Source organism: Aythya marila (genome assembly GCF_965140915.1).
Source record: "Aythya marila genome assembly, chromosome: 3".
NCBI classification, from domain to species: Eukaryota; Metazoa; Chordata; class Aves; order Anseriformes; family Anatidae; genus Aythya; species Aythya marila.
The window spans coordinates 11,254,594-11,398,772 of record NC_139044.1 but is presented as its reverse complement, the minus strand read 5'-3'; the positions used below and the strand labels follow the sequence as shown (position 1 = coordinate 11,398,772).

The 144,179-nt window shown below is 43.0% G+C and overlaps 4 protein-coding genes across 4 annotated transcripts in view; 2 read left to right on the top strand and 2 right to left on the bottom strand.

Moving 5' to 3' along the window:
- WDPCP (WD repeat containing planar cell polarity effector) overlaps positions 1–18,344 on the bottom strand; it is a 147,380-nt gene extending 129,036 nt beyond the window's left edge. Inside the window, exon 1 of the mRNA XM_082755619.1 lies at positions 18,269–18,344. The gene's annotated coding sequence lies outside the window, so the exon portion shown is untranslated. The remainder of the gene's footprint in view (positions 1–18,268) is intronic.
- A 2,729-nt stretch (positions 18,345–21,073) lies between these two features.
- On the top strand, positions 21,074–32,665 carry MDH1 (malate dehydrogenase 1). The gene is made up of 9 exons (XM_082757737.1): positions 21,074–21,158; positions 26,107–26,205; positions 26,547–26,643; positions 27,612–27,787; positions 29,165–29,287; positions 29,419–29,595; positions 31,062–31,175; positions 31,373–31,462; positions 32,022–32,665. Exons 1-9 carry the CDS (start codon positions 21,156–21,158, stop codon positions 32,145–32,147), a joined length of 1,005 nt encoding a protein of 334 aa, XP_082613863.1. The 5' UTR covers positions 21,074–21,155; the 3' UTR covers positions 32,148–32,665.
- Positions 32,666–60,864: 28,199 nt separating this feature from the next.
- Positions 60,865–86,047, top strand: UGP2 (UDP-glucose pyrophosphorylase 2). Its single transcript, XM_082757924.1, has 10 exons — positions 60,865–61,058; positions 66,133–66,260; positions 66,870–66,977; positions 79,224–79,409; positions 81,148–81,281; positions 81,858–82,155; positions 83,199–83,396; positions 83,586–83,828; positions 84,207–84,311; positions 85,138–86,047. Exons 1-10 carry the CDS (start codon positions 61,043–61,045, stop codon positions 85,243–85,245), a joined length of 1,524 nt encoding a protein of 507 aa, XP_082614050.1. The 5' UTR covers positions 60,865–61,042; the 3' UTR covers positions 85,246–86,047.
- Positions 86,048–86,358: 311 nt separating this feature from the next.
- VPS54 (VPS54 subunit of GARP complex) lies at positions 86,359–135,474 on the bottom strand. The gene is made up of 24 exons (XM_082757923.1): positions 135,337–135,474; positions 134,825–134,936; positions 125,064–125,225; positions 123,984–124,225; positions 122,510–122,588; positions 120,198–120,232; positions 118,784–118,915; positions 115,759–116,144; positions 112,339–112,465; positions 111,176–111,283; positions 108,415–108,470; positions 106,522–106,618; positions 105,701–106,038; positions 103,798–103,927; positions 103,173–103,354; positions 102,313–102,425; positions 100,911–100,974; positions 99,054–99,159; positions 95,807–95,894; positions 94,095–94,216; positions 93,903–93,983; positions 90,469–90,576; positions 89,486–89,580; positions 86,359–87,516 (listed from the first exon to the last, which is right to left on the bottom strand). The coding sequence occupies exons 3-24, from the start codon at positions 125,197–125,199 to the stop codon at positions 87,411–87,413; spliced, it is 2,931 nt and encodes a 976-aa protein (XP_082614049.1). The 5' UTR covers positions 125,200–125,225; positions 134,825–134,936; positions 135,337–135,474; the 3' UTR covers positions 86,359–87,410.
- Between the last annotated feature and the right edge of the window lie 8,705 nt (positions 135,475–144,179).

Sequence of the window (144,179 nt, the reverse complement as noted above, 5' to 3'; positions counted from 1 at the left end):
AAAGAGTGACTCTCACCTCAAGGACAGTGGGGTCTACACCCCCACGCCACCCCACCCCACAATTTTATAAACTTCGCTAAAACTGATCATGGATGCTCTTTCACAATAATTACAGAGGAGCTGCATGAAGTACAAGAATAAAATAAAATAAAATAAAATAAAATAAAATAAAATAAAATAAAATAAAATAAAATAAAATAAAATAAAATAAAATAAAATAAAATAAAATAAAATAAAATAAAATAAAAGCCATCAGGAATAACCTAGCTTATTTGTTCTCAAGATAATCCTAAAAAGATTTAAGAACATTTAGAATTTGTATGTTGAAAAATAGAAAAAATGTCCATTACCTTGTTAAGGAATGTGCAACTTTCTCCTCCAAGTCCTTGTTATTGATCAACCTGAGTTGCCACATGACATTAATACATATATATATACATATATTGGTACTTCTACCACTCTTTTGGAAACTTGTGACACTTCCTATGGCTTTTCCAATCTTAACATGCAATGCACGCATCAATTCTTCAATGCATTGAGAATTCTCATGCACGTGTGCTTCCACAGTGCACAGTTTACTGAGGAGGCCCATAATGCGAAACATTTTTGTTTGTTAATATTCGAGTGGGTTTTGTTCATTTCCTTGCTTGCTCTGTTTAATACATTCAAACTAGAAACCATACCAAGACCACCACGTTCATTTCTTACAGGTCACCAAGTAATAGTGAGTTTGGATGCTTCCACCACTGACAAAAATGATGCAGAGCCCAAGACAGAACAAGCTCCTTGTTCTGCTTCCAGGCTCAGAAATCACCCACCCACTGGTAACCATAAAACACAGTCTGGATGTCACTGTATGCTAAAAGAGAAATTTATTTGTCACAACACGAAATAGTTCCTGTGCTGGCAATGCAGCCTGAAAAGATGTCACTCATTCTAAGTTTAACTTGGGCTGTGCAACTGGTAAAACATCGACAATAACCACTATCTCTTGAAACACAAACTAGTATGAAAGCCCTCTTTGAGCCTTTGATGAAGCAGGCATTTGGTATCAGAAGAGAAGTAATTAAGCTGTTCTGATACGTGTCTCTTCAACAACAGCACGCTCCCCCCTGCTCTTTTGGAGGGGCTGTATTGATTGTGGGACTGTCAGCTTGTCACCTCGAGAGCGGCTCTGCAGGTGGTAAGCAGAGAGCCACAAACCACTTACACGCGGTGCTCTTCAGTCTCTGCTAGGACATCGCTTACATTAAAGGCAGCTGCTAGACTGACAGCGATGGCACAAAACTAATTTTGATCGGTTTTAAATGAGCCTTTAGACATGAAACAAACCGAAGAGTCTGATCTTACCTTACGGTAAAACAAGCTGTGGAAATTTTCCTCTGCTCGAGACCATGCTTCCCCATCTCCCTGTCACATTTCTCAAAAGCCACAGCTCCAAGCCCAGACAGACTGAATTTTCACTTTACATCATTAACACACACTAAACTCAAGTATAGTTTACAGTACATCAACCCCCCCAAAAAAAAAACATACAAAAGAGGTATTTATTTATATCTGTAAAACTGTCTGAGTTCAAGACAGCTTCTACAAAACAAGGAGTCACACGGAAAGAGCCACCACTGGCAGAGAAATTGCAACCAGAAGAGCTCTTTGGATTTCAACAAAGAAACTTATGAGACACTTAGGGGTGAACACTCCAGGACAAATGGAAAAAACTACACACAGAAAAAAAAAAAAAGAGAAAAAATACCTTGAATATATATATAGGCAAACTTCCAAACTTATTCCCAAGGAGCAGTAATCCTCTTCCTTTTTTAGGCCTGCCCTATTTTTTGTCTAGGGATCCGTTAAATTGCATCCAGTGACTTATTATCAAGTTTATAGGGTAAAGGAAAGGGGAAAAAAGTGCTCAAGGTCAAAAGAAAGGTAATGTTTGGGGAAGGGGAAGGCAGTGGGGCAGGTGAGGAACAGAAGAAGGGACTTTACCTTTCCTCTCATAAAATCGTTCCAAAGTCACCCACATTGCCATGGTGTCTGAGTTTTGGTAGAGGTTCTGCATGTCCTCAGCAGAGACCAAGAACAAATTATCTTGGAATCTACTAAAATCTGAAAGTGCATCAGTGAAATTGTAGGTATAACAAACCGATGGGGGGGGGGGGGGGAAGGACATAGGAATTCCAAGTCTTTTTTTGTTTGTTTGTTTCTTTAATCATTTTGTGCTCCTTTGAACCCTGAAAACATTTCAGTGGATTTTTTTTTTTTTTTTCTCTGAGCCCTCAGACCAAGACCTTACAAAAGAGGAAAACAGGTGGCTTGACTGGAATTGGTTTATTGCTTAGGAGAAACAAAATTTGCCTGCTAAAAGAAGTTGGCCTACTTTTCTTTTTGTGGAATCTCGGAGTTCACTCCAAAAAACCTGTGGAAATACTTGGCATTCGTATGTTATAATTAAGTAGAAGATAAATTACCTAGCTAGTCTTAGAGAAGGACTTAGGCAGTTTGTTTCCACGCTGCCATGATGTACATGTATGATCTAACGCTCCTGCTTATTTTAAATCTAAAGCCTGTTTCAAAAGTAAACAAAATTGTTTTGCTCCTCTATTGTCATGACGAGGACTTCTACATTAAAAAACATCATAAATTTTAGACAAAGCCCTATTTGGCTAAATATCAGTATCTCCAAAATATTCTTCCTTAATACAGAGTGCCTTGAGCACTGCAAATTCAGGATATATTTGGATATATATTTGGATATACCCAAATTCAGAGTGCTCTGCAAGGAAGGCAGTTCAGGCACTAGATACAAATTCCTGGGAGCCCACCAAAACCCCACGATACCAGGCATCAGAAAAGCAGCCGCATAAAGAAATGTTGCAATGTCCCCTCAAAAAAAAACAGACACAAAGACCTGCGCAGGAGGCCAAGTCTCTCTCTGCCCTGCTAGTTTTGGCAAGGGGTCAGAGTGATTAGGAGAGAAACATCCTTCCCAACCGTCTGCTGTACCGAAATGGAGAAACGAACACAATAACATGTGCAATGATTATTTGCACAGCTGTTTTTAGATGTTCTCATCATCTCAAACTTTGTACAGCACGTAATTGTCACTTACATAACGTACAGAAAGTCAGGATCCCTCTTCTGACAGTCCACTGCAGACAAAAATCAATGCATTTATCCTAAGGTATCTCTACAAACCAACCTCTCTGAAGAAGGCATGAAGTATGTTTTCTGAGAAGTCAGTCTTATTTAAGATGCTAAGCAGCTGCTACTGAATACAGCTGCTTTTATCAACACTTAAAGAACAATTTGGTGTTTTTTTTTTTTCCCAGTGTTTTTCCAGTGTTTTTGATATTTTTTTACAAAATATCAAGCCAACCACCAGAAAAGACTGCTTTGCAGAAAGTTCATGGTAGTGGTTGGACTGATTCCCTTCACACGAAGCGTGTAAAAGCAGCCTGGAAAAGCCCGAAGATGGCAGTCGGCTGCAGACCGAGCAGCCCCGGGCATTGCATCATCCAGCAGTCTGCAGGAGCAACAGAGATATGATGTGTGAATAATGTAACCGCCTCACAGGCACAAACAAATAAGATGCTTACATGTTTTTTGTGGAGGAATGATCTGCTCTTTATTGCGCAGACATGTTGTGCGTGTTATGCATTACATGCATCCCAACACAAATGTAAATGTGATGACAGATTTATGCTTTGGAGATACGATACCCTGTGTGATCCTCAGTCTATCCGGAACTACTTCAATAGGCAGAAGAAAAACATCAATGCAACAGTCAAAAATTTTTAGCAAGCCCAAAGAAACAAAATTTCTTGCATTTATCATGTGTTTTCTCTCAGTCCAGAGCAGACAAACAGCAGACGCCTTCTGAGCAGGCCAGCGCTGCCTGGATAACACTGAAGGACTGTCACTGACAATGAAAAATGGGTATTTTCTTCTTGTGCAAGCACTTGGCCCATTTCCATTACCTTCTGGCTTGTACACTTTAAGCCCACAAGAACACAGCAAGTACTATGTTAAGAGGCAAACTTGAGGGTTTGCTTATGTAAAATGTTTAGTTAGGGTAATATTTCCAGCTGAAAATACTGGCGCGTCCACAGTGTTAGTTCTGGTTAAGATACCAAAATAGACGAGAGGTAAGAACTAAACTGTTCCTATTTATTGTAACAGGAAAACAAAACAGTGCGCTACCCACAAGTAGGAGAGAGGGTTGAGTCATCCAGCCAATTCTGTTGAAAAAGCACAATTTACAAATTCAGCTAACAAATTAATCTAGAATTCAGTTATGGCTACAGAAAAGTTTTGAGTCTACTTTGCAAAACAGCAATTTGATTTTTTTTATTTTTATTTTTTTTTAAACAAACAGACTAAGTAACACAACACAACAAAACCTGCAATTTTAAACTTAATAACCTCTGCATTTTCAAATTCTCCCTCTCTTTTTTATTAATCTGTTTTTGGCACGTAAAGATGACTACAGCTTCTAGTTTCACAAAGATTTACTTTCACTTCCACACAAAGTCAGATACGTGGTAAATCACTGAAAAAAAAAAAAAAAAAAACAACTTGAAAAATTAAAATACAAAGCTGGTTTTGGAAAGAGGTTTTACATAGCAGATTTTTAGAAATAAGTCAGATAAAAAAAAAAAAAAGCTTTTGTTCTCAAATGTGTGTCCTGGATTAATTTCTAAAGTCTTCTATAAATCTTCAATGTTATTCAGATATATTATACATGAAATGTGGCATAAGTCGGCAAGTTAATTTATTACAGTATTTAATCAACAATCTATGCTGATCTTCAGAAAAGATAAACTAGAGAACAGATTCTCATTCTGTGGAGAAGATAAAAGTAAATGGGAAACTCTGAGCACGTTCCAGAAATGCAAATGCATACATCATTTGTGCTAACGGCAACACCAACATTTTCCCTTAAACGAAGCAATATATCAACATGTAAGAACAGGGAAGCATTTTTCTGTCAGCAGAAAACACGGAAAACATTGCCTGTGATGAGTAAGCGATCAAACCTTAAAAAAAAAGAAGGCAGCATGTACACTGTACTTCAAATTTTATTTTCCATGTGCTTGTATGCCTCAATACGTACGGATTGTAATTTAAAAGACATACAATGAGCGACACTGTGACTTGCCTGATTTTCTATAGATTCGTGATCTACAGTGTCACTATGATGTCAAATTTATCTCCCAAACCTCCACATTAGGCTCCTCGCATTTCCTTCAAGTTTACCAAATTCTTTCCACGTTGTTTCCAGCTCGTTCACTTCTTCCTGGCCGTGCACTTCAATTCCTTTTTCCATCCCCTCCTCTGCCACTTGATGCAACCAAGCACGAAAGCAGCAGGCTGCAGCTGGCCCAGACCTACAGAACTCCTCAGCCATCGGTACGTATGCGTTTAAATATTGATCTCAGAAGCTGAACAGAAGAAATCTTTGATCCCAGGTTGCAGCCCTTTATTGAGGAGTCAACTCTAATTTGGATGTCCGTGGATTTTCACAAAATACACGTATTTGGAGCTTTTCAGACCTCTACTTTGTCTGTCACTGGAATGGGCCAACAAGCTCCAAAAATAAACGTGAGGGAACAGAAAAGCAGACTGTCTCTCTTTAGGTAACCAAAGAAAAATGCTGTCCCTTTGCTCAGCAGTTTTTGCTCACAGTAGTCAAGCAATAAAAAAAGGGGAAACAACGCTGTTCCGAATATACCTGCCTCTGTTGTCTACCAGGAAATTACAGCTGCTACGTTGAGCTAAGCATTAACTCTACTTCTAAGTCATAATATGAAGACAGGAAAATTCTCATGCTTATTGTTAAATACTGTTGTGATGCCCAAACACATTTTAATGCTTCAGCATAGCAGATTAACTGATTTAAACCCTAATCTCAATAGAGACAAAGTTTCCGCGACCTACAGAACTAGTATTTACTCATTCCAGAAAAAGACTTCCAGAAAAGTAATTTTTTACAGCTTGAAATCTACCCCAATTTGTTTACCGTTGACACTAACTATGAAAACTGCAGTTTTAAAATACGTTTATGAAACTATACAACAAACCCATTAAAACCATCCTTCCTTAAAAGCTCGGTGATCGTTGTAAGTTAAGTCGCTCACTGCCCCCCTCCCAAAGTACATTACCACATTTCACCTGCCACTGCTCAATGTAAATATGTAAATCCGGACTTGCAGCTCACTTCTGAAATCTAGAGCACTGATAAATTGGCATTAGGTCCCTGAATTCAAGCACTCTGTGGTTATGACAAGCCTCCACTGCAGAGCAAACATGCAACTGGGCAATAAATGCCATTCTCCGATTCAGTTTTGAACAATTTAACGTCTTAATAATCAAAAGGAATGTTAGCCAAGCTCCGAGGAAAGATGCATGGATGAGTGATAAGACAAAGTAATGTATCTTCAGAGAAAAAGCATGAAGAATAACTCATTCTTCTCTGAAAGAAAAGGTAAAAATTGCAAAGCACCTCTACCTGGTGACAGCCAAATGGATTTCAGGAATGTTTTCTGCACTTTTTCTAAAATGTGGGGAAAAAATGAAAACAAGCCCTAATTATTAATACAATGCAGCTGTAATAGGGGTCATGAAAAAATACATTTTGGGGTGCACGGAAATGCTTTTCCCCAGAGGGATAAAGTTCCTTATACCCAGTTTCTGGCATATCCAACCACAATCCTGACTTTGCAGGGCAGATCCACTTTTTCATCACTTGTACTTCATACAAAAGCATGCCCTGGAGCTACAGTTCTGAAAGGCAAACAAAAACTCATTTCATACCTCTTCCTCGAGTGTGGACAGTGAATTCTCATGTACTTCTCAAAATCAGAAAGAAGTACAACTTGTGAAAATGTGTGTTAAGTAAAACCTGGGCAAAGCCCAAGAACACTTGAAGGTGTCAACAAGACTTGGAGGGGCAAAACCCATGAATTTTTTCTGGAGAAATGGACAATAGTTGTCATGTTGAGGAAGCTGCCTCAGTTCTTGCTGAGCTCATTTCCACTTTCACATTCCCAGGCAGCAACTACAGTTAAAACCAAACCAAACCAAACCAAAAAAAAACCAAACAAATCAAAACAAACAAAAAACCAAGCCACCAAACAAACAAACAAACAACAAGAAACACTTTTTTTTTTTCTCCGTACTGATTCATCAAGATAGCTGTATCTTTTTGCAGTATGATGAGTGTCTAATTACAATGATTCAAATCTCTTGTCACCTTCAGGCTAGACTACAGATAGCAATGGTTTTTAGCCAGGGCTGATAGTGAAAATGAACTTGACACAGCATGCAATGGTTTGTTAAGCATGATATAATATTAAAAACATCACCCCCCTTTTTAATCTAGCCAGGAGGAGGAAGAAATCACAAGATTTCAAGTTCAAAGTTGCTAAATCCCTTCTCCAGCAGGGGAACATGCTTGTCTGATTACATTTTCAGGTTGAATGCATTTGTCAGTCTATCACCTTTCCCTGCGTTCAGTCCTGTTTTGAGCCCTGTTGGCTTCTGTTAGTTCTCCTGTCTCCTAATTTTGCAGTAAATTCTCAGAAGTTCCTTCAGTTTACTATCTATTTTTCTTCTTGGGAAATGGTTACATGCAGGCTGGGCCCTCTAGTGCATCTTGATGTTAATGCAGTACACGCCTGTGATACACATTTCTGGTGCTTTTGTGTGATGTGTTTCCTCTACCAATAAAGTTGTGCAAGAGCACCCACTTTGTCCATGTGCCTTTTACAAGTGGGCTCTGTACGTGCTGGTGTAAATTCAAAAGAAACACAGGCTGAGAGATGTCCACGCCAGTTGTACAGTTGCTTACTGTCACGACCCAAACTCAAGTACTGAGCCCCATGAACGGCGCCTTCTGCTTACACACCACAAAACCTGCCCCAAGAGCCCACCACAAACCTGAGAGATGAGTTTGGAGAAGCAGCTTTCTCCCCAGCGGCAGAAGCTCAGGAATGAGAACATCTGAAAACTTCAAACACGGGTCCTTTACAGACAGAGATCTGCACTGTCCCTGGAGATCAAGACTACAAAGACTTGTATACGCATACACATCAGGACTATGTGGGCAATAGTAAACAACTTCTTCATATTTTGACCCTCAAAATATGTTCAGCTTCTGCTTAAGTCGGAGAATGAAATCCCAAGGCTGTAAATCTCACTAGTCACAATGCTGCACATCCTATCCAAGCCAATCTCAAGCTTCAGCATTTAGAAAACAATCTTGATACTCCCACATCACAAATTTTAGATTCCTCAGGTTCCATTTCCTGACCATTAACATCATTATTCATCTAATCTTGAGCCATTTACTTGTCTTTCACTTTCAGTTTCTTCAGATAAAAAAGACCTTGCTAACAGGCAGAACTGGAGATGGTTAAAATGCTTTAAATAAAAAGCTGCAATTAAACAAATTGTTACGTAATGTAAAATATTTATGTTTTTAAAGCAATGAGTGAAATGTTTTAAAAATAATAAATATTATGTACAAACCCAAAAATGACACTGACAAAGCTTGCAACAGTCCAGAGGAAAAGAACAAGTCCTAACGTAACAAGGAAACTGGCCGTGGTACAATTAGAATGAACAATATCAGGATTATCGCTAGTAATTCTCCATCAAGGGTGTATATAACTTCCCCATGTGTGATCTCTAAACCCATAAAAGCATCAAAGATCAGCAAACACAGATATGAATCTCCTCTGTAAGAATGACCGCTATTTACACTGATGAATCTTTCCAGTGAAAAAGGAAGCCTAAAGGAACGGCAATCCGATGGTAGAGGCAAAGTTGCACATTTTGTTAGAAGTCCCACAGTTACTAACAATCCAATGCGCCTCTTGGTTGCATCACACCCTGTCCAGATTTCAAAAGAAATGGTGGAAAAGTTGTTTTTAATTTTATAAGTAATATAAAATTATAAATAATGAGAATAAGTAATGATTTGCAATCAGCAAATGTGAAAAAACATGGGAAAAAAAAAAAACAAAACATGAAAAACAAGGGCTGAGAGGAATCAGACCATTAGACCATTACAGACCTCTCCAGTCCACTTGAAATAATACACTCACTTCAAATAAGGCACATTTGTTAGAAAGATTCTCCTATGATTGATACATACGACCAGTTTGACATAAGGATGAAACCTGGCCTGGCTGACTTGTAAACAAAATAGAGTTAAATTCTTATCACTGACATAAACTATAACAAAACAATGACTGTTTATGGTTTCTCTGTGAATTCTAGGAGTAAAACTCTGGATGCGGTCACAGAAATTATAAATCTGCTTTGTTATCTAGAAAACAAAACAATTATAGCAATTTTCTGTTATTACAACCAATTGTCTTTAATTACCCCAATATATTACTTAATTGTCTGAAAAGACAGGATGTCAGTGTGAATAGCATTGGTTTGGCAGCCCCAAATTATCAACAACCATCGAAATGGTACATGCTCTTTCTCTTCCCTTCCCTGAAGACAGTACCTGAGCTTTCAAAGCAGCTCAACTTTTTACCTTAGCATCACGCAAAAAGGAAAACTGAAGTGAAGGGAATCAGACAGAATTTTTAAAAATGCAAGTGGTGTGTTCATGGCTTCCAAGTTTGCTTTCTGCATTGTGCATATACTTTAATTCCCAACCATTTCACAGTTCTGTCCACTCTCCCTGCCAACCCTTTTTTCATTTGACTCCAACTTACAACAAAGGTAAGCGTCAAGACAATGGAAACACCACTTGTTAAGTGATAGTAGTTCTGCAGCTAGCTGTGTAGGGATGCCTTTACAGGATCAGCCAACCACCCGCAAAATTCTTGATCTTGCAGAGTTTCCAAAGGAAAAAAAAAAAAGAGAAAAATAAGACAAAAATAAAAACTGTATCAACTCTCAAGTCTTTGGCCTTGTAATTCTGTAAATCCATATATTCCCAAGATTTTTTTTATCATTTGTAGTTTTTGGAGTATGATTTTTTCACGACAAAAGATAACAATTGTCATTTTTAAACAGTTCAAAGACTGAGAATCATAGAATCATTATAACTTATTAAGGACATTGTTAAAAATGTGTTAATTCTGGAATTCTGTTTAATTTGGAATTATTTTTCTCTCAAATGAGAGCCCTAAATGACCTGCCTATTTAGCTGCAACATTTCTTTCTTTCTATTTCTATACCTGTAAAATAAATGATTAAATTAACTCATACATACAAGTTTAATCTTCCACGGTACTGTCAGTGCAAAACCAAACCATTAAATGGCTTCACCTGTGGGAAGCAGAGCTAAGTGAGCTCTGTATTTATATATAGGTCTTTATTTTAGAAAAATCTTTTATGACTGATAGAGCATTAGGGGCCTTCTCACTTCTACCTGCGGATTTCTTTACCCAAAATCTTTGTCTGAGTTGGGCTCGCTCAAAAGTGTGTCTGCTGCTACACCTCTGTGTGATGATGCTTCCTTTTCACCCACCTTCACAGGTTAAGAGAGACAGCAGTATTTTCACCATTGTCGCTATTCCTTTCCTCAAAAGGAGGCCAACATCATAACCTCCATACTAATCCATGAAACAGATGATGATTACTACATCCATGAGAAAAAGATGCAGAGTTTTCATTCTTCTGCTTCCTTGTCCCATTTATCAAATATTGTATGTATCCTTTCATGATAATTGCATTTGTTTGATCCCAGCAAAGAATTTTTAAGAGTTGTTTTTTTTGGTGTTTTTGTTTGTTTGTTTGTTTTTGTTTTTTGTTTTTTGTTTTTTTTTTAATGAAGTTAGTAATAAAAGTAAAATAACTAACTTACATGGCCTCAATTACGAAATGGCATTTACTGCAGTTCAACCATGACTGGGGAGCTTTACAATTCACAGCATGCCATCTTCTGCAAATCAAGCAGCAGCACCTTCACAGGTATGCCACTCCTGCAGCTCTATGCAGTGCTGGTGCTCTCATCACCTTGAATTCAGATTGACCAGTAACCTTAGCACGGCCCATGCTTTAAAAGAAAATTCAGGCCAAAGTTGCCATTTATTCACTGACATTACAGGTGGTGTATTTTCTAGGCTGCTTTTTAAAGAATGTTCAACCACTTGCCTATTTTGCAGAATTTCAAGATCACCACAGCGAATTTCAGCTGTGCACCAGAAGTGAACACACTGCACAGATTTGCCAATCAGATTCGGAAAACAAGCATGACAGCAGTGCAGATAATTTGCTAAGTCACGCACTGAAAAGGGATACACCTTGATATACTGCAAAGCAGAGAGACCAAAAAAAAACCACTTTGGGTATTTCTATTACCACACACACACACACACATATATATATATATATATATATTAAAAAAAAAAAAATAGCGAAAGAAAGGTGATACAGTCAAACAACATCACTGATGGATGCCAAAGAAGCTAGTCCAGCTAGTTCTTTATGGAATCTAAATATTCAATTTTCCCTTTGATGAAATGTCAAGTAATCAAGTTATTCTGAAATCAAATAATCCCCTGAGGAATATGTTCCACTTACTACTAAAGTATTTTTCCAGGGAAGCTGCCACTGACGCCACTGTTTCATTATCAGTCTGAATTTTGTGTTTTACCACATGAATGGCATTGTGTTATGAATTTTCCAGTACTAATCTTACACTGAATTCCACATGAAGAGACCTTTGGAGCCACCTGAAGGTGTAGTGAAGTTAACAGGACTCCCAACAGGTATGGAGCTTTGCCAGCACAGCGCTAACGAACAACCTGGGCTTTCACATAAATTCTGTCTCAAGCTGTACCTCGTTCACTGCCATTGCATCACAAAGAATTTTGTTTCAGTTTGAATGTATTAATGCTATTTACAAAGGAACAAAATAACGTGCCAGCTTCTTCACATGTCATGATGTTACAGACTGTCCATTCACCATTCTGCTTCACGGGACGAGCTGGCCAAGCCATCAGAGCTAAGGCAGAACGATTAATTGGTAAGCACCCACTCAAATATGCAGCTCAGGTAGAAAAGTATTGAAATAGCTTTGTGCACACATTAAGCTTCACATTTGCTTCTGTTTTTATGCTATTATTTAAAGAGCAGTCACTTCATTTAACCATTGGCAAAGAAATACAATCACCAAAAAAAAAAAGGCAATAAAATTGGAAATAAAACCATGTAATATGACCGATCTTGAAGTCCACATAGACTTACTCTTTCAACATAATTCCTACTGCATTTTACAAGCCTTCCATTTGTCAGGGAAGACATGCTCGACATTTAAAGAACCATCTAGCTTTCCTCCAAAAAAGCTGAATACCTCTAAAAGTGTATTTCTTAATTGTTTGGTCATTTCTGTGAAAAGCTAGAGAGCTCTCAGGTTTCATCACCCTGAGGTGGATGTTCTTGTCTTCTAGGAGGTGAATTCAAGCAGATAATTCTCTCTCAGACTTCATACAATGGAACTGCATCTGCAAGACAGGGTCTCACTCTACTGGCACAGAAATTTGGGTACAACTACCTGAGACCATCTATGATGGAAAAAGAGTCCATTATTCTCCAGCAGGCCTCAGCTGCCACGAAAATGTACGTGGTTGTTCAGAGCCCAGGAACAGGAGCTCAGCAGGCACACCGTGTCCACCAGTATTGCCACGGAGCCCCCAGCAGTGAGAGCAGATCTCGCAGCAGGGCTGCAATATTCCAGTAGCTTTCGTTACAAAAAAAAAAGCACAATTAATTTGACAAGAGTGCTGTCTAGTATTCCAGTTAGCCTAACGGCAACATGAATGAAGTTCCACTAATTCATGTCCCGCATAGCTTCATTGTACAAACACATTATGTATACATGATAGACACGTACACCTGTACTCACAGCCACAGCATCCACATGATGAAAGGCAAGTTTATTAAACTGCATTTATCGTGCATCTTAAACCACCTGGAGGACACTGTTCTTTCAGATTCTCTCGGCAGTCTCTAAGTCTTTAAAACAAGTTCCCCTCTCCTCCCATCTGGTTTATTAGGCAAGGTGTAACGCTACACCTCCACAAGCAACTCGTCCACTATTGTTTAAAAAAGCTGTTTATCATGAAACTCTGAGCAGGTGTGAAATATCACAATATTGGCATTGTGCTGGACACTGCTCATGTGTACATCAGTCAAAAGTACTAATAGGAAAAAAGTCACCTACAGGTAAAACAAACAAACAAACAAACAATTTCTCCAAAGAGCATAGATCTTAAATTTCCACTAAACACCTTCTTACTCTGCCAAGTACTGAGATACTTAAAACACAGGATAAGAAATATATTTGTGCTAGAGATTCTGTAAAGGTTTTCTGCTCTCTCCCAAGGAATTTGTAAGCTGGGAACTCATTGCTGAAAGAGCTTTGCAATCAAACATGGCATATATGGACTATAAAAACCTAAAGGTTTAATCAGCGACTTTTTAGTTAAGTTCACAAACAGGTTTGACGAATTAAGCTGCCCAGAACTGTGTAGATGCATTGTTAAGCTACGTTTTGAATTTGCATATTACCTGTCTCTTAGGAGCGTATTCATCTTCTGTTTGGGAATTTTATATACTTACACAGATACTATAAAATACTAAACTTTTGTCTTAAGAGAAAAATTGCATACAACGAGGGAAAACTTCTGCGGTAACTTTGGGATCTCACAACTTCTAAATTAACAAGGAAAGCATTGAGATAAGTCTTTGGGAGTATATTTGAAGTTTTAATGAAAGAGTTAGATTACAAAAAGCCATAGCGGGAGTCTTATATAAGGAAGCTTTAAAGTTGGTTGCAATGTATTAAAAAACAACATTCAAATAAATTATTTTTCACTGCAGTATGCCAAGCTTTTGGAGATAGAATTAAAATTGGGCTTTCATTTTATACCAAGCAAAGCATAATATTAGACTATAATACTGCATATACTAGTGAGATCCAAATGCCCATGGTGTTGCAAGAGAACATTTTCCCTCAGGCATTTGAAATTTAATGCTTCTTTAATATTCTCTGTTGGATATTGTTAGAATGGAATTTCAAATATTTCCTGCAATTTGAGTTAAAGATTACTGAATAATGCTGAGCAGCAAAAAATTTTTGAAGCGTACATCTAGAGCTGGCATAGTAGCTTAATGTCCTGTTGTTTCTTGCTTTAGCAAAATTAATTTCTACAGTCTTCAACCCTGAATTCAAGCACCACCTGGAGATTCAAACCCATAATTTAACTGTAGTGTATTTCTAGCTCCCTTGCCTAATACACTGAGGCTAGACCCTGGATGTCAGACAGCTATAAAAGGAAAAGGCCATTGCATAGCAACACTTTATATTCTTTTAAGTCAGGCAGAATGCAACTGAAACAGTAGCCGGCCCATTATTGTAAATAAATGGGATTACCTGCCATGAAATAAATGTACATGGCTTTGCCTATATTAAAAGTATATAAAAGTAGATACTGAAAGAGTAACATTTTTCCAATAGGACTCAAAATATTCAAAAGGCTTTTATCCAGTTAAGTTACAACTTTTTCACCACACATGTTAGTGAATTACCAGAGCTGCTCAGAAGCTAGGGGTAGGCTGCAAATTAAGGCTAAGAAAAAAATGTAGCTGTATCACTCTAGAAACAAACTAGAAAAAAATTAACTAGAATCATGATTCCCTTTGCTTGATTACTTCATGGGGAAGCTTTCTTTACCCAAAGATGAGGGTACTTTCTTTTGCATCATTTGTGTCCACACTACGATGTGCAGGATGCTCTTGATTTTGTTCCGGGGCCACGGATCCCTTATCATTCATAGTGGGCACACACTGACTCACTCCTTGGCTCTCCTATAGCAAGGTTTTTAATTCCTCTCAAAATGGTTCACAACACTGCTTCAGAAAGTATGACTACCACGAGTTCATGTGAAATGATTCCTCAACACCATCCCTGCAAGAGAAGGCAATTCTAATTGCCTTTGTGATATGCTCAGAAGTTAGTAACATTGATCCTCGGCCTCATGCTATAAGAAATCCACTCTTATGGGGTCCAGCATAGCCTCTTTTGACACTCTGAACTGAAAAACAACACCACCACCACCAACAATATATGTTGCATGTTTCAGAGCCATGGGAAACTTGAAGTTATGCAGCATGCGTATAGCTACTAGGTGCTGGATCCAAGGGCTTTACGCTTTTATCAAGAGATGGAGGCAGTTCAGCCTTGTAGCGTGCAACTGATGGCAGGCAAGCATGTGCCGAAACTGAGTACTTGGGTTTACGTGAGCAGAATGAATAAATACAATTTCTTCTTTCTTTTTTCGCACATCATTAAAACCACTGAATAAGGACACTACTAGGAGCAACACTAAAGCCATCCATAGACTCTGCTGCTGTTTACAAATCAATTTGGTAAGGTTCCAAAAGCAGGCCAGATAGTAAAATGGATGTGTGAAGCAGCAGAAAAAACATCCGTACAGGAAACAAGGAGTTTCACTTGCTCTTCAGCTTCTTACTGTTCAAGTCTTGTTTTTAAAGTTATGTTTGACACATAAAAAATGAAATTCAGATAAAAATATTGACTATGGTTATTTCCTTTAACATTTATTGCTATTTCCTTTCTGTAAAGCGTTGGTTTTTTTTTTTTTTTTTTTTTTTTTTTTTAATTTAACTTTAAAAAGTCAGTATCATAAGCCTTCATTTTCACTTCCCAGATACTTCTTTTGATATTTTATTTAAAATAATTCTTAAAAGAGAGAAATTCAATCTGCATAATGATAGCTGTTAACAACTTAATTCTGTGCAAATACAGAAACAAACACAAAGGGATATTGTATAACAAGCTGAAATATTTTAAATAAACTCTGTGTTCATAATCCACGGAAATAATCTTAATGAGACCAGTTCAACATAGAAGAGCATCCATCAGTCATTTGGACTGGATGGATAAACAAAGCCAATGGATTCACCCACCTGCATTGAATCTAAAAAATGGAAGTTAACCGTTATGGCTAGTAACTTTTTGTATCTAAAGTTATTCTTTGATTATCAGGTTATCATGAACAAATGCCAAAGAAAGTCACTATGAGAAAAAGTAAGCGCTGATTTTCAGTAGAACCTGTTTTACCATTTGATTAACTGTTTATGTTGTTTGGAAAAAAAACCTACATGGACACCAGCTTAAACCTTGTCTAGGTTAATTTAACCTTGTCTAGGTTAAATGTGGGATTTTTTTGTTTGTTTTTAAAACTGTTGTAATAAATTAATTTAAGAGTACCGTGTTTGATTTTGCACAACTTCAATTGTCACACAGATAATTTATTCCATGGAAAGCCAACCTACCTCTTCTGATCGGGTTTAAAACACATCAACAGTTTTACTATGTTTTATAAAACTAGAGGAGAGGGAATGAAAAAGCTGTTGTATAATAGCAACAGTTTTCCAATGTTTATATAAAAACAACAGCAACAGATTTACAGGTACTCATATGCTTTCAGCTAGCAAGTTAACCTGTTAGTTTTACTGAACAACAATGTATTAAAACAGGCTGGTGTAATAATCTTCATTCAGATGTCTCAAAAATGTCGATGCTATGGATATGCCTTGGAAACCCTCTACATAAACACAATAATTTCATAACACTCAAAAAACAAAATGACACAAGGTAACATACCGCTTATTGTGATAAATGCCTAAGTTTTGTTTTGTTTTGTTTTGTTTTTGTTTTTTCTTTTTCACGTGAATCCCCAATCTGACATTCTTCTCATTAGATTTTAATTGGGAAGTCACATTTCCAAATGAAGTTGCCTTATTATGCTCATAAATCTGAACAGAAAAAAAAAAAAAAGCTTTACTGCAAGCATTTCAAATAGCTAATAGAATCCATGATGTCCCAATTACGGACTTGCAGTTTTTGTCACTAACGTACAGTTAGCTTCTGTGGTCTGGAAAACTGCTTGACGGAGCAGCAAATACAAAAGAACACCTTCTGCCATACTCATGCCGTTCTCCCGCTTGCAAAGGATGCTCTTACTCTTCCCCTCCTTCCATTTCCCATCTCCCGATGGTTTGCAAAAACGTCTACCACCACAGCTCACCTACTATGGGGAGAAGTACCTAATTCACCCAAGTTACAAAGCACAGTCAACCTCCACATGTCAGCCTTAGTGAGCAGAAAATCCGTGCTGCTGTCACATAGCCTCTGCATAACCAAGAAAAATACGGATTTCTGCTAAGTAAAAGGAGTGAATCCAGGAAGACTGTTTGTCAAATGTGTAGCAGGTGTTTGTACTGGTAAACTACACAGAAATAAGCAACAAAAAAGAACATTCTGGTCTCAATTTGTATTAAGATTTAAAACATAGATAGTTCAAAAAGATTACTAATAGACTGTACAAGTGTGCTATACATCATTCGTCTCTTCACACTAGACACATGAGCAGAGAATGTTATATGGGATCCTATCCACCCACCAAAAACATACTGGAAGCTTTATAAATAACTTAATGAATGTTCGATTACCTCTAATTACATAAAAGCACACCTAAACTATTAAGTAAAATTGAAGCTACGGGATGAAACAAACTGGTTCCGTAGATAGAAAGCAAAGCTTCTTTTTTAAAGAAAGTTTTCTGAACCACAGCAAAAATATATAAAATAAACTCAACGTTATTAGAAGAACGTCTAGATATTTGACTTTCTTCGCACCATTTAATGCCTGTGCTGTATCACTTAAGTGAAGGTTAGAAATTAACAGTAAAAAAGGAAGATTTGGACATTCAAGTTGGGAATACAAAAAAAAATCTTGTATAAAAATATTAGTTCTTAATGCAAATGTATCTATTTTCATTTTCTAAGCTCTTTATTGTTCTTGCCTATATCTACAAGTTTATCATTTTTAAAACTCTTACAGATTTCTCATTATTTTAAAAAAATAGGTATTGAACCTCTTAATCTCATTCCAGTATTTTTTTTAATGCTTTATTTCTAAAAAATCCCTTATTATTCCCTTGGATCATAATGGAGAGTAGGCTTCCAAAATTGTTCAAATTCTACTATTATTTCTAGGATAGAAAGCAGCAAATATATAGTTGTTTTTTTTTTTTTTTTTACTTAAACACTTGAAGAATTACTTATATCACATAGGTTTAGCTACCTGAGACACATTTCTGTATAAAAATAGTAAGCAAGTGCATTAGGTAAAAGAAAAACTGTATGACACATGGAGACAATAAATAGATAACTTCACAAATTATTGGAAATGAATGTAAAAACTTACCCAAAATAATTCAACAATTTCTACAGATGGCAATGAAGAAAAAGAAAATCTGATCCAAAATATAAAGAACACAGCCGTCTGTTAACAGAGAATAATTTATTTTTAAAATATTGAAATATATAAATGTGGATTTATATAAATAAAACAGATTGAATTCTGGAAGAGTATCCTTCAAAACGAGTGGTTACGTTGAAAAATAATACTTAATAATCACAAGATGAAGATCGAAACATTTTGACTATTAATTGCATTGTTTAATTACACCAATTTCCACATAAATAAATACCACTGAGTGCAAAAACTGTAAAATATATTTCAAGAGTCAGCTTGGAGTCCAATCTGTGCATACTCAAGTTCCATTACTTCTTTTGCACTTTTTTTTTTTTTTTTCCATTTACACAGCTCTTCATCTGAAAGCACTACATAAGTGATATATATTAATAAAACATGGGGGATGCATTAAAGAATTTTTAAAGAATTACATGAACATCTCACCATCTCAAAAAAATAGAAGATGAAACAGTGGCAAGAAAACTATGAGACAGTAACAAATGGGAGGAAATTCGCATACTGTAACAAAATTGATCGGGAAAAACGGTGTTAAATTTTGAGTGAAAATATCCAAAACATTGAAAAGGTGTTAAGACTAATAAATCAACAAAAAGAAATCAAATACATCGCAGCTCTTGAAGATAAAGAACACACAGATTTGGAAGAATGGGATGCAGAAACTCAAACACTGTATGTTCATAGATTCCTGCAGTGACAACAATCTGAAGATGATGACATGAGCTAAGTGCAATAGGAATGCAACCAAGAACCAACATTTCCTGGCAAGAACGCCAGAAAGGTTTCTATCCAGAAGCAGAGGATTTTAAGAACTAATAAATATCAGGGGAAAAAAAAAAAAAAAAAAAAAAGGTGTTAAAACAGATGGAGAAGAAGGAAGCATCTCACATTTCTCTCATTTAGTTTAGTGCAGTTAGATATTGCTTGGAAGATATAAAAACTTAACAAGTATAAAACAAATTTAAGCCAAGAAAAAAAGGAAATTGCAGAATTGTTACATCTTGCTAACTATGAAAATTACACCACATTCGCAAAAGGCAAAACTTTAACATATCTTCAGTTAAGTCAGCACAAAAGACAGAGTTTGGCTTAAGACTGCACATTCTGGGACTAATTATACAGCAACGGATTTAAAATAAAGTGATATACACATCTCTGACTAATCAGTTTCAACACCAGGTATGTTATCTTCATTAACAAATAATCCAAGGAGCACAAGCTTGGACAGAAAAGGACAGAGTATGAAAACAGAGCCTTACCTACAGAAGAAATTGCAATTAGCTTAACTGAAATCCATTAAACCAATATAATCTGCCACATTGACAAGCAAATCAGTTTACAGCATGCTTACATTGATTTAGCTAAAAATTGATAAGGAATCAACTTAAAATGAACTCGTTAGACCAAGTGGAAATTACCTTAAGTGGGTCCACACCAGCTTTTATGTAAATTTATATCTTAAATAATCTTAAATGGTGATAATTGAGTCTGTACAATGTCTGAGTGCAAAAAAAAAGGTTAGAGCCACTAGTGTAAAGCATCTTAGGATGCTCTGGAAATATGTTTTGAAACTAGGGGCCCTTCTACACAACAGGCTTCTCTGTGCTTCACAGCAAGCCAGAGCCCAGCCTTGCTTGCAGCTATTTAGCTTTGCAATTCACCCCCAGCACAGGATTTGGGTACAAATTTAACTCGTGGCAAGAGCGTATGGTTAATAACGGGTGCGAGTCAGTAACGGTGTTGAGGAGTTTGGTATTTAAAACAAAACTGAGCGTAACTATACCTTTCCAACTCTGACACGGCGGGTTTCTGCACGCCAGGAGCTGCCAGAGGTTCAGCTAAAGTCTCGGCCAAGCCCCGGGAAGCCTGGAATTGTGGCACAAGGACAGTTAGCGGCGAGAAGTGCTAAAAAAACAGCACGCGAGCACAAACACCTCAGCCTCGCACCCGCCACCCTGCAGGAGCGACTTGCTGCGCCCTGAGGGGGAACTGCCGGATTAAAAAAACAGCCTGCAGGATTAAAACCCGAATCGCCTCGGAAACCCGGGCTGGGATTAACGCTTAATCCTGCCGAAAAACGTTGGTAAAAGCGAGTTTGGACGGAATTAGGGGATTAGCGCTCTGAGGAGCCCCGTGGGAGACCCGGGGACGAAAAACACCCGCTTGTGCCACCGCCGGGCACGGACAGCAGGCTGGATCCTGCCCCCCTCCCCACACAAAGCACGACCACGCCGTTTTTTTTACGGATTTTATTATTTTAACGCCCCGCAGCCCGGTGAGGGCTGTGAGGGAAGGAGGGGGGGGGGGCGCTGAGGTGACTGAGGGGGGGGGGAGGGGGGGGCAGCCCCGGGGGCTCTCGCGCGCGCGCCCGTCACCTAGCAACCACCGAAGCCCCGCCACCTGCGCATGCGCGGTGACCGCGCCCCTCCCTCCTTCCAGGCCGGGCATTTCCCGGCGTGCCTCGCGCACGTCTCCGCCCGCGCTGCCCTAACCCCCTGTCCCGCGTCTCCCCGGCGCGCATGCGCATCCGCCGCCTGCTGCCCCCCCCTCCGCGGAGCAGCGTCCCCTCAATGAACGAGCCCGGCGGGCCAATCGCGTCGGGGGGCTTGGCGCGCGTGCCGCGAGGCACGCTGGGAGCTGTAGTTCCTCCCCGGCATCCACCCGCTGAAGGCGGCGGGGCGCCAGACTACATCCCCCAGGCGGCCGCGCGGGGCGGTGCGCCCCGCCCCTTTCCGCTGTACCTCAGCGCGGCGCTGCCGGCGGTCGCAGTCGCGTCGTAGAGGTGACCTCGAGGTTGCCGGGCCCGCCGCTCCCAGCCATGGTCGGTGCCTCGGGGGACCGTTGGGGGACCGTTGGGGACGGTTGAGGGACCGTTGGGGACCGTTGGGGGCCGTTGGGGGCCGTTGGCTCCCTCAGGCGGAGGTGGCCGTGTGGTGGCGAATCCCCCCAGGCCCTCGCCGTGTCTTGGGCCCCGCGGTCGCTCCCACAGCCTGCGGGTTTTGTGTGGCGTCCCCTGGGGCCGCTGCGGCGGTCTCCTGAAGGGGAAATGCCGAGGTCCGGGGGTTCGTGTAGGCTCTGCGAGTCCTCAAGGAGTTTCTCCGGCTCTGCCCTGAGGGTGCATGGATGAAGGGGGGTGCTTGGGTTTGTATGTACGTGCACGCGTCTTGTGCAGAGACCTTGCTTTTCTTTATAATCTTGAGTGTTTCTTTTCGCTTTTTCTCCTAGCTATTATACCTTCTCGTTCAAACATTTAATTTTGATACTTATCTACAAAAAAGATGTCTAAGTGACCTTTCTAGCTATGTCCTAGAAAGCTAACCTGTCTAGCTACATAGATTACATAAGGCTGTAAACTTTGTCTATTCTACCTTTTTACTCTTTTTTTGTTTGTTTGTTTGTTGTTTGTTTTTTTACTCAATATATGGGTTGTCAGGAGTGACCTCAAGTCAAAATGTTCTGTTTTGCACTTAAGCTTTCAAAACGCTGGCTGCCATGAGGTTGTTGGTCTCCAAAGGGTCTCCTACTTGAAGATGTTCCTTTGGTGCTCAGGCTTTTCAGAATATTGCTCTTTTCATTATTTCAGTGTTCTAGTTATACTTCTGCTGTTGGGCAGAGGCTCCAAACCTCTGAAACAAAATTTTTCTGTCTATTGATGCGACTGTTGTTAGCTAAATGAAACGGAAAGATGTTTTTAAGGGCACCTTCCTGAAGGTCACTTGGGAAGGAAAGAATTCCTTTGGAACTCTCTGTGAACCACAGCGCTGCTGGGTTACTAAAGTACATGGCTGTCTTGATTCCTTCTGCCGCATTTCCAGACAGATTTATTGTGAGTGCCTCCCTGCTGCAGTGGGGGCACAAAGGGAGGCCCCACGTTTCTGAGGCAGTGCAGTTAGTTAAGCTCACTGGTACGCTTGGAGCGTTCTTGTCAAGCAAGGTGGGAGAGCTTCGTTAGCATTGACAGGAAAAACGTTAAGTTGATGGCGTGTTACAGACAGTCAAGTGTAGCAGCAATAATGCTTATTCAGTTCTTTTGTAATTGCAATTAGTAATGCAAAGTCCACGAGTTGTGTAAACAGGCCATGGATTTTTCTCATTCGCACACCTGGTGTATAGTGGGCTATTTAATATTGCTCTTTAACCAAACTTTGTAACCTGCTGATCAGTTTTGCAGTGTAGTGCTACTGTCATGTATGGCACTGATATTTTAGGTCTGCTGATATCAGCAGTAATCACAAAGATAATTTAGGCATGGAGTTTTTAAGCCAAAGTCGGATTGGGAGAGGTGTTAAACCCACAGTTCAATCATTTGGTAACAGAATCTTCGCTTCTGTCTGTGAAGATTTGGAGGTGGAGGGGATCCTACATGATTGTTGAATTAGAACATTAGGACAAACGCATCTAGGGTTGCGATATTTACACTTTTTTGCTTCCTTTTTATGATTGTTCTCTTTGTTTCTTAAAACTCTTAAATTACATGTCTGATTTATGCAGAGTGGAAAAAAAAACTTGGAATTAAATAGCTCAGTTAGATTTGTTATATTTTTTTTCTCTAGCTCATGTCTACCTGAGAGCGAATAAAGGTCACCTCTGCAGTTACCAAAGCATGAAAGTATTCTTGTCAGAGCCCAGCGCAGGAGCCAAGTCACGGATTAAAGTGCCTGAACACAAATGTGTGGCACCTACAACTGCCACACAGAGAAGCTGTCAGCTCGAGAGCTGCATAGTTCTCTAAGCTCCCTACCCCAAAAGTAGCCTCAGATGCTCAGTGCTACCAGTTCTTAGATGTGATGTGGCATAAGTTTTCTAGGAAGAGTTAACTTTGTTTTGCTTTTGTAAGAAACACGCTTCTGGGTTGCTAATCCGGCTTCTGAAATTGAGAGAGCATGAACATTTCTTTGCTTACCACTCACAGTCACTGATGGGAGAGCTTCTATGTGAATCCAGTGTACTGAGGGCTTGGAGAGAAAAAAACTAAATAGGCAATACTCCTCACTTTGTTAGCTGTCGCATTTCTTCCAGCCCAAAATAGAGGGAGGACAACAGGAAGGATGGTAGCAAACATTATTTTTTGAGAGGGTGGATCTGCGTCAGATTGAGGGTTTTTAACAAGGCTAAATGCTAAGTCTGTCTCAGGAAAAAATAGACCTATTTCTGGCATTTTTTATCTTCCTGTTCCGTTGCTGTGCTAAATATGCAGCATAATGTTAGTGGATTTATTGACATTTTTTATGTTTAAATCCCATTAACATATAAAGTGGGAAGCATACAGTGGAAAAAACTCCTGTTGAATTTGTTCACCTTTTGTGACACCAGTGTAGATTGGCTCACAGTTTGCGAAGGAGAAAGAGCCTAACTTCTTAGTCTTCTATTTCAGCAGAAATTCTCATGGAAATTCATTGTTGATTTAAGCTACCATGTAACACCAAGAAAATGCCTTCTGCGGGTTTTGCCCTGAGTTCTGGCATAGCAAGTGTAACACAGGATTTGTTTTTATATGCTACTAAGACAGGATTTTACCAGGCCGAGTTCTTGCAACGCAGTAATTTTTCCAGTACATATTTTCTAAACTAATGATTAGCTGCCCTAAAATGGCATTCGTTGTTCCGTTTGCTTAAATAAAATGTAGGTTCTCCTGAATAACACCTGGAAATGTTGGCTGCTAAACCTGCTTAGTCTGTGCTGCCCATCATCATTCAGATGTAGTACATTTGTAGGGTGTAACTTACCTACTTCAGAGCAGTGCACTGAAATGCATTTTGAGATGTTAAAATGAGAAGAATTGGTTTTCTCTTCCTTCCTCTCTCTTTACCTCATTTTGGCGAGGTCTGAGGCTCCCAGTAGGGCAGGTTCAAAAGAAATCAATGCAGTTCAACACCATAGCTGGCAGCTATTTAATTAAATATTTGAAGAGTTTAATGTATGACAAGGGTGAAGTCACATTGCATTCTGCATCTGTGTGTTCGGTAGTAGTAACTTGATCACTTCTGCTCTCATTTTATCTATTATGGGGTAGAATGGGATGGCTTCTGGGTGGCCTCATTTTTGTGGTTATCTAATGCTAGCTTGATGCAGCTGTGCTTGGCTGGTAACCACTGCAGGGACTATATACTCAAATCCCCAAATCATCTCCCTATAAGTATTCATAGCAGGAATGCTGTTGGGAAGGATGTGTAGAGGTCATCCAGTCTGACCTCTGCCTTGCTCTGAGTCTGGAGGTTGTCCACTGCAGCCCGATAGCAAATCTTTTGCTGCTGTTAAATCGGGCCTTGCATGGCTTTTTCATCTGAATCTTGAAAAGCACCAAGGGTGAAGTTTGCACAAGCTCTCAGGGTACCTTGTTATAGTGCAGCAGTTTCCCCCTAGCCAAGAATTTTTCTCTTGATGTCCACACTGAACCTTCCAAGCTGCAATTTGTGGCCTCCTTTTCTGCCACCTGCCATTACCAAGAAGCATTTGGCAGCGTTATTTTTGTAACCCTCCTCGAAGCAATGCTAGGCTGCTGTTGGAGCACCCCGTGTCCTCTACCTTTCCAGACTATGTGCAGCTTCCTCAGCATCATCTTACAGCACGTGAGCGCTGGGCTCCAGCCATCCAAGTCACGTTTGCCTGGACCCTGTCTGGTTTTCAGCATCCCTCTGAAATTCAGGGCCCCCAAACTGGATTTGGGATTTTAGCTGCAGCTTCCCCAGAAACAACTGCCTGTAGTCTGCAAGCTGTACTTTGTAATGTAACCCAGCATGCAACTAAATCACTTCAGGCATAATTAAATGTGTAAAGTGATTTGCCTGTAACTCAAACAATCATCTTTTAATTATTTGGAAAAAAAAAAAAAAAAATTGAGTGTGTAATTCCAGCAGACTGGTCAGAGTCTGCTTGTTCCTGTCTTAGCACAGCCTACCCCAGCTGTAATGCCTCTAGAGAAGAAGGGAGATGCAAAAAGCAGGCTTAAAGAATATCAGATTATGAACAACAGCCTTTGGCATGTTTTGCTTTTTCAGTATTAACTAGCCTCTGGAGTTCCCAGTGTCCTGGTTCTGATTAACAAAATGGACTTTTGCTGCTGAGTAAGCCTTCTGGGTGTTTTTTTGTTAGTTACAATATAGCAGTGTGTTGGCACAGTGTTCTTGGAGTTTTTGGTTACTTTGATAACGGACAGTTATACCATGGCATGTTAGCGTCTTTATTTGTCCATAATGTAGCTTTTGTCTGTGGATTTGTTAATTGCTGTGTAACAGTTTACAGAGGTGTTAGTTTTAAGTCCAACAGATCCCTTGGCTTATGGCATTCAGCAAGTCTTTGGTTGCAACTAAGCATTCAAAATGCTTAATAAAATCAACCCTCAGTATTGTAAGAGTCTGAAAACTGGCAAAGTGCAACAGCTTATGAAATTTCTGCAATGAGGTTAAAGCATAAGTGGGTAGTCTAATGAGTGGGTACGTGTTGCAAACACCTTATGCTAAAAAATATAACACTGTTAAAAGGCATGCAGAGTTTTTCAGATTGTTATTCCTGGTGTTTTAGGAGCTTTTCCAAGAGCATTTCTACTTGGGGATATTTTTGAAAGTGTGGTTTGGTTCTGTAAAGGCAAGTAGAGAAGTTGCTGGTGGTTCCAGCGTGACTCCAGGAGCTGGCCTTGGTCCACATTTGGGCACACGATTTTGGTTAAATAATCTTAACCTTATTTCTGTAGTAACTTAATTTTTACTGCTCAGGGGTGGTGTGAGCCTACACTGTGTGGCTGTGGTTAAGTCTTCCCAACTTTCTTCCAGGGTGAACCTATCAGAGTCCTGGTGACTGGTGCCGCTGGGCAGATTGCTTACTCGCTGCTCTACAGTATTGCCAAGGGAGATGTCTTTGGCAAAGAACAGGTAAATGTCAACTAAATTTTCGCTTCTCTCTGCTGTGCACTAATGAATAATATCAAAACTGCAGAGTTCTGCAGGCAGAGCTGTCAGAGGCTTTTTTTTTTTTTGTAGGCACTCTGTTTTACCAATACGTTAGCAGTTTATTCTGTAGGAAACAAGAGTCCTGCTCTGTTAGGCAAGCTTATGTAGTTGTTTGTGGTGAAGTTTTTCAGCTTGTGTAAATAGATTTGAAGTTGATACCCCTTGCACTAGATAATTTGTCCTGTTATCTCAAATACATGTGAAAACTCAGTCTTTGTAACAGATTGACTCTGACCAATTCGTATTCAATTGTTCCTTTACAGCCGCTTGTGCTCGTGCTGCTGGATATCACCCCCATGATGACTGTTCTGGAAGGTGTAGTGATGGAGCTGCAAGACTGCGCCCTGCCGCTGCTGAGAGGTGGACAAAACAAGTTTTTCTTACATTTTCTTATACTTACAAGATGTTTTAACATAGCTACTGGATTTATAAGTTCCTTTAAATGGTGATAACCGGAAGAAATATTTGGACGATGCTTTTCTTGGTTTTGTATTTTATGGAAGTTGAATTCATTTGACTTAGGCTGCATGCTAGAAAGAATGTCAGGAAGTGCATAAATTGACTAAGTAGATATCTGAGTTTTGGTGTACGTAATCTAAACCTCAGTAGTTAGCGTGTACAACAAATCATCAGTAACCTCTACATTTACATTGTATTCTGGCCTAAAGGTGAAATAACTTTTGAATCTTTGGCTATGGCTACATGCTTCTACCAAATGAAAAGGCTATTCTTTAGAAATACCTTCTTTACAAAGACACAAACTGAGAAATTGCTCCTCAAGTCACATAAGCAAATTCATCTGTTCTAAACAAGCAGAAGAAAGGGAGCCAATAGATGCTACAGTAATTATTGCAGTACTTATTTGAAGAACATGTACCTTCCAACTCTTGTACAAACCTTCAGTTTGAATTGTTGTTAAAGGTAAAGGAAAACCTCATTTATGTTGGTACTTGGTACTTTACATTGTAAATTATTTTGGCAACAGTGAAGAGCAACGTATATACATACGTGTGTATGCATATATATTTATAAATATGTATACACGTATGTATTTAGAGAGAAACAAAAGGTCTCTTTTGATATACATCTTTCTCCTGTGCTTAGAATTTATAGTTTTAAATATTTGTATATAGAAACTGTTGACTAGCATGTATTTAATCTTTGGCTTTAAGGCTAAATGACTGTATTTGTATTTTTGGAAAGGAAAGGTGCTGCTGTTTTCAGATCGCATTAAATATTATTTATGAACCAAGGAATAACCCCATTAATGCTTTGCCATAAGTATTTATCTTACTCAGACTTCTTGTTTTCCCTTTTCCTTTTTTTAGAGGTCATTCCAACAGACAAGGAGGAAGTTGCATTCAAAGACCTTGACATAGCAATTTTGGTTGGCTCCATGCCAAGGAGAGAGGGCATGGAGAGGAAGGATTTACTCAAAGCAAATGTGAAAATTTTCAAGTCTCAGGGTGCAGCTTTGGACAAGTATGCCAAAAAGACTGTCAAGGTAAATACAGAAACTGAATTTTAAAAATAAACTCTTCACTGAGTTACTTAGAGGTTTAAACACATTGTGAAATGGTACTGTGCAAGTTGGAGCCTACTCAGTGCAGGCATTCCTTTTCTTAAGCCGTGGAGAATATACCACAGTCAAGGTTTGAGATATGATATGTTAAATAGGTAAATGGTTTAGTCCCTAATTCTTTCAGTGGAGAAGGTAAGTCTTACACTGTATTGCTATATTGCACACATACTCTGGAGTGGTTACCAGGAATTCTTAAATGAATAAATAAAAGCCTGTATTTTAAAAAAGTATTCTGATTATTCTTTGTGCTCTGGGAGAACTGTATTATCTGCATGCAGCTGCCTACTTTGTATCTGTCTGTGGCTTTAACATAATGACCCTTAACTCCAGTGTCAATATGGAATTACAGTTGCACAAAAAATGGCTTTATTTTAGTTGTTTGCAACTTGGTCTTTGGAGCATTGGAAGCTTTTAATTGTTCTCTCTCAGATCGCTTCGGCACAGTTAATGGGATCATGTGGCTGCTCTCCTACTGCTCTTAATCTCAGACCCAGACTCCAACTGTGCTTTGTAACTGACTTTTTAATGTCTACTTCCTCTGCTGATGAACTTCCTACTGCTTCTAAAGACTTGTTTGCTGCTTTATACAGTTGGAATAAAAACTATCAATATAACTATTGCAGAGTAATGGAAAATTTACTGAACTTATTTTCAAAAGGGGGAAATACAAAGGAAGGTTTGTGGATTAGCTTGTGTGATTGAGATTATATGGAGCTGGACGTTAATCATTTGAGGCATATTAGTAGATGAAGGATGCATAAAAATCAGTTTTCCCATTGTAATAAATCGATCTAAGTTCAGGCAATATTTTACTTCTGCCTATGAACGTTGAGATAAGCAACTGTTCTGACTTTCTAATTATAAAGCAATTATATAAAGCAGTGACAGCCAGTCTATGAACAGTTTTTAAGGTGATAGTGAATTTCCTGTTGGCTGACTAGTATCTGTATGTCGTGGTTTTTGTGAATCCGGTAGCATGGAATTTGAATCCAGGCTGTGGGTCAGTGTGCAGACCTCTCTGGAAGTCATGTGCTTTCACATTTGTCAAATTGTAAAGGAAATACCTGCTATTTTTTTCCTGTGTGCATATAGAAGACTCAGTGACTGAACAACACTTATAAAACAATCTTGTTGAAGAAGACCAAGACATGGTTGTGTCAAAGGCAAAGCAGTTCCCTATATACAGTGTTTTTGTATTTCACTTGAAGGAGCTATTTTGCAGAAATAGTATTTCTGACTAAGTACATTTTTTGATGCTTCATCATTCTACAATTCTCCTTCCCTTTTTTTTTTTTTAAGGTTGTGGTAGTTGGGAATCCAGCAAATACCAACTGCCTGATTGCATCGAAGTCAGCCCCATCAATACCAAAGGAGAACTTCAGCTGCTTGACTCGCTTGGATCACAACAGAGCTAAATCTCAGGTAAAAGAACATTTTCAAAGTAGAATGCTTTCTGTTGTGTCTGTGAAATACAAACACAGCAGTGCTCTCAAAGAAGTTCGTGAATTGAGAAGTTTAAGCTAATGCAGTGGACATCTTTAATTTCCAATTAGATTGCTCTCAAACTTGGTGTGACTTCTAATGATGTGAAGAATGTCATCATCTGGGGCAACCACTCCTCCACTCAATATCCAGATGTTAACCATGCGAAGGTAAATGTGAAAGGGAAGGAAGTTGGAGTTTATGAAGCGATAAAAGATGACAGCTGGCTGAAGGGAGACTTTATCCTGGTAAGATCTTGATTTTTTATTTATTTATTTTTTAAAAAGAACCTTCTGTGCTTCTGCTTTCTCTGAACTTCACACAAAACTATAAACTATGTACCTAACTGACTTGGTCCACCAAGCTCTTTCTGTCTCAGAATATCCGTTTATCCAGAGTAAATCATCTTCAGATAGTTTGTCTTAATCAGTTATTTGCTCTTGAAAATTCAAGGCATTGTGAAACTTGTGTAAACACTACTAGAAAAATCCACTTAGATTGCTCAAATGATTCACCAAAAAAAAAAAATCGGTCATAATTTAGGCGCAACTGATCTGACACACAAGCACCATTGGCAGCTCACTGTAGTGGTTTTGTGGATAAAGCAGGCTGCTTCCCACCCAGCCACGAAAAAAAGCTAGCAGCCCTCCCTACTGTGTGTGTGGTGCACCCCATTCCCTCTTCTGCCCCTTCAAAACAGAATCTATGGCCTCATCATCAACACCTACCAAATCTGGAGGAAAAAAAAAAAAAAAAAAGGAAAACGTGCAAGTCTTTTAACGTGGGTTAGTAAAAAATGAAGGTATTAAAACAAAATAACGGTAGTAATAGCCAGAGAACAGTCTACCTAACTGCAATATAAAGTGGAAGAGAATTACTAAAGCCTTTCAACATGACCCCAAGCAGATGTCCATTGGTTGGTATTGCAGTGTTACTGGTGTGTTGACAGCCAAATTCTACTTCTTAGCCAAGATGCGTTTAGTGTGCGGCTTGGAGTGTGTTTTGTCATATGACTGTGCTCTGTCCGATCTTGATTTGGATACAGCTTATTCCGCTCCATGTTTGCTGATACAGAAAAAATGATTGTATGCTGGCAACCAAAGTTCATGAGCCAGAATGTAAGCAGAAACCTGTTACAGGAGTTTCTCATTGCCATGTCCTTGATCCTGTCTTGGCCAAGCAAAGTACAGCGAGATACTGGTGTTGCATTCTAGGTACACTGTAATGCTGATCTGTGCTAATATACTTTGGCTAAGATAAGGAGGGGCTGAAGGAATCTTCAGGGACTACATGAATTTTATGCATTTAAGTACCACAGGATTGAGACCATCAAGCAGTCCATGTTAGCATTCAGCTAAAAACCCAAATTCCCAATGAGGCTCTAAGAAATCTGTTACAACTGACATGCTTGAAGTCTCCTGATGGTAAAAGCTTGAACGATCTGGTTAGTAAGAGAAGTTAGTGGGCTGCTAACACTAAAGCAGATATAAAGAAGTGAGCAAGCCTTTGAAATATTCCATCATGTTCTTGTCTTAGCAAAACCCTAATAGTATTTCTGCATTGTATGCCATGTTCGTTTACTGATAGAACAGCATCTTGACTGATGAAATTAAATCACGCTTGGAAGGCGGACTTTCCGTATGGCGTTCACTAGCAACAGTTAGACCAAACTGTGATTCTGCTGCTTATAATTTATTTATTTTCTTAATTGCAGACTGTTCAGCAACGTGGAGCAGCCGTTATAAAGGCTAGGAAGCTGTCCAGTGCAATGTCAGCTGCCAAAGCTATCTGTGATCATGTGAGGGACATCTGGTTTGGCACTCCAGCGGTAAGATGTAACTCTTGAGTAAGTCCTTGTTTGCCTGATGCTTTGATTACATGCCAGTGTCTTTTGTTGACCTCAGGCATCTATGTATGTTGAGAGAAATAATCAAACTCTCTACTAGTCTGTCAGGAGGTGCAATATATTGGAAGTTAAAATTTTGCTTGCTTTTAGCAGTGAAATTTTTTTTTTGTTCTCTTCAGGGAGAATTTGTTTCTATGGGAGTCATTTCTGATGGCAATTCTTATGGTGTTCCTGAGGACTTGCTATACTCATTCCCTGTTGTGATCAAGGTAACTTGTCTGTATTTACATCTAAGCATTTTCTGCAAGTTCTAGTTAAGTTGTCATAAGAGCTGCTTTAACAGCAATGCTTTTGGTATGGAACTGCAGTGGCTGGGACGTGAGGGTTTTAGCAGTCTTTCACAGAGGGGACTGCTGTTCACTGTTTTGGAAGTAGTTGTCAAATAAGTACAGCAAAGCAATCTGACATGACTAGCTACTGCTGGTAATATTCCTTATCTGAATACAAAATTCACTTGTTGTAAACTGCTTCTGACTGCATAGATCACATTTGAAAAACCAGTCAATTCTTTCACAAGTTCAGATCTTTATCCAACAGCAGGAAAATAGGATTTTTCAGGTAGCTGTGAACAATGCTTACCACCTTTACTAAAGTGCAAAATCAGTGTTGTACATCATTAAGAGCAAGCTAGTTCTAAATTAGCCAATTTGAAAACTCTCCTCAAAGGTGACACTTAGTTCTCTGTAGTTTGTAGACTGTAAAGGTTCCTTTGTGTACACTGAGTGAAGCTTGTTCTCATGAGGAGGACTTTTCTTTTTCCCCAAACAGGACAAGACCTGGAAGTTTGTTGAAGGTCTTCCTATTAACGATTTTTCTCGTGAGAAGATGGATCTGACTGCTAAGGAGTTAACTGAAGAGAAGGAGACTGCTGTGGAATTCCTCTCTAGTGCATGACTAGCTGATCCAGAAATACAAGATCACTTGACAGTGGCAGAATCTAAAAGTCGTCTCTAAGTCTGCTACCAACACTATTACTGTATTCAAGTCAACTGTCTGTGGCAATTGTGCATTTTAAGGTTCATATGCTCACTGGTACTATTGTGCCTATTGAGTTCTTAGCAAAAAAGATTAAATAAGTGAAACTAGTTTGTTGACCAAACTTTGTCTGTTCAATACTAGTTGCTTTCTGTGTATGATAAAATAATTGAGTAATTGTTTGCCTCTGCCTTGGCTAGTGACGCACAACTTCAGTTTTGATTAGAATCTGGCACTATCGGAACACATCCTGGTCTATCATCACTTCAGCATCCTGTGGCTCAACTGGGAAGGAAATTAAAATGCCAATAGTTCTCCTTGAACTGGTAGTTCAGTGATAAGTCTATCACTGGACAGACTCCAAATATATACTGTTCACTCTGGTCATGCTTACAATGTTTGTCAATAAAAGTATTAAAAGACGCTTAATCAAATAATGTCTAAGAGTAGTCTGTTGGACTTTATTTGCATGTTTTAGTTAGGTAGGTAGAATTTAATAGTACAACTTTACTTATGTTCTTAAATAGGTTATTAAATTTTATTTTTTAAGTTCTCAAGCATAAGTTGAGAACTTTGTTGGTAATTCACACTTCCATTTGTCTCTCCCAGGCAAAATTACTGTATATCAACATTAGACATGAAAGCCTGAAGGCAGATTTATACTCCAGCACTGCAGCTCAAAAGCAGTTTTAGTACTGTAGCTCAGTGGCTTCAAAGGCAATCAGAGCCTTTTGTCCCAGGAGACAGGAACCTCACTTGGTTAAGGGCAAGAAAGGTTAATACATGTGCTTGAGAATTCTTACTGCAGCCTCCAACCACTTCACTGCAGGAAGCTATTTCAAACATATTGAACTGTAATTATTCATTTGCAAACACAAGTGAATGTTTCTGCAACTCCTCTAGACTCCTGTTTTGTCTGTATCTAGTGTAGTAGCCCACCTTATGTATTACAAGATTTGGACTAGGTTTGTTCAGGGAATTTCTTAGACGTGCTCTGTGTTCTACTTGTTTTCTGAGCACCAAGTACGTCCCACCATGCTTGCAGAGTACAAACTCGTGGTAATGGGATTTTTGCTCGAACAATGTTGTTACTAAGTTTCTGGCTGCCCTGTTCCAATATATGTCTTGTACTGAAGTAAATCTTGAGCCTGTCACAGCTGGATTCATCTCATTTCCATCAGTTAAGGACAACAAACCAAAACAAAGGATCGAAGAAATAACCATTTTAGAGAGGGAAGGAAAAAATACCAGATCTAAAAGCCTTTATGTATTCTAAGCAAAAGAAGTGGTTTCTTTGGGGATTTATTAATTGGAATATAAAATACATCAGCAAACACTGGTAAGCTAATCCTTAAAGTAAGTTGCTCTTGTAATGCTACTGTAGTTAAACAAAATGATGACATGTTGCAAAGAAGTACTAAACATAATCAGTTGAAAGGGAAAAAACAAGCATTTCAGAAAATGGAGCAAAGCTGAGAAGCAAATTTTGTATGTCTCTTTTCATGACAATTTGGGAACTCCTACAGGAATTAGGGAAGTAAGGAAAGCTGCCAATGTGACAAGTGCCTTCTGGTGCTGCACACCGAGTCAGTGAAATTTAATTTCAACATGAGCCAAGGGACCAAAGGTGTTCATGCCAGTAATTACTGTGATGCATCTTGTTTTAAAGCAGTGTGCTTTACAGCGAATGTTACAGGGGATAGCTATACTTCACACAACTCTGCTTGAAAAGGCTATGAGCTAATGAAAAAGTACAGAGCCGTGCCTGAAAATCATAAATAAGGTGATAAATCTTGTGGTATGTTTTGTGCCGTACCTATAGAATTATTACAATGCAGGGAGACTTTTTTTTTTTAAAAGAAAGGCTTTCCAGTTTGTATTTTTTTGTTTGTTTTTTTGTTTGTTTTAAAGCAGCCTTTTCCAGGTGAAAACATATCCATGTCCAGTGATGCTTACAACACTTGGCGTGTCAGAACAATTGCATAATTGACCTCAGCACTTGACAGACTATCTGATCATGCCTTCTCAGGTTAATGCTACCTAAATTGATTCATCTCATGTTACAAATTTTAAACACTGTTTGTATTTCTTCCATGTTTCTGTGAAATAATTCCAGAAGTCTTCCTAATTCTTATTGACCACATGCTTAACTACCAGCCTACTACCTCAAAACTCTCAAACTAGTGAGTGGTGGATATTGTTTGCATTTGTTCTACTTCCTCTAGGTTTTAGATTTCTGGGAGATTCCTCCCTCTATGGTTAGCTACCTCTTGTGCAAAGTGACAAAAGCCCCAATAAGTGCAGTGTTTCTGCAGGCAGCTTTGCTCTTCTTGTTGTAGCAGGCATATGAAAATACGCACATGAAACCAGGAGTAGTAGCCATCCCTTTTCCTTCTAGCTTAGAGGCTGTTACAGCTTTCTAGTACAAAAGGAAACTTGCATCTTGCTTTTCATTGGGATATTCCTATCCTGGGATTGTTATCTTTTTGAGTAGTAATGTGCTGGAGGTTGTGATGTATGAGAAGAGACGGGGCGTTCAGCCTGGAGAAGGAAAGGCTCAGGAGAACAGCTACTAAAATGGCAGGTGCAGAGAAAGCAGAGCCAGATCTCTCAGCAGCATGCAGTGGAGGGTCAAGAGGCAACAGACACAGGTTGGAACACCAGAAACTGAGTTATGAAGTCTGAGGATGATCACGTACTGGAGCAAACAGAGGAGTTGAAGCTTGGATGTAGCCTTGGGCAGACAGGTAGAGGTCAGCCTTGCGTTCAGCAGGAGTTTGGGCTGGGTGGCTTCTGACCTAAGTGAGTCTATGAAAGCCACTGAGCCTTAGACACCCCCTTTATCTTCTAAACAACTCTAAGTGGATGAGTGTTAAAAGGCATTCTTCAGTTAGCAAGGAGGGTACTTTCAGCAAACACAGAGTTCCTGGCTAGCAAGGAATCTCACTTCCACTTATTGGCTTGGTTACTTCCCCGAGAGAACAAAAGTTGGGGCTCCAAGCAGCAACTCCAAGATGAGGACACATAAATCTTCCTTGAGAACCGAACCCTGGGGGAAATCAAGATTTGAATTGCAAAACCCACTCCTGGAAGGTTTCTAGATAGAGCAGCTAAGAACATCAGGGCTGCTGGCTGAGCTCATGCATCAGCAGAAAGGCTCCCAGGGAGGAGAGGAAGCTGTTCTGCGTGACTGGCATGCTTTGTCGGGGAGTCCCTGGATGTTTGGCATGAGAAGAACCTGGAAAACCCTGCGGATCCCAAATCCTCCCTCTGTGCTATTGAAAGCTTATCAAGACAGTTCTGCAAAGCTGATGTTCTTGTGCTTTCTTGACAGCTTTCCATTCCCAGCAAGAATTCTTTGAGAGAAGAAATAAAGCTGTTCCCCAATGAACAAAAAAAAATTGATTTTCAGTTTTTCTTGCATTGTTGTTTTTTCTCCTCTTGCTATTTTTCACAGTGACTGCAGGTGAAGCTAGAAACTCTATTTCATATAAATGAATCTAAACATTATGCTGATGCTCGCCATAAAGATTCACACCTTGGGCTTATAAATAAGGCATCATGTCATAGTAAATCAACGTGATTTGAATCTCGCATTGCATAAGGTAAGGCAAAAAAACTCTGGCAAGTAAAACAGATGCAGCATGCTCTCAAAGTACCTGATTTAACAAAACTTAGGACAATTCTACTGAAAAGAGTTTGTTAGCAATATTTTTTCCCCTTGCTGCCCATGTTTTTATTTGGTTTGTCTGTTTTAAAAAAGACATTTTACATTTGAAGTAGCAAATCCCGGAGTATGACGACTGCTCAGATGAAAAGAAAGTGGAACTTATGTAAATATAACTATTTGCAGCTCAAAATGCAAATAATTATTTTGTGTTAACTACCCGGTTTGGTTGAAAAACATTCTGACCCTTTTGAAGCGTCAGCTTTGCAGAGGAGCATGGCAAATGGTGTGTGCAGCACCTAGTCCACGATCACATCGTGCGTTCCCTTCGCATGATGATGGCCAAACCTCGCCTCTTTGGCTGTGGAGAAGGGAGCACATCTCTGGGCTGACAGCTGCTCTCCAGCTTTGTAAAGAAGTGGAAGCTGCAGCAGGAGGAGAGTGGTCCCCAGCTTTTTGAGGAACCTTCAGGAACATTCACTGGCAGCCTGAGTCCCCTGGGGATGTGCAGGAGGTCAGCAGAGGACAGCTTGGGGTCAGGGAGCCTCCAGAGGGGTGCTGCTTCTGGTTACACCGTGTCATTGCGTCAGGACAGGAAAAGATAAGGAGTGCAGGTCTAGGCAATTTCAAGATGTGAAATTGCATCCAAATTTTGCCGTGGTGCCTTTCATGTGCTTCATGACTAAAAAAAGCACAGGTTGCTTCCCAAAATAGCCTAAACTAACAGACTTGTCACCGCACAGCTGTTTGCAGACTCAGAGTTCAAGAGCAGCAGGGCTGGGCACGAGCTTCCAGCATGGATTCGTTATCAGCTAGAGGAGAAAAAATAAATTTGGCAGCTGACTTAGGAGCACGCTGGGCCTGTTACATATCACTCTGGTGCTGCTCTGGCTGGGTCGTTGCATCCAGCTTTTGGGGTGATTTTCTAATTCAGAATTGTCATTCCTTATTGACAGGAGGTCCTTCTTTATCCCCTCTTCCCGGTGCTCTCTCCACATCATCGCTGGCTGTCAGTCAAAATGCATCTTAAGTGTTTTTCCTGGTACATCTGCTGGTGGGGAACCAGCTGCAGATTCCTGGGGTGGCAAGAGTGAGAAGCACAACTCCACGGGCTGTGGGTGGTTGTGCAGGTGGCTTCTAAGCAGGAAAGCCTTGGAGAAAGGAGGACTGTGGAAGGGCTGCTTCTGCTCTCAGCTGGTCTGGCATGGACGGTCCCTGCCCTCCTCAACTCATTATTATCAGTGACTGCTCTGGAAAAGGGCAGTGTATGTATCCCTGATATGATTTTACTCTAAGAACAATTTGTGATGGAACAAGCTGGTATTTATGCCAGGATAGAGTTGAGGAAAGTAATTTTGAAATGGATTTTTGAGCTACATGGGAAATAGTGCTTCTGGCTCTGCTTCATGGGTCAGACAGCAGCAGAGACAGCTTCTGGAGCTTGTTTGGATGCACGTACACTTCTCACCAACATGATTTTTATGCATGAAGATTCAGGAGATCTCGCCTGCACCATTCACAGAGCAGAAACGCCAGCGCAGTTTTGGTAATGAGAGCAAACCTCCAACACAACCCCTTTTCCAGGGATGTTCAAATGGCATATCCCTGGAGTGACACCAGACTTCTGAAGCAAATACTCTCATCCCAGTAGGTTGTGTCAGTCAGTTGTGACTCCTTGTTCCACAGCCCCTCTGGCCAGGGCTGCTCCTCTTGTCGGGATTGTCTCAGGACCTGAGTATGCTGAAGACTAGGCATTAAGCTTTTTGGCAGTAGTGTTTTTCAACACCAAGGCAGCCTTAAATCCATAAAACTAAATAAATGAGTAAATAAATCAATGAAAAAAAAAAAAAAAAAAAAAAAAGATTTTTATGGAGCCTCCAGGTGGAGCTAGTAGAGAGGGAGTTACACTGGGAGGACTTTTCCCCCTCAATCTATGAGCCTGAAGAATTCAAACACTTGACCAAGAGAAAAATAAAAAGGCAAATCTTCCTCCACTTCTGTAATTACAAGCCTGGGGGGAAGGGAGGCTAGGAAACACTCAGTGGGAGAGGGGAGGTGTGGGTTACCCCATGTTCCCACCATGCAGAGGCCCGTGCCAAGTCCACACTGGGTGGACACCTTCCTCCAGGCAAGGGAGGACAAGTCTGCACGAGGTGCAGATTCCCTTGGGCAAGAAGAATAAACCTCAGACACACTTTGTGAATAGTACTTGAGATTAGGATATAAATTCAGGACGTGAGTTCTGCTCCTGGCTCTGCAGGAGACATCCTCTCCACCAGCAGCCAGATAACCTGGCTTTGCCCCTCAGCTGCTTTTTCCAAACCAAGATGATAACATGGGGTGAGTGGTATCTAAAAGGTAGCTGATATTTGCAAAGTGAGCTGAAATCCTCAGCTGCAGGATGTTATTAAGGGAGTTGTCAGTTTCCTTCCAAAGACTTTGGAGGAGATAGAGTGGCTGTGCACCAAGTAACACTGAAATATGAGATATACAGAGAGAAAGAAATGTGGAGAAGTTAAAGACAGGTGAAGATGGCTATGTTACTTTTTCAGGCTTTTAAGGAAAAAACTATTATTATTATTATTATTATTATTATTATTATTATTATTATTATTATTATTATTATTATTAATAATAATAATAATAATAATAATAATTCTGTAATTCTTATATTCTTAATAATGATGATGATGATGATGATGATGATGATAATAATAATAATAATAATAATAATAATAATAATAATAATAATAAAAAAAGTGCCTTCCTGCAGCAGCAGGAGGAGAAGGCCCACGTGAAAAGCTCACCTCAGAAACAGCCAGGGGCCACCTCTGCAGGGCTGGGTCCTGGTGATATCACTGCACTGAAATACCCAGGGGATGGGGGGAGGCACCTGGTGTGTTTCCAGCCATTCCCGTTTCTCTCTGTACAGCCGCAGGAGATGAGGTTGGCTTTTTTGGAAAGTGATTCATCTGTGTTTCGCACAAATAGAGAAATAATTAATACAGGCTCCACATAAGCAAGGCTCCTGTCTAGCACTATCCATCACTGCGAAACTGGGCATGGGTTAAATTAAGTTTCTCTTGAGCGCTCAGTCTGATAACAGTAAAATCCAAGCAAACATTTCATTTGCAGCAGCTGCTACAAAGCAATTCTCCTGAGTGCCCAGTGCTCCCCATAACCAAACCCCCAGCAGCACCATTGCTGGGCTGATGGCAGGGGGCACACATCTCCACCTGAAAATTTGGGGATTTCAGCTCAGCCAATTATTGTTCCCTTAGGAAGGCTTCTGTCACATATGCGTCCTACAGTTACTCTGATGTAAATCCCATATTCGATGCCCATGCAAAATGCATCAGAAATTTATGTAACCCACCTGAAATCCATGTGAATATTTCAAAATAAAGATTAGGATCGTATTCTGGCAGATCATCACAAGTTTTCTGAAGCGTGAAGAGCTCTGTAGCAAGATTTCTGAATTCATGCATACGACTTTCACTGCTTTTATAAATTTCAGTTTGCCATTATAAAAATACAATAATTGTATATTGCCACACTGCTTGTCAGCAGCCAGTTGTTCACTAAGTGTGTAATAATGGCATGCCTGCCTCTATCTCTGTTTCTTTATCTCTGTCCAGCACAGCATAAGCGGACATCTCCCTGGCACTGCTGGAGTTTGGAGGTGTGCCGGGAAGAGGAAATTGTACTTCTGCACAGCAAAACCGACATTGCCTTCTGCTCTGTTTCAGCACTGGACACATTCAACGAGAAGTGCACAGTCTGTAAAATACCATCCCTTCCTCTGTCACCTTTATATCCTTCTCTCTCAAGGTGGAGTGAAGGAAAGAGACCTATGTAATCATCTATGCACACGTGCCCTTTGCTGGAGGCAAGGGATGTGGCTTTGCCATTGCTGGGCTCCTGCACCAGTGGCAAGTGTCTAGGACAGCCTGGTGGACTAAGCTGTGCCAGCTCAGGATCTTATTCCCCTGTTTTTGTCAATTTTCTGCTTGTGTTGGAGCTCCTGCCCATCTTGAAGCTATACCAACACTCATGTTGTCCTGCAAGAGCAGACCTCAGTATCCTCCCTGCATAACATGTTCCTTTTCTTCAAGGATTTACAGGAGGCAATAGTCCTTCTCCAGCTGCCTAGGCTTATCTGTCACAGCTCGGGGTGTGCAACCATTGCTGAGTAATCACCTGCTTCTTTCTTCTTCCCACTCCAACCCTGGGACTGTCTGCCAGCAATGCTGCATAGATAGTGTGGCAAAAATAAAATGTGGGAAAGGACGAGTGGACACGCATGCATGTATGTGCATGTATCTGGGCATCAGATGACTTTTGGCAGCATCCAAACCCGATTGCCATTGTGAGCCTTGTCTGAGGGAGCTGGTTTGTGGTTGTCTGAATGAATGTTTTCACTGCAACTGTAGTGTTCAACATTTCCGTGATTTTCTAGTCTGCACAATTTTGTCATAAATCACCTACTTACCTGCAAGGGTCTTTGTAAGTGGTAAAGTTCATGTATTTTGATCATGTTCAGAACCTTTGCTTGGGAAAACAGAAAATTTTGCACAAGGAGTCACTAGCTGGGGTTGCCTTTGCCACTCACCTTGGAAAGGGAAGCTTTCCTGGAGTGCTGTGACTGTTTTTGCTAGAAGGACCTGGCTTTCTACTCAGCATGATCTTCCCAGAAGAAATCCTCTGATTTGCAGTACCTTGGGAAAGCAGCACATCAGGCGTCAGGGTGGTTTTTTTCGAGGCTTTCTTCTCCTTCGCCAGCCTCCCATCTCTTTACTCTCACTCAGGTTCCCAAGCTCTGGCTCTCAGAGCTTTGTTTTCTTTAATAGCAGGGTGCTGTGTATCTGTTTGTCTTTCTGTCATCCCACGCATGCACACACGCTGTTTTCATGTTGCTTGCCACATGTGTGGGTCTGGCACTCAGGTTTTCTCTATAATACTCCAGCCAAGAATTTGAGCCAAAGAAGATGAAGCTTTTCCCTCAGATGCTTGCTGATTCACTTGGTCTGCTGGCTTTGCTCCTCACTCCCTGCTTTTGGGCCATCTCTGGGGCTTTGCCACATGAGCTGGGTGTTGCTTTGGCCACCGTGCCTGGATCTGGTCCCTTCCACATTTCCTCTGCTTTCTTGGGTGCTCCATGAGCCAGGAACACCATCAGATACAGGGAGACAATGAAGGAGGTGGGCTTGGAAGGCCCTACAGCCTTCTTTTTGTCCTTCCACCCCTCCTTAACCTTCCCCCTCTGGCTTCTGAGCAGTAGACCAGAAGAAATTATGTTCTCTACTAACCCCATGGAGCTGCCCTGGCTTGCTGGCTGGGGAGAGCTAGCAGTGAGGGGAAGAGGACCTAGCAGAGGAAGAGGATCTTTCCAAAGTCATCTGTGCTCCTGCATTTTGGAAATGTAAACCGTATGGGTTTTTGAGTCTGCTTGGCACTGACAACTGAGGGAGCCTTTGTGCAAAACAGGGCACAGGCCTGTCACGCCTGTGGTGAAAGAAAATGGCGGAGGGCTGGAGCTGTGGGGGAGGCTGGTAAGGCAGACCGGCTCCTCGTCTCCACCACGTATCTGCCAGAGGTTGTCTTCACTGAACAGAAAAGGCTCAAGCTGCTTGCCCTCAGTCTTTGTTATGGCAGAAGAGGGAAGCAAGTCCTCACCACACCCTGCTTTTGCCTGTTCTGGGCCCTTCTTGCCATGAGCCACGTGGCCACCTTGTCACCTCAGTGGGGAGATCATTTCTGGATGTTCCTGTAGAAGCACTCTGTAAAGTTACTCGTGCATTGTAAATATACGTAAGAAACAAAGTAAACAATGAAAAATAGCTGCTGTTTTTCCATGTGGATGTCCAGGCGTCCAGGCAGTACATAAGATTACAGGCAGAGCGATAACTGCAGGGAGGGACAACGTCTTTTATTGTAGTTGCTGATGCATTTGGGAAAATCAGCTTCTGTTAGGCAAACAGGTCTTCACAGAGAGAACAAATCCTCTTTTTTTCTTCTTCCAAAGTAGATTATTTGTTTTAGTAATAAAGCAAATACAAATCTCTGAGGGGAAAAAAATATATATATGGTTTTATATAGGCAATGACAGGAACGGAAAGATCTCGAGGTCACGCAGGGAGAGGGAGCAGGACTTCCCCCGAACAGGCTGGGTTCACACACATGTCACTTGGCTCAGCCGCCTCCTCGGAGCTGCGTGACGCACGGGGAGATGGTGGCATTGCAACACAGCCCTGGCAAAGCAAATACACAGCTTGTTTGCCTTAAGCTGAGGTGGTGAGCCATGCTGAAGGACGGAGGTTCCTGCTTGGGGCAGCGGTCTGGTGACAATGAGGGCTGACGGTGGGGTTCTGGATGTGTACAATGGATCAGCTGTAGGTGTGTGAGTGTGGTGGTTTTACCAGACCCAGTACAGTGAGGACTGCACTTGAGGTCCACCAGGCACCTCAGACCTGCCTTGGATCCATTTGGATCCAGTCAGGCTTCTGTAAGTCACACTGCACCTGAGCTGACCAAGCCCATGATAAAAATGCCCATGCAGACTTTGTAGCTAAGGAAGTTTTGTGCAGGCACCGGAGACATCTCATAAAAACAACACACGGTCCCAGATGATTAGTCTCTCTTGTGCTAAAGAAAGCTGCAAGAAGAGATCAGACAGATGGGCTTTCCACCAGGAGGCCAGCATGACAAATGCACCAGAAATGAAGAGCGTGTCACCTCTCTCCAGTATAAAAAAATAAACAGATTTTCTCCTCTGTAGGTCATCCCAGACTTCTTTCGCACTCAGCATGACAACAGTGAGTCTCTCGCAGATCTTCACCCGGATTCTGTCACATCCCTGCCCACGGCCAGCCACCACCACAAACCAGAGGCCAGCCTTTACCACAAACACATGGCAGGCATAGCTCTAGAAGAGGAAAAATACCTGTGGATGCACATACGTGTTGGTTCCAGAGGGACTACTGCCTCTCCTAAGTCCTTGGAAGAAAGGGATGTGGTTTTGTCGGAAGAATACTAAGGTTTCTTCTTCCAGAAGGGTAACATGAGTGTTGGTATAGCTTCAAGGCGGGCAGAATTTTTAAACAGACACAAAAAGTGTAAAAGGAAAAATAACAATTTTCCCTCTGTGCCTAACAGACTTGTGTTGGAATAAATAACTTAACTGAAGTCTCCATCAATGAAGTGCCCATGTTCTGGTCTGGTTTTGATACTCTCTGGCCTAACTGTCAATAGCAAGATCAGGCCAGGTTGCTCAGAGCTTTATCTTGTTGGGTCTTGAAACCAAGGGTGGACACTGGGCAGCCTCTCTGGGCAACATCCTCCAGTGCTTAATTAATCTGGTAGTGATTTTTTCTCCCCTAATACCTAGTGAGAACCTCCTCTGTTTCAATCCATGTCTGTTGTCTCTTGTGCCCTTGCTGTGCATCCGTAAGACAGCGCCTGCCTCTGTCTTCTCAGAGCCTCCTTGTAGGTGTTGGTAGATGACTTTTAGGTTCGCCTCAAGCCTCCTCTTCTCCAAGCAGAACAAATCCCAGTCACCCAGCCTCTCCTCATACACCGTCTTGGTGGTCTCCCCTGTACTCTCTCCAGTTAACATTGTTCTTGATTCAGGGGCCCCAAAACTGGGTGCAGCATTCAGACGTGGGATAACAAGTGCCAAGGAAAGTGGAACATCACCTCCCTCTGCTAACTGGCTGTTGGTGTGACCTAAAAGTGACAGATACTCAGGGAGAACAAATCTCTCATGCAGCATTCTGGGTTTTGTCTGAAATGGGTGTTAGCAGCTAAAAATCATTAGGAGAAGAGTAAGCATTTGGCAGAAATTATAGGCCAGACTTGTCTCGTTTAGATCCCACCTCCAAATTTGACTTCATGTTTCACCTCCCAGATGGGACCAACAGTTCTAACCAACAGTTAAAATGTTTTGTGGAGGTTGTGCAGGAAGAGGTGCAGTTTCCCTGAAGCCAGCCAACAGCACCCAAACTAGAGGTGCCTCTTGAACCACGAGGTGTCCCCACAGGGCAGCTACACGGGCTTGGGAAGGACACAGAGGGAAGCCACAGAGGAGGGAGGACTCAGCCCTGCAGGGTAGGACGTGCAGATCTACCTCTTGATATTTCAGAGATTTTTTAATTATTTTTTTAAGGGGAGTAATGTTTTCATTTTGTATTATGGTGGAAGTGGTGCCCCCCTTTCACTTGGAGAGAAAAATACTCAATCTTTTCCAGTTTCCCTTGGATTCCTAACAAGGGTAGGTGAAACACAGGTGCAGTATAAAGCAGAAGTGTCATTTGCCTTGTCCTCCCCTGTTCCCAGAGCCCTGGTGTCTCCAGGTGGCAGCCAGGCAGAGGCAGGGAAGTGATCTGAAGAAATGATGCTCCTTGGCTAAACAGTAACTTCACAAGAAGTGATCATTTTGGTGCAGAAATTTTCCATGACATTTCCCATTCTTCTGATCCAAAGAGCAAAAAGGTGGGGTAAAGCTATTTAACTCCTCAAGGAGATTATAGTAAATGGGTCTTGAGTGCTTTTGAGTAGGTTCCTGCAACTGTATGACTATTTCTACAGGGTGAGATTAGGAGAGGTTCCCTTTGTGTCCCAGATTATGCAGGAGGCTGGGCACCTTCCTAAGCAATTCAAACCCTCTCATGGAAAGAGGACAGCAGAAGCAAGAGCTCTTTGTTAAGCTCTGAGCTACTTGATAGGCACAACCAAAAGCACCACTGCTATGTGAAACTAGCCCTTTCTTTCTCTTCTTTTTCATCCAAGCACTGAAACAAAATGCTTCATTTTGATTCACAGAGAAGCCTCTGATGTTGGATGAAAAACCCAGACATTTAATTTATTTTTGGTGAGAGGAGGAAAAATGGTGGCCCCACGTTCATGTTTCTGCACTTCCATACCTCACTAACTGGCCCTTCCTCCATTCCTGGTATTAATTTGATGAGTTTGTTATCCTAAAACATAACGAAGATTTGGGCTGGTGTTGATGCTCTTCAGCACTGACTATTTCCCCTTACAGAGTAAAGAAGCTGATGGAAGGAAACTGAGCAAAACCTGACTGAAAAATATCTGTCTGCTGAAGTCTCTCTCCAAACCTACAGGCTAGCTGCTTTGAGACATGGCTCTGAGTAACCTGTGCTGAATAAAGTCCTTGGGTTTTTAACCAGGTCTTTAACCTGGATAATGACCTTGGTCATGCAATGAGGGACTGCGAGTAACCCCTTATCTTGGGATTTGGCATGGAAGTTGCTGATGATGTGTTCAGCGAAAGCAGAGCTGGATGGTGTGTGCAGGGTGACTGCCCTCCAGTATTTTCTGTGGGCCTGACAGAGGTACCCAAGGCTGAAGAGCTGCTGCAGCTCCTCTTCCAAATCCCTGATGGTCCTATTACAAAGCACCAATGACACTGCCAAAACCCTGGGAAATGACACGTGTCCCTCTTGAAGCACCCAAACTATATTCAGATGTTCATCAACACAGCTGTTACCCATATACCTGACTCCTAACTATGCCTGGTGCAGAGAGAGAATTTGGGCAAAACTGCTTGAATTCTATGGGAAAAAAAGGAAATGTCAGAAATATTGTCTGCAAAGTTCACCTACTTACGTGCTCTACATACCTTTATCAAAAATGCCAATCAAAAAATGAAATACGTCAGCAGTGAGAGAAGGGCTGCCGTGTTCCGGAATATACTATCCATTAAAGACATATGGCTTATTACAATTTTTTTCACGTAATGAGCCGCCTGATTCCTGCTAGGTCCACAAAGGCGCTGACGAAGTCCACACCTACTTTGGCACAAATTTTCTCCCAAGGCAATGGGAGAAGAGATACCTGGGCAAATAAATTGGAGCCTGACTCACAGCGCTCCTACGTGGACTTCCTCGGCCCATTACGCGGGCAGCGCTGCGGGGGGTACAAGGAAATGGTCAGGGAAGTGACTGCAGAAGAGCCATCCATCCACGTGTATCTTCAGGCACACAGTTAAACAAACAGAAGAGTGGCAGAAGAAGTCATAAATGATTACTCAAAGTTTACCTTGGCTCTTTTATTTAAATGAGCTGGAAAGGTGAATGTTGGGGTAACATGGCACAGACTGGCTTCTGGATACTTTTTTTAGGAAGATCCAACTGCAAAAAATCAATGAACCAGAAAAAAAGGTCAAGTGACCTTAAAATGAAAATCAATGCCGCAAAGATGCAACCTGATCAAAGCTGTCTTGTGGTTTCCCAATGAATTTTGCTATAGATTTTGACTGGGGTTTGGTCATGGACTTCAATAAAAGCATGGCCGGGCACAAAATCGATGCTTCTTCTCACCCTTATTCTCAGTCCATTATGTACTATTGATAGCACCACACATTTTTCATCATGACAAGTATTTATCTTCCCCTGGTTACTTCACGAACTTCTTAAGATACCTTTTGCCTGTCCAGCAGGTAGACATTGTTCTGCCCAAATAACTTATTTTTTAAGACAGCTGTACTGAGACCTCTCGTCTTCAGTCCTAGCATCCTTCCTCAGCCTTCCTTTTCTTTTAGCATTCTGTGCCATTATCTTCTAATTGTTTCAGATGAAAGGTATGTTCTTTTCCCATTATTTTTGTTTCTGCTTTAGGAAGCACTGAGAATGCTGTGTTTTGTGTATGTTTATTAACAAAAAGAGTTTTCCTAAATTTTCTCTCAACAGAAGGTGTGTTTTTGACTCTAGCACAGGCTAACCTACTTTTTGGAAGTGAAGGAAACTAGTCGGGAAGAGTGATTAACAGCATGAATGTCAAGAGAGGGGAGATAGGAGAAAATGAGGAGGTGAGCCAAATGAAGCAGTAGCCTGAAGCTCATAAGAAGAGTGGCTGAACACTAAAAAGAGAAGACGCGAAAAGGAAATGTGACTGCTGTAGAAAAGCAACCTGGCTAGGAGGGAGGACGTGAAGGTCACCTCAACTTATGAGGAGCTGATGAAGTGGTGGTGATAGAAGGAGAAGGAGGAGAGCCAGGCTGGTCTGAGGGAGAATCTGAGTGTGGGAGAAGGGGAATATGGGCAGAAATAGGGAGAAATCAGGTCAGCAGAGAAAGAAGGATGGGTTAGTAAGGAAAAAGCAGGAGGGGAGAAGGGACAGAAGGTGGTGGTGGAAGGCAGATGCAGGGCAGAGAAGAGCTGGGTGTTTGGAGATGTGGGGCGGATGGAGTCCATCCCATGGCCCAGCCCAGCACTTGGGCAGGTGCGAGATCTGAGGCCGCGCCGTCATGCCTGATGCCTGAAGGAAGCTGGCAGAGGACCAGGATTCAGCAAATGCCATGACCAGACAGCTGCGAGTGCACGTGGCATGAGAAGTGCCTTTGCCACGAGGTGCCTCTGCTGTGTTTGCTTTGGCAAGGCAAATGAGCGGAACTGCAAAAAGCAGAGCACGAGTGGCAGCCAGCCAGCCTGCCTGGGAGGGGTGTACGGGGGGGTTATCTCGCCCCGCTGGAGTTGCATCATGTAGGCAGGGACAGAGAAAAAATATTGCTCAGGCAACTCTGATTTTCACTGTCAGGGCAAAAGCATGAAAGCCTTAGGAGGAAATCACGTAGAGCAGAAATCAAGACGGAGGCACTGGCAGCTGGGGAAGGGTGGAGCCTGGAGGTGATCCAGGGTGCAGAGTTTATGAATTTCTGTGAAATACCCCTGAAAGGGGCAGTTCCTCACACCACCACTGAGCCAACACTTTTGGTTAAGACCTCGTCATGGTGGGACACGTCTGGGCACCCAGCGAGGACCCACCGCTGCCAGCTCTGGCTTGTTTGGAAATTCACCTACAGCAAAAGCACATCCTGCTGAGCATTTGCATACCTGCAAGAAGAGGCTTTTCTTTCCTTTTCAGGCATCTACGACCTAAAAAGTTTTATCCGAGCCCGTGAGCTGACCTCACAGAAGTCTGGAAAGCAGGTGGTTTCCCGAAAGTGTGCTCATTACATCAAATGGGCACAGCGCTCTGGTACTTAGACTTAAAGGCTTCTCCTCCATTTATAGCACTTGACTGAATCAATATGATAAAGACAAATGGGCCAAATGGCTGTTTCCCTTTCAGACTCCCTCGAGTGCACACATTTGTGTTAGCTTTTGTACATGAGCACAGTTCTTCAGAGATTTCTGACGTCTGTGTGAGAGGGGGAAAGCAGCAAATCGTCAATCCCCACCATCCCCACCTCCCCTGGCTCCACCAACCTGAGGAAGACGCAGGGGGTGAATTTCCACAGTCCTATTCAACCCCTCAGAGTTACTCTTTTGGCATCCTTGTGTAGCTGTGTAATCACTGCTGAAGTCAAGCTGTTGCCGCTTCTCCACAGAACTGCCAAATACAAAGGAGATAGAAATTAGCAGCGATTGCCTCCAGTGCCTATCAGGGTATTGTAAGTGCAGCCTTCGCTTTCCAGGTGTTTCTTTTTCTCCTGTGGTTTTCTAATGACTACCCTGAATTTGCCTCTTTAGAGAAGAGGCCAACAATTTCTCTCACTGTTCTGCAGGCGATCAAAAATTTTGTCTACACAGAAAGCTGCAACTGGTGCTTTATTTAAGCACGTTACAAATACAGAAACCGAAATCATCCTGCCAGTGGTGAGAGGAGTCGTTCGGGTCTGTCTGCCTGGGCAGTTTCACTCAAAGGCATGTGACAGCCCTTCCTGAGCAGTCACCGAGCAGACGAGGAGAAGAAACACAATAACCAAGAGCCTATAAATCAGTCTGGAGGCGTTAAATGGGAGCTAGAAGAGAAGGGTAGGTGCTGCCACGCTATTTATAAATTATGCCATCGTTACACGATTAAGGCCATCCCAAACAGAAGCAGGACACGAGCTCAAGGCCTCACCCACCCCCAGCACCGTGCACTGCAGCAGCTCCACACCATTCAGCCGCTGCACTCCAGGGAAAAGGAGCCTGCGCCGGGCCCAGGGCAAAGCAGGAGTATTGAGATAAGTGTTAATGTTTAATGGCACGGGCTCACCAGCGCGCCAATACATGCAACATCGGAGGCCTGAGCTCGTTCGCTGGGCTCCATCCACGGAGTGCACATGCTGTCCTGTCAAGGACGAAGTCTCACACTGTAGAAAGTACCAAAGTCCCTTTGATAAGATGAATTGGCTCAGCACTGCTGTCTCAGACCAAAAAACAAAACAAACAAACAAAAAAAAACAGCACACAGCCCAGCACACCAGCACACAGCCCAGGCTCCAGCCTGGGTTACGCTGCAGTGAACCCAAGCACCTCCCAAGCAGCGATGCTGCAAGGTGCATCACCCATCTGCCACCCCTTGGGGTAAAGTCATTTTTCCATGGAAAAGCCTGTGGAGCTCACTTAAGCTTCCTTAAAGAACAGAGAAACTAAAACTACCTGCCCTGAGCCAACCACCTAGGTGCTTGTAAAGCACTGCCAGCAGTCATAAGTTCCCTGATGTCACCGCTGAAAAAATACCGGGCGTGGCTTCAAGAGGGAGGGCAGGTGGTGGAAGACGCTGTCAGAAAGGAAAAGGTGTTTTTGGTGCCTGTTCCCTTCCCCAGGGAGCTGTTTAACCAGCTGCAGTGCCAGATAGGGTACAAAGGAGGAGATTCGAGGTGCTGAGACAATTACAAGCTAATGAAGTCTTGGCCGAGGCAGGAGGTGGCACTAAGAGACCTGGTTTAGTGATGGGACTCGGGAGGTCAGGTGGGGCTTGGTGATCTTGAAGGTCTTCTCCAACCTAGGTGATTGTAGGTATCTCATGTCAGGAGGCTGCCCAAGTACAAGCAAAAAGGCACATCTGGAAAAAATGGCAAGGAAGTCTGTATTTTAAGCTCACTGTCCGGGGACAAGGCACTCCACAACACGGGTCATGAGCACTCTTAGCTTTGGCTGTTGCCCACAGGACTTTTTCAAGAAGCTGCCCAAAAGCAACAAATCAATTGTATTGTCCCGTTTCACTCTGTGAAGCTTCTGCCTCTCTGCCATGCCCCTACCCACATGTGAGCATCCTTCATCCTTTCTCCTGCTTGCCCCCTGCTGCTTCTCCATTTGCAGGAGCAGTGTCCAAACCCAGGAGCAGGCGACGAGCAGACGTTGCATTACTGCTGCTCGAGATTTCTGCATCGTCTTAGGTGGGCGGCCATCCGGGGCGGACGGCGGTTTGGGAGAGGTGGTAGCCTCGGAGGCTGAGCAGAAGTCACAGCGACAAAGAGGAGTCTGCTAGAATCACAGCCCCGATGGCTGCCCCTCCTCTAAGGGGGCAGGAAATGTTGCCGTACGCTGGGTACATGCTGTACGTTTCAGTCAGAAAAAGCAACGCGGAGCCTCGCAGATGCAGGGTGCTTTTGGAGAGGAAGACCCAGAGGCACGTGTCTGAGGATGTGCCTTGCAGGTCTGTCTTACGGGGAGAGGCGAATCTCTCAGTGGGTCTCATTATGGGCTGGATTTACAAGACGGTTGTTTTATTGCAGGAAAAAAAATACCGTGCTTAGCAGGAAAAACTCCTGGTGGACTGGCAGGAATGCACGGAGCAGAGAGGCAATGAAAAGATTTAAAACTTCAGCATTGTTAGGGCTACAATTCCTCTTGGTGCTCACAGCTTTGCCCTTGCGTCATGCGTAACGCCTATATGGCAAAAGCTTGCGGGCTGAAATAACTCACTTTCTCCGAATTTTACAGCAGGAACTGGGTCCGGTCCCTGCAGTTGTTAATGTGACTCAGTTGTGTGCTTATACCCTCATTCACAAGGTTAGGAAATGAGTTCTCTATAACTGAGATTACTAGCCACTTCGTTTTCATTTATCTGGAAATGAAAAGCTGTTAGCAAAGTTAACAGCAGCTGAATATCAGAAGAACAATATATGGCAAGAATTGCTGACATATATTTAGTGGCTGTCCCCAGTAAAGTATTTGAAGAAGGCAGCTGGATAAAACCAGACCTAAAAATAGCACTTCTTAAGAACTGATGACAATAGACATGCTGTCTCCTGCGCTAGGAAAATGTGCTAGAGGTTCATTGTCATGTTTATTATTTAACCACAGGACAGCAACTCACAGCCACTGGAAATACTCCACTTAAATCCCAGCGTGCTGCTGAGTCCAACAAGAATATATTTTTAAGATGTAGAAAGAGGGGTGTGAGGAATTGCAAACCATTGCATTATCATAGGCTTGGGGGAAAACAAAAAAAGGCATGGGGACATTCAGATGGCCAAAGCTCCCCCCAAAACACTTACAGGAAAGATTTAATGTGAGGGATGCACTGCCAGACTCCTTGTCTGTCATCCCTCCCGCCTGGCCAGGCTCGTACAGCAACAGGGCATTAACTTCCCTTCCCACCAAGCCTTGCTGCCTGGTCTGGCATTTAGCTCTGAAGCATCCCATGCCCCCGCAAAGTGAGAGCCCTGAGCTAACTTCTATTTGCTGTTTGTGCTGGAACTTCATCGTGCCTAGCAACCCTGGATGTTTTTTTCCATGCTGGTTTACCATTATTTATACATGTTTGTAGGAGCAGATGCAAACATGCAAAAATTCCCCCTGGAGCTGTGCCAGCAATTTACCCACAGAAGGGACTTGGATCCTGTGCTTGGGATTACCCCTGACCATCTTTGCTGTGCTGGTGCAAAACCAGGCTGCTTTGGACCTTTCCCTCCGGGGATTTTGGAGAGGTTCCTCCTGCAAATGCATCTTCTTGGTGAGGGACCGGGCAGCCTGCGCCTCATGCCCTTGGGAAACACAAAGCTTTGGTTAGGCACAGCTTTCTGATTGTCCTGTCCAGGACAATCCTGCCTGGGAGGAAGCTCTCCAGCCACGCCGCTGAGTGGGACACTCTGAAGGGCTGGGACAAAGTCCGGTGCTGCTGATGCAATTGCAGCAGAACTGCAGGTTTTATGGAAGCAGCAGAAATTTTAAATACTGATATTTTAAATCTGATATTTTAAATAAAAATAAATAAATCTTAAATCATGATGTTTTAAATTCTGTCTCCATGTTTTCCACTTGCTAACACACTTTTTGTTATACGTCTCCGTTCCTGGTTTGGTGCTGGGTCTATAAACCATCTAAACCCTCTCAAGCTTCAGAGGAGGTGGCTCAGAAATGAGCAGCTGGACCTGTGTTTTAGCAGAAACTCCAAATCAGGATCTGAGCATCCCATGTGTGGGAGAAGAGCGATTTGAATTTAGATGGCTGCTGTAGCATTTCTCCGACCTTGCAGCTGCCATGCTTTAGGGCTTGGTATGGCTTCTGTCCCCTGCAGGGTGCAGTCCAGCCAGCACGAGGGCTATGAGGGAGGCTTTTCTGCTCTTCCCCAAAATGTTGCGTTACCCAGAGGGCTGCAGCTGTGGAAGACGTGGACACCACAGCCCACACACTGGTGCAACAGGGCCAGCACCAGCATGTGTGAAAGCCAACCATGCTGCAACCCATAAAGCAGAGAAGATCTGGGAGGAGGAGATGGAGAGGGAAGAGACCTTGCAGATGAAAAGGATGGAGCTGCCCGGGGAAAAGAGAGAAGGAAAGCACAGTGTGCTTCTCTGTGCTGGCCGCACCCAGGATGTGACTGTTCAGCTGCAGCTACAACAGTAGAAAGTGTTTTGAGCTTGAGCTGCGAGGTTCCTTTGCCCCAGTCCACCCAGCCTGCATCCTGCCACAGCATCTCCCAGATGCTTAGATAGGTGAGGGCAGCAGGGCACGAAGAAATCTTTATATCTTCTTATTTGTTTTAATATGAGATTACAAGCCATGCAAACATATATTCATCTCTAACCCGGGAAATGCTTGTATACACAAACACACATACATAGACGCGTGTATTTATACACAAGCACCTCTTCTCCATGCAGAAACCTGGTGCTTCATCCTACTGAACCCACACTTTCTCCTAAAAGAGCTGTGGCTGCGATCCAGGCTCTAGTTGCTTTGTTGTTGGAGGCATCCACGCTCATCCTGTCCCCTCCATTAATTCTTTGGCTGTGGGGCTGCCACGCAGTTTTATCCCACAGCTTTTACAGGCCCCCCCAGCAAACCTCCCCATTTCGTGAGGAAAGTCTTTCCTCAGGCCTCTCATCCACCAACTCACAAAGGTGACCACAGAGGACTTTGGCACCTCTCCTTGCCCGAAGCACTGGTTCTGGGGAAGGGCCACGTGTCTGGGCTGAAGGAGATGGAGTCCCAGTTTCCATCAGCCAGGGTCAAGCCACTCTTACTGATACTGCCAGCTGGGCATACTGGTTTAGCTGGGTTTTCCACATTCTTCTACCTATCACGGGTTCCCCTGGTGAAGTAGCTCTGCTTCTGCCCTGGGAAGTGAGTGGGAGGCAGCGTGGAGAGTTGGGGCTTCTCCTCAAAAAATCCCATGCCCACCCAGATGGTGGCACCCAGGTCTTGGTGGTGCCTGAGGTGAATGGAGGTGCTGCTCCTGCCCCTCATCGCAGCACGGTTCGGGGCACCGGCCTGGCTGAAAAACAACCTTGCAGCCTGCCAAATTTTGCATGGTTTTACTGGCAATGAAACATAAACCCTTGGTTGCACCTACTGGCTGACTAAAAGCCGTGACAGATGATGCTGTAATCCAAATGTCACTGCAGCTGTAACCTTACACCGAGTGACTAGGGCGGCGGGTCTCATGACTGTTGTCGTATTTTTGGAGCTGCACTTCACCCGGAGATAAGGCTCCCTTTTGCAGCTCCCTTCCCACCAAGATTATTGCCGTGTGTGCCTGGTCTCCACCCTGGGACGCCCTGGGACATGGGATGGAGCAGCTCTTGTGCTGCTGGGGCCGGTGGAGCCCTCTCCCTGAAGTTGTTCTGTGGACAACCGTGCCCACAGTTGTTTTGAGTTATTTTAAAACCACTCGGCAGATCATTTTCTTTCTCTGTGGCACTGATGTAGAAAAGCTGAGCTCTTCTTTTCAGGTTTAAAATATTCCTGAAGTTTAGGGAGAGCCCAGACGTGGAAAAATCAACCTGGGGAGTTCTACCAAGTCGGCGAGGCCTTCTCCTAAGACACCTCTGGAGGCGCCCGCAATGGACTCCACAGGGTTTTGTTCTGCTTTTATCGGATCGATATCAGCCAGCCCTTCAGGTGGCTGCCTGATTTTTATTTTATTAAAGTTTTCTGTGGAAGACCTGGCCCTCTGTTAAGAGGAAGACGCTTTCAGCTTGGTCGAGGGCAGATGAGGCCTCTGAGAGCCTCATTGGATGCCGGCGGTGGGTAGGGTGCTCAGGCCGGCCCCTTGGGCCGCAGACAGATTCCTCCCATTTGCTCGCAGAGCACTTTACATTATCCTGGTGTATTTTAAGGCCAGGTCAGCGTAAAGTGGCTTTTGTATTACCAAGTATCAGACCCAGCGATTTTATAACTCCACTTATTGCAATCCTCATAATCAGCTTGAAGGCTCTAATTAGCTGCAGCAATGACTCAGCCTTGTCGACAAACCTTGAAGGTGAAGGGCAACATGCTAGGGCTGCTCTCTTATTAGGGAAAGGCAGAGATATATCATGCTTTTTTTTAGGGAAGAGACAACCAGTTAAAAAATTTACCCTGTCCCGGGTTTCATTGGCAATGCGCTGACTGCATCTTATTTATTTTTTAAGCCATCCGATGTGTTCAGAAGCCAGATCCGCCTCTATTCTCACCTGATCATAAGTCTCCCTAAATCAGCTTTAAAAGATCCAATTGCCAAGTGGCGCAGCTTCCCAGGTGCCATCTGTTTGACCTCAGTAGAAGGTGAACAGCAGAAAGGAGGAAGTTCTTAAAAACTAAAAGGGTCATGCAAGCTCACACAGGAATGGGAATGTTGGGAGAGGCCCAGGGAAAGGATGAGAAGCTGATAAAGCAAAGCAAAGTCCACAAGGTGTGGGATCCCTGCACATACTTGCAGCTCCTTGCCACCTGCGAGCAGCTGATGTGGTAAGGTGTGACCGTGACATACACCAGCTGGAGCCGAGCCACCTTTGCATTGCCACCAGGCTGGAGGGCAGGACAAGCTGGCACCGGGCTGGAACGATGCAGTGCAGGCTGGTGGCATATGGAGGCAAAACCAGCACATCCTGTGGAGACACAGCATCTGCCAGCCTAACCTCTCACATGGTCACGCCAGCTTTCTGATCTTCATTTTCTTCAGTCTATTTTCCTTCACGAGATAAATTATATTTTTTTCCCTCTACTTTTTTCACCCCATGCTTCCCAGAGAAGCAGAATGGCAAGCCCTGCCTCAACGCCCAGTGTGGCAATGCAAGTACAAGGGATGGCAATGGTTACGGGTGGTTTGGTCGCCCTCACTGCCTGTCCAGAGCACTTCCAGCCGCTGCCTAACCCAGCACCAGGTCACATCTGTGTGGCTCACAGCCACAGCAGTGCTGTCCCCTCACCACTGACACGGGAACGTGGCCCAGCACATTCACCACAGCACTACATCAACTTGTTGCTTTCCTTCTTGGAGGCTTCCAGCTGGCAAACCCCTCTGTTTGCTGTTCCTAAGGAGTCGGTTTCCAGGGTTTTCACTGAAAGCTGCAGGATTTGGCTCCTGCATGCAGTCTGCGTTCAGGGAATGCTTTGAGTTTCTCCACCACTAGACCGAAACTTCTGCCAAAGCCTCTTCCCTGAAGCAGAGAGCCTCATGTTGCCCTTGATAAGTCTGTAAAACATCTCTGACTATTTCTGGATTTCTCCAGAAAAATTATGTAGCAGTTACGTTTCACCACAGAACAGAAACTGGAAAAATGAAAAGAAAAGTGCTTCCAGACAGATCAGGTGAGGTTGAGGTGGGATGACTGGCTTTGAAGGACCCACTTTGGTACGATCAGGACCCAACTGCATAATAATGCTATTGCTGGTGATGCTGATGGAGCAAAACACAGCTCAGCACGCCACATTGTACACTCTCAGTAGCAAGTACAGCCCAAGGTAGCTGCGAGGAGCCTGGAGATGACCCCGGGTGTCCTTTCCTTCAGCAGCTTTAGCTGTCTCGCTGCCAGGTGCTGAGGTGGTGCTTCAGGCTGCCCACTGGCCCCACGTTGCCCAGCAGTCACACGCTCGCAAACCTGCTTTCCAATCCTCCCCTACATTTTTTTTTTCCCTTGATAAGGGGCTTTTCGGGGCGAGGAAGACTTCTCCTGGGCTTGTTGTGTGCCTGCCCTAGTAGCAACACAACCTGCACTGAGGATTTTAGCAGCCCCCACACTAATAACATTGTACCAGGGACGGAAAGGTTTTGCATCACGTTTGTGACCTTTTGTTCCCAGATTTGGGCCATGGTGATGCGGCTGGCTTTGGAGAGGCTGCTGGGTGTGCTTTCAGTAGGAGAGGAGGAAGGGATGGACCTGCCCAGGAGAGGCTCCCCCGCCATGGAGGACGAGGAGTGGAGCACAGACCTAATTTGCGCCTGGCTGGGTTTTAGCATCTCTTACTCACGCACTACGTTAGGCAGCAAATCACTTGGGAGTGCTGCAGAAAACCGAAACATATGTGCACCGGGACTGTCCGCCTCTGCAGGAGAAAACATTGTCGTGCGGGAAATTGTTGAGTAATGGGGAAAATATGCCACTGCTCCTCTCCAAGCCTCCTCCCAGGACATGACACCTCTCAGCAAATGGGGTGCTGACGCAGCCCCCTCCCTTGCTGCCCAGAAAAGCATGCGAAGGACTCACAAGCTTTGGAGTCACTATTTCTGGTCACAAAAATGAAGATCCCTTCTCTGGGTAGATACTGTGATACCTTCTCAAGAAGGTTCAAGGTGCAACCATGGCTTGCTCTCCCCTACTTTTGCTGGAGATCTCCTATATGGCTTTGGTGGGGAGATCAGCCCCCCTCTGTGATGTAGGGTTGCTTGCTGGTCTCATTGCAGCCCTCTCCTCCCCTCGTGCTGTGTCCTACAGCCACCACCTGGCTCCAGAGGAGGGACCACTGTGGCCCTCAGGACCTCACCAAAAGTGTGAGCAATCCAACAGTTAAGCCTCTCCTTGAAAAACTGCCAAAACAGTAAATGTGATTTGTATTCCACAGACAGATTTAGAATCCAACAGCAAAGGAACGGCTCTGGGACAATGTGTGTTGCCACCAGCAAAGCCCGAGCAATGGTAACATGTCATTAAAATGGATTTGAGACTCCGCGTTTGGCACCAAAAGGAGATACAAGGGAAGTTGCATGTGTCACTACATGTACTGTGAACACTAGAAATAAATTGTTGTCTGGCATTTCATTTAGCTTCTTTGTGAATATTTAGTACTGTGAAGAAAACCAAAAGCCAGGGTTCCTGCTGAAGCCTTTTGTTCCTCTGTAACTAAGAAAGGGAAGAAAACATGGCATTAATTAAAGAGGATTTACAAAGCGGTCTTCCTAGTGATACAAGCTTGTTTCAGCTGAGATGAAGCATGTGTGAGCAGGGAAGTCTGGTGTGAGGCAGAAGAGAAGCAAAAGGATGAAACCTGCTGAGTTCCCTCAGAGAATGGGGAAAGGAGCGGTGCAGGCTTTGTGGGGAGTTACTGTGCTGGGGAAAAACACAGTGCAGTTTCCAACCACACAAATTGTGAAGACAGAAATGGAAACGACACATGTTGTGGTGGTTTTGGGGGTTCTGGGAGGCTCACCTGGAGATCACAAACTTGGCTGAAACTCTGAGACATGGAAGAGATGAGAAACATGCTCCTTCATGGCAATAAAGATACTATCTTCTCCTTTCTGCCACAGACTTCAACGTGCCCCAAACAAGCAGAACTAAAACCAAAAGCGCTAAGTCAGTGATGACAAACCCTTCGCTTGAAATGGCTTGGCAGCTGACACTTCTTGCCTTCCTCCTACATCTCCTGAAATATAAGCACCCAAAGGGACACTGGGGACCCAGAGGGACCAAACAACATTTTCAGGTTTCTCCTTACCGTGAGAAGAGGCACTTGGAAGGGGCAGGACATCCTCAGCGAGTTGGGGCTCCAGGCTCGTTGAGGCTTTTGTTGGCTTTTGTTCCAGCAAGAGTCTGCCAAATCTCACTGGGGATGCCTCATTCCTCTACTGTGAAATTGCTGCAGAACGACCTCACGCAGGCAGCAGTCACACCACACTTTACATCTACCAGAAGAAGCCGTGGGGTGGCACTGGGCTGTTGGGAAGCCCCACGTTGCTGGTGAAGCTTTGGGAAGCAGCAGCAGCTTTGGCTGTGGCTCTTTGTTGGATCTTCCTCACCCTCTCACAGTGACACTATTCAAAAGCAACCAGCGGGTCCAGTGGTGTGTCCCAGTTTCTCAGGTGGCTCCTCAAAGGCAGGACCGAGGACACGGCACAGGGTACATGACATGGAACAACTGGGAGATGTCCCAGCTCCAGAGGCCTCTGCGAGCCTCTGTTCTCCTGCAGATCTATGACTCGTGAAGAAAAACCCACAGTCTACTGGTGGAGAAACCAGAGAAGTGATAACCCTTTAATCTTGTTCTTAACCAGTCTGTGTGCTTTTTCACTGCCAGGTTCACCATGCTCCACTGCATGCCTTGTCCTTCTGCAGGTACATTTAGTTTCTAATTACTTGCCAGTCAAATGTCTACTCAAGCTCTGCTTGGCCAGGTGGAGCAAGAGAGGCCTGAGTAACCCTCTCTTCCTCACCTCTGGCGGTCTGTCAGCCACCAAAATCCTCCTGAGATGATTGACCAGACCCACAGGAGGAGTCACCACCTGGGCTAGGTCTTCAACCACCAAACGGGCCCGTGGTTTGTCAGGTCAGCACAGAAACTTCTGCAATGAAGCGATGCCAACACCTGATGACATCTTTGTGTCTCCGTAGGATCACTACAAGACTACCTTGGTTTTGGGCGGCCTTTGGTGGCCTCAGCTGGCCTGGGAGTGCAGTTATCTCACTCCATGGGGCCTCTTTCTGCTGCTGAAAGATCCTTCAAGGGATGGGAGCTGGAAACTTGGCCACAAGCAGCGTGACCCTGATTCCTCAGTGCTCCACAGCCACTCCATGGCAACTTGAGAGATCATTAATGACCTTCGTCCCTCTCCCAACCAACCATTTTGTTGTTGTTGTTATTTCATTTTGCTTTGCCCTTTTCTTGTTTCCTAGCTACCCTTCAAGGGAGAACAAGCCCCTTTTCCAACCCTCCCCTTTGGACATCTTCTCTGCTGTGGGGAAGTGGTTAGGGCTTCATAAAAATGACATCAGGTGGTTCTTCATTAGATGAGCGTTGTGCCTTGCAGACAAGGCTGTGAGGACAAGGCTCATCACATTTTGGATGTGCTTGTATTGCCCCACAGGGGTCATGCCGAGCCTCGAGGGCTGTGAGCCCAACCTGGTGGACACACAGATGTTTAGGTGGGCACACAGACACATAGGTGGGCACACACGATTTAGGGAAATGGAGCCCATTTCAAGCAAGTAGCAAAATGGGGAACGCTCTGACCCCATGACAAGCTTCTTCCCTCCCATCTTCCACAACTTGGCTTCAAGCATTGAAAGGAGAAGCTGCATGCCAAGAATTTTTAAGGCCGTGTCCAGCAGAGCGAGCCAACCCCTGATTTGCCCTTAATTATAGCGGTAAGAACGGGGCGGGGGACAAATGGGAAAGGGTGAGGAGCAGGTGATGACGAGGACAGGACTCGTCTGTTGTGTGCCAGAGGCCATGCCTCAGCCAGCACCACACGGGCTGCTTGTGTGCCTGCATGCCGCTGGGCAGTGTGAGGGGAGCATGAGGGGAGCGGGGTAAAAATGGGGTAAAAACAATCACCAAATTACACCAGAGGTTTTGTTGAGCCCATTTGTGTGTGACATGGCAGCAGCCCCAGGGGGTCCCCACGACTGCCTCCAGAGCTGTTTGTGTGAGGGGACGTGGGCGCCTCGAGCTGCTGGCAGGGGGCCTTGCGTTGGTGTGAAAAATGGAGAAAAAGGGTGTTTATAGGAAACGGACGGGGATGTGGGGGAAAGCAGAAAGGCTGTGTGTTGTGTGCAAACGGGAGCAGGTGAGCGGAGTGAGGCGGGTGCTTGATTTACACAGTTCCCTAGGAAAAAAAAAGTAATAATAATAAAATAATAACAATAATAAAATAATAAAAATAATAAAAAATAATAAAATAAAAAATATAAAATAAAAAATGATAATAAAATAATACAAAATAAAAATAATAAAAATATAAAAATAATAAAATAAAAATAAAAATAATAAATAATAAAAATAAAAATAAAAGATAATAAAATAATAAAAATAAAAATAATAAAAATATTAAAAATAATAAAATAAATATTAAAAATAAAAATAATAAATAATAAAAACAATAAAAATATTAAAAAATAACAAAATAAAAATAATAAAAATAAAAATTATTAATAATAAAATAATAAAAATAAAAATAATGAAAATAAAAATAATGAAATAATAATAAAAATAAAAATAATAAAAATCTGCACTTGGGCAGCAGGGGGGGAAGAGCATTTGGGGTTGCCGGGGACCCCTCAGCCTCACGCTGCAACCCCCTTGCTTAGAGCCCAGCAGCCCCGAGTTGCGGCAGAGAGGCACAGCCCCACTTCCCCCTCAAAACTGCCCAAAATCGGGGTTCCCCCCTCAAAAAAAAACACCTCCCCCCCCGCCTTTTCCCGCGCATGCTCGCCCCCGCGGGGCCCGCCGGGAAGAGCCCGCCCCCTCCCCCGGCTCCCCCCGCCCCCCGCCGCGCCGCAGCGCCCAGGTGGGTCCGGCGGGGCCGCGGCCATGGCGGCCGCTCGCGCCGGGAGGGGGCGGGGCCGAGCGCCCGCTCCTGAGGGGAGGGAAAATGGCGGGGGGGCGGGAAAGGGAGGGGGGAGGCTGAGGCGGGAGGGGGGGGGGAGAAGGGAAAATGGCGGCCGCGGGGGGCTCGGCCGTGCCCTGCCCGACCCGGCCCGTGCAGGGAGCGGGGAGGAGCCCGGTGGGAGCCCCGCGGAGGCGGGAGGCTCGGCCCGGGGGAGGGTTAGGGGGAAAGGGGTGGTGAATGCCGGCGCGCTGCTGGGTCCGCCTCTGCCACTGATGAAATTTAAATTGCTCGGGGCGAGCACGGGGCTGCGCCGGGCTCGGGAGGCTGCTCCCGGAGGGGACGGGGCCGCTGCTTTCCTCCTTCCCTCCCTCCCCTCCCATCCCATCCCATCCCGGCCGGGTGCGCTGTTTCTCCCTGCGCTCGCCTTCACCGAGGAGCGAAGATGTCGTTCGCCAAAGGTAGGCTGGCTGCTCCGCCGCAGGGACCTCGCTCCGCACCCGCTTGGTTTTATTTCGGTTATTTCGCCTTGACGCCGTGCCGCCTCCTTTTCTCTCCTCAGCAGCATGCTGTGAGGGGTGCCAGGCTTTCCCCCGGCAGGTGACGGTGCCCGTCCCGTGGACGTGTCCGTGGATGTGGACGTGGCCGTCTGCTCCGCCACGCAGCACCCCGACAGCCCCTCACCACAGCTGATGCATGTAGGGGGCTCCCCCCTTTGCCTCTCCCCGTCTGCCCAAGTTTTTTGGAGGTCTGAGTGTGTTTTGGCATTTGCCAGCCCCCGCCGTAGGCACCGGCACGCTGCCCTGTGAGCGTCTCGCCCGGTCTTGAGTTGGGAATCGTACATTGGGAAACAGGGAACCGACCCGCGAGGGTCACTTCAGGAAGAAAAATTACTTTGGTGCATTGCCGTGGCACTTCTCCCCCCTCCCTTCCCTCCTTTCTGGTGATCCTAGTGGTGCGTGTGTGGTTTTTCTGTTGCGGGTTTCACGCCTGTAGGTTTTCTTGGTGTAAGTCCATTCAGGCCTGTCACCGCCTTTAGAAAAAAAGAGTGGGCAATAGTAGGTCTTTTGCTATGGGAACTTGGGTCCTGTGGGGAACTGAGAGCTTCTGCAGGCTTTGGGAAATCAGCTGCTCGCCCAGTGGATGTCCAGGAGTGTGCAACACTTGCCGTGTAAGTGCAGTGACACTTTGTGAATGTCCTGTGACAGCCGGGCGAAACGCACAGCACCGCTCGGGGAGGTGCTGAAGCCACGCTGCTCACCTGGTGTCCTGAAAGTTGTCAAGACAAGCCCCTTCTTGCTGTGAAACGAGTGACAAAAATAGGCTCTGAAGCCTTCTTTTTAAGTGGAATTGGCTTATCTCAGCCTTCTGCTGGAGGTAGCCATCTTGCAGGCAAGTGGTACTGTGTTAACCTACGTAAAGATCGAAGCCAGTTCTTAAAATATTACCGAGGTTTTGACAACACTAGAAGGTTTTTTAAAGAGTACTTTTACTAGGCTGATAGCACCAAAACACATTGCTGATGTCAGGCGATATTTTTAGCAGGAGGATCAGCCTCTAGACTCAGAAATCGTACTGGGTCTGAGCGGTAACATCGCAGCCCTTGGTGTACGCGGCTGGCCAGGACGGCGTCCTGGGTTGCAAACTTCTGAGCGAGCTCAGGGTAACTTGCTTCTCTGTGATGGGGAGACAGTGGCGAGGTTTCACTTCTTGTGTGCTTCAGTGCCGTGTGTGTTGACAAATTTTGCCTGTAGTGGTAGGGAGAAAGAAGTTTGCAAATGCTTCTTCGGTTTGTTGAGTTCTCAAAAGTCAAGCGAAGTAGTAGTTCTCAGTTTTGTGTTGGGCAGTGTGGATGTCTGTGAAGTTTTTATCCCTGTCAAGGATAAAAATTGCCTTGAACTTTCCAGCGGAGTCGGTGGAAGTTAAGGCATTCACTCTGTACCCTCAGCCCCGAGTTCAAGGATAGAGCATTTAAAGTTCAGCTGTGTGTTTCAACTTACGGGCCAACCTTCCGGATTTTTATGCAAGTAGTCTGGCTCCAAGGAAATAGAAATAATTTTCTGGTGTAGCTCTTTCAGTGTGCTTACTTGGATTGCGGTGCTAATTACAATTCTCAACCCTCAGCCCGAAGGATCCCTACATTTTCATGAGAGGACTTCTTGCTTGGCTTGTCCCGTGACTCCTTCCTGTGCCATGACCCTGTATGCTATGTACTAAGGCAGTGAGTTCTCTTCTGAGCGAGTTAATGAGCTCTTAGGGCAACAAAACTGAGCTTTGTGTGTTCCCTCTTTTAATGTAAAATAAAAGGAGGGATGGCAGAAAGAAAATACACTGCTGTTCTCTTCGTGTGCAGTTGGGGAAGCCTGGCCCTTATTTTATTTCCCATGGTTCGTGACGGTCTCCTCTTTAGTAACTTGATCTGATTTATCGTATATTGTTTGTTTCCCAAGTGTCAGTTATAAAATCATGCATCATAAACCTAAAAATACTGTGCTCTTTACCATAGTTCACGGTGTGAGGACAGTGGCAGGCTAACAGGGAGATAAGAGCAAAGTAGAAATAAAGGTGGGGACAATATTGTTTGAGTGAAACTCTCCACCGGTGACTTGACTAAAGGTCTTTCTCTACAACTTGATGGAGCATTTTCTGCTGGAGGCATTAAAAGAAGGTGTCCTGGGTGGTCATTTTTCTTGAAAACCTGGTGTTTTCTGGAGCCCCAACTGTTTCATCACGCGTTTCTGTTCTGCACTCATTCCTGTGTGGGCCCATCCCTTGTGAGTCTTCCGCTGCCATATCCCACCCCTTTCTTCCTTCAGAGGGGAGCTGAAGAACAGTGATCCCATAAAAGTGAGCTTCAGCTGCAATCCGAGGCAGTGGTTGCAGTGCGGCTTGGAAGAGGCATTTCTTTTTCAAAGGTAATTTGGAAGCTCAGGGCAGCGTGTCCCCTGGGAAGTCTCTTCCTGCAGTTCTGCAGCACCCCTGCCTCCCGTCTGGTTTTACAGAGGTGCCATAACTACTTTTCACTGCAGCCTTAGGAAATTCGCCTTGCCTGTAGGAAATAACTGCCCTTAGAAATGCAGTCGTGCTGGCTTTTCTACTTCGTTGCCATTACGGCGAAGAGGGAAATAAACGTTAACCCGGGCTGTTAAATTTAACAGCAGCGCACGCTGAAGGACAGCGGCCATCCTCCTGCCATCGCTAGGCTGGAGGACAGAAACACCAGCTTCTTCCCCAAACCCTGGAGGGGTTTTCCTTAGGGAGGAAATCCCAGCAGGAAGGCTGGTGCTGAGCTCCTCGGCGTTGGGTACAGCACTGAAATTCTTACCCTGCACAACAGATCCCTCCCTGCACCCGTAATACTTGGGTTGGAAGCGTGTTTTTGTGGACTCCAGCTGTGCCAGCTCTCTCATTCCTCTTTCCCCCAGATGATCCCAGTATGGGCAGCACCAGCAGGGCTCTCCCCAGCCACCCACATCCTGGTGGGCTGGATGAGACCAGTGGTGGCCACCGAATGGTGGCCAGGAGGCTGCGGGGTGGTGGCTCTGGGCACGGACCATCAGGCTGCTGCTCCGCACGCCTTCAGCATTTGCTCGTGAAGCCCTGGAGAATGTGTTATCACGTGTTTACTTTTCCTCTGCCTTATCCTTTTGGTTTGCTTCTGATATTGCTTAATCTCTCAATGCTTTTTTGTTTTTTTATCAGGGAGATACACGTCTTTTGGCCATCGCGAGCCAACAGGATCTTCCTGCTTACATGGCAGCCCGGGATGGCTGTTTGCTGGCTCTTCCTTAACAAATGACAGCCTCTGTTGAATACTTGGTATTTGCAGAGTTTCTGCTGGGCTGCGTTGCATCATATCGGGAGGTTCAGCATGTTTTACAGGCTGATGAGCTGCGAGAAATGGTTGCTGCTGTTGCTGTAACCCCAGCCCTGTGTTACAACTCCTTGTAGGGAGGATTACAAACAAACAGCTGAAAGTATCTTGTAGCTGTTGTCGCCCTGGAAGTTTAAACACTGTTTCCATGTGCATCAAGTCGAAATGAGGGAAGGAAAGCTCAGCAGTTCTGCATGAAACTATTCAGGTGGTAGAGATCTTATGCTCCTTTCTGTAGGAGGAAGTACTTTCAGTGAAGAGCTCTTGTGTTTTTACTTATTTCACCTGGAAAGATAAGCCTAAGGTGCCTCCAACTGTTAACCTGTTTTTACTACCAAGTGAAGCACGCGATGAAAAAATGAACCTATTGTTAATTGTGCTATTCATGTGGTGCTGGCATTTCCCCTGTGTTACACCACGGCGTGTGCACTGCAGCACTTGCCTCTCTATCTCCTTTTTTTTTTTTTTTTTTTTTTTTCCCTTCCCTACCTGCAAAACAGTGCAGTCAGGAAAATGGCTTCTGTGGGCTTCAAAGCAAGGGCTTGACACTGTGACCGAGTCCGGGGAGTATTTTGCTTAAAAATACAATCAAAACCGTAATGCGAACGAACTGCCCCTGGCTTTCCGAGGCATTCTCGATAGAATAGCCTTTTAATGCGTGTCCCAAATAAGAAAACTTTAACCAAGGCTGCCTCTTCTGTTTCCTGGCACTATCAGTTCACTCGCAAAGTTTTTTCCTGCCCCTTTTTTGTACTAGTATCAGGGTGTTTCTAACATTCCAGCTATATTTGGCAATGCATCATTCTCCGTGTTATAGAGAAGCGATTACTCAAGGGATTTGGCAGAAATTAAATTAACCGAGGTCTTTAGAGAACATACTCAGAATGTCTTTAGGGAAGGCACTCAGTTCACATGCTTTCTTCTGGAAAATAAAGTCGAGCTATCTTCCATTCCTTCCTGTGCGGTGCTTTGACTATGGGCTTCACTGCATGGACCGTTTGTGTATTTACTCTTTCACATCCATGGAGCCTATCACTTTCAGAAGCAAAACAAATGCTAAAGTGATGGACGGACTATTTTTCCAGGTTGCTTAGTAACTGAAGGGCATGCTGTGGTGTGAAAATACTCATACGATAAAGGAAGGGAATATTTGCTGGAACAAACGGAAGACCGTGTGAAAATGCACAGCATAAATAATTAAAACGTGTTTTTATTTGCTTCTGTGAACGGAAGGATGCCCTCGATCACAATGTTCTGCATACAATATTTTTTTAGTGAATGGCTTTTTTGCGTTTTTACTTGCTAAAGTAAAAGTTGATGTGGTAGGACACGAACACTTTAGCTGCCTAGCAAAAAATACGTGTGCTGCTGTGGATTTGGAACATTTCTTGTGACGGATCATTGATCTTCTGGAACTTTTTAGAGTTTTGAGAGAAGGTTGGCTGTTTTTCGCACGCAATTTAAGATCTGTTCTCCAAGTTACTAGGAGCAAAATCTCTAGGTTCCTGGAGTGCTTGCACAGTAATAAAACAAGACTGGATTACATGACTTTTTTTTTCCCCGAAGAAATCTGAAAGCTGTCTATGGTCTAAATAAGCTAGTTTTCTTTTTTCTTTTTTTTCCCCTTTAACCTTTTTTTTCTTTTTTCCTTTTAATTTAAGATTTCAGTAAAGCCATGTCTCAGGCTGGCCCCTCACAGTTTCAGGAAGTCATTCGACAAGAGCTGGAGTATTCAATGAAGGTAGAACTTGATAAGATACTTGCAACCGCACCTTCAAATGAGCTGGAGGTAAGAAGTGTGATGTGAATGCAACTCAAAGCCTGAGAAGGTAGAGATTTTATACAAGGGGACAAATCACAGAATATTGCTATCCTTATTTTTAAGATGTGCTTGGGCCATGTGTGGAAGAGTAGCCTGGATACAGTGTCAGTAGGAGACTTTGAGTTGCATGCAAACTGCACGACAGAGTTATTACTAAGTGTTTAATCATCTTTAGTTATTAAAGGTTTTATATAATCTGTAATGGATTACAGAAAGAGAGGGTAAAGCTGTTACTCTAAAGATTTGGCCAAATTCTTGTGGTTATAGTTTTGAATAAAGACTTGCCTTTTAGGTATCCAAGGTGTTAGATGTCTTTGTTTGTTTGTTTCTTTTTTCTTTTTTTTTTTTTTTGCCCCCCCCCCCTTCATCCCCCAAACTCCCACTCCCATTTTTAGTTTTAGTGAGAATGAGCTTTTGGCACCTTTTGGAATTTAAAATTTTATCATGTCTGTACCTCACGAGCTGACAAACTCACTCTTGTGAATGTGTTGTATATCAAGTTTGTAAAAATGCTTCCATGATAGGGTAGGTACACAATAAATACCAGTATTAATTAATATTATTTCCTCTCTGTAGCACACCAAAAATGACCTGGAAGGATTTAAGAAGTTGTTCCATAGATTCCTACAAGAAAAGGGACCATCTGTGGACTGGGGGAAGATTCAAAGACCACCAGAAGATTCTGTAAGTTGCAATGAAGACGCAGTCAGTAGGGGACATAAAGCTATATACCATGGAATAGGTGTAACTGCCACGGTTCTGTAAAATCACGTAGGACAACAGTTCGGGCTCTAGCTGAGAAGTAATAATTTACAGACATATGCTGTGTGTGTTCCTGAACATCAGGTCCTGCTTAACATATGCATCAAGTTCTGCAGTGTTATTTTGTTAGCTGTTCTCTGAGCAGGGGAGCAAAGTGGGACAGATGCCATCTTACCATTTGGTACCTTCTCTGGAGTGACTGGTAACTTTTGTTAGAGGGGAAGTAGGTAGGACTCTTGTTGTTCCCCTTTCCTTCCTGCCCATGACAGAAGGTCGCGCGTCTCAGTTGAGACTGTTTCCAACAATTCATTCTGCTAAATAATTCGAAAGGGACATATGGCAAGTGGGCTGGGTTATATAGCTCACTTAGCAACTTCTGTAATCTACAGCAGCTCTGTAAAAGTGAGGAATCTGAAACTTGTAGCTGACTGAGGGTTTTTGAGCATCGTTTTCTAATACCATGTCTGGTGTTGTAACTTACAACCTGCTACTTGAGATGTTGCTGAAAAAGCACTAAACATTTTTTTTTTCAGCAATATTTAGTACCGAAATAAACAATTCCTATTAAACCTAACCTCATTTGGTTGATTCATCTGCAGCCCGAGGCTGTCCTTGGACTCTTGCGTAACTAACGGTGTAGCTGTGCTACGAATTCTTGCTTTTCCCACTGCCGTAATCTTGGCATATCCTGAGACTTCCTTACACATTTGTGGTCTCTCTTCGCCTCTGTGGTGATTCAATCAAGGCTCTGTTTGCAACTGAAAGACAGGCTGGCCAGTTACTTCCAGAACAGATGCAGTGCTGCTTTCTAAAGCGTTGATGAATGATGCTGTTTTAGAGCAAGTATAGGGCTTTTTCCAAGGTTGAGTGTTTTCTTTTAACTTCAAAAACATGCGATGTCTGTCTCTTCTGTACTGTAACACCAAACAAACTGTTGCTTTGGGGAGAAAAATCCACCTTGAGGAAAGAGGCCAAGGTGAGAAGTTGGAGTTCTAGATAACGTTTTATAAGGAAGCCTGCAGAAAAGGGGGCTGCTTTTAGTCTAGAGAGGGGTGAGGCTCTAGGGGAGTGATAACTTTTGAATATGTAAAAAGGTAGCTGCAACAATCAATGAATGGAATAAACTGTTCTCTGTGTCAAGATAAAGCCTGGGATTAAATTACAGTAATTTGATGCAAGTGAATAGGCTGCTTTGTGGAGAGGGAGAGCTATTGTCTGTCCATTTTTAAGGTTTCGCACACTTTCAGTGGAGGGAAAAAAAAAAAAAAAAACAAGTTCTGCAAGGGACTGAAAATTACTGGGCAGGACAATAGGAGCAAATGTCAAACAGGAGGCATTAGACAACACTGAAATAGGTTGTTGGAGATGCCCACGCAAGGCAAGCTGTTTAAAAAGAAGACCTAACTTAAGATCACAAAGGGCTGAAAGGAGGGCACGTTTAGAGTTGGTATCTCTCTTCTTCCTTCTGGCCTGTGCTGGCTCATCCTCATCTGTGTCCCTTAGCTAGGAAGCAACTTCTGATCAAAAACAGGGGAAAAAAGATGCAGCATCCTGTTGCTTTGGCTCAGGTGAGAAAAATGCGTGTTCTTAGATGAGATTGTGCTTCCTAGCATGAACTCCAAATCACACGGAGTCACAGAAGATGTCACAGAAAAAAGACAGGGAAAAATACCCTCAAACAAGTTTCCTTTCCATGCTGCCTTCACTTTGAAATAAAGATCTCTTGCTTTCCTGATCTGACAGGAGGTGGGTTGAGTGCTCTCAAAATTGAAAGTATTCTTAATTTTCTTTTTTTTTTTTTTTAATTATTATTATTTTTCCCCCCAACTGCAAGGGTTTTATTTCCCTGTCCTCCTCAAAACCTTCTTGTATTTATCCCAGACCCACCACCTGTATAATAAGTGTCATGTTGGGACTGTGGGAAGTGAAAGGTGTCCTACATGAAAGTGTTTTCAGGTGACCTGCAGAGAAACATCTTCCAAATTGTTCTTTGCGGAGGGATATGACTTGCAGAATTATTCGATAAATCTTGATTTCTTTACAACCACAGCTATCAAACTTACTAGTAGATGAGAACAGTAGGAACTTTTGAAAGGGATGAAGAATGATAATTTTCAGAAGGGCTTCAGAATCAAGTCTGCAGTCCTAACTTCTTTGGAACAGGTATCTGTGAAATATATGCAGATTGAGTGCTTTTATTCAGCTCTCACGGAGTTTTCATCCCGTAGCTATAAAAGCTTACAGTGCGCTCTCCTCCTGGTCCTGTGGGAACAGCACAGAGAATGTTATGGGCAAGACTTTTGGAAAACTGTTGATAATTTTGTAGCTGATTTATAATTGCCCATTTTGATGATATCATTTTATGAGGTGGGGGTGTGGGGTGCAGTGAGGTTCTCATCTACTTTTGAGACTCTTGTGCTACAAGTAGCATGGCCTAGAAAGGAAGGACTTACAGTCCCCAGGGTGACTTGATTTGGCTGTGATTTTTCTGGGGAATTGGCTTGCTGCTTGATCTGCCCGAAGGATCAAGAATTCTGGCATGTGTAATCTTCAACTGCTAGCTGGTGAAGCTCAAAGTATGTGTTTAGGTATGTAGGTGCATGTGTGTATATAAATGCACATACACTTATAAAATATATTTATATACATACAGGTGTGCACGTACGCGTGGCTATATGTATAAGCACCCAAAAATGTGCCAAAGATTTTACCAGCTTAGAGTTATTGAATGGTTCACTGCATTTTTAGGCTTTAGCTTTTAGTTTTCTGTTTTGCATAAGGTTCTTCTGAATGTCAGGTTCAGTGGGAAAGGTGTTCCAGGCTTTTCTGCAATGCTGTGCTGCGCAGGAGGAGAATTTCTGATCAGACTTCCATGGTTCACTTAATGTTTTATCCATGGTACTTGTTCTTTGAGTGCAGTTTTCTGTTCTTTTCTGAAGCATCTGCTGACAAGTAAAGACTCCTTTCAGTAAACCGAACTGTAATTGTGGTGTAATGTTCCCCCTTTTTCTCTGCAATGGGAGATTTTATTCCTGAACTCCATATTTTAGCGTAGCAACTAATACCGATGGGCAAGCAAGCTGTAGGCTCCAGATGAAGATAACACAAGATTGAACCCATTTCGTGCTATATTGGTAAACTTCTGACTTGTTTTTTCCTTCCAGATGCTTTCCTTCTATATGTCCAAAGGCTTACAGTGATAGCTGGCATAGTTAGGACCCATTACTGTTACAGTCTTCAGAGAAGAAAGTGCACTTAGAGTGCTGGTTAACGAGGAGGAGACGAGGTAAAGAATGTGGACACGGCAAGTGTAATTTAATCTTGTTGATGTAGATTGCAGTGATCTGTTTGACTTGGAAGCAGTAACAAAGTCGTGCTGGGAGGCCTCTGAGGGAACAGCAGTGAACAAGTTAACCTCAGAGCAGCAATGCAAAACCTCATCAGTGAGCTAAAGAGAGCATCCAAAGCACTTTGAGTGTGAAAGGAGCATGTCTATTATGATAATTTTTTTTTAACCCACTGCTTGGATTGTCTGCAGCTTGAGCTGTCACCTCAAAGAACTATACATGAAGGAAAAGAGCAAAAAAAAAAAAAGGCATGCTTTTAATCAAAAATCAAATGTCTTCCTAACCCTCAAATCTGGAAGCAGGTTTTAAGGGTTCATTGAATGCTATTTCTTTTTAAACTGTCCTTTGGTGCTGAGTAGATACTAGCTTGTTTTTCTGCAGCTACATATTGACTAATATGGGTGTATTCCTCTCCAGTCTACCCATGATGAGGGCCCAGATGCTCATTTTGTCTCTCTGGCAAACCGTTCCAAACATCCTTGCAGTAGGAGTATACTTCTGAGATCAGTCACACTCCCAATGTTGCCTCACACAGACTGTTCCAAAAATCACTTCGGTGACATTGTGTGCAAAACCAAATGAAGCTAGATGTTATCGTAGCAGAATCCCTGACCACAATTTCGAGATGTGTCTCAAATGACTAACACTGTAGTCATGTGCCTGTGAGCCCTGTCATTCCTGCCCATTTTTGTTCCTGAAGTATTTCCCCATCAGCGCTTGCTTGTCAAGCCCAGTGTTCCAAACCCTTAGAGCAAAAAGTGATTTTTATTACTGGGGAGCACTTTCTGCTCTTGTGTATGTGCTTAGGAGGTGATGAGGCAGTTCCTCTGCGTGTTAGAGCCTACGTGTGACTGGAACAGCTAAATGGCAGTGCCGACACCTAGCAGGCCTGATGCTGCAGGGATCCTGCCTGAATTTGAATTCCCGACGTTTGTTTTTCTCTGAATTAAAGACCCTTCAAGATCCAGGGCTTCCTTGCCAAGTTGTCATTTCCAATACCTGTGCCAAAAGGAACTGAAATATTTAGCAAGGCTGAGTTTCATATTTTGTGTTGGAGCTGATGCAACCGCAAATGAAGTAAATGCATGACAAAGGCCTGGGCGGAACTGTTAACTGCATCAGGACCGGGTTTCTACTCTGAGCTTTCTGCTTAAGCTCATTTCAGACACGATAGTGAAGACATAAAAGGGGGAGTTGGAACTTCAGCAAAGGAAAATAATTTTTGAGGCAGTCTGGCCCTGAACTGAGCAGCAGACTTACTTCTTTTTGGAGAGCTGTACTGGGCATGATGCAAGAAGAAAGGAGTAAGACTTTAAAGGTGAAATCACGTTTTTGGCTTTTCAGACAGCATCTGAACGCTGTGGGTGTGACTCATGTCCCACCTGCTAAATGTTTAAATCCCCTGGAGTCTAGTACGGGGTGGTATTGACCTTGGAGTAGACAGGAGGTAGTGGCAGGGAGTGAGGATCAAGCTGCGTTTCTCTTCTGAATGGTGCCCAGCGCCAAGTATAAATCTCTAGATCCTGTTTGCAGTGAATTGTTCTTTGAGCTTTCTGATGCACCTTCAGCACGTTAAATTTGAGGTTTATAACCTTTTTGTTAGCGAGAAAAATAGTTGCTCTTAATGTCTGCCCAGCCTGAACACAACCATTGTTGTTGTCAAAACACAGCAAGGTTCTACTTTTTGTATGCTTCTGTTCCTGAGAAATTCTAGAAGCTTTGGAATGAAGTTCCCACCAATGTTCTCCATGAAGTAGCAGTATGGTGTGTGTTTTTAGGAGCAATCCTACAGTCACAGCACGTGGCTACCTTGGCCCTTGAGTAACTCATTTCAATGTTGACCTTTGGAAGGCAAGGGTCTGTAGGTACAGAATTGTAGGGATCAGTGTGGTTAGAGATTTTAAAAAGAACAACAACAAAAAAACACCCTCATAGTTTGGGCAACAGTCTTCTTAGATAAGAACTGGGAGGTTGTGTGCATATTTGCTAATTCTTCTCTGTGTGCACTTGGAATTGGGTATCTGCTGTCAATTCCTGCATTCGTGACCCATTCTGCTGTATCAGCTGTCCCTGTCTTTCTGACAGATCTATGCTTGTAAGCTTCAGGATGTTTTATCTTCTGTAGTTTGTTCAGATGCATCCTGCACCACTGGAATGCTGTATCCATGTCCTGCCTCTTCCATTTGTTCTACGTGTTCCCTTTTGAAAGTATAGCAGAATAAATGGACTGTGGATAGAATAAACTGACTATGAACAGATGGTATTCCTGAACGGATGTGCAAGTGGAATAAAAGAGGGATTGCACTAGACCAAAAAGCTTCAGTTCCGTCTGATTTTTGCATATCAACATTCTGCAAAACCGCTTCTGTCAAAGATCCTTGCATAGCAGCTAGAAGATTGCTAGAGGATTTTCTTGTGTGTAGTTTCCCTCGTAGTGGGAAGGAAAGGGTTGTGTGAGATGGAAAGGATTTTGTGTTCTCCTGCATGAAAATCCTTCTGCCTCAGGTTCACAGAGTGTGCCTCTGCTATTCTCGTCTAGCATGGCCATAGCAGTGCTAAGTTAGTGCTTAAGACTTAAAGTAATTTATGCTTTTATGAGAGGATGGCACAGCTGGTGAAAATGGTGGTGTTTCCAGTTGGAACTGGAGCAGCGCACATTATTTGTGTCCTTCCTCCCTCCATCCTCCCCTCTCTTCCAGTTAGCAATGAATTTCATGTGAAAAAGGTCCCGCTTTGATGAAGGTTCCTTTGAATTGTTCTAATCTCTGGATCATCAACGAGCGGGTGACCAGATCTGCCATGCAAGCTCATTGCTGTGGCTTATCTCGAAGCTGTGGTTTTGCTCCAGGTGTGACTGGCTTTTGTGATGTTCAGCTTCTCTCCCTCCCACCTGTTTAGCTCCTAACAGCCCCAGAATCCGCTCACCCAGTAACCGTGCGTGGCTGTCTCACATCTGTGCAGCAAGCAGCCCGCTCTGAACCAGCAGAGGCATCTGTGGGAATGGGTGAAGTCTTTTTGTTTGCCACGCTGCCCTGGCAGGGAATGCTGAACTCATCATGTGCAAAGTCTGGTGGGTGCTGTTTTAATGGATCCCTTTCTGATGGCTGCTGCCATTGCTTTGGTACGTGCTACTTCTGTTGTACCAACAGAGACATCCAGAGATGCCAAGGCATTTCTGAAGCAAGACCAGTCCAGCATGTGCCTTCTTTTGGTTGCAGAGCTCTTTGCTGATAACCATTTTCAGGAGCTGTTCTTGCCGCTGTCCTTGTGCAGCGTTTTGCCTGGGTCAGTTACCTCAGCTGTGTGCAGTGCCTGCCACGCAGGATCTGTGGGGTTGCAGATGACGAGCTCCATAAACCTGTGGTGTTCAGTGATTATTTTCAGGTCAGCTGTAGCTGACTGGCAGTCCCTTGAGGCACGATTACAGGAGTGATAGTTTTCACTTTTGTTGTGAAGATTGTTGTACAAGCTTCCTGTTAAATAGATGTCATAGTCCAGCCTTTCTGCCCAACTAGTGAAGGTACAGTGCGTGTAATCGCTCTTCCCCCTTCCTCATACCCTAAGGAGCTGACTTTCCTTATTTCCTAGTCTATAAAAACATCTCAGTGTTTTCAAGAGACTTTTCTCTATTTCAGAGTGTGCCTGTGTGTGTATACACACCACACATGTAAGTGATAAGCCATGTATGTCCGTGTTCTGTTTATTTTCTTTTTTCAAATATTAGTCTCCTGGTTTTCTTCATCTCACTTCCTGGAAGAAATGAGCCTCTCAGCTAAGTTATAAATAAAACAACTCTGCGGACTTGAAAGCTTTCTCTGTCTTAATTTAGCTGAATATTGCCAGTCATAAGTTTCCTGATGAAGGGCAGTAGTGTTCCTCTGTAACATAAAGTGCTTGTGTGGGCAATCTGAAATGGTCCTGTACGAGTCTGCTCGATGTGGGTATTTAGGAAGTGGCTTTGAAATGATGTTTGTCTAGGTTGCCACGGCTGCCCCGACTTAGTAACCTTCCCATCCTGGTATTCTTTGGACAGTCGAGGTTTACGCATGTGACAGAGGCCAGGACAGATGCTATCAGTAGCTTCGTAACCCGTGGGTTGTGTGAATACAGCTCAGGGCCAAGGAGAACAATTTCCCCCTGCAGAGGAGAAAGGACAATATTTGAGAATGTCTGGAGAGGTGTAGGCTCCTGCCACATGTGGGTAGGTCGGGTTTCTCATTTGGTAGCTTGCCTCCCTTAGAAACCCACTGCAGAGGATCTGAATTCCCCCCCTTGTCCCCCACAGCTTTTGGTGTGAGGGAATAAAGAGTAAAGCCCTGTTGAAACAGCGCAACCATCACCGCCTTGGGCCTGCTTCCATTCCTTCTTTACCCTTCCAGCAAGCAGGAGACATCAGGGCTCATGTGTGGTGCATCTTTGAGTAAAGAACATGCTACTGCAAAAACAATTTGACAACTACCAGTTTGTTCCCAGACGCTTTCCCTGTGTAATAGCATAGTTTCATGCAAGTGTATGTGTTCTTGTTTATTTACTGAAAGTACAAAGTAAAGGTGGACTATTTTTTTTTTTTTGAAATAGTTTATGGGTTTCTTAGACTTTGAATTTCTGCATAAAAAAGAAAAACAAAAAAAGCATAGTTATATTCAGATCACTTACCTGTTGGACTCTTTTTTTTTCAATCAAATGAAACCCACTTTAAACAAGGAAATGGTAAGACAAAGATCGACCTCTGTGCTAGAGGAGCACTGGGACTACGTTGACCTGTGGAGGTTATAATACGTTAATCTTATTCCCAGTTTCCTCTAAAAACACAGATCGCTTCCTTAAGCCTCCGGACAAACAAACTCATTCTGTAGACCTCACAGGATGGCCGAGCTCCTGACTTGACAGGCACAAACCCAAATTTAAAAACAAACAAAAAAAACACAACAGAAACCATTAAGAGCGTGTTCCCCAGGGCATGGTATCGCAGCACAGGCTTGGCGTGGGCAGGCTCCCTTCTGGGGAGGCCACGCATGCGTTTGGGCTGCACCGTGATGGGGCTTTCATCCCGGGGCTCTGAGTTGCAGCTGAAGTGCTCTGGAGCCACATTTGGCTGCTCCCAATTTTGCTTATCCTGGGTTATCCATCTTTTAAGCCTTTGCTGAAGTTGGACTGTGGGGATGCTTCCAAAATCCTGCTGTTAAATTTAAAATGTGAAGGGCAATGTTTTGATAAGGCTTAGTGGGCTGACAGTCATGTACCGGTGCTTTATTTCCTGGCATTTCAGGTCTTTTGCCCTTTTGCCCTGAGTCTCCATTCATTTCTAGCTGCCACCTTATCTTCCACCTTCCTCCCCCTTATCAACCTCAGCTGTCTCTTTCCTTACTTATTTCAACCTTCTGTCATCTCGGGATGATGCAACTGAGCATAATTTATAACCTGGAGGCAGCAAGCTGTGCCACGCTTTGGGGTGGGAACAGGCTGCAGCTAGCTAGCACGTAGGGGAGGGCATGGGCAGCGTGGTGGGCTGGGGAGAGGAAAAAGCAAGCCAAAATGGGTGAGTATTTCCCTCCTGGTAACAGCCTCTTTTACCCTGCCTGTGCTTCTTGGAGTAACACATGGCACGTGAACTGGATGCTGTGTGACTAACTGGGAAGATGTGGTTGTGATTGGAGTGGTAGTTTAATTTCTTGATGTTGCCAGATACCAAATCTTCTTTTTTATTTTTATTTTTTGTGTAAAATGAAGTCTGTCACACCCTCACGTGAGAAAGCTGGAATGGAAGGACTCACCTTACTGCTTCCCTAGCAAAGTGGTCAGACTGAAGTACCTTTCAGTTGCGCTTTTGATTTTATAAAAGGAGCTGGCATAAATTATTCATAACAAATTGTGAAGTTACTGCTTTAAGCCACGTATTTAAAACTGTCAGACTTCTGAAGTAAGGGATTTTGGAGACCTGTTTTAAGCCAGCTGGTTAACAAGGAAGGAGCCCTTTGTTAATCCTTTTGTTCAAGGCAGCAGAAATCCAGAGCAATTGTTTTGGCTTAATATACCTTCTTCTGGGGGGTTACCTTAGATGTGCATTTCTGTTGAAGTGCTGTGTTTGATTTCATGGTCTTACAATACAGAACCAAGACGAGACACTGGCCGTCGAATTGCTGGGACCCCCTGAGCCCTCGTTTGAAAACTGTCTCTCTTGGGTGTGTGAATCAGACTGTGGTGCCACAGGGACACTGCTAGGGGTCGGAGTTCTGGCTGTCCTCAAGTTAGCATTGGACTTCGTGTCTGGTCTGACAGATTGCCCCTCCCTTGTCTTTTATGGATGCGTATAGATTTTTCTGACAAACCCGTGTGCTTATTAATGGCAAAGGGGCATATTATTTCTGCTCTTATCACTCTGGAAAGCAGCATGTCGACGTCACCTGCTTTGTTTAATCAGCTGATTCCTTCTGCTAAGGAGAACGTGGATATTAGCAGACAACTGCAGCGGTGGTTGTGTTCCTTCGCGCTGCCCGAGCCACGATAATGCTGTTTGCCTTCTAGCTGGCTTGCTGGGAGAGTGAAATAAAACCTGTCCAGCTACCATGTCTGCTGCTGTGACCTAGCTTGGAAAATGGAGGCTTAAATGTGTGTGATTTTCCTCTTCATTCTTACTTTCCCAAGCAAAACCACGTTTATCTTTGAGGCAGTGATAATTGTAGCACTCGGGACAGTTCGTGCATTACTCACAGGGCTCCTTGCCTTGCCCATGAGGCTGTCTCAAGGGTTTTTGGCGTAGGAGCCTCTGTCACTTTGAAGCATGAAGTACAGTTAAGCCTGAATTTACGTGTTTTCTTGGAATGTGAGAAGTTGGTAAAGAGCGTGTAGATGGAAACATTCCTGTCCTTGATGTGTTGGCTAGATCTCAGCAGAGGGTCAACAGCGAGCCTGGATGTTACCTCTTCTCCTGGGAAGCGTGTGGTCTGGGGGTACTGAATTCCCAGTGTCTTCTCTGTGCTAGGAGACGCTGAGAGGGATTGCACCTGCCAGAAACAACCAGCAAAGCTCCTGGTAGTTGTGTAGAAAGTGGCTTTTAAAAACCACACAGAAGGAAAATAATTGGTAAGCTTGTTGGACAAACCTCTTGCTTTCAGTTGTATTCATTTTGATGAGTGCGTATCACAAAACTACCGAAACTCGTCTTGTTCTCCACTAACACTGCCCACTGAGCCAGAAAAATAAGTCACAACAGTGACATATGGTTTTCTATTCAACAGCTAGAGTGTTTCAACAAGGAACCCTGTGCTATTCTTACAGATATTTAATCTGTTTTCGTATTAGCTAAAATATTTGAGTGAGGGAGTAAGGCTTTCAAGTCCAGTTAATGGCTTGCTTTTTTGGAAACATTTTTAGGTGGAATGTGTTCAAGCAGTTGCATCAAGATGTTCCTCCCGGGCCAGTTACCACTGTTTGAGTAATGAGAGTTTAGTTAGTCATTACGCTGCAGCTTGTGGAGTGATCTTATCTTTAAATATATACCGTGAGCTTTCCAGATCATGCAGGAGGCAGAATTTCCCTAATGTGAGGGATCCGCTCTAATCGGCCATCTGTGGCCTGCTGGAATTGCACAAGTTTTCCTCCCAACCTCCCCACATCCGAGTAAGAAATCTGACTCTTGTTCCAGTGCACCGTGAATTTCCAAGGAAATTCGGGCCTGACTTGCCTGAAGCAGACACAGACTTCTGAGAAGGACTTGGTATGTGTTTGTTTTCAGAAATCAGCTGTGCGATTTACAAATCCCTTATCAGAATTACAATCACTTCCTTGCTGCTAGAATACATGCAGCACTGAAACACAAAGGCTTTTCTTTGGAAGGAAATCTCTAGATGGGCAGGCTAAAAGATGATTGTATTGATTTTGCTGGCATGATACCTATTGTTGCACTATTACCTTTGTTTCCTTGACTTATGTGCTTTGGATTAGGGGGGAAGCAATGCCTAATGGAAAGCATGCTGACTTTCATTACAAGTCTGATTTTGTTCTCTATCCCTAGCCCTAAACGTATCCCATACTCTGTCCTTAAACCTGTAGGATATGGCTATATCAGCAAGTAGAAGTCTTTCTGCAAGGTTTGATGAACGCATCCTGGAAAAAATGAGGATAAGAATTAGGAACTTTCTTTATTCCTTTATTGGGAACTTTCTGCATTCCTTCCTGGCTTCTCTTCGGTGTGATGAATTATTATATTGGGCTGGTAATATGAATAAATATTACTTTAGACTGAGTCAAAGAACCAACCTTTTGCCAAGAATGTTGTTTCTGAGAAACCTTAGTGCAATGTATCAAAAAAATCTGCTCTGACTTTAGGTTGCTCAGGGAAGAAAAGTTATGTCCAGTGTGCGGAGCCTGCGCTCTTAAATCGCATCCTGACTGAAGGAGGAGATCTTACGGGGAAGGGAGTTAGGCGAGTCACAAAGAGACCTCCCCCTCCTCCTGCAAGACAAGAGGAAGCTTGGGTTAGGCAGCATAACTGGGCTGAGTTGTTCTGAACCCCTCTTCACCATCGAGTCAGCTCCCTGTATCTGGAAGGAGTAGACTGAGACATGCCGGGATGAAGCTGATGGTGACAGGTCTCACAGAGGCTAGGGGGCTTCTCTAGAGAATAGGTTGTGGTGGGAACAGATCAGGTTATTTGTATTGTACCAAATGGGGCTGTTGTAGACTCATTTTGCAAATGTTCTGTAGTTTTCCTAAATCACGTATGTCAATTTGGGTTACCAAGTTTGAAGTTTTGAAAGCTTTTAGGAGAAAGCACTTTCCTTCCAAATACCTGACTTTCTGAAAATTTTGCTTCTTACAGATCCAACCCTATGAGAAGATAAAGGCTAGAGGGCTGCCCGATAACATTGCTTCTGTCTTGAACAAGCTGGTGGTTGTGAAACTCAATGGCGGCTTGGGCACAAGCATGGGTTGTAAAGGCCCCAAAAGCCTCATCGGGGTGCGGAACGAGAACACCTTCTTGGATCTGACCGTGCAGCAGATTGAGGTAACTTCTGATGTGCTTTGAATGTCCTTGTGGATGCTTCAAGGGAGCCATGCACTTGAGACTTACTCTGAAATCACCTTCACCTAGAGCTGACGTCCTGGCCAGTACAGAAACACTTCCCACTAGAAGTCTGACCTCAGTGAGCACACAGCCCAGGGTCACACTTCCCCTTTTTGGGGCGAGGGGGAGTTTGGGTCCAATCCTTGTTTCACCGTATGAGCCATGGTCACTGAGTGTGCTGCGTATCTGAGTTGTAATTCGGGGTAGAGCCTTCCCTTTCTGCACAGGGTGAAGCGAGGCACAGCGAGCTTCTGTGGGAGCCTTAAGAGAGGTGACGGTGGAGGCCTGCCAAAAGAAAGAGGGAAAGGGGGCCTGGTCTCAGAGCTAGTGGTGGAGCAGAGAATTGCTTTGGGAAGAATGGGCGCTAGTGATGTGCAGCACATGTGGACAGAGGGGACGGAGCAATCGGCGACTGAACTCTGTCCTCTCTGCACATGTTAGCACAAGAGTAATTCAGCCTGTGCGCACCAACCGGAACAGGGCTGGTTGTGTCCAGCTACACAAGGGACCAAATTGTGGAGCTGGCCTGGCGTGGCTAACTCCTGGGCTCGCTTCCGACTCCTCCAGGTGCAGGTCTGAGTGTAGCTTTGTTCGTGTGCCTCGGAACAAAGCTCTTCACAGCAGCTCCGAGTTCCTTCTCAAATTAAAACCCTCATCATGGAAGTGATTGCTAGGATTTTCCTCAGAAGGAAGAAAAAGTAACAGCTGCTGGTGCTGGGAGAGGATGTTTCAGCTTATGTTTATAATGCAGAATATTCCTCTTGCAGCAGATATTTAAGATGGCCATTAGAGTAGGAAATCGAGTGTGCTTGTTCCATAGTTTTTAGAACTCCAACCATTTTTGCCTCATCATGTTTTTTGCTTGGAATAACTGTCTCATGTATGCAGGAGAGTCCCACACACCACTTAAATTTATGTCCAACTAATGCAGTCCTAATCCTTCACGTCTGTGGGTGCTTCCCCAAAAGGGTCATTGCAGTATTCTGACTCCCCCAGAGGTTAATGATCCCAAACATTCCCCAACAGACAAGGGTGATCTGGTGCACCAAGATTTCAATTCAATTAAAGTGTATTTTCTGCATGTTCTTTTGGTAGAACACACTTGTTTTCTGTTGTTCTTTTTTTTTTTTTTTCTTTTCTTTTGCTGTGCTGAAAGTGCTCACATGTATTTCAGTTTTTTTTATAGATGCCTAAATAATTACCATTGCAACATTTCATCCATTATGTGGTCATGATAATATTTTCTGTCTCAAAGCCTGACAAAAAGGCTCAAAACTGCTTGCTGTGCAGAGAAGTTTTTGCAACCTTCCCCTCACAGACTTGAATAATTTTGGGGGAAGCGTGCCTTTTGTAATCAACAGTAGCCTAAAATTTAAAAGAATAGTTTTGCAGTGTCACGCTCTTTAAATTTGGAATCTTGACGCAGATTTAAAAACAAAGATTAATTATATGTTAAGTAATGGGTCTTATCTTAAATACTTCACTGCTTACAGTGATTTGTTTTCTTTTACTTGCTTTATTGTGTATTCTAGTGGTACAAGAATTTTTCTCTTTTATCTAATGGATAGATAAAGCAGACTGGAAATAATAAGTGTATTTCCTTTTTCCCCAAAATCTTAGGTGTCAGGAGTTAAAGCTAAAAATACATGCTGAATTTACCATTTCTTTCCCATCTCAGCACTTAAACAAAACCTACAACACCGATGTTCCTCTTGTTCTTATGAATTCCTTCAACACCGATGAGGACACAAAGAAAATCCTGCAGAAATACAGTCACAGCCGTGTGAAAATATATACCTTTAATCAAAGCAGGTATCAAAAAACTTTTCTACTTGAGGTGAAAGGAAACACTAGCTTGCATTTCCTCATGTTCCAAATAGTACGGTGTTTAGTTTGAGGTAGCAGTGGTATTTTCTATACTCACGTTCAATCTCATTATTTGAAAGGAAGACTGAAATGTCAGGGGGTTCAGTAGAGTCAAAAGCGATGTATTAGAGAGAGATGTGGGGTGGGGACAGGCTACAGTTTCAAGAAATGGGTGTAATGGAGTGCTGGATGCTGGCCACTTGGTTCCTGAATTTGCTTTTAGGATAGATGCCTGGGCTCTGGAGGGAGACAGAACGTGGTTTCCTTATCGAGAGAAAGCTCTTATCTAAAGTGGCTGATGGCATGCTCTGGAGCCCTGTGTCAGAGGAATGCTGTTTTACTGCATGGTCTGAGAACTGTGGTTTTAAATCCATGAATGAAAGACCGTGTTCTGCACCTTCTCAGTGACCTAGCAAGCATAACATCTAAAGCTGCATGAAAAAGCCCAGGTAGCTGCACCCAAACTATTGCATTTTCATTTTACTTTGTGCTAACAACCTAACAAAACTGTTGTCTTTCCAGGTATCCTAGAATTAATAAGGAAACTCTGCTGCCAATAGCCAAGGACGTATCTTACTCAGGAGAGAATACGGAGTGCTGGTATCCCCCAGGCCATGGAGACATCTACGCCAGCTTCTATAACTCCGGGCTGCTGGATAACCTCATTGCAGAGGGGAAGGAGTATATTTTTGTATCCAATATAGATAACTTGGGAGCCACTGTGGACCTCTACATTCTGAACCATCTTATGAACCCACCCAATGGAAAACGCTGCGAGTTTGTCATGGAAGTCACAAACAAGACCAGGGCAGATGTGAAGGTAAATGCAAACAGTTGTGCAATGTGTCTGCCCGCGTGTTGGTGCCAATCTGTGCCTCTTGTCTCTTCCGTATGCATGAATTCAGACATACATTAAATCTTATAGCTATTTCAGGCACCATTTAACACATCAGCTGCGATCTCATTTGAGATGCACAAAATCAGCCAGTTTATGAAGTTTTAATTCATGGAACAAATTGGATCTAGCTTCTGGGCAACAGCAGCCAAGGATTACTGACAACAAGTAATTTCTGCAGGTCACACTCTCCTTACCTTCTCCAAACTGTCACTTGCACATGGGAGAGGTTTGGGGATGGTAAAAGCAGTGCATAGCTGGGATATTGCAGTTGTATCACTACTGACTGAAACCTGTGCAAGCTCCTTGTGCAGCTGTACATGTGAGCATAACGCAACGCAGCTTGTCGGGGCTGCAAATCCTCTCCTGCCACAGCTGCCTGACTTTGCGCAAAGTCCAGGTTTGACAACTTATCTTATGTTTAGGGCATGTATCAAATATTCCTAGTGAGTAGCAATTAGTCATGTAACAGAACTTTACCTTTACTCTTTTAAGTATGAGGCTGGAGGGAACGTGGTTTTCCCCCAGCTAGTCGTCAGATACCAAGAAAGGTCTGACAGTCCTATAACACCACAAAAAGGCCCTGTAAAAATACAGAGCTTCACCCATGGAGAGTCCAAGTTGTCTAAGAAATGGTGTAGAGTTAATAGACTTGATTTAAGTTTTGCACTGTAATCCAGCAAAGCGCTAGAAGATGACTTCTGACAAAAGCAGCACTTGCCAAAGATTCTCAGCAACTTTCATTAACAGAAGTAACTGTTCTGGAGTGCTGAAACACGATCATTTAACAGTTCTGACTGTAATTTAAACACGCTCTATAATTAGTAACCCAGTAGCTGACCACAAGTAACATGTTTTCACCGAGGTTCAACTTAAATGGCACCAAAGCAGTGCATGCAGCTGGGGTGGTGGCTTCTCTGTTGGCAGCTCATTAACAGGACTTAAAACTTCTTCTTTTACCCCTGCAGGGTGGGACACTTACGCAATATGAAAACAAGCTGAGACTGGTGGAGATAGCTCAGGTCCCAAAAGCACATGTTGATGAATTCAAATCTGTGTCAAAATTCAAAATATTCAACACGAACAATTTGTGGATTGCTCTGTCTGCGATTAAAAGGCTGCAAGAGAAAAACGCTATTGACATGGAGATCATTGTTAACCCAAAGGTAAGCAGATAACAAGATTTTAGAGGAAATGAACTCAAAAAAAAATTTTGTTTCTGTGTAACTAAACAAGGACTGATGCCTTCAAAAAGGAGCCGGTCTGTTGGTAAATGTGGAACTCTGAGTTATGCTAGGCTGTAGAGCTGAGTGCCTTTACCTGCTGGTCGTGCTTACGTGAGTTTTCTCTTCCAGACCCTGGATGGAGGTTTGAATGTTATCCAGCTGGAGACTGCAGTTGGTGCTGCTATTAAGAGCTTTGAGAACTCCCTGGGGATAAACGTTCCTCGCAGTCGTTTTCTGCCTGTTAAGACCACGTCCGATCTCCTGCTTGTGATGTCGAACTTGTACAGCCTTAACGCTGGGTCTTTAACCATGAGCGAGAAGCGAGAATTTCCGACAGTGCCTCTTGTCAAGCTGGGAAGCTCTTTCACAAAGGTGAACTCCCATAACTGCACTTGTATTTTATCGCATGGTATAAAAACACAGTCCATAGCAATAAATAAATAAAGTGAGGTTTACTTTATCTACCTCTACCCATCATACGTACTGTTCTGTACTCCTTCACCCCCATCAGCTGAGGAAAAGTTGCATGTGGTCTCTAGTGCTCACCCAGCTTTGATGGGATATTGCCCTTACTGTCCCTTGGTTGTAGTCATCTCAGACAATATGACAATAAATGACAGAAGTAGCAACATTTATATTTGTCAGACATAGATTCCAGAAATACCTTTTAAAAAGAGTTTTTAAAAGAAGCTCCAATGTTTGTCTACAAAGGGATTTAAAACAGTCTGTATTTTTTCTTCCCTTCAAAAGGTTCAAGATTACCTGCGGAGGTTTGAAAGTATTCCAGATATGCTGGAACTGGATCACCTCACAGTTTCAGGTGATGTTACGTTTGGGAAGAACGTTTCATTAAAGGTGAGTTTGCAAGCAGGATGCTCTTGCATATATATGACTCATCTCTGCTACTCTGTAAGAAAACTGATCCTAAGTCAGCACCTTCCCCTGGAAGCATTCCTAAGAATTAAAAAATAACAACAAAAGGGCCTGCAACAAGGATTGCAGCGGTCAAGTTTGAGCCAATATTACCCCTTCTGAATGAGCACAAGGCATTACCAGAATAAGTGCTTTTCTGTGCAGTTCTAGCAAGAGATGAGGTTGGTCTACAAGTACAGACCTGTGAGAACACCACAGACCTGGTGACTCTGTGTCCAAAACAATGCTTGCATCTTTGTGATTTACCAGGCATGTACCACCTTGCTTCCCAGGCTGGCTTTACAGCCATAGGCCCATTCTCATCAATTTGGGGTTCTTGATTAGTAAATGTTGGAGCTGAGCTATTTCAGATGCTTCTTAGGATCTGTGGCACAGTACTTACATTTCCTTGCCTTATAGCCATAATGGTGAGCTGCATTACCAGCTAAGGCAGTAACATCTTTACACCTAAAAGCAAGCAGGCACAATAGGATCATATAAAGCAAGTATCTATCGTTAAGTTAGCAACCCTGCTTATAATCTGATGATATCAAGTATGCTCATATAATTACAGTAGTTCCAATATTATTGCTTCTTTCAAAGCTCTGTGCAAAAAAAAAAGTAATTCAGTTGAAGCACGTGCAGGGTCTGGCTGTTAACAGCCTCCCAACAACGCTGCTCTAACTGTTGATTTGGAATGAGCTATCCTACAGTAAAGTTTCCCTACAGTAAAGTTTCTGACCACTCACTCTCTTCTCTGTGACTCCAGGGAACAGTTATCATCATTGCAAATCATGGCGACAGAATTGACATCCCCGCGGGAGCTGTACTAGAGAACAAGATTGTGTCAGGCAATCTTCGGATCTTGGACCACTGAGTCGGTGGAAGGGCATGGCCGGTTCTGTAGGCTGCTGTGCTAAACCAGCCTGGTCACGGAAGAACCTTTTAAGCATTAGAAATAAGTACACAGAGGGCCTACGCTTTGTCATCCTCACAGTACCCTGCAGTATTAATTTAAAATTAATTTCTCTTGCTTATCTTTTTAAGCAGACACATAGCGCAATGGATGTGCGTAAGTAATGTTTCAGTCCTTAAAGAGATTCTGTAACTCAGTTAATATAACCTTGAAGTGCAATACTGTTTGTCTTGAGGTAAGATGGACAGATCTTTGATAAGAAGTTAAGAGGCTTGCCTCTAACATTTAGTAGTTTTGAATTGCTTGTAACCGCAGAAATAAAGCTGTGAAGCAATACATGTGGGACATGGTTAGCTACTCATGCAACTTTTTTTTAAATGAAGTGTAAATGGCAGGCACAGTTGAAATAAACCCAAAGTTTCACTACTGCTAAATGGGCTGTTTAAAAACCCTGTAGTTCATGTGCTCACAACTCCCCCAACCTATAACCCTCTTTAACCCCCACAACTGACAGGTGGGATTCCTATCACGATTATACTGTACGTCACAATACTGGGGTTAAGGTTGTAAATACCTCTGTTTCTGTATTGTGAGAGCATGGGCATCGCTGATGTTCCAAACTCACCCAAAGAATCTAATACTTGAGAAAAATGCCTCGGTATCCACACGTGGTGTTTGCTTTTCACATCCCATTTAAGACTGGATCACCCATTAGTATCTTTATCCTTTATCTGCCCTCTCTTTCAATAAATGGATTACATCACGTTGTCTCTGTCCATGTTCATACTGCCACAGCCACATGTTAATTTATCTGCTCTTGACTCATTTCTAGATTTGTACAGGAATTGAAATCCCTGGCCTGATCACTATTGATTTCTTAATGTTTCTCTTGTATTTACATGCAGACAATTTATTTTATAAGCTTAGTATAACACTGGTATGTATCATTAAAGAAGTTGGTCTTTAAAAACAACTCTGATTTTATAGCTTTATTTTGACTGACAATTAATGACATCTGTTATGCTAACAGATAAGCATGCCTGTCTGAAGAAACCATAGGCGCGCACACACTGGAGACCATTCCATCATACATAATCAGCACAGGGTTAGGCACTCAGACTATGCTTAGGTAAAGAGGTGTGAGGTGAAATACACAGGCACTTTTACTTAGTACTGGCAGCATCCAGTCTTAAAAGGTAGTATTTAAAAAAAAAAAACCTCTTAAATTAATTTCAGTTGCACCTTCTTTAACAGTACAACCCTTTATAAGCAGCCTAAAAACTTTAAAACGCCTCCTGGCCCATTTTCTGTGTCCTATTCTGTCTCTATTTAGTGAAAAACCAAACAACTCAGCACAGTACTTACCCTGGTGTAAGTGGCGGTGGGGTAGCTGCAGGAAGCCATCTGCACACCAGCCTTTTTACTAACTTCAGGTTCCACGAGAAGCCCGCTGTTATTTTGTCGTTGCTAATGATTACGAGTTCACAACTCTATCCTCTAGTAATGGCTTCAGTGAACAGGCAGTTTATTAGAAAATCGTATCTTCAGGTGGCAGTTTAGAGCCCAGCTGTGAGAAATACCCTGAAACAGGACTGCTTCCTAACAAATCTGAATCCTATATGCAAGCAATCAAAAGACATTTATTTATATAAAGTTCTGTAAAAAAATAAATTTTAGAACAGCATAGTTTCATAGAGAAAAACATTTTCTACAGAGTTCCAACTGCAAGATTCTTATATTGTACCATCATTAAATAAGGTGGGACACCATGTGAATTTCATTGCACTAGAAGAAATGCAAAGCATCTTTTTAATATAAAGATATACAGAGCATTCTAGACAACTACAGCTGTGTTACAGCTATGTGTTCTTTTGGATTTGGTCCAAAGAAACCTGAGTCTGTTTCCAGAGAGAATGAAAAACATTGCACAGACAGCTGATCACTTGTTTCTTGCTGAAGGACACTGAAAAGATCACTCCCTGCAGCTCACTCTGAGTCTAGTTTCCCCGACTATCAATAGTGTCCTTTCTTGGACTCTGTTCTTAAGTATTCACCTCACAGTCGTCACGCTTCTTAGAAGAAAGTCGGTCTGTTGTCAGAGCCAAGTGACTGCTCCCAGTGGATTATCACCTCTTCTGCTCCCAAATTTCAGCCATGTTCAGGTCTAAGTTGTTAAGGCCTTTCAGCGCTTGAAGGTTTCCAGTGTAAAAAGCTACATCTGACGTAACCAGTCTGCATTGAAACACAGGATAAGATTAGCATCTGAATGTATCAACTCCAGCTCAAATATTTAGAAAAGGCCACCAGAGGTTATTTATGAATCAAACAATTACTGTGACGCATGTTCAAATACTATGACCAGGTTAGGTATGAAAAACATCAGCCCAAAACTCAATGGGATTGGCGTTTTTCTTACAATGGTGATAGTACACAAGCTGTGATTCCTGCTAGATGTAAAACCAGTTATTGGGGAAAGGAGATAAAGTTCAGCAGGAATTAGGCACCCAAAACTTCTATCCTCTTGCTGTAATCCCAGGCTTATCTTGACTTAAAATTGATTCCATCGCAACTTAGAACACTAATTATTGCAATATTAGCTTCTGTATTCTGAATATAGAAAAATATTCATAATAATAGAAAATAATAATAATTTTAGATACTAGAAAAGCAACCAAACAGCTATACTGAGTGTTTACAACACTTATATCCAGAGTTAAAATCCATTACACTGTTGAAACGTATCGTGGGATCACACAAACATGACCACAGTGTTTTTGGTTAGGAAAGAGCAAGATGTAGGAGTGAAAGCTGTATTTTCACAGGTGAAAGATAACCAAGATTCACAGATCTGGATTTTTACTATTGTTACAGAAACAAGCAGGTTAAAATGGGATGAGAAACAGAAAGCTGTGCTAAAAACTAGGTCAGTAAAGACTGCTGGAACAGCAGCAAGTGAAATGCAGTGTTTGATATTTTCCTTCTCAAAAGGCCCCAGCTACATATTTGGAGAGATGTGTGCTCTAAAGGAAGCAACTGCTGCCATAAAAGATGCAGGCTTGGGGCATCACTACTTCCAGCTGGAGGTGAGGGACCCTTCTGACAGGGAGGATGACCCTGCTGGGAAACACAGGGCTGCTAAAGGGATCCTTTTAGGCCCTCCAACTACAGACATTGACCAAAACCAAAAGCAGCAGCACGCAGACAGCACAGCACAGCTCAGGATTACGCAAGAAGCACAAGATTAAACACTCCACAAAGCACCCTGGGTGCTCGAGTTTGGGCTGTGCAGCCTCGCTCTACGCAGTAAACTCGCTGGCTTACATCTGTTATCTATAACTACACCATGAGTACAAAACAGCATTTCACAGAGACTCACATAGAGGACAAGGATGAATAAGCTTAACCAGGACAAGAAAGAATAAATTGGGACAGGAACAAAATTCTTCTTTCCAGCAACATTTAAGAACATTTATAAAACCTCCTTCTCTGGCTTTTTCAACCTAAGACAAGGCTTTCTTGCAGGTGGGTAGGCTGACTGAGTTCCACTCCTGCTTCACCACAAGTAAGGGTCATTAAGCAGCCTTTTATTTCAGGGCACAATTTGCCTTAAAACAGAGACTAAGCCACAAGAGGCTGCACGCTTCCTCCTGAGGTGACCAGGCAGCATCAGGCACCCACCCCTGAGAAGTGCCGCTGACCAGTTGTGGCGAGAGAAGGTTGTACTGGGACAGGAAAGGGCAACGTGCTCGCAGAGCTTATCTCCAGTTCAAATCTCTACTTCTGCCACAAAAACAATTGCTGTGTAGAAGCTACCCGACGCACAGATGAAATGCCACTTTTTCTTATTTTCCTCTGCTAGCACCATGAGTCATCATCCACATTTTAACACTGCTTCCAGGATCACTCAATTCTTGCAAGTTAAAATGTGGCTGCTGCTGTCACACCGAAGGGGAAAAAGCAATTCACAAACTGAGGAGCCCTACACAAGTCTCAGAGCAGGCCTCCAGTAAGACAGTGCCCAACTCCCCAGCCTGTTAGCAAGCTGATTGCATTCCGATGGTGATGTCCCTTATCATAAGAAGGCTCCAAACAAATCCATAAAAAAATATGGGAGTGTGGCTGCATTCTGCTTTCCAAACTTCTTACAGAGGACAATGTCCACCCATTTAAATTAAGCGGTAGAAGAAGTGCTCAAACTCACCCATTCTGAGGTCCTCCGTCATTGACTACATTTAGGTGGGCCAGCTGCCTCTTCAGATGAAGTTTGTAGCTTGCGTTAATTCTTAAAAACAACATCTGGAAGAAACCAAAGAATCGGGAATAAGGAACCATCCCCATGCTTGCATCATTGCCTACAGAGAAGAAATACCTTGCAAATAACTAAAATCACACTCACCTGTTTTATTCATGCAATCCGTGTGATTTTCCCTCAATACATCACCTACAGGACAGTATAAACTTGCCTTATCTGTTACATGTTGCACTTAGAGACACACCCTTTTAAACATGACCTTTTTCTTCCCTGTTCCTCTGGATCATCTGGCAACTTGTATTCAGGCTAGAAGACAACGTATCTTTTTCCTGAACTACAACCACTTACAGTCTTTTTTCCATGAGGAAGTACAAAAACTGTTTGAAGGGAACATTTAATTTAGTGTAAAAAGAGAACCTACAGCTCAGCACATTCAGTGACTATCGGCCCTTCCTACCCTTAGATTTACAACTCTGCAGCAGACTCAACTGCAGCAAAATACTAGAAAAGCCTATCTGGTACAATTTGGCCACAAAATACGTTTAGGGACCTTCAGAACCCACTGTGTTTGAGCAGTGTTACAGAAGAATTCCCCCAAAGGGCTGTCTTTGAGCCCTGAAGTGCTGCCATTTGCATACAATTTCAGCACTAATGTCTGAATTGAAGATCCACCTCTCTAGACATGAAACCACAGCTCCAAATGCTGGAACCAGTTAATTTTGTGTGTCTCATTGTTCTTGCTGCACATTCAAATGTTTATTTCGGTTCAGACCAAGCTGTCTACATGACTGCTGCCAACCCCTCTCATGTGTGGGTTTTGCAAAAACCTGGTATTTCCCCCCCGTTCACAGATAAAGCAGAAGTCTCTCTGTTACACAGTGAATGTGCGTTTGCAAAGGAGGTGTTACATGAATCTCAAAAATGACATTCACCTGAGTTTGTTCCTCGGGAAGGAGATCATATATAGCTTCGTGCATCTTTGCCATTTGCTTGCAGATATTCCTGAAGCACGCTGAAGGAACAGGAGCTTTCACTTCATACTGGAAATAAAAACAAAAGCCCTTACTCCTTTCTGCCACGGCTCACTGGTTCTCACAGGGAAGTTTCCATGGGCCACCTAAAGCCCCGTGTTGCTGCTAACGGTGTCGTGGACCAAGGCTCATTTAGCACACCACAAATGAAAGCAGTCACTGGGCACGATCTGTGGCTCCCAAAACATCGTACAATCTTTTATCACTTCCTGCTTTCTAAACAGTCGCATTCAAAGCGCTACGAAAGCTGAGAATTTCCCAACTTCATCTGCTCATCTTGGTTAGTTTTAATTGCTTCTCCTCGCTTATTATTTTTTGTTGGTTTCCATTACCCTATGAATTACAGATGCGGACAGAATAATCACTGCAGTGGCTGAAGAGATGCACGCCATGTGCCCTGCTAGCTGGCCCACTCCACTCTTCTTTGGATTTATATTCTCGCCAGGATCCCTGACAGAAACGATTATACCTCTGAAGAATATGCCCCCCAGAACTTCACCAGAGGAGACTGCTTCTCTAAGATTGCATGCATACAAATTTCTGAAGGAACGAGGGAAGAAAAGCATAAAATGCAAGGTGCTGACAACTCAGTGTGGGCCAAGAAGCTAACGCAAACTGCTGCAGGAATATCTGGGAAAGCAAAGTAGGAAACTTCTTTTCTCTAACAGCGCCCGAGATCTGAGAAACGAGGCATGGAAACCACCAGAAGGCGAGCGATTTGCTGCAAAGGGAACAAAACTCTTACGTCCCCACCCTGGAAAGGGAAAATCTGAATGTGAGCTTAGTTTTTCCAGGTACTTCTATCCCAGCAGCAGCAGCGAAGCCAGCTCTTCTTCATCTCCTGGGGGAGAGGCTGTGCTAGTGGGGGCCTGGGTTAAACACCCGTGGGTCTGCCTCTCTGAGGAGGGCGATCCTTCCCCACACAGGCTTGCACAACTCAGCGCAAGGCCTGACTCATGCTCACTAATAATTTACCAGCACATAGGAGGAGATGCTCTCTCGTATGCTAGGCTGAATTGTGAAAGAGAACAAAGCTTGCCCAAGTGGGGGAGAAAAAAGGAGCAGGGAGTTCTGAGAAAGCCTTTAAGGAAAAGCCAAACCAATAACTAATAGGAGAAGTAGCAGAAAGGTGGTACTTAGTGCTCCAGGAGCCCTGCTCCCTGCGTGGACAACCACAGAGCGCCCGGGATTGTGCCTCAAGACGTGAGTTAGGCAACAAACGATTTACGATTTACCAGCGTGGTGTAAAGCCAGAGGGAACTGGCAAGCCGCAGCTAAGGCTCTTGCATGACTACAGACAAACTCCTCATGATGACAGGGAAAAAGCTACAGCACCAGAAAGAAACATGAGCTCCAGCCCTGCATGTAGCTGGCCATTTTTATCTCCCGCTAAGGTCAGCAGCGTGTAACGCCACGAGGGATCAGACAAAAATTCACTGCTCTTCTTTCCAACCAGTCACAAGACAGCAAGCTGCAAGAGAAGCGAAGAACCCCACCTGTTTTGTTTTTTCCATGAACGTTTATCCCTTTCTAAAAGCCTATGCCTTTTAAAACTGTTAATTATAGCTGTTACACATCCCTGTTCTCTCTTTACGCCGGTGCCAAAGCCACCAGAGGGATGCCGGGAGCTGGCTGCACACCGGTACAGCTCCCTGCAGAGCACCCGGCCTCGTGGTGGTGGGGTGGCAGAGCACAGCTCCTGCTCTGCAGGGCTTGGGAAGGCAGAAATCAGTTTCCTGCGCTGCCCAAGCACTGCCTGCAGTGCTAGGACTTTATTACTGCAGGAACAAGAGGAGCCAAATTATGGGATATGTTAGGAAGGGAGGCAAACCAACACATGGCCTCCTCTTCTGTACTCTGTGGGTTGCATTCCTATGAGCCAGGCGCTCTCACTCAAGCCTTTAGGACCTTTATAGAACAGGAATATTCTCCGTTTGTATCTCCTGCCAGCTCACAAGAGGTGAGCAGGCTGCAAAGATGGAAGGACAGTAGGGGATAGATGCTCACTCACTACCATCGGGAACAAAAAGCGTGTTCATGATCTGCTGTGGGCTAACTTGTTTAGTATCGATGACCAACATTCCTGCATTTGTATTTTACTTTCACAAGGAGTAACAAAAAGTGATCAAAAAGCCATGCACAGAACTGCTATTTACAAACTTCAGAAAAGGGCATAAACATGTGTTCAAAATGTAAACACAACAGAGGGGAAAAAAAGTTCTTACTTAAATGTTTTGGATTTTTTCCCTACATTTAGGTGACGCTGCGGCTACAAGAAACACATGACAAGAAAAAGCACAGCACAGAACACACAACAAACACTAAAATAATAGAAACAGCAAGGAAGACAGAAATTCTGCCTGTTACAGCTGCCCCACTGCAGTGAAACCCCCTGCACACCAACCCGTGCCCAAGCACGGAGATGCTGCGATTCTCACAAGCTGCCACAAGGAAGAGGTTGGCCAAGGTCAATCAATCAAATCTGACGCTGAAGGATTAATCCTTTTCTCTCATGAAAGAGCTTTTTTTTTTTTTTTTTTTTTTTTTTTTTTTTTTAAGAGCATAAGAGCCAAAGCAAAGCACTAAGCTTTAAATGCTCACATGCTTTATCCAGCAGATCAGTGAACCCAACAGGCCCGTCCTGGGGCAGAGGCTCTTCCGTAGCCCCAAGGGGTGCAGCCTCCAGGTGAGTCAGTGACTGGAGCCTGCCCAGGGCCAACCTGTTGAGCTGACAGGCACTCATAAAACACTAAGAGAACCTAATGGCACAGCCATCAGCTCTGCTACGCAGCAGGAACTACTCAGCACAGACTTCTAGTCCCCAGGCTTGCAGCCCTATCAATGAGCAGATCCTTCCCTCAAGAAAATTTCCTCCTCAGCATTTTTTTTTGCTGTTTCCTCAGCTGCAGGAAATTACACGCACAGAGGCACCATCTGGAAATGCAGGAAAGGGGAACCAGCTCTTTGGGACAGGCAAGAGGCAGCAGCAGCAACCTGACTGCAGACGAGCTGTCAGGGATAAAACTGCCCAAGGCAGGAGAGCGCTTCAGCTCCTAAACACCAGAGCATCCACACCAGCCAAAGCACGCCCATTACTGATGAAGGAGTAAATCAACAATTTTTGGGGGTGAAGATGAATGACACCCATGTGGCAAGTGTTAGGACAAAATAAATTCCCCAGTACTGCACTAAACTGTGTATACAGAAAGTTCTAAGATGTTCAAACGACTCCTGATGAGGAAAGTTTAAGACTTCATTTGAAACATCCAGACTGTATACAGTGAGATCTCCAACTGCAATTTCCAGTGTGTATAATTATTTCTGTAAATCATTACCTTGGATAATAGTTTGTCAAACAAGCTATCCATTATGGCAACAAGCTTCGCTGAAATTTCAGCTATGTGGTCGTGATAATCCTGTAATGAAAGAGAATGGCTTTTATTTATTATCTAATGACATTCGTATTTTTCAGAGCACAACTGAGAGGCAGAACTTCCCGTTTAATTAGGAAACGCCAAAAGAATTACCTTTGTTATGTGGTCAAAATGCCTGAGCATGCTAAACTGCTTCGGCTGCAGTCGAGCTTCAAAATGAGCCCTGATAATAGGAATGTAGTGTACGATTAGCTGTAGGCAGCGTGAAGAAAGGGCTGTAAATCCAGAAGTGAGAGAGGAAAAGAAAAACAACAATTATTACACAAGAAGAGTCATTTGGTACAGACCGTGTCTGCTGTAACATGACTGAGATAGACCTAATGCCATTTAATATGCTTTAAAACAACCAAACAAGGTAACAAGGCAGGAGGTCAGCACTTTTTCCCCCTAGAAGACCCCACCCAGTGGAGACACCAGACGAGTACCTGGCAATTCACACCCAGATTCTGTAAGATATGGGATAAGGGACTGATTTTACAAGAGGCTTTAAGTGTCTGCTTGACATTTTGAGCCCTGAGCACATGCAGACATCAGAGAGATCTCACAAGACCTGACTCATCAGCTACCTAACCTCGGCAGCCACATTCTCAAGGCACCAACATTTCTCCCCCGACAGATGTACACAAACACACTGCCCTGCCAGCGCCGAGCTGCCCAGAGCCAGCTCCTGCCTGTGGTGCCGGCAGGATTCCCAAAACTGAGCTTCTCCTGAGCCAGCAGCAGGACATGCGGTGGTGCCAGCACGATCGCCAAGCCTTCTGGAGCAAGGTCCTGAACGCAGCTTCTTCTCTCTGCTCACCTGTGTCTGCTGCAACACCACAGCCCGTGGCTCCCTGGCCAGAAGCCTCTCAAACCACCCTCAAGCTCATCTCTTTTTAGAAGTTAAATGCAGTTTGGTAATCAGTACACCCTGAAACATGGGAACCGGGAGCTCGAACACCTGCTTTAACCCGCAGGTGAAGAGCCACCAAAGGCTCTTCATTTCAGTTTAAAACCGAGGGATCTGAAGCACCACGTCAGGCTGTTCTGCAGCGTGGAAGCCTACACCTAGCTCTCCCTGAAAAGGGCAGATAAAGCAGCCCAGGCAGCAAACTCTGCACTGCCAATTCAGCTAAATAGCTGCACCCTTCAAATGAGAGATTCTAAAGCCCAGAGTTTGGATTCAGCACACAGACACAGAGCCCTAATTTACCTGACTGCACTGAGCCATTCGACCACATAAAGACTGTTTGATTCAGAGCCACCCGCAGAAATCATTCTGCACATTACTGACACGCACTTATAACCCACAGGAGCAGCATTTGGACACTGCGTTACAAAACACAGCACCACAGGGCAGATGGGACAGCACAGCTCAGCAAAACACACGGCGAGACTGGCGTTTGGCTGGATTCCTCTACCTACATACCTCCAGTCTCAAGGCTGAAATGCTGAGCAGCTCCCAAACATGCCAAAGCCACCACTGAAAAAAGTAACTACGCCTTCCCACAGGCAAAACATTTTCATGGAAAAACTTACTAGCCTGTTTATTTCCTTCTCACAACAGAGAAGAGCTTTGTATTTGTGAAGCAAAGCAGTAGACAGCAAAGGAATTTGATGGATTTTAGTGCACCCCTTGAACAGACAACTCATTACCCTTTATATTTGTTTTACCTTCTAACAAGGAAGGTTTTATCACTGCCTGTGCTCCACACACAGCACCACAACACAAGAATAGCTTATCCTAAATGTTTAGTGGTTGATTTGTTTGTTTTTTAAACAGACAGGAATACAAGATTTGACACTTCAAATACAGAAATCCTTACCCAGATTCTTTGTAGTGATTGTTTTCAAGCCAACAACTTGCAACGCGCCAGCTCCAAGCACCAGTTGGCAGCTTCTAGAGTTGAAATACTACAAGACCAAAAAAAAGATAATGAAAAGGTATGCTGACTCTGTAAGAACGACACATAGCCACAGTTTAGAAATACTATCATTAGAATTGTGCAAGGTTAAACAGATGATTACAAAATAAACAAAGGCACTACCAGGGTTTTACATACTCATACTACAGACGAGTCCATGACTATTAACTAGTAAGACAAAAGGAACTTTTTATTTAAGCCAATTTCAGCAGTCACTGGCCTGTAGTATTTTTTTTTGACTCAGCTTAGGCTAAAGCACTCAAGGCAGTGCTTCATGAAATGGAAGTAGAAATAATGTTATTAAAAATACAGTTAGCTAGTCAGTGACTTCAATCCGGGGACTAATTTCTGCTTTTGTATGAGACCTTTGGGTGAGGTTTCTCTGAGTCTAGAAATAGAGTATTAAGTCAGAGGTGCTGCAGACTAGCTACGTTCAGCCTTACTTTGAAGGCACTACACTAGCAGCTTTGTACTAGAAATCTAAAAAAATGTTCTTCTGAAACCAGGGCCTTGGACAAAGTGAAGGGTAAAAATCTCACCAGTTTTGCTAAGTAGAGTGGAGGGAGTAGAAGTGTTAATACCAGAACGGAAAATATCAAAAGGACTCGTTTCTAACTTTGGCTCCAGACTTTTCACACTGTTCACGTTACAGGAAGCTTGAAAAAAAACAAACTCACTGCTGCTGAAGTAGCCAAATTTGTGTTTATAACACTACAGAGTGCTGAGATCTACGAAATGATGCACAGAAGTCTTGAAGCAACATCAAAAAACAAAGCTACAAGAATTCCAGGTATAATGGATGACTTTTGACTTGATCTTCCTAACTCAGCTCCAGCAGAAAGAAGTAATTAAATGCACACAGGCCAACGAGGTCTCTGGAACGTTAAGGATGTGCTAAGAGGAACTGTCAGTCTTATTCTGGAATTCTGCTCTCCCACGCAAGACCCAAAATACTCTAGGCCAGGTTGGGTGATGCAGCAGTGATGAAGGAACTGTTGCTGTTGTCCCTGAGCCCTGTGCTAAATGGACAGGAGTTCCAGGGCTCGTGTTTGAGCAGAACTGAGACACTGGGGTGGAAATCAGGAGGTTAAACCTAAAGAGATGGCACCTTTTCTTGTACTATTTTCAAGCTATTGCCTGAAACTAGTCACCAAACTCAGGACCGCAGGGGATGTGCTGTGAGCAGCAGATGTGCACCTGCTCTGGGCTGCTAGAGTAGCGAGTCGAGGGCAAAAAAAGCAACCCAGACCTAGTGCTCACAGCTGAAACTGAGCTACACGTGGTCCCTGAGCCGACAAGGGGCATAATCTACTCTGCTCTCAGTCAGAAGTCAGGATCTGAAACTGTCTGACATTCGCTTCATCCCCTCCTCCTGAAAAGCAGGACCTTTTCTTATGCCTCCTGGTGGACTTCAGAAGCAGATCCACTGAGCAGACATCCTACACAGCCTAAGCTCCTCTGAGGTATTTAGCTTAGGTTAGCGCCAGCTCATCAACTGTGTGGCAGACCATTAGAAGCATGTTACATAAAGGATGATAGATGCTTGCACTCTCCCCCTGCCTTTCAGGGATATTGCTAACTTACCGGATGGCCTGTTGCAGACAAAGCAGCAAGGAAGTAGCGTGTCTGAAACATCAAAAGAGCAATACCCCCTCCTTGTGTCTGCTTGGAGGAAAGCATTTCCACATTCTGGAACCACGGCTGCAAACCTTCTCTTGTCTGCGCCAGGTAAACTCCAGTAACAATGGTTGTGTTTTTGATGAAACACAGGTGTTGTTTCACTCGGGTTACAGCCACAGCTCAAATTTCATCATCTGGGAACCACTTCACAGCTTCCAATCACAATACAGACTAACTCTTGTTACATTTGTCATGCAATTATCACACAAAGTACAGCAACTTGCAAGGACACCTTTAAGGAACTCTTATTTTGCCCAAAACATAAAAAAAATGCACTTTTGTTTTGGTTCTTGTCATCTTTCTGATGGTCACCTCGCTGCCACAGAGACAGGAACTACAACAACTGAACTGCACATGCTATTTGGGTACCAAGGAATAAAACATGACTAATTCATGCAGAGCTCTAACGAGATATGGTAGGGAGAAAGACATAACACAGAGATGCAGATCTGGCCAAGTCTGAGGCAGCTGCTGCTGTTCTGCCTGCCTGCAAAAAGGTGCTGCAAGTCCTGTGTGAAGCAGTAGCTTGAGAACAAGGTGGAAAGAGAAGGATCCCAGTCCCAAACTAGCTTGATTCTCCTTGGGTGGTACTTATAAAGGGGAAGGTTTGCAGATGAAGCTGAGTGACGACTTCAGGAAGGAGTGTGCCTGTGTCTGGATATTCAGATAGGAACTACTAGCCAAAAGGAAGATTATTTAAAGGACTCTCTCCCCAGGTATGTTCCCTCCACAGCCCCTTTATGTAAAACCTACTTTTGCAGAGTATAATCTGTTGGTCTTTTATCAATTATGCTTATGTTCAGAACTCTAAAACCTGGTATAACCTTTGTGAGCAAAGACATCAGTGAAAAACTTGAACTGAATTAACCGGTGAGCTATGGATATATAAGAAAGGTTTCAGAAGCACTCACGTGCTCCTTTTATTCTTGTTTACTTGTATCACCTTGCAGTATCTGCGTTGTATCAGCTTTCATCTTCTCTAGAGAGAAACAGATTAATAAAGGGCCTGGTCTTTCATCATCTTTGCATTTTACAACAGCAGCTTCATCCTATACTATTTTTCATGCTTCTACTGACCATATTTCTACCGACTTGTAGAAATCAAGGGAATAGGTTCCTTCCTGAATACAGATACATCTCAGTGACATCTGGAATCAAATCACTTCTCTGTCAGTAGCATTAATCCTACATTCACCCCGAAGGACAGGCAGCTATGACAAACACTACTAGATGGGATTTCAAACATCCCAGGTGACCAAAAGGAAGGACGGCCTTCCCGACACAAGAAATTGCATCTTCAATTCCCTTAACTTAAAAACTTACCTTACAACACAACAACAAATGCATAGTTTCTAGATAATTTGTATCATCTATATCAAGTCATAAAAGCGTGTGAAACATTAGTGTAAGATATATTTGCTGCCCTGAATATCCTCGACAAGTACAGACCGTATGCTTGGAGTCATACCTTCAGTAAATCAGACAGGCGGGTAAGCATGTCAGTGGTGATGGAAGGAATGTTATCCACACACTGGCAGTACTCAAGGATTATTCTTATTAACAGCAATACTGTCCTGCAAGAGAGGAAACAGCCAAATACGTTATCTCAGTGAACACAGGATATCACAAAATTACAAACAGGCCAGTCATGCTGATAGAAAGCTACCTAATGCTGGAGGCTACAGCATTAAATAAACCCAGTAACTGATCTGAGGTAAAAACTTAACATAAAAAACATAGATAAAGAATACCCGTTTCAGAGGGTGGTGTGTGGATAAAGCACTTAATGTATACGAGAGAAAACCTCTGATACTTATCAGCATAACTTCTTAATCTCCAAAAATAACTATTGTGGAACTAGAAGCCTCTGTGCAGATGTTAGCTGGGGAAAAAGTCTAAAGCTCCTTTCTTGTAACACTCCATAGTTCTGGCCAACTTTGAGCAGGTATAATTCAGAGCCTGTAGACAACAGCCACTGAAAAGGATGCAACGGGTGCTGAGGAGTCAAAAAGAAAGAAGGCAGCTATCAAGGAACAGCACCAAATATTTAAAGATGCTGAGTACCTGTAATTTCCCATGAATTCAGTGGGGACCAGAGAATTTGGGAGGTACTGCATGGAATTAGGAAGACTCCACGCAGAGCAAGTACACTCCCTTGAATTCAAATGCAGAGAAGACAAGAAAACTGAGGCCAGATCAAATTTCAGAGTAGATATTCTAACACTTCTAAATATAAATTCACTTTCTTCTTTTAGGCAGCAGGGTATGGAAAGAAGCAGAACAATTACTGAGAATAAGCACCTGAAGAATTCTGGGGGGGAACATCGAGCCTTTTTTTGGTGAATGTTTTTGATTTAATACAATGAAAATGTACGTAATAGTGTGTGGAACAGTATTTGTATCGCTGTGAAGCTGACAATAGGTTTGTGGAGCTAAAAATAAAGTTTCAAACAAGCAGAGATGAATTTTCTAATATATAGTCTATTAAGTATATTTTTATCCTTCAGAGTGTGTTCAAATGCTCCTACTTGACCTGAAATGCTCTTTTGCAGTGATATCTGTAGGCTGGCACTGAAGTTCTGAGCCATCAGCTTCTGTTTCTAATTGAACAACGGCACATCATCATGAAACAACGACAGCTGGTCAAAGACATTATGTAAATCAGCACTTTTCGGTTTAAGTTTGGGGTAAATTGATGTTAGGACTCTGGGGAGTGAGATCTTCCTGCTTTTACTCCCTCTCCAAAAACACTTTCATGTATATTTAATGCTTAAGCCTCTCAGTCTTCGGAAACACAGAATGCTTTTGAATGAAAGAAGTGTTTCAGTATTATGTATTTTAAAATCTCTCTGATATGGCCAGTTTTAAACTATTTTCAAACGTAAAGCAATCAGGATATCACGAAATAAGGAGTGCAGCTTCTGAGATAGCCCATATCTTATTTCTTATTCTGAGTAAGATAAGCAATTGTTCAGTAGTGGACTACCGTATTTTGCCAGAGATAACCTATACTGTAAGAAATAAAAACAATATTCTATGAAGATAAATCTGTATTTTCATGAGTAAGTGTCTTCATGAAATAATTGCTAAAAATCAAATGAAACCGTAAGTTCAGTCCAGTCATTCAGAGAATAAAAAGCATTTTAATATACAGAAGAGCTTGCAATGCTGTGTAACTGGTCAGGAGCTAAAAAAGAAACTAATCTGTGCAAGAAAAGGTTTTCTTTCTATTTAAATGAGATTGCTAAAGTTATTAGTATTTATCACAATTCTACTTAAAAACACTTGCCAAATAACCCACTGCTAAGAGAAAAATGCATCTTACCCAACTGTTGCATATTTTTGTCCTTCAACAATAAGAAACTCAGTTGGCTTTCTCTCTTCAGTAGCTAAAACATTTATCAGAAAGGAAAAAGATGAGTTAAACTAAAAAGAAGCACAAAAAAATGCTAATTTCTAGAAACCAAGCGTTCCCCAGCCCAAGTTTGAAAACAATGAATAAATCTTTGGAATATGTCTTTATTTAAAAAAGTGTCACCCTTCATAATTAATGTAAGTAACCTTGCTGGTTGTATCTGCTAGAATACAGATGGGATTTTAGATGAAAAAAAAACCAAAGTCCCACAGTCATTATGGATTTAGAAACTTCAAATGCAGCAGGTTAGAAATACAAGAAAAAAAGCAGAAGCCACTAGGTTTTCTACTGTGCATTCTCTAATGATTTGCTGTGTATATTAATATTTTAGCTTCAAACTACTACTTCCCTCAGTAGCTCTTAGTGATGCAGTTTTTCATGCTAAATTTGATGCCTCCAGTTTTCTATCTGCTTGAAGGAAGCAGCAAAAGCTTCTTCTAAGACGAATGGCAGATGAGCATCTTTTGGTATTGTGCTCCATGATTTGGGTGAGTATTGCCTCATCTCACCCTCCATCTCTGCTGTGCTCCTTTTGGGGGAGCAGGGAGGGTTTCCACACCATGACAGTACTATAGTTTCCTCCTCTTTATCTCTTGCCATTTTCCTTCCCCTCTGTGTATATTTTCTTCGTGTTCTAGCTGTTCACACACATTTATCACTGCAATATTGGATGAGAACACCCACAAGGTAAAAATGCATTATGCAGTCCCATTTTGCGCACGGGGAAATGAGGCACAAGGAGGAAAAAAAAGTGACTTCTCTGAGGTCAAATGAGGTTTCTGTGGCGAGGTAAATAATTGAATGTACATAAGTTTTCACTTCCACGAGCAGCCACGTAGCATGCTGCCTTTCACTGGAACAACTGGGAGATGAAGCTGTGGAAGAAGAGCTAGCACTGTTCTACACAAAAGGGACTGAGCACATGCACGTGCTACTCAGTCCCTTGCAGCATTTCAGCAGTATGTTCTGGGGGAAAGACTAAATTTCTGCATGGACTGGAAGCCTCTACAATGTGAATACTACTATAAAAAAGTAGCTCTCTTCCTGGGCTAACATTTAAATAGATTAAAAAAATAAATAAATGTTAAGTCGGCCCAAGTTTCAACACCATTGATAGGAAAAACAAACAAACAAACAAAAAAAACCACCAGTATCAATTTCCTTCCTTTTAGATTCTGCCCACAGAACCCAGAAAGCAAACACAGATCAGGAGTGACACAGTGACTTCAGAATATGTCCATCAACATTAACCAGCACCATTTGTTGATAACATGTTTAAATTCGAGTAATGGTAGAACTGCACGATACATACCTGTTGTTTTTTTTTCAGGGAGAGAAATTCTGCCATCTGACACAGAATCGACAAGATCCTGAAACTCAGCAGGAACTTCAGCCTGTTTCCAGCGCTCATTGTCCAAGAGTAGGCTGGTTGAAAAGACAAAAGAAAGGAGGCTTAGAAAAGGAAATACCTTGTTGTGACACCTCTCTTGCCTGTACTGCTGTGGAACCAAAGATACAGTAATTTAAAAAAAAAAGCCAGTGGTCCAAAATGTTACATTATTAATCCTTATTAGAAAGAGGTGCAGTAGCAAACGAGAAAAACACCCTCCTTGGCCTAGAGATCTAACAATTCATTCATTCATGCTATCAGAGGACAAAGGACCCTTCTAGGGAGTAAAGATTCTCATGAGATCAGTGCCACTGAAATAATGTAGAAATACCAAAACTTTAAGAACTTACGATGGATGACAGCAAAAAGGACTTGATGTGTATTACTGGAAAGGCTATTTCCCAAGTGTGTTTTTTTTTGTGTGTGTGTGTTTCTTATTATTTTTAATGTTTTTAAAAACAGTTGGGAGTGAAACTATACTGGAGTTACTAACCGCTGAGATGGGACATTTCAGCCCTTCAAGATCACTTTGGAGTTCTCCCTGTAGCTACTAACTGCCTTTATTTAAATAATCATAGAACAATCCACTTTGAAGAAACTGTTATAAAAACTGTCAAAATCTAAAACCATTGAAAACAACTGCGTTTTAGAACAGTGTTCCACACTGCCCCCACTTCTGCTAAGTACAACTGAATTACAAGCGTTCCAGGCAACAGAAGATCTGTGTTTGCATGGGAATGATAAAATTCAAGTAAGAAGATGAAGGCTTTCTACCCAGATACCTTAGCTTTGTCTTTCTCTCCTCGTGGAACCTATTCACAAATTTATTGGCTTGGCTCTGAAGTGCTCCTCGCAAGGACATGCTTTTTCTGCCGCAGATCTGCTCAGTGTCTAGGATGAAGCCTTCCATCAACCGAGAAAGAGCAACGAACTCATTGGAATTCAGCTTCTCTAGGAAGCCACCCTAAATGCAAAGAAAATCCTTGTAAGGAGACTTAGCACCACAAACATTCAGAGAAGCCATGAAACAATTAGTCAGCATGTCTGAGGGCTGCTAGTATTTTAAGAGGGGCATTATTTAACTCTAAATGAAAGGCTGACTGATAGCAAGCAGCTATCTCGTCACAGATATGCATTCTCTGCATGGAACTTCAAAGACAGCAAGTCAGAATATTAGAAAGGGAGAACAAAAAGTAGCAGAAACCCACATTGCCTTGCATTGACATGGTATGTTAATGCCTGTGTGCTCTGGGCTTTAATTAACATCAGGCGCCTGTGACAGTGGGAACAGTGAGTTAATTTCAATTGAGAAAGCCATTTCAGAAGTCTCACTCATTAAGCCACTAACTCGGAGTAACTGCTCATTAAGGATGAGACACCGACTGTGGTCTGGTCTGAGCCCCTTACCTTTGCTCTTGCCATGAGGAACTTGACTGAACGATCATGGCAGATATCAGAAGCGTTATAAAGCAGCTCTTGAATATTGTTTGCCAGCCTGCCCAGTTCCAGTTCAGTTAGCTTCATGTCGTCGCTGATCCTACAAACGACAGAGCCATTTGCTTGAGCATCAATTTATAAAAAACAGTATTTCTGCTCACAGTTTGAAGGAGGAAAGAACCTTGCAGCAGCTGTCAAACACACAGTCAGTTAATCACCAAAGTCACGTTGCGCAGATGGGACCATCCAAGCTGCTGTCAACGTCACGTCAGTCCCCGTGACAAGCAAATGCACAACTGCACTGTCCTTAGATTTTGTTTTAATTCCATATCTTAATTGCTGCTAGTTGAGATAAAAAAGCACGCAACCAGTATTAATACAGTAAATAGTAATGTTTACTGAACTAATCTTTAAGTGTTACTCCTGTAATATTTGAGTATCACAGCATTTTTCTTCCAGTGAAAGTATAAGGTCTGCCACAGATACTCTGCACCTATTTTGCTAGCTTTTTAGCTTTCAGGCTCCTAAGTCTCTGTTCTTTAAAATAATCTTGTGGCTTGTCTGCTGTTTTGAAGCTAGGCGAACGGCAGAGCCATGCCATGTGCTAACTAGTTAAGATAACAATCTTTTGGTCTAGTCTGGCTGTTCAAGTGCTGACAGTGCGAGAGGAGGGAGAAAACCTGGGATGCTACAGCACAGCAACAGGGCTAACGTTGCCATAATTACCTAAGTTTATTAGCCCTCTCTGTATGTGGAGCAGAGGTACAAGGAAAACCAGAAAAGGGATGAAACAAGTTCATTTTGGAACAGTTTCACACCAACCTCAGACGCTCTGTCTGGATGGTCTGTTTTTAGCCAACTTGGCTAACTGCTCCGGGCCATTTGGGATCCAACTCCTTCCTGCTTCCTTGCTCCTCACCGTAACCCCCTGGACTCCTCACTGTGGTATTTTTTCACAGCATAGGATGAGTGTTTGGATATACTCTGGCCTGGATCTCTTTTAAACACAACATATTTATTTTATATTCTCATTCAGCCAGCATTGTGATTTAGAGGGGGAAGGTCCCTACCAAATCTGACACAGGAGGATTGACACCCAAGTACCAATCAGCAGCTGTGAGCAGGCCAGTCGCTACCTTCCATCCTTCAGCAGGGTAAGAAGTGGTATTTCAATTTCGCTTCATAAAACTCGGGATCCAGACGTGCTGGCTTTTGAAGTGGCTCAGAGCTGAGCCCCACACGTGTTATGCCTGGTTCTTTTACAAAGGCAGCTGACTTACAGCCATAAATAAGGAATGCATAAAAGGTTGTTCAAGAAGTTTATAGCTCTGGAGTCAGGAGCACCACAGGGCAGCACTGTCTATGTTGCCAAAGCACTGAGATGTATTTGTCTAATCATGCAAGTCACCGAGTTGACAATGAGCAGAAGATTTCTCACTAGGATTCACCAAGGTGTATTCCATGAAGCCAGCTTAAAAGAGAAAGGAAAAACTAGCCACGGTGAACGTGTGCAGGGAACAGAGATGCCTTTGCCAGCTAAGGCCATGACAAACCATCTGTGCCTTTCATGTAGGTCAGACTTTGCATTTTCCCCTGCTTTCTACACAAGAAGGCTCCCCAGCAAAACAGACAGCAGAAGGGGCCCTTTTCTGTAAGGAGTGACAAAATCAGTACCTATACCACTGCACAGAGATGAAAACAAAGCTAACAAAACAAAGGCAAGACAGGGACAGTGCAGTCAGATGGCAGACAGCATGGGCAACCACAGAAAGCCGCTCCACACCATTTACCTGGAAAAAGACATTCCTCCAAAGTAAGTTTTGTACCACACAAACAGCCCCTAGCGTCCACCGCCTTGTCTCTGTTAACTTACATCATCTCCACTCCTCCTGGAGTAACGGAAGAGGACGTTTGCTCTTTGCTGGATGAGGAATCGGTAGTGCATTCTGGTTCGGAGACTGAATCGCTGCTACAGGGCTCGCTGTTTGGGGAAGTGTTTCTTTGAGAGGTAGTGTCAGCTGCTACGGGCGGGAGGTCCGCTTCGCCGAACGCGTCGCTTATAAACATGCCCTCGTGGGTCAGGTAAGCCACTTCTGTGTCCGCCGTGCTGTCTTTAACAGAGTGCTTTTGTAAGGTGTCCTCCAGGTCTCTGCTTCTTTGGTTCTTGTCTAGAACCAAGAGAACCACGCTACGGATAGTATTTAACGTTGCCTGGAATCAAACATAACTTTTATTACACAGCAAAAGAGAACCCCGTACCACAAGCCCGCACTGCAAAGATTTTCTTTTTCCCCGCAAAATTAAACTAAATCCTGGCTTTATTTTCTGTTGTGCAATTAGCATTCAGAGGCAGACCCATCTGTCTTTGATGGTAACCAATATCAGATGTTTCTGAGAATAGTGAAAGAAACCTCATTTGGAGCAATCTGACACATACAAAAGTTCTGCCCTAATCCCCAGCAGCCTGAAATGGATGTAATCACGCTACAAGAGGTATTATCTCCTCCCCAGTGCTCTCTTTGTTAGCACTAATCATTTCTGCCCTGGATGCCGATATTCACATATCCCTCTTTCAATCAGAAGTTTGAACTCTATAATCAAAATGAACACCTTGAAACTTCAAATGGGAAGCGGCTTCATCCCGTGTCACGTCTGAACCAGCTACATGAAAATCTCAGTAAATGAATGTCTTACCTTTATTCTCTTGAGGAAGATGGTAAACTTAGAGAAAATATCCTTCAGTAAGTCAAACCACTGAGGAAAATTCATCATCCTTATCTGGTCTGCAAGCCTAGAAAAAGAGCAGTATTCAGTAAACTGCAAATATTTACTAACCATGCTGACTACTGGCATATAAAGGATATAACTATGCTATAGGTAGAATTGTAAATATAAGGAAAACTGTGCAAACTTTTATCTGGCAACACAACAGACATGACCTGAACAACAGTCATGATTAATACAGGGTATGCAAGTGGAACGGTGAAGGAGGTGCATAAAAATAGATCATGTTAGAGAAAAAAGCCTCACATTTACCATTTTCCAGGGCATAGTGCTCTTTTCCAAGATAAGTATGTGTTACTACCAAGGGAGGGAGTTAATAACAGTTTCACAAATCATGTAGAAAAAATCAGACCACAAAAAAAATAAATAAAAACATTTTTGCAAGTATTACAAAAGCTGTGCTTTTAAGCCCATTTTGCTGCATTGCAAGGAGACCACTTCTGCTATTAAAGTGCAAGTCATCTCTTTGCAGCAGAGGGCTGAAAAGTCACTGGCCAAACAGAAGTTAAACCCTCTACTACAGAGTTAGGGCCTAGTTGCAGAATAGTAAACGTTGGAGAATGGTGAACAAATTTCCAAATGTTTAAAAATGCTGCTGTGCCCAGTCTTTTCTCAGTTTCAGCACGAACACCAGGCAGATTCTGCTGCTCACTTTGCTTTATCAACTAGTCTGCTTGGTTTTCCTGTTTTGGGGTAACCCTTTACTGAGCCAAAAGGATCAGAGCCACAGAAAAACAGAGGCTGGGGGGGATCCTCTGGAGCTGGGACCTCTGAAGGTCCCGTGTCCAAACCCTGCTCAATGCAGGTCCAACTAGATCAGGCTGTTGAGGGCCATGCCCAGAAAAGGGTTGAATATGTCCCAGGACAGAGATCCCACAGCCAATCTGGGCCTCTCTTCCTAGGTTTGACCACCCTTACAGTAAAACCTGTGTTTTCTAAGATTCAGTTAGCATTTCTCAGCTCCCAACTTGTTCCCTGCTTGCCCTTCGTCCTCCCCTTGCCCTCCTCTCGGAGGAGCTTGGCTCTGTCTCCATCTGTACCAGAACTCTCCTGTAGGAGAGCTGCAGACAGCTCACCCCTGAGCTCTCCACTCCTGAGGCTGAACAAAGCCAGCTCCTTTGAGCACTGCCCTCTGCTGGATCTAAATGCTTTTCTTGTACTGGGGAGCCCGAAACTGAGCACAGCCACCAGACGTAGCTTCACAAGTGCCAACAGAGGGGAAGGATCATTTCCTCCACCTTTTCTCCTGCAAAGCTGCTCCGAAGCCAGCCAGTCCCTGCCTCTCATCCAGCAAAGGGTTGCTCCCCCCCAGGTGCAGGACATGGCATCTGCTGGGCTTTGTGAGGGTCCTGTTGGCCCATTTCTTAGAGCTGGTGTTGCCTGATCTCCTCTCCAGGTAGCTCCTGTTCTCATTCATATGGGAGGCATCGAAACTACTGACACATTTTGGTACAAAATCCCAGGTTGTAACAACAGGGAATGCCTTCAGGTAGTTAACACATGCCTAGGTACGGTAGTTTAGGCTTCATGCAATGAGGGTCAGAGAATTTTAGTATTTATTTCAGTAGCAGATTTAATTTCAGGGAAAGATTTGTAGCATTAGAGTCTGAACGAGAAAAGGAATATGCAATATTCTCGCAGAGGCAGACAGGAGCAGAGGCTCAAGGTGAAACAGAAGGGTAATCCTTGGTTACAGGGAAACTGAAGCAAAAATTAGAACGGTTAATTTATCTGTGCTGAAAGCATCCGTCTCCTGTCCCCCACCCACCACAAAAAAAAAAAATAATCTAGCTGTATACTTACTTAACAACCACTTCTGTATCTATTTCTTCTATCTGCGATACCGTATTAACCACACACTGTCAAATTTAAAGGGGAAAAACAAAACAAAAAAAAGATCTTAGCTTCTAACTGCTGCTGAATTTCATCGCATGCACAATAAGCCTCAAGTTAAATAAGGAGAAAGAAAACCAAAAAGGAAAGACATGTTTGTAGCATTTAACAGCTTGTTTCTCTAAGGAGAAAAAAAAAAAAATCAATGAAAACAAAACAAAACAAAAAAAATAAGACACCCCCCCCAACATCTAGTTGCAGAATAGATGGACATTTGTTGCTAGATTTCTCCACGCTGATTGCTGTGCTGTGGCCTTTTCTTAAAGGATGGTGTGGGGTAACACCTTCAGCTTGTACACATGAAGCTGGACTTCAGGTCTCCAGAACGATCAATTTTCATCCCAAACCCATTGTTTTACAGCGATTTGCTCACTGATCTCTTTTCACGTTACTGCCTTGTAAGCCCATGGTACAAATCAACTTTTTTTTTTTAGATTGAAGGAGGGGTTTTCTTCCAAATATCAATCAATAACCTGACGAAATGAGTCAGCAGCATACCTTTATGTGGCTGTGTACAACCCAGTGACTGAGGGCAACCCTCTCAAGCTACACTGATTTTACCTGAGCTTTGCATAATGGTGGTCAGTAGAGAAGCTTCTTGAAAACAGACCTTGTTCCTGAACTATGCAGTAAGTTAGTGAAGTGCTTACAGATCTCTGCTCTTCCACTTGCCTGGCAGTAAAGAGCTACTGAAGCACTGACCAAAACAGCCCAGCATCGCGCCTGAACAGGAAACACATTTGAGACATGGGAGGGAAATGGTTTCCTCTATTAAGGAAAAATGGCTTTACAAGTTCAGACAATAGGCCACAACGCAAACATATTCCACAAGCCACGCAGAAATACTCTGAGCCTGTCGCTTTTCCCAATTTAATGCAAAAACTTGTATTGGAAGTTGATTAAACTTCATCTATTGCTGAACAGAGGTGGCTGAAAAATCACAACATAAAGACAAATATTCCCAGCAGAATGGGGAAAACAATGTATGGCTGAGGGTGAGCAGGAAAACAGAGTGCTACCTGCCCACTATCTGAGCAAGCAGAATTTAAAGAGAAAAAGGTCTCCTCGTGACTGCCTACATAGGCAAGTGAAAAACCAGGAGACTGATGGGCAGATAACAGGTTTATCCTGGTGTTCCCCATTCATGCAGCTGTACACAGGTGTATGCCCTTGTTTGTCCAGGCTTACAGTAATGCAGCACGACTAGAAAGCAGTGCTTGCTCTCACCCACCGCTGAGCTTTCAGGGAGCTGGGCAGTGACCCAGCCCAGCTCCCCACTGCTTTCAGTTGGGAATGAAACAAGTAGCGAGAGACAGGGGCACTAAACATGATCTAAATTGCTTTCTAAAGTGAGAAAGGACTCGTATCATAGCCAAGTCCTTACATGAAGCGGTTGTGCAGTCACACACATCTCTTTGTCTTCTCATCCTGCCACCATAAGCATCAGCAGCGCTGGCTTCTGTTATCTACACCCACCCTGCTCAACCAGATCAACAGAACCATAGGGCTGCTGTCCAAGATGGACTTGGGAAGCTAATCTGGCTTAAAACAAAACTTTTAAAATAATAAGAATTAAAAGAATTCCAAACTTTTAAAAGCTGGAGAAGTTCCCAATGTGATTCACAACACAGCTGTGACCTTTAATGGCAAACCCACCACCTAACTGTCTCCCAGTCTTTGGGATACACATCACAACCTGACTCCTGAAATGATCACATCTCTATAAGGGGGAAAACCCCACCCCTACGTAATACCCCACACGTACATGCAAACAAACAAACGAGATGAGTAAAAAAATGAAACTCCAAACATGTTCAAAGTTCAGCCTAAGTTTTTGTTTGTAAACAAAAGCCATCACGTCACTGTTCAAAAACAATCCATGCATTTTTCTCCAGAGAAGGCAACTGGAGTTATTTGTTCATGTTTTGGTTTTAGCTGTTTTTATCTACAAAGACTTTTGGTTTGAAAATACAGATATACTGCCCTAGGTGGCATGCAACCAGACTAACGTGGACAAAGGTTCATTTTTGAAGTAATTCTTACAGGCAAGCAGTTCTACCTTCGTCATGAACTCACCTTGCTCTCTTCAGAAAAGGCAGGGATGTTTTCCAGCTTTTAACCACGTGCCTATACTAGGTCTGGGCTAGCACTGAGGCAAGTAATGTTTTCTGTATTATTTGCTGGTGACTTTTTCTTTTCAAATGGGATTTTTCTTGGTTCTTTTTTTAACGTGCTTACACCAAGAACCTAACTTTTTGTTGTTCAGGTTTTTTGTTTGTTTGTTTGTTTGTTTGGGTTGTTTTTGTTTTGTTTTCTTTTGTTTTTTGAAATGGTATTATGACACAACTATACTATCTGGGAAAGCTGTGTACTAAAAAAAAAAAAAAGAGCTAAAATCAGTGGATTCAGAATAATGGCAATCACATAGAGAAAGCTGTGATCTTCAGCCATACTTGTGCTACTTGTACCTACTCCTTGCAGAAAGTCTTCTCTGCAAACAGACTTTTGTGCTTCAGGAAGTCCTTTGTGTTGTAAGCTCAGCTGCTCTAAACATGAGATCATTCACCACCAAAACATCTCAAAGTTGTTCTTAACTACTTGAAAAACAACAAAAAAAAATTTTAAGAGGTTGAGGCAACCTTGTCAGGTGAGTTTGAAACATTTGGCTTACCTGTTTAATTATGTTCTTTGCGGTAATAATCATTTCATCTCCGTATATTTCATAAAAGTTGAGATTTCTTTGCTTTAAAAGTCCAAATACTAGTGATACAAGTCTCTCCTATCAAGAAAAAGAAACGCATTAAAACCATCAAGACGAAAACAAGAAACAATTTTAAGAATCTTCACAGCAATTGGAGTTCACGTATCAAACACGCAGTGGACAGAATTTAGATCAGTCCAGTGCCTTGAGACTACTGTCATGGTTTAACCGTACAAAGTTTCCTGTGGCAATACCAGCTAACGGAGTCCCTTCCTCACAGTTATTTTCATTCCTGTTCCTCAGCTGTGCTCGTGCAATTGTGCTTGAAAACCTATGTATTTCCTAAGATTAATGAGTTTCCTTACCGCAAGCGAGAATGACGCTCGACACAATTGCACCAGCACAAGCGAGAGGCTACCACGTCGCAGCATCGAGACGGGGAGAAAGTGCAGGGCAGAAATGGGAATATTTAAATACTACTGCCACTCACCACATTGCACAAAACCCACAGGTTAGACAAGACTAAACAATTCGTAGGGTCTAGCAATTATGGCAGAATTGCACAGGTAAGATCCAGAAGAATGCGTATCTTTTTCTTTTTAAGCCAGAAAAGATCTTTTTCTGGCTCAAAAGCAGTCACAATAGCTTAATCTTCAGAAATTTATGATCTTTAAAGGAAGATACCCTGCAAATGAAGTGTGTACTCGGGGCAACCATATGCTTGATGTAAGTACTCTTAAGTGCATAGGGAGGCAGAATAAGAATAACATGCACAGCTTTCACTGCAAAACTGAAGTTTTACAGTCAAGCAGATACAAGGGTTCATGTTCTCTTCCACTTACATGTTGAGGTTCATGAAGTGTCCAAACTAAAACTCACTATACATTTAAAATGTATAGTTAGAAATGATTATTTAAAAATAAAATAAAGCAGGACTGGATTGCAGTTCCATATGGTTAGTTACAATTATTTAATTAGATCAAGTACAAATAGGTGTGGGGAAAATTTGGATGAGAAATTGTGCAAAATTATAATGTTGCTACCAGGGACCTGAATTAATTAGCTGGTGCTAATTAAGGATGTTACAGATGCAAACATATTCATCAGACAGTTTATTTCAATAACAGACGTACCTCTTCTAGAATTTGGCAATCATCTTCTAGGGGTCTATTTAAATCATTGCGAGCATAAGTTGAAAACTCCGCAATCATCATTTTATCTATCAGCTTTTCCAGTTCACAAAGCTGTGAGCCAAGATGCCTAAGAAAAACAGCCATTGAGATATGAGCTCAATAATCAACCTGAAAATGAATCATTAGTTCACAGCTGAAGAAAATAACCACCCAGCAGGTAATTTCCATGCAATCAATGCTGGCTTAATGGGAGGCGCAAATCTTTTAGTTCTTAGAGCAGCTGAAACCACACATTTTTCAGAGGCACCATCACCTTGCAGCAAAAACATATGGACTTGAATGTTAATGGGACGTTAAAATTGGAGGCAAGACTTTGTCGGAAGATGCTGAGCACCCTCTCTTCCCAACGAAGGGAACCAGAACCAAGAATGCTCAGTGCTTGACTGTATCTAGCTGTTAAATGCTTCTTTTGCTGAATATTCTTCCACTTCAAACATTTGAGCTTTTAATACAGTCAAGGTATTTACTTTACATGACTGAGATCCAGGAGCAGCTTCACAAAACAGAATGGCTTTCAGAGAACACAAGAATTTTAAAGTGTTCAATTTTTATACCATTCAGATTTAAAAATACATTTTCATATATCACAGATTTTAAACCATATTTTGCAAACTGTTTTCATACAAAGCCATGAGGGAATTTCTCCCATCAGATATGTCAAGTAGTCTTTAGAAGTCATGCAGCCAGAGAGACTTTTAGCAGAGTAAAAACAAAATTGAGAACTTCAGAGATGCCAAACACTCCTGGCTTTCCAGCTTCCAGTAACCATTGAGATCACCAAGTATCTGTAAAAATCAGCCCCATTTATTTAAACCCAACGTAACCTACCCTCTCATGCCTCGTAAGTATGGAAATATCCAATAAGAGCTGGACAACTGTAGTTGGGCTACAATCCCCTTAAGTAAAATTGTTAGTGCAGGGCAAAAATTAATTAAAAGCTTACAGATGAGAACAGTGCTTCCAGGTGTCAGTGTTTTGCTGTATGACGTCTGATTTGCCAACACAGCCGTGTAAAAACGTACTGGATGTCCAACACCCCAAACAAGGATTGAAAAAACAACATAAAAACTGGCAATAGAGATTTGTAATTTAATCAACACGTTGTTTGTTCATCTTTTTAATTAAAAAGATGAACTTGCAAATGTTAAAGAGCTCGAGAACTGTAATTCTACCCTACAATAGTTGCTAGGAACGATCATAATGCTGTAACTGATACGTATAATCATAGGGGATATTAACCTATGTTAAAGACAGCAATTTGCATTGAATGATGCTGCACCATGGCTTGATTTAAAGCTAACAATGTCTGTTTAACAACAAACTCCACAAGCTGTCACACACAATACACTAAAGCAACAAGTTTGTTTTGTTTGGTTGTGGAAAAAAAAAAGATACTGAATATTTTAGGGAAAAAAAAGAGATTAAAAAAAAGAGATAGTAATTACTTGGAAACTTCTCTCTCCTCCAGATAAAACAGGTATTTATCTCACTTGAGAGCTGCAGTATTCGTGCTCACAGCAAACCACAAACAGTCATTCACTATTTTGTGGAAAAAAGCTGAAGTATTTGTGTATGGCATTAATTTATTATTATTGTTTTCCAAACCAACATTCTACTGAGCAGTTTTCATCAAGATCCCCATCTTTTCATTGCACATTATTTCTCCAGACATGCAACACACAGAGGCTATTGTAAACGTTGGGAGCAAGCGTGCTGGGTTTGTCAGAGACACAGAGCTGCGTTTGCATCCCTGGTGGGGCTGAGGAGTGAGGCTGCATTTAATTCAGCTTTCTGAGCCTTTACTATCCAAGGCAGAGAGGATTTTTCCCGCTCATATCACTTCTTAAAGAAGTAAATGAATTATTTTTTAATTCTACCATACCAACCAACTAGGCATTGTTCACAGAAATCACTTTTTATAGATGAGATGTTTACCTGCAAGTATGTACCACATCTGATTGTGAATTTAAAATAATGACACATTCTTGGAACATCAAATATGACAACAGAACTGCATCCTCTGCTAGCACTGTATGTAACTTAGCTTACCTGATTGCAAAAGAAAGCTAATTCTGATTGATGTCTCAGGTTTGTAGAAGTACACTCAGTATCAGTAATGTAAATACAACTATGACTTGGTCAAGTTTATTAGCTTAAAAAAAAAAAAAAAAAAAAAAAGTGGGATATTTTTCTTTTAAGGACTTTTTCTGAGTTTTTCCTGCATAAAATTTGATTCTTTTTGTAAACCAGCTAAAAGGGGTGTTACAAGCAGAGCTTGTCAGCACAGATGGACCACAGCAGCAACCGTATAAAGTTCTCAATATTCGTGTTGCAGTTATTGAGCAACAACCACATTTTTAATTACAAAAACTGGAAACCCTTGGGTTGCAGGAACCACATAACCTCAAAACCAAACAAAAATAGCATCAACTTATGAAACTAAGTAGGCAGCTCCTCAACTGGCTAATACAAATCTCTGAGCCTATTTAACATACACTGCTTCTACCAGCATCGTATCACAGCAGCAGCTTTGCATATGACACTGTTGTAGTGAACACAGCAGTTATGATAGCTTTTTTTGCACCAGCTGAAAGGATTCTGATGTACTGATGCTCCTGCATATCACAGAGGACCCTGCCCAGTGCAGCACCGTCTCCCAGACAGAGCTCTGAGTATCCACCATGAACAGCAGCAACCAGCACGAGACCCTGGACTCACTAACCCCCGTGACCATAGCAAACACAGGTGAAAAACCAGCAGCAGGAGCTCAGGCAGCACCTTCCCACTGTTTCTTCCCAACTCCAGCAGCTTAGAGAACTGGATTTCTCAGTGGGATGAACCCCTCTCAGGAGGATGCACCCCTAGCCATGGTAAATACAGCTCTCCCCAAGAGGAGGTGCTGCTGAACACATCCCATCTGACCAGCTGGCAGCCTCAGACCACATTTTGAGTCATGGGTTGATAGCTTTGCACTGCCTTTTGCTTGCAAAGCTTCTTCCAGCACAAGGACGGGCTGGAGGCAGACCTACTCTGCATGAGGATTGCAGACCACTGCTTAGAAACATCTCTCAGCTCTGGGCTACAAACCCTGCACGATGAAGGTCCAGTCACTGCACCCCTAAACCACCTGTTGACAAGAATGGAGTACAGAGCATCTTGATATTAAAAGTTCACCAAAATAAAATTTATCTGGCACATGCAGCAGTCACACTACATATGCTTTACTTACATGTTGTACTTTTTGTACCATGTCCTCTAGGAATGAGCAAACACAGGTAAAACCACCCCCATCAGCCAGCAGAATACTTGACACCCTCTAGCTCTGTTTGCTTTTTATTACTTTCCTAGATGGTTACCTACCGGAAACTGTGAATGCCTTGAAGTTCTTGCTGCAACACCTCCTGCGTTGTTGCTATTAAGTCCAAAGCTCCAACAAACTCGGAAGTGGACAACAGCAACTGTACCGTTGGCTGCGTTTGGTGTACAGTAGCCATTAGCTTCAGTTTATTGTATGCTTTTATACAGTTATTTCTGGTGAGCGACAGTCTTAAAACTCGGAGTGATCCTTCACACATCACTTTATCAATTTTGGAGATTTTCTCTCGAAGTAATTTTACAGCCTGGGAGGTTTTCCTGAGGTAGTCCTGCAACTCATGCTGAGAGGTCATTGCATGGAAAAATGCTTCAGAGCGCAAAGAAATCTGATGAGCAATATTGACTTCCACAATGTCCAGGTAATGGCTCAGCTGGGAAGAGGGAAGAAATTGAAAGGCATTGTTATGGCTTGGCATGTTCATCACCGTGAAAACATACATTGAGAGTACAACCAAAATGTCTTACTGTATCACAAGGACATTTGGCTAATAATAAAAAAAAAATGCTATAATATTATATTAAACCCTTTATCAGAGTAGCAAGCAAATACCACCTGGTGTGGTTTGTTCATTTGTTTCTCAATGAGCTCAAAAATCACTTTGGGAAGGCTGACCTGATGCCTCTCCTGCTTGAAAATGACAAGAGAGAAAGCCAAATAGTTTTAAAATACCCAAGCTTTTCTACCACAGGGGTTGGCTTGCAAGTAAGGAGAGCATACATGTGCAAATATACTACGTACTTAGAGCCATTCAAGTTGATAAAAATGCATCATGACCGCACTTGATGGCACGGCTCTGGGTCTGCTCAGTTAAAAGGCTGCAGAATCATCTTTATAGAAAAATCCTCAAGAGATGTCTGGCTACCGTTGCTTTTTGCCAGCCAGTTGGAGCTCCTGCTAAGGTTATTTCATGTCTGCTGGCACTGTGGGACTCCAGAGACAGAGCATACCTACACGTTTGGAACCTGAGACTCAAATTCTTTCTGTCGAACAAATTCCAATTCTTTGTGTTACCAGGCCACTGGGTTGGCTTGGTCGGTTGAGCTGCAAAAGCTCTGTGTTCTGGCTTACGCTGAATATGCAAACTCAAAGGACTGAGGCATTAGGATGCTCATCTGAATGCTAATACTCAGATGACCTGTTTTTTTTTGGGAGGTGCCACGCACTCAAAACCTCACACTGAATTTCAAAAGACCCATCCAGAAATTGAGAGGGAAAAAAAACATCAGAGAAATGTTTCTGTCTTATAGCTATTTTCATCCTGCATATATTTAATGCTGGGGATTTATGCAATATGCAAAGCCATCTTTTTTTGTACAACATTTAATCAAAAAAGTCCTCCACCAACCAGCTGTGACACACCTAGCCCATGGGAGAAGCCGAGACAGGCTGTGACACAGGGATCAGAGGAAGGGTTATTATTATCATTTATTTACATGATTGTCACATCCAGATGCCCCAGGCCCTTTCACTACGTCGAGCACTACAGAACAAACAGAACAAAACAACACTACCTGCCTCAAAGAGCTGACAGTCCCAGCGTAGGGCAGGAAATAGGAGGTAAGATGGACAAGTATCAGGGGGAGCTGTTCAAGTAGATAAGCAGCAATAGCCTAAATGTGTGAGCTTATGGCAGGGTTTTCCAAAACCTGCTGAAAAATTGTGCCTGGAGCTAAGGATGAAATTTGGGCAGCAGGATGCATATTTACACCTGGTAAATGAGAACAAATTTTGGGCAGTTCAGAGCCTTTAAAACAAATAAAACAAAATGTGGGCCAGTTCTGGTAGCACAAAACTGTAATAATTTGGTTTTCATGCATGTGGCTTTGGAGGCAACAGAACTGCTTTATGCTATTTAGATATTTCTATCATCTCTCTAAAAAAGCACGGCTCACAGCGATTTATAACCTTATTTTCATTCTGCTGCATCCAGGTGGGCTCTGGGTCTCCTTCATTCAAGTCCCTAGTGAGTGTTCATCCTGCCCTTCACCCAGGCACACTCTGAAAGTTTCAAGCACATGCCAGACACAGCTTTTTCAACTTCAGACAGCAACTGCCAAAAGCTCCAAAGTAGTATTTCCAAAAGCCACCTCTAGATGTGTGAAGATAAAGCAATGAAGGAGCAAGTTATCAGTTGTCTTAAAGCAGGGCCTGCCCATCCCTCCTGAACTGGAGGGGAAGCAGGAAGACTAACGCCTGGAAATTTGCAAACATGTGATCCCCTGGAAGATGTTATTTTTTTTTCTGAGTCACCTCCCTTTTTTTTTTTATGCCAGCTCCCAGAAGCTGTAGTAGGTTAAGCAGGAAGGAAAACTGAAGTTAGAAAATCAAAATAATTTGAGAGTCCATTCCATAACTACTTCACGGATACTTATACCTTAAAAGTGATTCAGTAGGGGATTTCTATACTGAATACATAGCTCTAAAAACCAAAAAAGAATAAGCAAAGACACGTGTTTCCAGTATGAATGAAGCAGCTCTGCTTTCTTGCTCTCCAACATACACAAGTCCTTGTCAGCACAGATGACATAACAAAAGGAAAGAAGTTCCTGACATACAAAAGCTTGATATTTAGTATTTCTTTTAGCACAGAAAACACAGTGCTTTGGAGTTTTCCTGAGACATGAGAAAGCAGTAGTCTTAGTAGATGCTCTAAAACCTCTAGCTTAACCTTCTCATGGAATTGCTCTTCCCCCCTAGCAAAGAGCTTCACATCTTGAAGTTCTCAATGTGTATCTGCTTCATTCCGTTTCAGCAATCATTAGCCAATTACTATGCTATATGAAGATTTTTTCTCCCTACAGATTTGACAGATACATTTATTTAGAAGGGAAAAAAGTTCTTGCATTGTTTACTAACAATGTGTAACCTGATGTAAAACCAAAGTTGCCAAAGTCCCCAATACTGATGTCTTAGCAACTAGTACAGGACAGCAGCAATGAACTTGGCTGCCAATAGCTTCTTTGTAGTAACAGATAGGATGTATCGTGACACATTGCATCAAATTCTTACCTTTTCTTGAAGTAACTTGGAGGAAGCTGCGTCACGATTTCCTTTTCCACCAGCAGTACTAAAATGGGACCATGGTAAAACGGCATTAAATGTTAAGGAATCTTCCAAGGCAAAATCTGGTTTCATAAAAATCTGAAACAGAAAAACAAAAGAAAAAAAAAAAAAAAAGCATGTCTCTCACCTCTATGTTCATCCTTGCCAGTTTAACAGACATCCTGGTTAACGAAACTAATGCTGATTATTTTTTTTCTTCTCCAAAAAACAAGTTTTCATTTATCCAAGCAAACAGATCTTCTAACCAATTTACTTCACACCCTAAAAGCATGTGTGATCTGACAAACGTTTATTTTCATAGAAGTAGAAGTCCACTCTGAAATGACCTGGGTCAAGATCTAAACAACAAATTGCAGGTGGATCCCCTAAAGGATCAGAGCAAGCAGAGGCATCCCACTGCTGATATGCTCATTTCTGGGGCCCTGGTTTCTGCTAGACTGGGGATCTGGCCAGCTGTTCACATGCACCAAGTGTTGTCTGGAAGGGAACAGGGCCTCAAATGTATCTCCTTTAGGCACAGCACTGCAAATGTGCTGATTGTAGAAAGGTTTGATAGCATTTAACATTAACTCTACACATCTCAGAGAACTATCAGTCTGAAGTTCTCTCTGATCATATTATTTTTACTTGACAAAATTGGTATAAACCTGGAGGTAGACAGTAGCTCCCCTTTCCCTTTATTTGTGAAGTGTAATTTTAAAAAGGTTCAACACAGGCTACAGCATCACACTACACTCAAACACTCTTGTTTCTGGGGCTTTAAACATTGCAGTCACAGCTGTTGAAGCAACAGGCTACACAACTGGCACAGAGATGCCGACCCATATTAACACTTTGACTCCTTAATGTACCTATAAAAAAGGTATTCAGACTGAAGTGGAATCTAGGGTTGTGTCTTTTGTCAACCCATGGCATAAAAACACATCATATATGCTGCAAACATCTACGCAAAAGGACTTTCCTTGAGGATTCAAGGGGTTAAATTCAATGCTACGTGGCACACTATGTAATATTCAAACATCTGTTGAACTCTCCAGTTTCCCCTTCCTCCTAAAACACAGGCTGTCTAGTTTTGCCCAGCTTTAAGGTTTTAACTATTAAAGATGAAAAAAAATAATGGCATTTGTATTTTACTTTAAGTAAGAACAAAATGAACATCATAGTCAATATTAACCAAATAAAAAAAGAAAAAGCAGCTTGTTCTTAATTCTTGTAAATTCTGAGCATCGCAGACACTCTTGATAATCAGTTCAAGTGATCAGCTTGGACAAGACTTCCATGTAACAGGAGAGTACATCAATATGTTCAAGGCTATATGTGAGAAATCTTTATAAAAGTTTAGAGTTCACAGAAACCATACCTTAGGTACTTGTTCCAGATCTGTCCTGGATTTATCTAAAATAAAGCAAAACACAAGAATTCATTCATGAGCAAAGAATTAAAAACAATTTCCTTGAATACTTTAAAATGCTACAAAATTTTTTAAGACAACAGTGCCAGACTCCTCACAGTGAGTGGACAAGTAACAGGATCACAAATTGAAACAAAAAAACTTCTGACTGAACAAGAAAACCTTTTTCATCATGAGGACAGTCAAGCAGGCTGTCCAGAGATTGAATAGCCTCCATCCTTGAACGTTTTCAAGATCTGACTGGATAAAACCTGTACCTCAGCTGGACAGTCTCCCTGCTCTTGACAAGCATGGTAAGCAGGACATCAGAATTATCTCCCACATTTCTCTCACCTCTCTGTTACTTAATTGGTATTGAAATACTAAAGGAAACCTAAGAATCATTCTGCTGTTCTCAGTGGTTGGACAGACCAACTCTTACGGAAGTGAAAGGCCAGGTCTTGTGGACCAGAGCTGGGGAAAAACAACCAATGCCTAAAACAGAAACTACAGAAAATCCAGAGTTTCATTTTACCAGATGATGCTTCTAGGAATTGCCCATCTACAAAAGGAGTGTCCAGATACTTTGGTGACACGTTTTTTTTTTTCCTTCTAAAACCAAAGCTCTTTCAAAACGGCTAAAGCTAAGCCTAAAGAAGGAACTTGTCTTTCACAGTACGTGCCACAAACAGATTCACTGAGGAAGAGCTAATTCAAAATAACAAGCCCAGGGAAACCCTGCAGAAGGGCTGCCTTTTGCATGGAAAAGAAGGAAGAAAGCTGACTGGAAGAACAACTCGATCACAAGCAGTACACTACTGAATGCTTCTTGTTGCATTACATGTAGACAATTGATATAGATGAGCCTGATCAAACAGTGATTTGCAAATTAATCTTTAATTCATTTTATCAGAAACTTTAACACAAAAATATTACAAACTTGCTGCAGTTTATAAGGGTTTGTTTCCCTTTTGTTTGACTTGTGATTTTCATTTTCATTTTGCCTCTCCCTTTCCTTTGTCGAGTTTCATACTTGCTGAACTATTTCTATAAAATCTTGAAATTCAGCCTGCAGACACCAAAAAAAAAGTGCTCCAGGTAGTCCTTGCTAACAGTAATGACAGAAACACTAAACAGAAATGGCCAGAGTGGAATTTCATGAGGTTCAACAATAGGAAATGCAAAGCCCTGCACCTGGGGGAGGAATAACCCCAGGCACACTGCACACTGAGAGTTGAGCAGCTGCACAGCATCTGTGCAGAGAAGGATCTGGGGGGGTCCTACTGGACAACAAACCAACCGTGAGCCAGCACTGCACCCTTGTGGCAAAGTATCCTGGACTGTTTTAGGAAAAACACTGGCAGCAGGTCAAGGGGAAGCTGATTCTCTACACGGAACTGGTGAGATCACATCTGGAGCACCGTATCCAGTTCTGGGCTGCACAGTAGAAGAAAGGAATGGACATACTGCAGCGAGTCCAGCAAAGGGCCACAAATATGAATGAGGGACTGGGGTATGTTTCATACAAGGAAAGAGAGAGCTCAGACTGTTTAGCATAGAAAAGCTCGGGGGGAATCTTTTCAGTGTTTATAAATATCCAACGAGAGAGTGTAGAGAAGAGGGAACCAAACTCTTATCAGTGGTGGCCACTGACAGTACAAGTGGCAACAAGTACAAAATGAAATGTGAAAAATTCCATCTTCTATGGTGTGGGTGGCCAACACTGAAAGAGGCTGCCCAGAGAGGCTGTGTAGTCTTTATCTGTAGAAATACTCAAAACCAGACTGAACAGGGTCCTTGGCAGCTGCCTGAGGTGACCCTGCTTGAGCAAGGGGTTTGGACTAGGCCATCTTGAGAGGTCACCTCCCCTTCAGCCATTCTTTGATCCTCATGGCAGAGACAGAAATGGCTCACTGCTGCTGCTCTTCATTGCAAAGTCAAGAGCTGCTAGAAGGTTGCTGTAATAGTCTCAGCTTATCTTCAACAAAAGAAAGTTAAAGAAAACACTGCCAGGGACTTAGTGACCTTCCATGAATGTAAACATGCCAAGAAAAAAAAAATTATGAGCAGGTCTCACAAACATTTTGGCCTATCAGGTATGAGCAGTGGTCACAAATACATCTAGTCAATCATGTCTGGGTTTTCAATTATTGTTACAAAGAAATCACCAGCAGCTATTTTTGCACACAAAGCCTATGAGCAAGTAAAAGAGATGATCAGTATGTTATAGTATTCATTAAAGGAACGACTTTTTAATGACAAAAGGAGGGCTTTGACTATACCATGGGTGTGTAACAGAGTCCTGTCGAAGGTATCTTTAGGAGGACAAATATTCCTGCACCTTTCATGAACCTTCTCTCTCTGTAAAACAAAAAATATATTAAAAATTACTCTGGGACTTCAAAAAGATTCTTTTTCTTTCAGACGGAACATTTTCATGGAAACATACTGCATCATGCCAAATAATTCTGACAATTTCACAGTAATATTTTTTTCCTCTTAAAAGCTCAGATGTTTGTCCACAGGTTAAAAATTTTGGTTGCTACATTGTTTTTTCAGTTATTGAAAAGCCAAAATAACCTCTCTGTATAACAGGAGATAATCACAGATTGGTTGTAATTACATATCCAAATGCTTATTTGCTCTCTGACCCAGAAATCACACCAACAAAGTAAATGCTTTTTCATTGCTAAATTAATTGAATCAAAGTAGATACTGCTTCAACATCCTGTTAATGGACACCTAGCTGAAATCACGCATCTTGTTTTGTCATGCTGAGCTTCAAGTTTTACCTACAGGTGCAGTCAGCACTAGAGACCATAACGATCAGAAACTATGCTTCTAAAGACCACTGATAGATAGCTAGATCTCTTCTAGAAGCTACATCACGGGCCAGTTCCTCTTTCCAAAACCTTCTTTCATTTGCAGTCACTGCATTACACATTAATTTTAACAGAGCTCTTAAATGCTTTAAATGTCGAGCGTGTGAATGAATGGCATTACAGACAATTCCCTTTGACATACTTTAACTGTGATTTACACAAGTAACACTTCCTGCAGCCAATTCTGTAACAGCAGAACGGTAAGAAAGTTACAAACCAAGGAAGCAGAAAACAGTGGGAGACTTCTGTATGTTCTTTCAGTTCAAAATAAAATAATAAAAAAAGAATGTTACTACATACTTACTGACACCTGTATTTTAAGAGTTTTTAGAAGTCTCCTACTGGTCCTGGTGTCCTTAGATGTAGCTTAAAATTTCCTGTTACAAAAGAAATCATTGAAATAATAGATCTACTTATAGTTTTAGAACTTCACGTATAAATGTTTAAATTGGAGATTCTTTAGAAATATCTCTAATCCTTGCAGCACTTACTCATGTTTTATATTTGATCCAAAGGTCTTAAAACGTTACGTTGCACTGTAGAGCTCAACCATTAAACAATCCTTACAGAAAAAGGATTGATAATCAGAAAGAATTAATATGAAATGCAAGCCCTGGTGCAGACTGTGGTATTCAGAGATGCAAGTGAAAAAACATGGAACTTTCTAGACGGAATTTAGCCATTTTTCACACTAATAATATTGAGATTATAAAACCAGAAATGCCTAATGGAAAGTCAACAAGCACTGGAGAACAAATTAACGATCAGCTAACTGTAAGATGGTCTCCTAACGGGCACAGTCACTAATCAGTAGCAGGTTCTCCTCTCTCTTTCTGGCCCCTAGTACCACGTGCATCGAATTTTGCATCCTTACCGGAGTGATTTCCTGTTGGTATAATGCAAAATGTTCCTTGGTGATCTGTGGGAGGTAGAATGAAGGCGTGACTTCAGTGTCCACAAAGTCCACTCCCCATGTTTTTGTAAAGAAATCAGATTCCCTTTTTGCTAACCTAGGATCATTTAGCGCTGCTGGGAGATTGACTTTGGAATGATAAATAGTCCATCTGTGCTGATCCGCAACTAGAGATGGGCTGTCACATAAGTTACTGGGATCGCCTGCGGCACAAAAGACAAGACAGTTGTGTGTTTTTAAGATGAGAAACCAAAAGTTGTATTTTTGTTAAAATGTGATCTTTAAACAAGCTATGTTTTAACAATTACACAGTGGATCAGAATTACCTATCCAGAAGACACGACATTTTCATTTCTTCAATGCTACCTTGCATTTCTTCTATCACATTAACCAACACAAGTTTTGAACACAAAAGTGTATCCACGCTCACTAAGTATCTTTAGCTCAACACCATTAACTTCCACTGAAGAAGAAAAAAAATCCAACTCCTTACACACATTATTAAAAATCTGGACTACTTGATCAGAAACACAGTCAAAATTCACTAGAATCATATTCCTTAATTCTTCAGATCCCATCCCACCACCTCTCTCTATCAACTAAGCCTTGGTATACTGCAGCAGCTATGACTTTGACCAAAACCTGGTCTTATGATACCACTAGAGACTTATGACAGTGGTACAGACAGGTCTTGGTCTTTTGCTTCCCACTGCAAAAGGGCTGGGGTGTAACACAGAAGTAGAACAAGACCCCAAGCACGCTGGATAGATCTGTTCCACACACACCTTTTTTCTTGTTTGTGGTAAGAATCATAGCTACAGTGTAGAATCACACAGACAAGACCCTTCCTATAACGTGGAGATCTAAAAGGAAACTGGAAGGTAAGAAGCAGAACTATAGCATACTTTGAAATAAGGCCATGGCTTAGTTCGCTACACACAGAATGCAAGAGAATTTGGAAATTTGACTGAAGAATTGAAAATGGATTTTCACATTAGCAAACATAACAGTGTTTTCACTCTCCTTGCACATTAACATTACCTGTGGGCTCCTTGGGACAGACATCAGGCAGTGACTGCACAGGTCGAAAACGCTTGGCCACATCCATTTCCTTTTTAAAGAAAGCATCGCTGCTGTTTGACTGAGGCACTGGTGAAGAACTGTGGCTCGATGCCATTGCATAAAATCACCACTTGATAAAAGCTGAAGGAGAAACAACAAATACCAAGGCTTTAATGAAGTTCTGGCTGCGGACTAACAAGAAAGAAACGCTCTGTCAGTTACATAGATTTCGGTTTGTTTTTTCATACTGCAACAATTTAACTGACACATTTCAACAGGAACATGAAAAATAAAGACGAAAATAAAAGGCAGAATGTAACTTCACCGTCCGTTTCCTCCCACACCTTCAGGTATGAAGGTTGGCTTGTTCCTGTGCACAGCACCAATAAATTCTGACGTTAACAGCAACGGAAATCTTTCAGGCACTTCTGCCTTTCTGCTGCCAGAAGCACTGCAGTCACGTTGGCAGTAAAACTCCCTCCGAGGTACCAAATAGCGCAGGTAAAGGAATGTAACAGAGGGAGGAGATCACCTTCATTTTCTGTACGTGTTTCATACCGTCCTGGAGCTGCCCTGCACAAATACAGCAGGGCAAGGGAAGACACAGAGGATCCCAGCACCTGAAGCAGCGCTGCAGGACAAACCCTCTGCAAAGCCAGCCTGGTGACAGGCTCAGCTCAGCGTTCCCAGCCTGGAGCTGGGTGTAAAACCGCTGCTGGGGGGCTCGCAAAAGCTGCTGGAGCTTCCTGGCCTCGCTCTGGTGGAGGCAGAGGCAGCGTGCCAGACGTCTGCACAGGTAGGCAGCTGTGCTCAGCGAGGCTGAACCGCGGTGTGTCGCAGCGGGTGCCCTCGCCCCGCCGCCTCGCACGCGCTGTTTTTTCCCAAAGGAGCTCTAAAACCTACGCCTCCCGTTTGGGGAGAGCCCAGCGGCGACGACCCACGCGAATGATACAGCTTTCAGCATTTACAGCAGCTGGAATCTGATGTCAGAGGGCATCCTGGAGTTTCAGACAAATCAGGATCCGACGAGCACGCCACGTGCGTGAGAAAAACACGAGCACGCAGTACTCAGAGAGCACAAACATCTTCCCTAACTCCATCCAGGAAAAATGGTAATTCCCCTTCTCGTGGCTGTCTAGCACAGCACACTGGAGTTTATTTCCGTACTAAAAGCACTCGCACAGAGAAGACAATCACAACCCAGATCAAAAAGCCCTGGAGGAGGGAAAGTCCCACTAATCTTCAGTTGAATTTTAAAGACTTCGTTTGAAAATAAACACCCTTAGAAATCGTACACCAGGACTGAACACCAGCACGAGTTCCCTCCGTCTGCAAACAAAGCTGCATTTCTATCAAAGCGTTGGCCAGCTCTGTAATAAACTGCACAACTATTACAGGTTGGAGAGTTTATTAAAACTTCCCTATAATGCACGGCTCCAAGAGCGCCTGTTCAAAGGGACTGATCTGAATCCTCTAAAGAGAAATAAACACATCCAGCAAAATCTGAACGCTTAACTGCCAACCCCTAAGGGACACCTAAATTACTTACTACCCTGTGAAGGAGCACAGGAAGATAAAAGGCCTATTTCATCTTCAATCACTCGAGTAGGCACCGAGGGATGACTGCACGTCACCGTGTCAACTTCTAACAGCAGCACGTACGTTGCAGCCAATCTCATCTGGAAAAAAAAAAAAAAGTTCTGCTTTCTAAACGGGGTTGGAAGTGCCCTACAAAACAGTTCTGAAGAAAAGCCAAGATACGCACAGCTGTAAGACAGCATCCCAATGAGCAGGAGCATAAAAACAAGCCAACACTGAGCACGGTGCTGGTGTACCCTTGCCTTTTTCCCCCTTCTAACTACGCTGTACGACAATGAGGGTAACATGCTTTAAAAGTGACTTTTAAGGGGTGAAAACAGACCAGCAGAACCCTTTTTTCTACAAATGTGCCAAAAAGCTGAAAATCTGTCTCCCTTTTTTGTGGGGAAGGAGTATCCCAGGTTTCCAGTTAAATCAACACTGAAGTTACAGCTCAAGGTACAGAACAGGAGCACTAAAGGAAATCTGGACAGAGCAATACAGGGGAAAAAAGAAATAAAAACAAAGCAAAACATCTCAAATGTATGACAGACCTTCCTTAGATACCATAAACATCAGTGTTGCTCCCTAAAATGTCCCAAAGAAAACTTTTTTCAATGCTACTCCTGTTAAGCCTTCACATTTTTGTGTCTCTCTGCGTTCCCAAAGCATATTCTTTCTTTATGAAGCTCTTCCCTAATGTTTTCGGGTGTTTAGTGAAAAATCTAGCTCGTGATAATGACAGAACAATATCACTTTAGCATCTTGAAAAACACATCCGGTGCTGAAATATAATAATCAAGTCTCCTAAAGGCATACAGTAAATTTATCCGCACTTGGAACTGCTTCAAAGTTGTGTTTTTGCAGTTTTTCTCCCAAAAAAAAAAGCCTCTGTAATGAGACACAGCCTGCTCTAGCAGATGTGTGAGCAGCTAAAGCAATTTGTAGGAAGCACCGAAATCTTGTCCCCTTGTTAGCGAGTCTTTCATTAAACCTCTCTCCTTCCCCTATAACGAAGCATTGCTTCAAAGTATTTTCCAAGATGGAAATCGTCTGAAGTACATAAATCTCAGCGGAGAAAACTCTAGCTGCACTGTGCAGGAGCAAGATTTAAAATACATTAAAAGGCCAATTTAACAACGAGGACAGGTTTAATACCTCAAATTTTCACAAAGGAACGATACCTCCTCTTTCACAGGTACGTTTTAGGGTGAAAATAGTGAAAATTCACATTGCCTTCGGACACTGACAAAACCTGAAAACAGAACGAGAAGGGCACAACAGAATTTCAAGGAGTGGATTTCAGCGAGATATAAAGATTCACAGACAGAGACCTTCTTAAGTGGCATGCAATACGATGCTGCACTAAATTATTCATAGTTAACAGCTATTCTAGTAGACTCATAAGTCAGGGCCTTATGGATAATTAACCTCAGCCAACAGCCACGTTTGCAGAGGAATATTCTCATCTGTGCTGCCAAAAATGGGCATTCCCCAAACTGCAGTCCTTAAATTAGGAAGAATCGCTTTGGATAGAGGAAGGAAAAGAAAATAAAGAGACAGACAACCAGACAGAATTACCAGAATTAAATCCAAATTGCCAAGGAAAATGTGAGAAGCCTATTTTAAGAGAAAAATCCTGGCCTACACCTGAGCCCTTCTGTGTCTGTTAACCTGGCAGACAACCCAAAAATGCTGTTTCACTTGCCCACCAGCAGAACGGCCTTTCCTTGAGCTACACTGCTGAACACTTGCGAGAGAAATGGATTTATAACCAGCCTTCTGAATCAGCGTTTTAAAATATGCGGCGATACATGAAGTTGCTGATTTAAACACCCGAGAAACAATGACTTTCAACATCAACGTGGAACAAAACTGCCGCAGGATATTTTAACTCTTTCAACTTCAAGTGAAACGCAGGTAAATGGAGCCAACTGAATAAGCTGGGCGGGATGAGTTCGGAGACGGTGCATCCCCTTAGCCTCCTGCTTAGGAGAGCATATGTGCAGCAAGACGGATATGCATCTGGGTGACTTCATGGCATCAATATTTAAGTGACATCCAATTAAAACCAGGTTAGATTAACTCTGTTCTCTCCAGCAATCACTGTAATTTACTCACATCTTGTCTAGCAACGCATACTAAACTAGCATAATAAAAAACCTGAGGGATTAGGTACTAGAGAAATAATGGAAATAGAGGATTACGGCTGTGTTTGCAACGTGCCTTCGATGTATTAAACCCACCCTGTACACACTATTCCTTTCCTTAGTTAAAGGATGACATTGAATTACACTGTCGTGATGACTTACTGTCACTGAAGTTAAACTTTTTTCCCCTTCAAATTCAACCACCACAAAGAAAACAGCTTCGGTGATGCAAATTCACAGCACTCTGACGGTCTGAACACACGAAGATTAGTATTTCGTGTTTAACCATTACACAGCTTCCTCTGAAAACATCCTCATTCAATAGCAGGCTTGGCAACTACGATATGACACGGTCATACAATGAGCAGCGTTGAATAAAATGTCTGTAATGATAAATGCAATAACCTCACGCGTGCATACCGTACACTCAGCACAGGATGAGATCTGTGCAGTTAGTAATATCTTAATCATATCAGTTTTAACAAGTGTTGCGATGACTGCTCTATGACTGAAGTTACACAAGCAAGCTTTCAGCAGCTAAAAGGAGAGCACAACAAACGATTCAACCTCTGGGTATTACTCAGAAGTGATTGCACGGGATGGTTGTAACTCCTGTGCACGTGTTGCTTTTATTAAGCTCTTACTAACTGGGTGAAGTTCCTCAGAAACTGCCTTTCCATATTCTGCTACCCTCTGCTACTGAAGCAGCAGTACGCAGCTCCATACGCACACCCTGTCACACGAGGCACAAACTAAGCCTCACCTACCCGTGGTTAGCTTCGTTCTCAGATTTCCTCGTTTGCTGGCAGTTTGCCGTTAGCACTATCAAGCACTTTTCTGTTTGCTACTTGAGGCAGCAACTTCAAGTGAATTAATCTTTTTTTTCTTTTGCTGGAAATTTTCATGTGTGCATGCTCTGGTTTGTAAAGCTGTAATTTTGTGCTAACAATACAAATTAGAATTTATGAAGCCAGCACAGCCCCTGCAAGGTGCAGAAGTAGGTAGTAATTTCTCCTTTATCTGCACTCTACCTCTCAAATGAAAATAAATCTCACCTACTAGTATTAACTCCAACTTAAATTGGTAGTTTTGATTAGTTAGCTGGTACTACAATAGACACCCAGGAACACAGAGCTTATTAACTCCAAACCTTCATGTTATTCATAGAAGCTCCTCTCCAAACGCAGCTTTGGCTTCAAGCACAACACCTGAGAAGAGGCCCTTTTGGAACGGAAAACCATCAGAAGCCACCCACAACTCGCATTAAAGCAAAACATTTTACTGTTTCCAGAGAAGTGATAAATACTGCAGATACTTATCAAGAAACGGATACTTGAAACGTTACTGGGAGAGAAAAATGCACCAGGGATTGCTTCCAGGGCCTCAACAGGCAACGATGTGCCCATTATTGGTCCGGTGTATTTACCCTGTCCTCAAAAGCCTAGATTTCCCACTGCTATTTTACAGTTCTTTGTTGAATCAGCAAGGTTTAACCTTGTAACAAGGAAACCGCGGTAGGAGCAAAGTACACACCACCTTTGTAAGACAATATGGAGCAGCCCTGGCTCACGCAAGCTTTCATTTTCTTTCAACCAGCTAATTCCTCGGGCTGAAGTTTCCCCGCTTGCCCCAACACCTCAAGACAGACATCTCTCTTTCAGGAGGGGTGCCAAGAGGGTGAGCTTTCAGTAAAAAGATTTAAGCAGTTTCAGAGAATGAGGTTAAGGCTGCGGAAGCTGTTCTGCGAACTCAAGCTTTTTCTGAATACCTATTTACATCCTGGGGCTTCAGAGCAAGAAGCAGATTGTCGGGGGAAGGCAAGGCTAGATTCGGAGGAGAGCTGTGACTTGTCCCCAGGAGGAGCCATCCACGCTTGGTGCACATTTCAGCAGCACGTTTCCTTACACAACTTGGAGAGGAGCCTGTGCCAGCCCAGCCTTCTGAAAGCTGAATAATTACACATGTGTTTCTGTTCACACACACACACACAGGTATTTCAGTGTGTTCCGCACACCCAGTAATAGCATCTCCAATCTCGTACTCCCACCTTGTCCACAAAGGTAGCAGGAGTGCTGACCGCCCAGATGAGCTCTGCTGGAAGGAAAGCGACCTGACAAGGAGGCCGTTTATCAGTTATCCATATCTCTCATCTGCCCTGCTCTCCGCCACGTGTGCTGTCACAAGCCAGCATATTCTGCAGTGGGTTGGGCCGTGCTGAGCCGAGACAGACTGTGCTACTTTCTCAGCAACCAGGGACCACGTAAAAGCAGGAGCATTTGAAAAGCTTAATGAGCAATGCCACCATCCTGCCCTGCATCATCTCCTTCATAACACCACCTTGCAGAGCCTTCCTCAAATGAGGAAAGTGGCAAGAAAAAAAAAAAAAAATGTGACTACAATGAACACGACAGCTACATCCCCACTGCACTGTGTGCAGACTACAGGGCCAGGGCAAAACAGCAGCAGATTTTCATACCACGACAGTTTGTACCAGTTTCTTTTGCCTTCCCTAGCTGAAGTCACCTTGGCAGTAGATTTAAAATGAAAATAAAAGTTAAAAAAGAGCCACGTGAGCTTTAGCTGAGCACCACTTCTTTAAACATAAAAATAAGATCCTCTGAAAAAAGTTACCCTGTAAAGCCCCCAGTGCTGAATAGTCTATGCTTGTTTGAGTGAGCGTACCCACAAATTATTTAGAATAATAAACAGGTGTAAACATTTTGTTAAATATTTGAGAGAGATCCGTCTCCCTATAGACAAACTATATCAGAAGTAGAATTTCACAGTTCTCCAGGTATTAAATGAAACAAATTAAATGGAACATCTGTGATACATCCAATGTGCCAAACGCATTTCTTCTCATCTGGAAACCTGACTTCCCAATGATGAACACTAATCTGAAGTCAGAAGGCAGCTTCTGTGCTGGAGCAGTCTTTCCTACAGCTATTTAGGTCATTACGCGTCGAGTTCTTCAATGCCACGAGTGGCAGAATCATTCAGAAACAATTAACAAAGCAGGAAAAACCTCTATCAGAAAAGAAAAGCCCTTGTGGTTATTTGCCCACACTAACACACAACAAAGGAGCGAGATCTTTGAACTCTTGTCAGGCACCAGCATTACCGTGTGCATCATCTCCTTGGAAAATGGTGAAACATGAGCATCTCGAGCATCTCGTACAGCTCCACAAAGGTACGTGCAGCTGAACAGAGATCAAGGAGCCCCGGCAGACACTCCAGCTAAAGTCTGTCAAAGGCAGAGCCTGCGGAGTAGTGACATTTTGAGGAGAGGCAGAACTACATCAGCCAGAGCAAAAACTGTAACAGTAAGGTTCTGACTTTTTGAAAGGAGTCTGACAGAAGCTCACGGGGATTTGCGTCAACAGCAGGTTTCCCTGCACAGGCTTTCCACTTGCTATCTTCGTCAGGGTTAGGCTCAATTCATTAATCTGAAACTAATTTTCTAAAAATGCGATTTTTCATGAGAATCATGGCTTTCCAACGCCATACCACAGCTCTGAAAAACTGCAAACAGCTGTGAAATAACTATTTCTGTTAAATAAAAGATATTTAACAGTTTTGACATTATGCAGAAAGCTGAGATCAGTGGTTATCCAAGAGCTGGCACATCATACTTTCTACAGTTTTATTGAGCAACCCCAGTCCACAAGCAAGAGGCAGGAAGCTGCTCTGTAGGGCAAGTATTCTGCAAGCAAGACCAACAAAACTTCACCTTGGGGAGCATCAGCAAGTGCCACCCGTGTTTGTTAATAGTTCTTGTGATGTTAACACCATCCCAACAGAAGATCAATCGAAAGGGATTCGATTCTCATCACTGCCTTTTTATCCCTCAAGGAGCTTCCACTTACAAGAATGAAAAATATTTCTATAAACATAAAAAAGTAGAGCATGGTTATGCTACATTTAGAATACCAAAAAATAGAAGCAAGGTCTCACATTCCTGCTTACAGTAACTGTATTATACCGATGGACACACTCTACCATATTGCAAAGCACAAAATAAGCAACTGCAACTGTAATAACCCACTGCATGCCACCTCAGGTGGTGTGTGTGCGTGTGTTTCTTTTTATGTTTTAAGACCAGATTCATAGAGAAAATGCTAGGATATTTCTACTATCTAAATATGAGTATTTTGGAACATCTGGTCAGAAAACTGATCCAGCATTTTTAAGTAGGAAGAAAACAATTCAATACATTATTTTGAAAATAATACATTTTTTTTTAAAGCCTAATATCTAGGTGAGGTAGGTGCAAAAAGTTAGATACAGAGAACTTTACATGTGTTGGAAAATATTTCTTTGGAATTAATAGTATGAAGCCCCAGAAATATATACATAGAACATCCATTCATGCACACACTTTCTCTCTTTATGCCTTATTCGTAAATCAGCAAGAATCAACAAAATAAAGATTTAAAAAGAAAAATAATTAAAAAAAAAAAAAAAAGGTTGGGTGAGCCTGCCAACTTGGAGGATTTTAAATCCTGGATTGTAAGATGTCTGTGGCCCTTGACTCTTCTGCTCAAGAAACATACGGTTCCTTATTTCCCCAAAAGTCTGAAGAGGGAAAGCAGAAGTGGCTTTTACACCAAGTTGGAGCCCCAAAAGGAGAAACGATACCTGATTCCACTTCCCAACTTCTTCTCACTCAAACCAACAAAGAACAAGTCTGCAGACTGCTTTCTCTGCCCTCTCTAGTGGCTCCTGACACTTCTTGGGGAAATGTTTCTGTTCAGCCTTGGAAATAGATGTCCCTTTTATCCCATGAAGCTCATGCTGGCAACAGAAAAGCAAAATTCCTCTATATGCACACTAGACTCCTACAACAGAAAGATAGTGATGAAGACACAGGGACAGCCGGTGGAAAGTCCCCAGATGTTACTGGGGAATGGGATGAGAGAGGTTGAGCTGTTTCTCAGCACACCGCCTTCAGACCTCATTGATGAGGCTGCCAGCACGATGCACTGTGGCTTTTGCTTAGAGAGCTGCAGATCTGTCAATTAGTTAATGTTAGGCATTGTTTTCCTACCCAACGGAAGTACTGTCCGACTTCCAGAGGATTTCGAGGGAACTACAGCTTGGGAAAGAGTCACCCTGGCTCTGTAGTAAAGCAGCAATTACTGCAGCCACTACAACAATTAACATACTGCAGTCAGGGTTTTCAGTAAGACGACTTTCTCACAGGGACACAAAGCAGCTGTAGCTGTAGAGGACAACTGTGGTCAGACTTGGGGATCTTTGTTCCACGTGCCTTCTTCTTGTTAAGGACTCCATCAGACAGGATGCGAGTAAGACAGTAAAGTCAATACACCGCCTGTACTTCAAAACACCCAGAAGCACATATCCAGGTTTATCATCAAATAAATATTTTGATGTACTTTAGAACTGGTACAAGTTTGAGATCTCTCGATGTTCTCTAACAGAAATCTGAAGTATTTATAGAATATAAGAACATTAGATAAGGAAAAGGGAATCAATAAAATGGTAAGGCCAAAACCGGACACTCAAAGAGAGAGAAAGTTCATGTTTTGGTGATACAGGTGGTCAGCATTTGACAAACACACTTAGCTACGTCCCTCTCAACAGGGCATACTGCATTTGGAAAATTACAGTAAAGAAAGGTAAGAAACAATGTTTCTCTACAATTTTGTCATAGAATCACAGAATCACCTAGGTTGGAAAAGACCTTAAAAAATGCTCAGGTCCAACCACCAACCTGACCTACTGCTGAGTCCCATCCCTAAACCACCCCCAGTGCCACAACCGTGTCCCTCAGTGCCACAACCATGAAGGAAGTGGCTGTGATTCTGTTTATCTATAAACTCAAGAACCACCACACTTCCGAATGATATTTGTAAACAAACAAACAACAAATCATTTTGTGCTCCCCATCCCAGCTGGGCATTACGGAGAAAACCCAAAACACCTTCTCCAAGCGTTACGCCGGTCAGTATAAAAGCCGTCCGTGCCGAGCACGGTGCCACCACGCCGTACCTTAGTGAAAACACTCCAAGAGCATCTGAGGAAGGCCGTCGTCATATCTCTTCCAGTTGCATCATACAGAAACCCTCCTGATGGTGTAGCCGGGCAGCAGCGCGCCGAGGACCTGCGTGGAAAAAAGCCCAGTGAGTGCCCGGCCAGGGAAGGCTGACATTTCCACACACAACGCCTTCCCGTCCACACACACACACACACACAGACACACACAAAACCACCAGGCACCACTTTCCAAACTGCCCGGGGTTGCCATGGAAATGCGAAATTTATCTTTAGAGAGGAGAGCTGCACGCTCCCCGGCTCGGCGCCCCTTCCCCTCAGCGCCCCCACCGCCCGCCTCGCTGCGCACACGGCTTGGGGGCGGCCCGGACAAAGGGCCCTGAGGGAAATTATTCAACTTTCCCGGCCTTTAAACCAAAAAAGGGGGGGACCCCGGGGTTGAGGTTGCGGTGGCACCTGTACGGGCGGCCTAGCGGCAGGGCGGCCGGGGGCGGCTCCCCGCTGCCTACCTGAGGCGCCGGCCCGGGCGGCGCGGCCTAGCGCGGCGACACGTCGCTGCCCCGGGCTCGGGGCGGCCCTCGGGAAGCGGCCCGGGCGGTGTCGGTGGCGGTGTCGGCCCGGAGGAGGCACGGAGGAGGCTGAGAGGAGGAGCCGAGGCGCCGCCTTCTCTCCCCGCCGCCCGGGGGAGGAGCGGCGGCGGCCGGCGGAAGGGGCTGCCCCCGGCCGGCTGGGGAGGCCGCGGGCACCGCCGCCATTTGAGGGACTGGAGCGGGGTGGATGGGGATGGGGGTGTGAGGCGCTCTGCGTGGGCTAAAAGCTCTTTGTAACGCCTGAAGTGCCCCTCAGGGCCGTGTTTTAGGATTTAATGCCGTAGCAGGCCGCCAAAGGTGGTGAAGTTTGCGATAGGGGAGGGTCCCCCAGGCAGAGATCCCAGCACCGAGCCTGCCAGAGCTCAAGAAGTGTTTGGAAAATGCTCTCAGGCACCCGGGCTGATGTCTGGGTGCTCCTGTGTGCAGCCAGGAGTTGGGCTCAACGCGCCTTGTGGGTCCCTCGCAGCTCAGGATACTCTCGTTGTTCTGTGAAACACAGGGGCATGGCACATCCCAATGAAACACCTCACACCTTACCATGTCTACAACGCACTCAAACGCCAAACAACAAAAAGTATCGCAATGCAGGGGCACGCAAGGAGCTGATTAATCACCAGCAGCAATTCCAGTCTCATTAAGGAGCAGAAAGGCACGTGGACGTGTCGCCACGGGCCCATGGCTATGTAAGCTGGGTGAGCGCGTGTCTGTGGAAATTCACACCCTGCACACCCACAGCTTGCCAGCTCACGCCTGCTGACACGGAGCACTGTGTGTCCTGCCTGGCGTGACTGCAGCTTAACCCCGTGAGAAGAATTTGGCAGCCAGGCCCCAGCAGTCCAGCTCGCTCAAACACATCACCACAGCTGGGTTTAAGATGTTTTCTCACTCCTCGGTGGTGAATGTTGACAGACCTTAGTTGGGTAGACCTTGAGAGCGCTGGACCTGATCTGACCCAATTTGCCCTTCTTCTCAGGGTGCTGCTCCTCTGCCAGGTGGCAGCCTCCTGTCTGTAGCTTTTCACTTTGCAACAATGACAACAGAAACCCACCGACATCCATAGTGACCCCCTCTAGTTGCTAGTGCAGCAGAGTGGGATTTTTTTGCAAGAGAAGAAATTAGTTGTGGACGCAGAATAGAGACATACATACGTGCACACATTACACGGTACTGAATAACAGGAAGCAAATGCAAGACACTGCTGTCCATGGAACCCTGTTTTAAGGACATTATTATTCTGCATTTCACTGGTGGTCCTGGGGAGAGTGCATTTTATGAGTGCAGTGTCCCTTTTCATTTTTCCTGTCTGACTTAGTTTGCAACAGAGCAAATGGCTGCATCAGGCTAAAGAAATTGTGCTAGCATTGCTACCACCAGCTATGAAAGGCTTATTCCAAAGAATAACATTATAACTATAATAATCTATAACCTCAGTAAATTTAAAGCACAGACCCAGCAGCAAGGAAGCCGTTGCACATCCCATGGTAGAGGCCGCAGTTTCAGGTGAGTGGATGTCATGCTCATAGGGTGGACCTCATGTGTCTTCGTCACTTCAAAGCTGTGTTTTGCTAAAACTTTGGCTCCAACAGGCAAATGACACAGCTATTCACACCTGTGTACTTACACACTTGGGCTGTAATTTCCACTGAGACTTCTTGTCTAGCATTAGCACGAGTCTAAGAGCTAGGCAGAGCGCAGCTTTTGGACCAGGACATGGAATCTCCTGGGTCAGGTGTCCCAAATAGGGGACAACTATTTGTGGGATCTGTTGTCCCGTCCAGACCACAGTTATGTTCTTGTTGGTTTGTCAGCTTCTCAGACACTGCAGAAAGGAATGCTTGAGAGTTCTAGGTGGGAGGATTTCATTAGTGTTCATTACCCTCAAAGGGCAATGTAAATCTGTGGCTGCAGTTTTTCTGCTTTCACTTCTTAATTTCATTCTCTCAGGCCACTGCATGCCTGGATGCATTCGTGGGTCCCCAGTATTCAAACTGTGAAATCCTGAGTGATGCCATGGAGCACAAAAAAGGGTCCTAAGATGCTTACTTTGCAATTACTTCCCTCTGGTTTACCTATCTGGAAGGCCCCAGCTGAGCTGACGCTATGAAGCCAAACAAACTCCTCATCAACTGTCCACATGGAAGCGTGTGAGCATGCTGGCCACCTCTGTGACAATCACAGCCCTCGCCTGCATGTCACACAGCCCTAGCAGCACAACATCACATTTTATTGAGGGCACAGGGAACACCTTTGACTCCCTTTCATTCACAATACCAATACCGCTGTTTTCCATGTAAAACCTTCCAGAGCTGTTGGGATGTGGTAATGTCATGCCCAGTGCTGAAAATGGATGTTTGGATGTTTGTGTTGTCGTTGCTATTGTTGATCCAGGTTAACACCCTAAAGCTGAAACAACTGGAGAGTGAAATCTGTGCTGTGGATCACAAGCATTTTGCATAAGAATATTCCTGCCATTTTTTTACAATGTCTTTGTGGCTCGCTACTCACACAGCACCAAACATTTAATTGCAAAGCTTATTGAAAGTACAGCTTAACGTGGTCCTGTGTGGACTGGAGTGCTGGCCACCCAGCTTGGCCCACTGATTGCCAGTTGTGTGTGTGACAGCCTGGGAAACGCTGCTGTAGGCTGAAACAACACTGTTAGCTGCTCTGTGTGTGAAGGTGCAATGTAATCTCATCTTCTGTCTTACCCTGCAACAGATTCGTGCTAGGTTTATTTCATCACATTAAAAAGCAGAAAATGTGGCACTACAGAAAAAGAATCATTAGTTTAATATTACTGTTACATCATAACTGTTGGCTTTGACTTCTGATGTCACCAGCACCACTAGTTCGTCCTCTTTACATCCATTATACCTTTCCTAGACACAATTTAGAAAATAAAGCTGTACTTTCTCTTGCTTTAAAATACCATGCTTGGCTTTCTGAGGTACTGCTATTAATATAATTTCAGCAGAGCTCAAACAGGTTTTACTGGTAGCTGGAATAGCAAAAGGAGCAAAAAAAGCATGTTAAGTATTAAATGCTTGTTAGGAAGCCAACAGGAATTTCCCTCCAGCAACCTGTAAACTTCTCTCACCATATTTTTGTAGCATCTTTTCCACTACCTGGCAGAAATCTCTTTGTCCCTAACAGCCACAGCTGTGTTCAGACTGCAGGCACACGTTTGACACGCTTCTCATGGGGAAAATATGTCTTTCTCTGCCCTTTAATCCCCAAAATATGGCACAGTTGCAATAAAATGTGAGATCATGCACATAATGTAAAACTAATCATTGTATATAGATCCATACTGCAGAAACACTGCGTTTGCAGAATTTACTCACATGGATAAAGCCGGTAAAATCAGTAATGTCTTTGAAATAGGTTGTAAAGCTAGGGAGGGGGAATGGCAATGCTCAAGATTTACAGGTTCCTAGTAATCAAAAATACTCCACCTGTTTGCCAGGGGTCATTTTCCTTTCAACACGGATGATGCTGTGAGACTGAGGTCTATCAGTAAGAAGCGGAGCCAGCTGGAGGAGCCTGCGAGTACCACCTCTGGATGAAGCAGCCGTGCACAGCACCGTAAGATCTGTGCTGTGGCTCCAGTGTTTTTAAGATCTAGGAAACCCCAAGCGGTGAAGTTCCAAGAGGTGAGTGATCTGGCAACCACACGTGGCAGAAAGAAAGTCCAAGAGGCTGCGGGAGGGATGGAGGCCGTGTCTGGGTCTGGTTTGTGTTACTTACTATTGCTTCTGGTGGATGTCCTCAGCCGTGGGAGTTCAGGATGGCATTCCTGCCTCTCTGGTTTGTCATTGCTACAGACTGGCTGAGCTCCTGCAAACGCTCTTGAGGGAGATGGAAAGTCAGCCAGCTTTGCTCAAACCATGTTCATGGCTTGTTTTCAGTAGCCTGACTGACTTTCTGGAAAGGGACCTGTGAGTATGTACATAACCGCTTCCCCCTGGCAAAGAAATAGACGGGAAAGGAAGGGAAAGGCAAAAAGAAAGGGAATGCCCAGCAGAGGAACAGCTGTGGGTGGTTGTTAACTACAGCCACCGTTTGTGAAGGGAAAACCCTTCCCACAGCCTTAGTGGTAAACCAGTTTTCCCCTCCCCGGCCCTCTGGGTCAGCCTGAGGCCGAAGGCCGGCGCTGCGGGCGCCATTTTGTGGGGGCGGCAGGTGCTGAGGCACCCGCTGCTGCGTCACCTCCAGCCCTGGCCCCAACCCAGGGCTGGCCTCTGGCGTGGTTCAGACTGACGATTTTGAAGCGTCCTTACTCTGCTGAGGAGGACTTCCTGCCTGGTTATCCTCAGTCAGTCACTCAGAGCAACTTTCAAAAGAAATTTGGCATCACTCGCTTAGCATGAAGTAACATTTACCCAGAGCCGGACCTACCCCTTCTCTGACACTCGCCCAGGAAGTACTGATCTGGTTGAAAACCTCAGGTCTTTGTTTCTCTTTCACCAAAGAGGTGCATTTAAATGATTAGTTGTGCTGCAGACATACAGGAAAGCCATACTCTCGAGTGACCTTTTAGCTGTGCGGCCTCCCATGATCTTTAATGTTTTTCAGTCGCAATGAAAAGAGCCTTGTTATCTACTTACACAGGGAAAGAGTGAGTAACCAGTCGTTTGATTTTCTACTTTATGCTTCATTGACATTATCTTTGAATCGAATGTTTTTACTGTCCTGCAGCATTCTGTAGTAACAGCAAAGCTCTCTGTTCCCCTTGGTAAGAATAAAATGATGCCAAATGATATTTGTGGACTGGAGTGAAAGGATGACAGACTTGCCCTTACGTCCTACTGCTTGCTGTTCTGGCTGTCATCTTTTGGTTAAACACCACTGTAAAAATAACAAAACCAGCCCAGCCCAAGGTATATCCTCCTGCCTAGACTGTAGGACATTAGTGGGTGATTTCTAGCAGTTTTGAGAGGGAAGGCTCCTTTAAACCGTAACAAAGTTCTCCAGGGCACACAGCGTGGCTGGTCTTGTGAACTCCCGTGTCTGCAGCCTGAACATGCTGATAGCTCTCTGCAGATAAAACAAATTGCCATTTCTTTACCAGCAGAGTTTGGTGAGGAGATTGTGAGTCAGTAAACCATAGTTCATTTGATGTGGTGTTTATCTGCCTATTTGAGTACGACTTATATCCATAAAGTATGTTTTTTATGGTGATTCTTCTGACTGCAACATTTCAGTTATCTCAGCTTCCTACTGATTGCCAAGGGCCACGTAGGCTTTGCAGGGGAACGTGACTCAGTGCTGCCAGCGTGCTACAGTGCCCTGGTGATATAAAATGACAAACATCCTTATTCCTGTGTATGTGGGACACAGCACTACAAAGAATCTCCTAAGTAAACAAGTCCAATCCCCTGTACTTTTAGCCAGGAAAATTTTTCTATCACTTTTTTTTTTCTTTTTTTTTCTTTTCTTCTTTTTTAATATGTGAGTTAAATTGGCATTCTTGAGAATCAACAAAAATATGACAGGGCTTTTTCCTACAGTCACTTTGCTCAAGGAGTTTTCTGTGGTGTCTTCCTGGAAAAGTAACAGGAGTAGGTTTTATGGTGTAAAAAAATAATAGTAAAAAGAAAAAAGTAGCTCAACATTTCCCCAGGTATCAGATAGTAATAGATAAGGAAAAGAATATTTGGTGGCAGAACTGTCAGCCAATTATTCTAAAAGCTGGGTTATCAGTAGTAATATCTGGGCTCCTTCTTGGGGTGCTATAGTATTTTAAAAGGCCTTGCTTGCAGGGCCCTGGTACTGGCAATTTTCAGAAACTTTCACATAAAAACTTCCCTCAACTTGTAGTGCAAGCAAAAAATGAAAAGATACTGGGATCCATAAAGAATATGAGAGAAAAAAGAAAAAAAGATTAAATGTAATTAGAAGGGCAAGTCCCTCAGGATCCCTGAGTATAGTGGGTAATCCTGTCATGAAAAGAGCATCATTAAACAATAAGAGGAACAACCAAACATCAAGGAAAGCTCTCCTCAGAGGAAGCAGGGGATATAAAAGAAATCTGTAAAATAATGAACACTGCAGTGAAAGCAGATGGAGAGTTTCTGCTCTCCTTGTCTTCAATGAAGTGGAGGGATTTTACGACTGAATTTTTCATGCCAATACTGGGGAAAACATTTCCATGCCTTGTGTAAGTGGAGCGTGGTGTGAATTGCCACAAGAAACCATTGAGGAGAGGAACTTTGGATGCAGAACAGGACAGCAGTTTTACAGAAAACACAAAGTGTCAGAAGAAACAGTTGTTTCTACAGCCTGCAGGAAGAAAAAGTGGTTGGATCAAGGTAGGGGAGGTCAATGGCTCCGTCTAGGCCAGGCATGGTGTTGTAAGTAGACTCCATCAAGACACCACCACAACATGAGGACAGCTCATAAAACAGGGATGTCAAATCACTCCTAAGTGATAGAGCATTTATTCCTCTATATCTGCAGCGCTAGCAGACTTCCTCCTGGCTTCAGGGCATTCCTTGGCACATTAGACATCTTGCAGATGTATCCATGCTTAACCCAGCTTCTTCTTGGTACTGCCAGCCTCCAGTACAGAGGCTTCTCTATCTGGAGTGAGCACATTTTATCAGATACCAGCTTAGTCTGATGGAGTACATTAATACCTGAGTCATCAGGGGCTCTGTTTTTGTTTTTAATTTGTTTTTTTAATTTGTCAGCTTTCCAGGCTAGCTTTGTTACGTGCAGTACTCCCTTTGAAATCAGTCCCTGCCATCCCTACGTTACAAAAGGAGGGGTTCTGGCGGGATGTTTTCGGGGTAGTGTAATGGAAAGCAGTCTAGTCTGAGTGGCAAATCTGCTATCATCAACCCTGAATTCAAACAGGACTTTGCTTTTAAATTAGATGGCAACATGGGACGTTACTGAAAAGCACAACTAGAAATCTCTTGTTTAGGAAGAAGGCATGCCTGGTATATGGAATTCATCTACAGCATTTACTTAAATCATCCATGGGGATTAAGATGCCTTATCAGGGCCCTCCAGCTCTCAGTATAAGACTTCTTCTGCAGACAGTAGACTCCTTTTTAATCCTGCTGCTCTTTGAGGTACTCCTGAAGAAGTCCCCTTCTCTCTCTCTCATCTTTTTTATGGTCTGTATGTTACCCTGGGTATTTCCACGTCTCACCCAGAGCTTTATCCTACAGATAAATTTCTCTCTCTGTCTGCTTACACCATTTAGACTTGAGAACCCACCACCCTGACCTGACTTTTCTTCAGCATTATTTGCTGTTTGACCTCCTGATTACTGTGACAAAACACAGCCAAAACCATTTATTTTTATTCACAGGCCTCACTGTTTCCAACCATCCTTCCATCATCTGCTGGCATTGCAGGAGCAGAGAAATGTCTTGACATTACCGGCGTTCAGTGTGTTAGCCACTGCCCGGCAGAGGAATGGATGCTGTCCCTACCTCTACCTTGCAAGCAAGTAGAAAATGCACTACACAAATGTTTTAAAAACTGTATCATCTCCTAAACACATCCTTTTCTTCTGAGCATGTGAGAGAAGCGTTTGATTCTTAAAGTAATCCAGGAACAGGCACCCATCAAAGCTGCCACCCAGAGCCGCGCACTGAATTTCTGTTTGCAAAATGGGCAGGGTGTCAGGAGTTCCTGTCCTTTGTTCCCACCTTTGCACCTGTTCCCATGATAACTCATTTATTTGGAACAATTCTTTCTGGCCTCTCGGTCTTTCTTTGCTCAAGTAAGATAAAACTTCTTGTTTGTGAGAAAACCTGAGCAAAAATGTGCAGTTCCAAAGAATCAAGCAAGGAGGTACCAGCCAAGGAGGACTGGGATGTTAGTCAGTGACTTTAAGAGATACAAATTTGATTTTAGTTTTACCACAGTTTCAGAAGTTTTTTGTTGTTGTTGTTTGTTTGTTTTTAATAAGGAACAGAGATAAGGGCTCTGAATTATAGATGTTTTTTAGACCTTGCTCTTTTCCAGGATGCAAGGTCCTCCGGTAGAAGGTGCAATGAATCTTAATCAAGTAATGCTGAAGTGGCCAAGCTAACTTGTTGCTGTCTTAGCTATCACATACATACCACAGAGAGGAGACAGACACCTTTAAGCATTTTATAAGGTACCTCTTCACGTACAACAGCTGAGAGGCTGTAGAGGTACCATGGGCACCTAGATTAAATCAGGGACAGAAGCTGTGGAAGCATCACACTGTCTGTCTCCCAGCCAGTAGCTTCCTGAGAGGTGCTTACAAACATTGCTGCCCCTCTGCTCATCTCTGAACCCGACTGGAAATATCAGGGATGAAGGCAGGTGGGGGCAACAAGGGTGATTCTTTTCCTCTAAGGGCATGATTTTGTAGGGATGGGTAATAGCTGTTATTAGGAGGGTGATCTGTTAGGAAAGCATCCGTGCGTCTGTAAGCGCACAGCTCATCTTTGCTTGTCTTACCTTGCTTCTATCCTAAGCTCTGCACAGCCTCAACAAAACTGTTGTGGTTTGGTTTAGGTCAGTTCGATTTTCAGCAGCCGCCTCGTTGCTGAAGATGGCGAATTACAGCAGATGGCAGCCTTTCCCCAGATTTGCAGAAAAGAGCAGCAGGATTTCAGACAATACATGTCTTTTCTTGTTCCCTGGTGTCTGCTTGCTGCCAGCAGAAGCCTCCGTAGGAAAGGAGCAGCAGGATCAGAGAAGCAAGAGATAGAACCAAGACTGAAATCATCTCCTTGCGGTTGCAGGACCCAGCTCCTCACCAGAGGTCTGAT

What these genes read in the sequence shown, in the direction of transcription:
- MDH1 (XM_082757737.1), top strand. An exon ending in ATGTCTTTGGCAAAGAACAG is followed by an intron (nt 26,206 to 26,546) that starts GTAAATGTCAAC and finishes GTTCCTTTACAG; the next exon opens with CCGCTTGTGCTCGTGCTGCT. An exon ending in TGAAGGGAGACTTTATCCTG is followed by an intron (nt 29,596 to 31,061) that starts GTAAGATCTTGA and finishes TCTTAATTGCAG; the next exon opens with ACTGTTCAGCAACGTGGAGC.
- UGP2 (XM_082757924.1), top strand. An exon ending in AGACCAGGGCAGATGTGAAG is followed by an intron (nt 82,156 to 83,198) that starts GTAAATGCAAAC and finishes TTACCCCTGCAG; the next exon opens with GGTGGGACACTTACGCAATA. An exon ending in TGGGAAGCTCTTTCACAAAG is followed by an intron (nt 83,829 to 84,206) that starts GTGAACTCCCAT and finishes TCCCTTCAAAAG; the next exon opens with GTTCAAGATTACCTGCGGAG.
- VPS54 (XM_082757923.1), bottom strand. Translation starts at nt 125,199, where the DNA reads ATGGCATCGAGCCACAGTTCTTCACCAGTGCCTCAGTCAAACAGCAGC. An exon ending in ATCTGGAACAAGTACCTAAG is followed by an intron (nt 118,916 to 120,197) that starts GTATGGTTTCTG and finishes TTTCTGTTTCAG; the next exon opens with ATTTTTATGAAACCAGATTT. An exon ending in CCAAGTTACTTCAAGAAAAG is followed by an intron (nt 116,145 to 118,783) that starts GTAAGAATTTGA and finishes CCCTCTTCCCAG; the next exon opens with CTGAGCCATTACCTGGACAT.